At 31.7% G+C, this 143881-nt stretch overlaps 6 protein-coding genes across 9 annotated transcripts in view; 1 reads left to right on the top strand and 5 right to left on the bottom strand.

Moving 5' to 3' along the window:
* Positions 1–6488: 6488 nt before the first annotated feature.
* On the bottom strand, positions 6489–23237 carry LOC139496722 (translation initiation factor eIF2 assembly protein-like). 2 transcript variants are annotated; one of them, XM_071285111.1, is made up of 12 exons: positions 22956–23237; positions 17239–17307; positions 15035–15089; positions 13896–13937; positions 12842–12937; positions 12362–12468; positions 11570–11703; positions 10633–10755; positions 10276–10304; positions 8710–8829; positions 8071–8205; positions 6489–7257 (listed from the first exon to the last, which is right to left on the bottom strand). In XM_071285111.1, the coding sequence occupies exons 1-12, from the start codon at positions 23027–23029 to the stop codon at positions 7189–7191; spliced, it is 1053 nt and encodes a 350-aa protein (XP_071141212.1). In that variant the 5' UTR covers positions 23030–23237; the 3' UTR covers positions 6489–7188. The 2 variants fall into 2 exon arrangements, with proteins under 2 accessions (XP_071141212.1, XP_071141213.1); XM_071285112.1 differs by having other exon boundaries at positions 23137–23209.
* An 11722-nt stretch (positions 23238–34959) lies between these two features.
* Positions 34960–40105, bottom strand: LOC139496706 (actin-related protein 2/3 complex subunit 4). Its single transcript, XM_071285110.1, has 6 exons — positions 40032–40105; positions 38820–38938; positions 38432–38543; positions 37903–37998; positions 36991–37189; positions 34960–36596 (listed from the first exon to the last, which is right to left on the bottom strand). The coding sequence occupies exons 1-5, from the start codon at positions 40032–40034 to the stop codon at positions 37013–37015; spliced, it is 507 nt and encodes a 168-aa protein (XP_071141211.1). The 5' UTR covers positions 40035–40105; the 3' UTR covers positions 34960–36596; positions 36991–37012.
* A 4583-nt stretch (positions 40106–44688) lies between these two features.
* On the bottom strand, positions 44689–54573 carry LOC139496690 (mitochondrial carnitine/acylcarnitine carrier protein-like). The gene is made up of 9 exons (XM_071285109.1): positions 54405–54573; positions 51923–52015; positions 50610–50737; positions 49960–50050; positions 49178–49295; positions 48404–48476; positions 46891–47000; positions 46034–46158; positions 44689–45432 (listed from the first exon to the last, which is right to left on the bottom strand). Exons 1-9 carry the CDS (start codon positions 54498–54500, stop codon positions 45370–45372), a joined length of 897 nt encoding a protein of 298 aa, XP_071141210.1. The 5' UTR covers positions 54501–54573; the 3' UTR covers positions 44689–45369.
* Positions 54574–57400: 2827 nt separating this feature from the next.
* LOC139496674 (ubiquitin carboxyl-terminal hydrolase 15-like) lies at positions 57401–85326 on the bottom strand. The gene is made up of 21 exons (XM_071285108.1): positions 85163–85326; positions 84392–84522; positions 83921–84021; positions 82983–83127; positions 82404–82549; positions 81807–81862; positions 74234–74420; positions 70499–70672; positions 69985–70143; positions 69577–69801; positions 69229–69312; positions 68344–68438; positions 66449–66520; positions 65630–65749; positions 64955–65070; positions 64250–64515; positions 63694–63809; positions 61890–62039; positions 61327–61430; positions 60987–61075; positions 57401–59961 (listed from the first exon to the last, which is right to left on the bottom strand). Exons 1-21 carry the CDS (start codon positions 85288–85290, stop codon positions 59854–59856), a joined length of 2772 nt encoding a protein of 923 aa, XP_071141209.1. The 5' UTR covers positions 85291–85326; the 3' UTR covers positions 57401–59853.
* A 13492-nt stretch (positions 85327–98818) lies between these two features.
* Positions 98819–140236, top strand: LOC139496638 (uncharacterized). Of its 3 annotated transcripts, XM_071285106.1 has the most exons (20): positions 98819–99308; positions 101367–101515; positions 104540–104708; positions 114101–114192; positions 116772–116900; positions 117927–118057; positions 118506–118667; positions 118895–119096; positions 119562–119631; positions 121235–121303; positions 121993–124173; positions 124540–126736; positions 127177–127274; positions 130083–131190; positions 131565–131994; positions 134933–135072; positions 135565–135708; positions 136209–136440; positions 137072–137119; positions 138105–138234. In XM_071285106.1, exons 1-19 carry the CDS (start codon positions 99077–99079, stop codon positions 137108–137110), a joined length of 7974 nt encoding a protein of 2657 aa, XP_071141207.1. In that variant the 5' UTR covers positions 98819–99076; the 3' UTR covers positions 137111–137119; positions 138105–138234. The 3 variants fall into 3 exon arrangements, with proteins under 3 accessions (XP_071141207.1, XP_071141206.1, XP_071141208.1); XM_071285105.1 differs by lacking the exon at positions 137072–137119 and having other exon boundaries at positions 138105–140236; XM_071285107.1 differs by lacking the exon at positions 137072–137119 and having other exon boundaries at positions 98988–99119; positions 138105–140236.
* A 2126-nt stretch (positions 140237–142362) lies between these two features.
* The window catches only part of LOC139496814 (coadhesin-like), a gene marked incomplete in the record, with an annotated part of 65361 nt that continues 63842 nt past the window's right edge, over positions 142363–143881 (bottom strand). The window contains 3 exon segments of the mRNA XM_071285117.1: positions 142363–142638; positions 143151–143230; positions 143837–143881. The exon segment at positions 143837–143881 is cut by the window's right edge and continues 24 nt beyond it. Of these exon segments, the coding sequence (XP_071141218.1) occupies positions 142621–142638; positions 143151–143230; positions 143837–143881 (143 nt within the window).

Below are 143881 nucleotides of genomic sequence, written 5' to 3'. Positions count from 1 at the left end.
TATTGTTGTTGTTTTTTTACTTTGTATTTTTTTTTTATTGATAGGAAGTTCGATGTTTGGCTTATATTGAATCAGTTCATATATAAATCCTCTGTATTGCCAGAGAGTGGTCATCTTTGAATATAAAAGCGATAAGAAAGGTAACTTGACCTTGAAATAATACATCTATATATTGGCCCCAGTTATGACCGTAGTTATCCGTTTTGTGGACTAATAGCTCATTATTTTAATATTCTCTCTTATTTCCATGTTAAATAACCATATCCAAATAAAATAAACTTCACAGAATGTTATAACACGGAATTGTGGTACTGTTCTTTTATTTCTAAGGTTTAAGGTCATGTTTGAAACGTTACCTAACAAATTTAAATGTACATACGTAACTGACTGACCTCAATACTTTTATAAAATTTAAATCTTTGAAGTATTTATTAAATATTAATTTTGCTTATCAAAACATATCCATGCAAATAATCTGATGTTTTATATTCCCTCTATCGACGGCTTGATTTTCTCTCCTGTTATATCACAAATGTGGCATTAGTTGATACAGCAACAAACTTTACAACGTAAAAACAAAAAAAATCGAAAATCATACTTATATTTTCATAAACTCGAACGACCACCGTTTTTTTTTAAATAACAAAATAAAAAATAACCACTCGGGGAAAGTCTATGAAGTAGTTTTCAGTGGTGTAGCTTAACTCTTATTTCCTTATTCCTAGTGAGGAGAGGTCAGAAAATGAACACATGCAGCAGAGGACATTTGGTTTTATATTTCAGATACAGGTACATTTAAATTGATCCAGAATCGATAGCCATTTATTTGTTATTGAATAGTTTTGTTCTCCCCGAAAAATTTGGAAGATGAGGATGCTAAATTTTATTCCATGTTTATCTGTCTAAATCCGAAAAGGACGTGCAGTTGCTATTGAGTTCTGACGTTAACGTGATGAGAAGGAAGCATTTTCAAATACCAATATCTAAAAGTCATTTGAACAATTTTTCCATTCCCAACAATTGTAAAAAGTTCTATTGATTGAATTGAATGCTTGCTGATTACGAGGACGGTCCAGTGACAAATATTTGAAGCAAGGTAAATTGACGGAGATATGCCTTTTTGAATGCAGAAAATTACCAAACATCCTGTGACATATATAGGCCTATATATATATAAAAAAATTATATATTTTTAAATATTATTAATTTCGACAAGATAAAAACAGGTCAGTCGTGATTTAGTAAGGTTCACATTCTATCCGGACGTAGCTGTGTATTTGAGCATCCAGCAAAGTCAAACGGACGAACCGTTTATTAAAGCAGGTGATGGTCCAAGGCTAGGATTATTTCTACATCCGATTTAACCATTGGGAGTTTTTAAGAAAGTAAACATACAAAATAAAACCGAGTTAGCAGTGTTCTGCAAAATTAGTCGGCCGGGATAAAGGGATGAACATTTGAAGTCCTTCTTGAAAAAGAGGCTACTTGTGTGTTGGATAGGCACAGAAGTATTGCCCTGCAACAAACTCACCTACGAACCCTTCATAGAGATGTTGCTAAGGTTTTTGACGTAGAGAGAGCGTGTTACTCTCCCTACTTGAGGATTTGTCATCCCCAAGCAATGGGGTCCCATTTGACCTGACCTGTTCGGGTAAAGAAAACGTACATCTAAAAATGCCTTGGAATAAATGCCTCCTCGACTCCTCTTTCGGCATCGGGTTTATTTCAGTACGGGAAGGAGTCCAACAACCTCGGGACCATGCTAATGCAGGATGTTGGATATAAAAAAACGAACTATGTATTAATTTATTATTTCATTAATTATTGACAAACAGGGCTGTTCATCTCTTTCTTTCTTTTAAGTGGGGTCTTGATTTGCCAAACACTGGCACAACGTTTATTGGCAATTGAGAAATTCAGATTAGAGGACTTTGTAATAACGATAAAAGAGTATTTTCCAATGCACATTTAAATAAAGACATGTCCAGATCACAACAAAAAAATCACTGACAAAAACCTGATGACACCTTAAATGTTCGAAAATATATATAAAAAAAGATGCTCCTCAGGGCGCAGCTTTATACGACCGCAGAGGTCGAACCCTGAACGGTTGGGAATAGTATGGACACAACATTCAAATTGGATACATCTCTGAATTTGGATTGTGATTAAATAGTTGACACATCATAGGTTTCTGACACAGAATAAATGGGGTCTAATGAACTTAAAATGTTTGGGTTTTTTTTTGCTTTTGAGCAATTCACTATGCTGTTGAATATTAATCTTTTGATATTTGAAGAAATTTTCTTTTTCATTTCTGAAATCTGAAATAAGAAAAATTGAACCCCAAAATTTTTTTTTCACCTCCCCGCCCCTTTCCCATATTCCAAAAATGATTTCAATTCAAATTTCTAATGGAGTTTTCAACAATAACTACTCGTTTAAATATATCATAAAATATAAAATGTCATAGTCATGATTTAAGTTGATTTGACTACTATTCTGGACAAAGAAAGATAACTACATTGCAACATTTTATATTGGCAAATTTCCAATGAAGTTCATTAAACTAAAGTTTTTGGAAAATTTCCAATGGAATTTATTTATAACAAAGTTTTTGGCAAATTTCCAATATACATAATTTAAGAGCAGTTTAGGTGAGCTATTAAAATGAGTTTCAATTACCAACCTTACACTGCTTTTAAATTATGTTTAGTACTTAAGTAATTGTTCATTAACCTGGAAACCCTTTTTCCCCTGTTTTTGCACCTTATTCCTTAACGGTGTGAGCCATAACTCCCAAAGACAATTCTTACCATCCCTTTGTGGTATTCCAATATCCAAAATCTAAATACATGGTTAGATTCATCATATCAAAGAACCCCAAGAATTCAATTTTGGACCCTTTAGACCTCAATGTGGACCAATTTGATAACCGATCCTAAATATTAAAAATCTAAATACATGGTTAGATTCAGCATATTGAAGAATCCCATATATTGAATTTTTGTTGAAATCAAACGAATTTTAATTTTGAACCCCGATTTGGACCAACTTGAAAACTGGGCCCATAATCAAACAAGAGTGCACACGCTGAAATGTCTTGCCTTCTTTACTAATCATTGATATTATGTTTATGGACCTAAATATAAAGCTTTATTACAACTGTCACATAAACTCAACATTAACTAAGAAAATGAAACATTGATCAATGAACTATGAAAATGAGGTTAAGGTCAGATGAACCATGCCAGGCAGACATGTACAGCTAATAATTCTTCAATACAACAAATATATTTGACTTATTGCTTATTAATTAAGAACAAAACAGCCCAAAACACAAACACTTAACACTTAGCAATGGACTGTGAAAATGAGGTCAAGGTCAAATTAAACCTGGGTAACAGACGTATAGATCATAAAATATTTCCATACACCAAATATAGTTGACCTAATGCATAAAGTCATTAAAAAAATAGACCAAAACTCAAAAACTTATCTTTGACCACTGAACCATGAAAATGAGGTCAAGGTCAGATGACACCTGCCAGTTGGACATGTACACCTTACAGTCCTTCCATACATCAAATATACTAGACCTATTGCTTATAGTATCTGAGATATGGACTTGACCACCAAAACTTAACCTTGTTCACTGATCCATGAAATGAGGTCGAGGTCAAGTGAAAACTATCTGACGGGCATGAGGACCTTGCAAGGTACGCACATACCAAATATAGTTATCCAATTGCTTATAATAAGAGAGAATTTAACATTACAAAAAATCTTAAGTTTTTTTTCCAAGTAGTCACTGAACCATGAAAATGAGGTCAAGGATATTGGATATGTGACTGACGGAAAGTTCGTAACATGAGGCATCTATATACAAAGTTTTGAAGCATCTAGGTCTTTTACCTTCTAAAATATAAAGCTTTTAAGAAGTTAGCTAACGCCGCCGCCGCCAGATCACTATCCCTATGTCGAGTTTTCTGCAACAAAAGTCGCAGGCTCAACAAAAACTAAGTACATGTTAAGATTCAGCATATCAAAGAACCCCAAGAATTCAATTTTTGTTAAAATCAAACTAAGTTTAATTTTTGACCCTTTGGACCTTAATGTAGACCTATTTGAAAACGGGACCAAAAATTAAGAACCTAAATACACGGTTAGATTCGGTATCAAAGAAGCCCATTAGTTCAATTATTGATGAAATCAAACAAAGTTTAATTTTGGACCCTTTTGGCCCCTAATTCGTTGGGAGCAAAACTCCCAAAATCAATCCCAACCTTCCTTTTGTGGTCATAGACCTTATGTTAAAATTTCATAGATTTCTGTTTACTCTTACTAAACTTAGAGTGCAAAAACTAAATGTCTTCAGACGACGAGGACTAGGACGACGCCGCCAACGTGATACCAATATACGACCAAAAAATTTTCAATTGTTGCGGTCGTATAATAAATAATCCTTTAGTTTAGTCTGAGCAGAGACATATGTCTCTGGTCTGAGTTTAGCTATTATTACTGATCATACATAAATTTAAACCTCAAATTCTGTCAGACTAATTGCAGGATCACAGGCACTTGTTTCTATTCCTGGGAAGACCCACTATCAACATATATTTAAGAGTAGATAGTGGGTCTTCCCATGGATAGAAACAAGTGCCTTTGGGCAGGGTCAACCAAAGATTGAATTTACCTTACAAGGCGATATTCAATATGTATTTTTTCTCCTCAACTGACATTTACAATTAGAAACAATGCTACACAAAAACTCAAATTTACAGCAAGTTATCCTTTCACACATTCTTGACTGTTGACTTTGTTTCCAATTTTGCGATAGCAAAGGGAAAAATTCCTGGACAGGATGAACTGTAATACTGCCTCAGTAAGTGGAAAGCACATGGTATAAACATATACGGTGGGTTCTAATTATAACATTGACTTCAAGTTACAGTTAATGATTCTCTTTAAAATTGGATTTCAGTATAAAAGTTGATTATGCGATAAATTTCCATAACTATTAATTACAGCTATAGTACCTAAAATAATGCTCTATCCCAAAAGTTTGTGTAGGTCAGATATAGTTTGTCTCACTTTGCAAATCTAAAAATATGGAAACTAAGGGGTTTCTGTCACTCCAGGAAGTACAGTTAGCTAAACTTTGGTTCAAATTTTTGGAAGAGAATAAATTTAAAACAAATATCAGTTTAAAAATATTTCATCAAACCTTTACTTTGTGTCCTATATATCAATAGTGCTCTTCCTTCTCTAAAGGAAAAGCATAAATCTCGCTTTGGTAAAGATTTAATATAAGGATCAAAAGACAAAATCTTGGAGCCTAACTGTTGAATACTTCACCAGTAACCTAGAAGCACATCACCATTTTAGGCACTGACCATTCACTTAAAAAATAAACAGCTGCGCCATGAGCGCATGATACGCCCGACGTCTTGTGTGGAAGTTTTATGCAATAATCATAAATAGTTTCTGAGGAAGTTTTAAGCAATAACCATTTATTGTTTTTGAGACACAGCAGACATGTGAAACCCCCCCCCCCCCCCACCCTGTTTTTTTTTTACAAAATATCACTAAAATAAAATTTTGAATCAAACCAAAAAGTATACAGATCTTTAAATTAGTATAACAAAGAAGTGTGTACAGTTTCAAGCAATAATCATAAATTGTTTTTGAGATACGGTGCGACATGTAAAAAAACCCTCCCCCTTTTTTATAAAATACTCAAAAACTCAAAAATGAAATTTTGAATCATCACAAAAAAGTATACAGATATTAAGATTAATATAACTATGAAGTGTGTAAAGTTTTAAGCAATAGTCAAGAAACGTTTTTGAGATACGGTGCGACATGTGAAAAAAAACACACCCCTGTTTTAGTTACAAAGTGCCGTAACTCAAAAAGTTTAAATCTTATTTTCACCAAAAAGTATACAGATCATTTGACCATCATAAGAAACAACTATTTTAAGTTTCATGAGATTTGGATAAGTCGTTCTCAAGTTACGGTGCGACATGTTTACGCCGGACAGACGGACAGACGGACGGACGGACGGACGGACGGACAGACGGACGGACGGACACCGGACATTTGTATACCATAATACGTCCCGTCAAAATTTTGACGGGCGTATAAAAAGGTAAATAAACTCATCATAGATACCAGGACTAAATTTAGTATATACGCCAGATGCGTGGTTCGTCTACAAAAGACTCATCAGTGACGCTCAAATCCAAAAAAGTTAAAAAGGCCAAATAAAGTACGAAGTTGAAGAGCTAGAGGACCAACTCCTGTTAGATAATTTGGTTTTGAAGTATTTTTGGGAAATACTAGTATCCCAAGTTGGCCATTGGTTTTTGTGTCATTTGGTTGTGTCTCTAGATCTTTGAAAATGATGCATGTTTTAAGAAAGGTCCATGCTTGTTAGATATGGCAATCATTAATATAATTATCATTTAAACACATAAAATGTCTGTTTAAAAAAACTATTTATTTCTCAATATGAGTAACAATTTTTTATTCTCCCATAAGAATGTGTTTTATTATCAGAACACATAAATAATTTCCTTGTGCAAAACCTCTTTCCTGACTACCCTGTATGATCTAATATCTATAATAATTTCCTTGTACAAAACTCTTTCCTGACTGTACCCTTTAAGATCTTTTATCTAAATTTCCTGTTTTCATCAAGCAAGGAAGAGAATGATACACATTAGAAAAATTGTTTATTAAAATAACAATGAATTCCATTCATTATTCATGTTTGTATATATAATAAACAATGTGGTGTTTAAAGAAGGACAGAGCAAAAATAGAGTTTCATATAAACAAATACAAGAAATTCCTCTAGTTTACTAATTTCATAATATTAAATAAGAAGTAGCAAGTCCATCGCTCCATAATTTCAACCTATTTTTTTCCAAATTTTATTCCTTAACGATTTCTAAAATAGATATTATAAATGATAGAATAACAAAATACTGACAGAAATTTATACCAGTCATCACTCAAATTATACATTAAAAGTGCACTGCCATACATAAAGTTTTCTTTAACTTGGATTTTGTACATTTGATATCTAAGCCTATGGATGATTCTGTACAACTTCTTTCATGTGACCAATGATCTCTGTGTTATATGACATGAATGATAGACCTGTCATTCTGTACAATATCAAGTTGTTGGTGTTGTACTGGTGTCTTCTTCTTCATCAGATGATTCTTCATTCTGTGTTTGTACTTTCTGTAGGAAAAGTGACAATACTATATTTAATAATTGATTGCAATAGATAATGAAGGTATGAGATAAGCCCTGAAAGGTTTTAAAAATTTACAATCACAATGTGTTCTCCCAAGATATTTCATATAGCATCCTGATAAACAGAGGAAAGTGAAATAACATCTTGTTTCTAAAATTTATAGCATCACATCCATAACATAATCTATAAGAAAATCACTTCTGATAGCATCACATTCAAGATTATAGCATCACATTACCATGATGCTAAAAGGCCTTGGGGAGAACACTGCAGTGATTCATTGCATTTAATTTTTTTATTATTGCATCAGTAGGTATGGGTCAAAATATTTGAAAGCTCATTACAATCTATTGTAAGTAGCAATAGCAACTGCTATTTGGAAGGGGGGGAATCCAATTATTTGTGTTTCTCTATTTAGAAGGGGGAACAGAACACCTGAGGGAGTAAACTCTTTACAAATTGGCAGAATGTTTTAATCAAAGTATTAGTATTTAAGGAGAAATCAAACTTCTCATTGATCAAAATTAGTGTTTGTCAGTACATCCAATGAAATTGTTCTTATAAATTTTGTGGTTCAGATTTCTTGAAATTATAATATTTTTATCAACAGGTCACAATTATTATTTTATTCAAATTTATGAAAATTAAACCAGCCAAACTTATTTTATTCAAAGTGTGGAGAACCTTATTAAACTAGGATTTACAGCATATAATTATTCCAGGTTTTTTTTCCATTATGCCTTGAAATACCTTAGAACTAAATACAGGAATATATGATCACAAAAGTTTTGACTTACCAGTTTAAGTAAATCCATAAGTTTGTAAGGATCTTGACCAGTAGCTAGATCAATAATATCTCTAGGAACACCACATGTTGCAAATGGACTTGGCTGTACACCTTCTGGTCTTGCTACACATCTAAATGCTGGAAACTGATAATGAAAAATATTTTTTATTATTATAAATCACATTTTGATGAAACTACTCATTTGTCTAAAAATAATCATTAACACGATTTATCTTTTATAACAAGTAAAAAACAAGCAAATATTTTTTAAACCACTTCTTATAATAGGAGGTGCAAATCTTCAATATGTGTGCAAACTTTCTGTGAAGTTTGTAAGGATCTGCATTGAAAACTTGAGGATAAGCTGATTACTCTAAATTGGTACTATCTTTTGTAAACTTTACTGAAGATTACTTTATTACCAAGTTTGGAATAAAAGGAAATTCCATAACAGCAAGTGCATAAATTAAATATTTGTGCAAGCTTTGTATAAAGTTTTAAGTATCTGAATTAAAGATTGATTACACAATAGCGGTACCTTCTTTTCACTCAACATCACAAAATTATAAACCAGTTTTGCACTTTCTGCAACCTGGTGAACTATTCAGTCCTTCTCTATTTACATCTACACCCCTCCCTAGTATCTTACATCAACACTATCTGTACCAGTACTCTCTAATGATTCAGACTCCTCCAGTTCTTTCCAGGTAAACATTAAACTATCTGTTACACTACCAAATGGATTGAAATCAATCAGCAATAATTTCCCCTACAAAACAAGAATTAGCAATTTAACATAATACAGAAGCACAAAAAGAATTAACATGAAGGTCTTAGCAACTTCACATACATATTTACATTTGAATATAAAGTTGATATGACAAACTAATATACAAATAAGTCTGTCTGTTGCCTTTTGAAATGACAAAGTTTAGTTTTTGGTATGGTGAAACCCCTAAAAATCACTCAGATAGAATAAAAATTTGGAGGAATCCTGTCAGAGAGTGATGTGGACAACAAAGACACTATGTGTCCCTACAGCTGTACTGTCAGGAGACACATATTTTATACCAAAACTAAATACTAATGTTTTATTGGCACAAACTCATTTCAATAAATGGTTAAGACCTATTGCATATACTGTGTATTCGTTATAATTTGTGATCTGATATTAATCCACTGATTCCACTCGAGACAGTTAAATTTCGCAGAGCATTTTAATTATCTAAAATTTAACTGTGGAGAGTCGATATATATCATATTGCACAAGATTTGGTGGTGGAATCTGTTTCTCTAATGATTTTAGATGATATGAAGCACAATCTTAATCCTTATTTTCGAACAATTTGCAAAAACTGTGTTCTTTCTACGTGGCGTAATCAGGCATGCTTACCAGAATTGTAACGTTTTAGTATTGTCGCAAAACATCCGGTTTTAATTTTGTCTTCAAAATCGAAAGAAACGTAAGCGATGACTGAGAAAAATATCGTTTTGAGTCATTAAAATCATTTTATTTTTAAACTGCTGCCTTCCCTAGATTGCTCTTAACGATTTTATGAAAATTCATGAAGTAAATGGGATACAACAGTTAAACAAGTTTGTTGATGCTACAAGTATGAGCATACTCAATTATGTGATTTTGACAATCTTTTTTTGAAAATGGGCACCAACTTTTAAGCCATCTCTAAATTACCGAAATTAGGTGAAACAATTTCTGGATCGTTGTACCACACATTGATTTAATAAAAATAATCAACATGACAAGAAAGCGATAAATTGAGTAAGAATTAGAGAAATATTAATATATCATTTTGAAGATCAACTGAACTATTGAACTAGCTATATTCTTACACTGGAAAAACAACTGTTTGTTCAAATTGATATGAATTACGAAGTGCAATTCTGTAGATGTGATTTTTGTGGATACCAATTTTTGTGGGTGAGGAAATATTAAATTTTGGTGAAAATTTGATTTTGCGGTTTTGTCGAATCTGCATGTTAACCTCTAGTAAATATATACTTCATTGAACAGTTTAATATGTGGTTTACCTTTATCCATTATATCCATTAGTGTCCTAGTGATTTGTTTCCAAGATCTAAAACAGTTATCTCACTAGAAAACAACTTAAACTTGTCTGTTCTATGGGAGGGTTGTTGTCTCTTTGACACATTCCCCATTTCCATTGTCAATTTTATTAATTCTCTAAATTCTTACCTTGTCTCTTCTATAAACATCAAAACTATCTGCAATATAGAATTGAATTATTTATTTTTATCTACACCTTTGTAATACTTGTGTTTAATTGAACGTCAAAAAGATTATAATCCACAGAAAAAATATTTCAAATTTCTTTCATAAAAGTTTTTACAATTTCCCTTATTTGATATTTATATACATTGTACCTATCTCTTTTTTCAGACGGGTAAACTATAGGATTAACTTCATATGTGCAATCATAAGTTTTTAGTTGACTGGGAATTCATCAAATTTCATTGCAAACAATGTTATTATAACTAGTCATAAATAATAAATCTATATCACACAACAACAGTACATACTATTCATACTTACAATTTGCACATGTAAATTTTGAGGATACCATATGATAGAAAAATGACTTTATGTCTGCTACAATATCTTCTCTCTGATCCATAATATGTTCATAGTATATTGAGTGATGACGTTGTGAAATAGCTGTAAAACAATAAATAATATCAAAATATAGCACTGATCAAACTGATTTGAAAGAAATTTTTACGCAGAATTATTGAAAATCTGCCATATAAATACTTCTAGATTTAAGTTGAAAATATGTACATTTAACAATTTCCATCATCGCTTTATTGTTCAAAACTATATTCTAATTATTACAAGGAGAAAAGCTAAAATCATGAAAATCAAACTTGACCTATAAATTGTCATAATAAAACATGAAGAAAAAGTCTGGAAAACTGATTTGCAGGACTGAAGAATGGACAGGTGGACAGACAGACCGACTGACAGATGGAAAGTGTGCAAACCTAAATCCCCTTTGACTTTGTTGGATTGGGACTAATAAATAAGTAGACATGATTTTATGGTCCATGAAAAAGGATAGACTTATCAAAGCAGCAATGAAATTCGATAGGTAAACTGCACAAAACACACCCTGTTTGCAATAAGGAGAAGTTGAACAGCAGTATCCAAACATTACACAGAAAAGTAAGATTGAGAAACATGAACATTGCACACCTTTTCCTGAAGAATGTATTTTGTTGTAGAGTTGCTGTCTCATTGATGATGCCCACATCTCCATTTAAAAATTATGAAATATTTGCTTGTATTTCATACTGCTGTTGTTGGACTATGGGCAAATATGAGAGTTAATATTTTGGTTTTCAGGAAGTGGTGCATACAACAAATGCTTTCGAAATTTAAAATGAGTTTTTATTATGCAATACCTATTGTGTTGCAATTTTGGTAATAATAAAAACATGGCAAAATTTTGAATTTATAGCATAGGACTCACCTAATAACTGGTTATTTCTGACATAACATCTAAATTCTGCTGCAGGATTTAAATCTTGCCATTGTCTTAGGATTAAATGATATTTTACTGTAATATCACTACTGTCTTCATCGTAATCTTCACATTTACAAAATCTAAAAAAATTAAACAGAAACGTATAAAACTTTCCTCAGACAGAAAAAAAAAATCTTTGAAAATGAAATGATATCAGTATTCTGTTTTATTGTTCAGTATAACAGCTTAAAGACAGACTTATTTTTTTTTCTGTTACCTATTCAATCATTACTAAATTATCAAATTACCTTTCTCTTAAATTTGCTGTTGTGAACTTTCTTTGAATATTGTCATACAAGACTACACTGACAAGAAAAATTTGTCTGTTTTTAGTTTCATTTTTAGAGATTTTCCTAAATTTGACAAAGTGCACGGAAAATGGTTAACCTTTATGTGTGCAAAGATGTATATATGGTCAAAACAAAACAAGTGCCTAATTATCTTAATTTGAAGTTTAACTATTATCAATTACATTCAGATTAGCCTGTGCAAAACAATAGATTTAAACAATATTTGAATATTGTTCTTTTATTTTTCCCAAGTTTTGACCTAGTTCCTTATATATGGAATGCAGTGAGACTTAGTACATTTAAATACAAGTGAAAACAAAAATAAGATTTTAAGAAAAAACTGAAATGCTTGCAACACACATTCTTTATATAATAAGTGTGGTACTAAATGCATCTATTTTATCCTTGCTGAATTAACTCTTATGATATCAATCTTAAAAATACTTACGGTTGTGTTAAATCATGGGTGATGAACTCTGAACTTTTAAGCAAGAGATATATGTCACTAGGACATGTACACTTCAATGTTTTATCAAATGATATCCAGGTAGCATCCTGAAAACATAACCACATATCAAAGATATGCCTTTATCTTTTTGACTGAATATTAGTTGGTATTTGTTCTTTCCGATACAGAAATCAGGTCACTGAATTTGATTTACCTAAAGTTTCAGTGACAGATGTAAATAAATAACAATGTATCTTAGTTATCATGTTAAAAACTAGCGCATTCTTATTTTGATGTCTTTGTTTTCTTTGCATTCTTTTGTTTTGTCCCCCATTTGTTTTTATGCTATAATCAGCACCAAAAAGTACTGGAATTATACTTTTACGGTTTTACATACACAAAAATTTAAGAATGCTTATTGGATCTATAGTGTTTTGATTTTCCAAAATATTTTGAAACTATAAACATTAGTATATATACCTGTGGAGAACTCCAATTTAACTTTGGAAAGACTCTCCCGCCACATGATTTAATCTTGTTTTTAATAGTTGTTTCAAATTCTGGAAAACTGGGCTCCTGCAATGAAAGATATAAAATAATAATCAATTTAAAGTAAAAACTGTCTTTAAGAAAAAAAAATTATACTAAAAACATTGGCATGATTGTAAGAGAAGAATTGATGATCTTTAAGATATACTTTGATACTACATGTACAATGTATTGATGATCTTTAAGATATACCTTGATACTACATGTACAATGTATTGATGATCTTTAAGATATACCTTGATACTACATGTACAATGTATTGATGATCTTTAAGATATACCTTGATACTACATGTACAATGTATTGATGATCTTTAAGATATACCTTGATACTACATGTACAATGTATTGATGATCTTTAAGATATACCTTGATACTACATGTACAATGTATTGATGATCTTTAAGATATACCTTGATACTACATGTACAATGTATTGATGATCTTTAAGATATACCTTGATACTACATGTACAATGTATTGATGATCTTTAAGATATACCTTGATACTACATGTACAATGTATTGATGATCTTTAAGATATACCTTGATACTACATGTACAATGTATTGATGATCTTTAAGATATACCTTGATACTACATGTACAATGTATTGATGATCTTTAAGATATACCTTGATACTACATGTACAATGTACTGATGATCTTTAAGATATACCTTGATACTACATGTACAATGTATTGATGATCTTTAAGATATACCTTGATACTACATGTACAATGTACTGATGATCTTTAAGATATACCTTGATACTACATGTACAATGTATTGATGATCTTTAAGATATACCTTGATACTACATGTACAATGTACTGATGATCTTTAAGATATACCTTGATACTAGATGTACAATGTACTGATGATTGGTTTATAAGATTCTGTTTGTATTAACAACAAGTTATTATGGCTATGGTCTATTATTTTTAGTAAATAAAAGGTGATCTCTTACAATCAGTAGATACATACCTCTGCTATTGGTCCACCATCATCATCCCAGTCTACATCAAGCTATTAAAACAAAGCATCTGATTTTATCATTTTGGTCATGTTAACACAATTGCAGTCCTTACTTTGCTGTAAAGTATTGGTGTATTGCTGCAAAATTTTCTTAGCCCAACCACCGGTTGTATAATTTGTTTGAAAATTTCAGGGCAGATAGATCTTGACCTTATAAACAATTCGTCCTGTCAGATTTGCTTTAAATGCTATGGTTTCAGAGATATACTCCAAAATCTACATTTGCCCCTAAGTTCTATTTTTAGCTATGATCGACATCTAGATTGATGAGAACAGCTCACTTGGCAAATAGGGCCAGGTGAGCAAAAAATTCAGATTTTTCAGGGTAAAGATCTCCATTTGACGCAATTGTAATTCATTGAATCTAACCAAATAGCATCTATAATATTATCACATGTAAATGTAGAGAATGTTAATAAATGAGTGCAAATTGTACAATGAGTCTTAATCTCAATAACAAAGGATGAATTTAAGAAATTAAGTGACACTTTTAAAGTTCTTAATCAACCAATTGAAGTTCTTACGTATGTTTTATGCAAATGTTGGGATGTCAACATATATCTGTGGTTTCTGTTTCAAGCAATTTGTAATCATTAGACACAACCATTTTAACACCACCAAAGTGTAGAGAGTTCAAGAGCTGTCATTGGTTATAAATGATGTAGCTAGGAGACCAGATCATAACTCTTGGCTGCGAAGATGTTCGAATGTATTCTCTAATTTTTGTGCTATTTTCACATTTCCTGACCGGTGTGAGAAAAATATTTCTCCTCACTAGTGAAAATTCTGATCTCGGCAAATGATTGGTTGAAATTGAATTGTGACGTCACATCAAAAGTACACAATTTTCCTCAAGTATTGAAAAGGAAGGATAAAAATCATTAGAGAAACAGATTCCACCACTGTAACTCGTGTATTACGATATTTCTCCACTCCAAACAGTTAAATTTTAGTTACTAAAAAAGCTTGGCAAGCCTTGTGCTTTAAATATTAAAATTTAACTGTCTCGAGTGGAGAAATTTTGTAAAACACTTGTTGCATTTTCAATCTATATTTCAACATTCTGAAGAAATTAATCTGCATGTTACCTCTTCTCCTCCCACATTGTCTTCATTACTTTCCAGTGCACTGGCTGTTATTGACCTTAATACAAAATATTCAATAATTAATTTTATGGGCATTCTGTTACTTACAATCTATATTCATCAGGGGAATATATCACCATCATTGATGGCGATCCGATGGATACATCTGTTGTAGGGTCACTGACTCAGACGTACTTATAAATATAATTATTTTCTGTGACTGTATCTTACATTCATTTGTAGGATCCTTTACTATAGATAATTTAGCTGATCTGTAACAATAAACATCTTCATGCCTTATATATCATGTACTGCAGTACGCCGCTAGATTAAAACTGACGTGGAAAGGTAACACACGGCCAGCGAAAGCTCTTTTTTTGAGAGCCCAGGTGGTCGTGTGGTCTAGCGGGACGGCTGCAGTGCAGGCGATTTGGTGTCACGATATCACAGTAGCATGGGTTCGAATCCCGGCGAGGGAAGAACCAAAAATTTGCGAAAGCAAATTTACAGATCTAACATTGTTGGGTTGATGTTTAGACGAGTTGTATATATATATATATATAAAACTGAAAATATGTGTGTATTTCTTAAAATTTATAATCTTAATAAAGCAATGTTATTTATACACGAAAAAGAAGATTTGAATGTGTAATGATTGATATTTGGTATAGGCACCTGCAATTTTTATAAGTTGGCTTTGCACAAGCTTTCAGCAATTGTGAACACAATAAGGTCATCCTGCCAAATTCTGTATGTGCAAGACTTATATATCTCAACTTGTACGATTCGCTTGTGTATGTAGCAATGTTTTAGATTTTAACGAGAGAAATTATGTATTACTGAAAAATTATTACTGTACCAGGGTTTTCGATATCACAAACTAGTCAAAATATTTACTAAATTTTATCATCGGTATAAGGACATCATTCGTAAATATAGCTCAACATGCAGACTTCTTATACGTTCAGGTATTTCACATCCAATTTTTTATGGAAATATTCTTTATAAAGCACAAAGGTGTCAGTATTCACCTCAAAAACTAACAAAACCTTTGAATAGACTTATTAAGAAGGGATATAGTTACGATACTGTTGTCAGGTCATTAAAGATTGCATATTTTGGCTTTAATATTGATTCACTTATAGGGTCTTTGCATCGGAACTAAACACATTTATTCAAAAACCAGTTGTTGGCATGACACGGGTTATGTTCTTCTCATATATGTTATGATGGTATGATACTAAACCCCTAACGGGAAGGATTGTGCTTGATGTTCATATGATGAAATCATAATCTTTCAGTCAGTTTAATTGAAGTCTGGAGCTGGCATGTCAGTTAACTGCTAGTAGTGTGTTGTTATTTATGTATTATTGTCATTTTGTTTATTTTCTTTGGTTACATCTTCTGACATCAGACTCGGACTTCTCTTGAACTGAATTTTAATGTGCGTATTGTTTTGCGTTTACTTTTCTACATTGGCTAGAAGTATAGGGGGAAGGTTGAGATCTCACAAACATGTTTAATCCCGCCGCATTTATGCGCCTGTCCCAAGTCAAGAGACTCTGGCCTTTGTTAATCTTGTATTATTTTAATTTTAGTTTCTTGTGTACAATTTGGAAATTAGTATGGCGTTCATTATCACTGAACTAGTATATATTTGTTTAGGGGCCAGCTGAAGACCGCCTCCGGGTGCGGGAATTTTTCGCTACATTGAAGACCTGTTGGTGACCTTCTGCTGTTTTTTTTTTCTATGGTCGGGTGTTGTCTCTTTGGCACATTTCCCATTTCCATTCTCAATTTTATTAGCTTGTAATTCACTGGTTGTCATCTGTTATATTTTGATTTTTGCTTGTTGTTTTGTACCGGTATATAAATTAAGCTGTTGGTTTTCTTGTAAGAATTGTTTAACATTGTTTTGTCTTGGGGCCTTTTACTAGCTATGCAGTATGGGTTTTACTCATTGTTGAAGGTGACTTATATAGTTCTTTACAGATATTCCAACCTCTCTCCTTTGTTTTTTTTATCAGTGGTGTATGTTTTTATATTAGTTGAACTTTTTAATGAGTGACATTTTTCTTATTTCCAAAACTGCTGTATAATTTGTTGTGTAAAGTTCTAAACTTACATGACTAATATACATATAGCTTTTGTACTATAATATATTTACAATTAATTTGAATTGAATCAAACTGATAAGATATACTTACTCTGCTGGGAGAACAATTCCATCAGCATGAAGGTAATCAATGAATTCTTGAGGAAGTGGAATCATATAGCTAAAATATAAATATACTGTAAAGACATGCTCTTACCTTTTCATATTTTGTGCCTGTTACTTGAAAATGCAGTATGAAACTTTGTAGACATAAAGTAATAATCAATGCAAAATATATTTGTGCATTATTACAATTACTGTGAAAACATAATCCCATAAAAATCATAATAAAAAGCAGACATAAATATAGTACCCAGTGGCGGATCCAGAGGGGGGGTTCCGGGGGTCCGCACCCCCCCTTTATTTTGGCCGATCAATGCATTTGAATCGGGACATATGTTTGCACCCCCCCTGCACCCCCCCCCCCCCCCCCTTTGCCCTGGGCTAGCACCCCCCCTTTCGAAAATTCCTGCATCCGCCACTGGTACCCCATATTGTAAAACAATTATTATTGCTATAATGAAGCTGCCAACATTACATGCGTAACATTGTTTGAAGCATTTCATAGCAAGATTTCTAAAGATCTCTCATTTGACAAGACAACTTTAACAATATATTGAACATCCTGTAGTTTGTTTGTATTTGTTGAAAGGGTTAAAAAAAAAACTCTGGTTAATTTTGTAATATCATTTGTTTGATATGTTTGAGTTTTTGATTTTGCTATTTGATAAGGGAAAGCTGGATTTTTAAAATTTTTTTAGCATATTGAGTTCAGTATTTTTGTAATTTTACTTTTTGTTTATAATTTGTTTACGGTGTCATTTATGACATTTTTTTTTTTTATCAAAAACAGCTTTGAGTCATCTGCCTTTGTCAGTGTAAATCATTTATAAAATTCAAATCATGATTTGTCTATTGAGCTACAATGTATATACAAGTACTTAGGTGTGCAGGGTTCACTGATTTCAAAAAAACTCAATATAAACCTGTGAACTAATAGATATTGCCCTAAATTCTGTTTTATATCAAGTTTTTAGCATATGCTTTTGTTGATAAGAAAGACTGTAACTTAAAGATATTTGTCATCTATTATGGAAATTAAAAATTATACAATGCTGTCAGTATTCTGCAAGATGATTATCCTTAAATTTAAGAGTTCTTCAAACAAGAGGCTCTCAAGAGCCTGAATCACTCACCTTAATTCTTTTGGTTAAATCTCTCATCAATGATTATTTTGGCTTTTCAATTTATTTAAAAGTTTTTTGGATCGTCCTATTTTCTTCAAAAGCCAAAAAAAATAATCATTTTCTCCTATGTTCTATTTTAGCCATAGGAGCTATGTTTCTTGACATACAAGGAAATAAAATATAAAATTTATACTAGATACTCTGAAACTCATTTAGCCTAAGTTTGGCTGAAATTGATACAGCAGTTTCAAAGGAGAAGATTTTTTAAAGTAAGTCAACATGATGAACAAATTGTGAAAAAAGTCTAAAGGGCAATAACTCCTTAAGGGGTCAATTGACAATTTTGGTCAAATTGACTTAATTGAAGATCTTACTTTGCTGAACATTATTGCTGTTTACAGTTTATTTCTATCTATAATTATATTCAAGATAATAAACAAAAACAGCAAAATTTCCTTAAAATTATCAATTCAGGGGCAGCAACCCAACAACAGGTTGTCTGATTCATCTGAAAATTTCAGGGCAGATAGATCTTGACCTGATAAACAATATTACCCCACGTCAGATTTGCTCTAAATGCTTTGGTTTTTGAGTTATAAGCCAAAAACTGCATTTGACCCTTATGTTCTATTTTTAGCAATGGCGACCATGTTTGTTGATAGATCATAACTTCAGATACAATTTACAAACTAGATACCCTAAGGAACATTCAGTTAAAGTTTGGAAGTATTTGGCCCAGTAGTTTCAGAGGAGAAGATTTTTGTAAAAGATTACTAAGATTTACGAAAAATGGTTAAAAATTGACTATAAAGGGCTATAACTCCTAAAGGGGTCAACTGACCATTTTCGTCATGTTGACTTATTTGTAAATCTTACTTTGCTGAACATTATTGCTGTTTACAGTTTATCTCTATCTATAATAATATTCAAGATAATAACCAAAAACAGCAAAATTTCTTTAAAATTACCAATTCAGGGGCAGTAACCCAACAACGGGTTGTCTGATTCATCTGAAAATTACAGGGCAGATAGATCTTGACCTGATAAACAATATTATCCATGTCAGATTTGCTCTAAATGCTTTGGTTTTTGAGTTATAAGCCAAAAACTGCATTTGACCCCTATGTTCTATTTTTAGCAATGGCGACCATGTTTGTTGATAGATCACAACTTCTGATACAATTTACAAACTAGATACCCTAAGGAACATTCAGTTAAAGTTTGGAAGTATTTGGCCCAGTAGTTTCAGAGGTGAAGATTTTTGTAAAAGATTACTAAGATTTACGAAAAATGGTTAAAAATTGACTATAAAGGGCAATAACTCCTAAAGGGGTCAACTGACCATTTCCGTCATGTTGACTTATTTGTAAATCTTACTTTGCTGAACATTATTGCTATTTACAGTTTATCTCTATCTATAATAATATTCAAGATAATAACCAAAAACAGCAAAATTTCCTTAAAATTACCAATTCAGGGGCAGCAACCCAACAACGGGTTGTCTGATTATCTGAAAATTTCAGGGCAGATAGATCTTGACCTGATAAACAATATTACCCCATGTCAGATTTGCTCTAAATGCTTTGGTTTTTGAGTTATAAGCCAAAAACTGCATTTGACCCCTATGTTCTATTTTTAGCAATGGCGACCATGTTTGTTGATAGATCAAAACTTCGGATACAATTTATAAATAAGATACCCTAAGGAACATTCAGTTAAAGTTTGGAAGTATTTGGCCCAGTAGTTTCAGAGAGGAGAAGATTCTTGAAATAGTTTACGACGACAGACGACGGACGACCACGGACGCCAAGTGATGGCATAAGCTCACTTGTCCCTTCGGGACAGGTGAGCTAAAAAGTATATCACAATAGCACTGTACAGAGAGGTTACACAAGGAACTATGCACATTTAAACTCATCATATGATTGATTTTATGAGATTTTCAATTTCTTTTTTTCCCCAAATACATGTGGCCAATATTCCCTAGGTAATTCTAATGTTTATCAATTCTCAGGTTCTTTTTGAATTTGTGAGTTTAATACACCATATCGCTATATGGACATCACAAAGGTTCCCCTGAAAATGTGAACTACAGGATTTCAAAAAAAGACAGTCAATTTGTAAATTAAGAATAAGCGCTCACTCTTTAAAAATTGAGATAAACAGATATTAAAAAAATAAATAAAAAGAACTGAGCGTCTTTGTCTAATTGCTCATTTGGTAAAGTTGAAGATATGCTTCATTTTTTATTAGCATGCCCTCTTTATGATATTCAAAAGGAAGATTTTTTTCAAGGCATTTCTAACAATAATGAATTGTTATAATTTTATAAATTTAAATAAATCTTCTAAATTTTTATGGCTCTTGAAGCAAGAAAATGAAACTCTTATGGAAAAACTGGGCTGTTATATTTGTGACTGTTTTGAATTAAGGAGATCAGGTATGAACACTTGGTATCAGGTCCTTTCGCGCCCAATACACTTTTGCACCCTACACTTTCGCGCCTCACATGTTCGCCCCTGAAGTCTGTTCGCTCCCTACAGGTTTTGAGGAATTATAATGTAGATTTTGTTTATTAATTTGATGATTAATTATTAAATGTTAATTATGTATGATTACTGCTAATTGGTAAATTATACACAGCTACATTTGGTGTTATTGTTGAGTGTTTAAAAATCATGATTGTTGTTTTAACTTGCAAATTGCTTTGATGTAAATACTGCATGTATTTAGCTTGGTATGAGTAAAACTTTGAAGATTTTAAATCAAAAACTTGAAAGATAATTGTTTTTAACAGCTTGGCTGCTTTGAACTCATGTAAAAAATTATTTATAGCAATTCACTTACCAAAACCTGATATAGATTTTATCAACACATAAAAAAACGTCAGAATCTCACTTGATTTAGAAACTATGAAAAAAATATATTTATATATAGAGCAGTACACTTGCCTAAACATGATTAAGATCTCACTTTATTTAGAAACAATGAAAAAAATATATTTATATAGAGCAGTACACTTGCCTAAACATCATTAAGATTTATTCAACACATTAAAAAACGTTGTCATTTTATGCTTTACTCTGGCATAAGTAATTAAACTAAAGTTCAAGTTAATAATGTTCTATTCTTCAAAAACATATCCACATGGTATGGTAACAATAAATCAAGAGAACAAGATAAACTAACATATAATACAAATACGGAATGCAATCCGCATATCAATACACCAATGACTGGTTAAGGAGAGATAACTCTCATAAAAGTATGTTAACTTTACCAAACGACTTGACCATACCAAACTGACATATAACAGTCAGAATCTAACTACATGTATATATATGTAGAGAAAATGGAGAAAAAAAAATTTATATATATATATAGCAATACACTTACCAAAACTCGATTCCAAATTATATAAATAATACCAATGAAAATTGTGCGCGAACGTGTGGGGTGTGAATGGAGTTTGGGTGCGAACGTGTAGGGTGCGAAAGTGAAAGGGCGCGAACGTTAATGGTAGCGAATGTGATTAGGCGCGAACAGACCCGGATTCTGAACACTGACACTTAGTCAAGTAAATAATTTGAAATAAATGCATGTAATGTAATTTTATTCTTTTATTCACAATATATATATGTTGTTTTTGGCTCTGATTCTGACCAATGCTTATACTCTAAATATATATGTATATGCCGCTATTATTGTTGTTTTTACCAATTATGTAAATCAGTTGTATCTGATTTTATGCCCTTTATTGGCCCTGTAATTTGGGAAATAAAAATATTCTATTCTATGTTGTCACAAAAGAAAACAACTGACACCACAACTGAAAAGTGATTGTTGTATGACGTAAATAGTTCAGCCGATGTAGATTCTTAGGTCAACCTGCACAGATTTCCAAATATAGATCAGACTGATGATTAGTCCAAGATTACTCTGACGTCCAATGGCTGTTTTGCTAGAATGTAGGACAGAAAGTCACAGGACAAAAAGTCACGATCAAAAAGTCACAGGACAAAAAGTCACAATTCAGTTTTGAGATTATTTTTGTTTGAACAAGAAAACATTTATTTTGAAAATATTTTTTTTGTATTTTTCTTGAAGTTTTATGTTTCAAGCAACTTTGTAATAAAAATCTTCTCAATAAATATAAAAAACGATCAAGTAATTGTTATGAAAACAAAATGTCAAAGTGACTTGGTACCTAAATCGCTTCATTTTGCCAATAAAAATATCCTTTGCATGATTAAAATTTAATAAATTTTCATTTATCAAGGTTTATGAGCTATTTTCTTATTATTTAAAAATGATTATATGTAATTAAAAGAAAATATTTCAAAATATATTTGAACAATTGTCAAAAAAATATTTGTGACTTTTTGTCCTATCAAATTTGTGACTTTATGTCCTGTGACTTTCTGCCAGACAAGCTCGGACTAACTGATGATCAGATCAGATGATCAGTTGTGCATGTATATCTGGGTACCTAAAATACATAATCTGTATCTTGAAATATCAATCTTGTACTTTTATTAAGTGTTCAAAAGCATGTGTTCATATTCCCACAATTTATATTTACCTCTTTATTGTTATATCCTTAAATTTATTATACCAAGAGGGAAAACTACACTGTAAAACTTCATCAACTTTCATGACTGTTTTGGATTAAATACAAAATAATTTCAGTATACTATTAAGAAAAGAAATTTATAAAGTGTTCTGTACTGCAGAAATTCTCAACAAATAAATAACTTATACACCATAAAATGATGCAAGATAGTTGAATTCTTTAAACACATTTTAGTTTGTTGTTATTGCATCATGTTCCTAATGTAAATAACAGAGGTGTTCCGATTGGTGGTGCTTCTAAATTTAGTCAAATGACGGAATAAGCACGGAAACCCGGAAAATAAGTTTTTGCTCATTAAATAAGTGTGGATACAGATTAGTGTGGATAGTATGTACGGCTGTTTGACAGATCTTTTTCTGACAAAAAAGAGAGTTCTCTGGTTTTCCCCCATAGGGTTCTATGTATGTTAAACTGTTTTGCACAGTGACAGCCAACCTTCACCAAACACTGAAAATAGCAGTATATTATTTAATATTGAGTTTTTAATGTTCAAGACTGTCATGGTGGAGACACTACTTTAAGGCAGTGCCGACCGTTCATAGATTTTATTTAGCTAGACATTGCAAGTAACAAATCTATATATTGACCAATGTACTGACGCAACGTTAGATATTGCTTCTACCACGAAAAATAGCGCTAAGTAAATATTTGATAAGAAAATTTTCTTAGAAATGCTGAAATGAATATTTGAAATTATATATGAAAATAAAGATTGCTTCTTAAATTTTCACATTATGATAGAGAAAGAATAAAAATATAATATTCATAGGCTTCGGAAGACACAGATTATCAGAAAAAAACGTTCACTTGGCGTTGTCCCATGTAACAAACTTGAAACATTAATCTCGAACAATTCGCGAAATGTTCACGCAACTCTTTGAAATTTTGCATGAATGTTCTATGACGTGATATATTTCAGTACTGGTTTACATGGCCGTCTCAATATAGAATTAGCATAAATATTCTGAAAACTTTTACTGCAAAAAAAAAACAGAGATTTTATTTCATGAAGATTATTTTTCGGCTTTGATTACTATACCTATAAAAAGTACTTTAAAAGTTGAAATTGTTACACCAAATTGTATTAAGATTACAGGGTTACCTATAAAAATTAAGGATTAATGAAAATATCTTGCAAGGTTGTCCGTTAACATTATTTGACGTCGCCACAAGCGTAATATGGGACGGCATGTATTGCATTCGCAGGTTCCTCCCTCCACTTAATGTAAATGTCCTACTTTCAACAAAACGAAATGATGCACATATTACAAAAATACACATCTATAAGACGATCAAAAAGTTTTAAAAACTTCAGTGTCATAACTATAAGCCATTTAATTGTCTCTTGTTCCACTGCTTAAATAAAATCATATTCGGGTTGTTTATATAATGCAGCGATATTCCCCGAAAAACACATTATTACTAGAAGTACAATGTAATATCCTATGTAAATTATAAAGTAATATTGGAATGGAATATCTCGGTATTTCTACTTGTATGCTATACTTTGCATTTACCCAACAAGGAAAGCAGGAAACACTTGCAGAGGCGGATTTAGGGGGGGCCAGGGCCCGGCCCCCCTTTTTGTGAAAAACAAATTGATTGCTTATATAGTGAATCATTGAAGCGTGACTGGAGCGGGCCCCCTCTTAGGTCAGTCAGCGGGCCCCAACTTATGAAAATTTCTGGATCCGCCACTGACTTGATAGTGCGCGTTTCTAATCAACGTTATTTTTCTATTACACTTTAAAAATTTAAAAATGGTAGCAATATCTGACGTTGCGTCACTATGAGTGCTTCGTGTATAAAATATTAACATTCTATAAATACATTTTATGCATATGCAACGTCACATTATTAAAACGATTTTCTTTCAACATCTTAACTTTGAAATAACTTCTATGTGAATACAATATCATTTTAAATAGATGGGGAATGTGTTCATGGGACACAGATGATGCCCAGGGCCCTGCTTGTATATAATTAACGCAGTTTCAAAGGGACATAACTCAAGAACTGTAATAGTGACACTACCCAAATTTGACTTGATCTGAGTTTTGTGGTAAAGAGCAGGAACGGTTTAAAGGTTTCATAACATTAACATAAATCAGGTAAGAGAACGGTAACTTAAATTTCAGCTTTTTTTTTTTTCATTTGCAAAGGGGCACAACTCTGGAACACTAAAAGGGACGCACTCCAAATTCAAAATTGATCTATGTAAGAAACTTATGTAAAATGCTATTTACCACAAAACAATGTTTTGTGGTAAATAGCATTTTACATAAGTTTCATAACATTTGTTGAACATTGAGTAAGACACATTATGCCGTTTCACATGTATTATGCAATGATAATGTATTAAATGTCTCTGATGACATATATAGTTCCAGCGTATAAATTTAACAAATACATTGTATGCCATTTCTGCTGATTTTCTAGATTTTTCTTCCTGGAAATCCATCAATATTTGACTGGAAAAATTAAAAATTACATCTGTAACATGAAATAAGCCACCATTCAATGAAATATTTTAAAACAAAAAAATCTCCATGAAACTTGTCAAAACATTATTTCACAACAAAATGCTATCAATGAAAATATTTCCTAATCGAACTACGGATTACCTGAGGGGTCACATGCAATGAAATTTTTTTGTGAGAGTGTGTGTGTTCATGGAATTTTGGAATTATTATTTTGATTTTTTTTTTGCATCAAATGACCGACAGTACACAAGCATGTTGCATTTTAAGTATCTTGTATACCTAATCATCGATTAAACACAACAGCAGCTAATAAACCATCATGTACCAAAAACAAAATATCATTCAGTATACATCCGAAAGATTTAGTGTCAAAATTTCCTGAACAGCAATGAATTAATTCACAATTTACGTACTTTATTGTTTTTTACTTTAGCCATGTACTAGTTTATGAGAAAAAAAATCATCATTCTTGCATTTAGTTCGAACCCTGCACATGGTGGGTGCCCTCGACTCCATGTTTTTCAATTGCCTATGGTTGCTAGTTCAGGTGGTTCCCTCCGATTTCTTCCACCAATACAACGTGGCCGCCATGATATAGCCAGAAGTGCTGAGATAGTGTTAAACATATGAAATCAATCAATCTCGGATGTCTTAATAGTCTGAAAACACGACCTTGTGTGGTGCCAAAATATGAAGACCGACAGTATGTATCAATAACGGTATAGCAATACATGGACGTTACGCTCGATGTTGGTGTCACTTTTGGTAACGTCGTAACGTCAAAATCATGTTATATGATTGACGTTTTGTAATATTGACGTCCATTATATTTAACAACTTAACCACAAGTTTAACGCTTGGTTTTCTGTTAATAAAAGGAGATACGGGTGTATGCCAGGGGACCTCTAGACAAATGGAAATATATATAAGGAATACGTATGGTGTTTTGTGAAAACAGAAATTGTGGGATTTACGCTACATTCAAGTCCACGCGTATGCATTCATGCACAATTTGTTTTAAAATAATATTTACCGGTCGAAAAAACAAGATTTTTTTTATTATGAAAATCGCACTGAAGAGGAGAAACCCTTCCAATTTTTAGATTTTTTTTATACTTGTTCTTTTTGTTTTAAACTTTAAATATGGCTGTAGGGAGTATAATCTTTTTATATCAACCTTTAACAAATTAACTTTTGCGTATTTTCAATGATTGTAAGATTTTAAAGTCTGTCAAAATTCTACGATAACAATATTTGATTGTCAAGTTTGATTTTTTGGGGAATTGGATGGTTATAAAAGGCGCGCCTCCGGGTGCAGGATATTCTCGCTGAATTGGTGGCCTTCGGCTGCTGTCTGCTCTTTAATTTGTAATTCTTTAAATTTTGCATTTCTCTAAATATCACAAACAAAATACTCATTGTTTAATGCAAGAGCTATCAAACGCGAGAGAAAAGATAAGTAACGCGTCATACATTTCTAAATCACTTCTTTTAATATCAATTGGAGAAATAAAAAAATAATAAAAAAATTCTTCAATGTAATAGATATTATTGCTTCGGACAATATTGATACAATATTGAGAAAGTTCTATAGTGCTCTCATCCTGTGTCGTGACACATTATTAAGCCGTGACACAATAAAAATTTCAAATGAAAATCAATGCATGTGTATATTTACTGGTAACATTCCCAAGTTATGTCTCTGTGAGATGGAACACAGAGAGCATAACTGGGAACCAGTATGTAAACAAAATTAATTTTCTATGAATATTCAAGATCTCCCCAAAAGAGGCGTGGTTTGAGAAACAGCTATATTTACAAAGTGCAACCAAAAATGAGCTTATTTCTTTTCAAAACATTGTCTTGACATACATACAACACGGAAGCGCTTGAGACAATTGTCTTTTGATTTTAAAAAAGACTGTACTGTAAAACGTGATGTGTTTTTCTTTATGAAATAATGTCCATTAATTACAGATGTTCCATCAGAAAATGTCGACCCCCACTCATTAGTTTCTTCTCCTGTTAACATAATTATGACTCCCCGATGTAGCTTTAAGGAGGAAGAGACAATTTTCCTCATCATCACATAAATTGCAAAAAATTGACCGGTATTTATCATATTAACGAATGTCTCATATCTGTCATCTTCTAATGTCTCCTCCCCTGAATTGGAATCCTAGCTCTCGCTCTACTTTGACTTCCAACGAAATGCCAACTAGATCAGTAAACAAACAATGGTCATGCTCAAGGCACCCGCCACAATAGCATGACACGGTTCGAACTAGTACCGTTTGTAGATTTTTTGTTTCTACTCGATGTATGGTCCGTATCCCCTTTATTGGTTTAAACGATTTTCTATTTCTAGGAATTTCTTCTACATATTTAAAAATTCTTCGATTGCACGCATATGACAGTGGTGTTGTTAATCGTTAACAATTCTACAGCCGGACGTATCCGAAATTGCCCGCGTATAACGGCAATATCTGCTTGATTTTTCAAAAGTCCACCAGTGGCATACTGTGGACCTTTCTATTACAACTTTTAAAATAGTTCCTAATTATTTGTTTATATCAAAATTCGGCTACAGATTCTACTTGGGTACAAATGCAATGACCTATAATTGCATTTGTATTCGTCATTAGAACTTAAGTCTTACTAGTGGATAAATGTCTCATTGGCAACCACACCACATCTCCTTATTTATATATTTTGACAATATACAGATTATTTCTAGTAGTATGTTTTTGTTCTACTCTTAAGTATATGGCGTTAAAGAGCTTGGGTTGCGGTTTTTGTTGTATTTAAGTCACATTGTTTGGTATGGTGACACAATTATCTACTATATCGACTTCAATATCTAACACGTCGACCTAACATCTGACAAGTCAGTATAATTATCTAACAAGTCAACTTGAAAATATCAGACATGTTGAGTTGAATATTTGACATGCCAACCTGAATATCCAACATGTTGATTTAATGTCAAAACTTTCTTCATCAATATCTATGTAAGGCAACATACAGTATCGATGATTTTTATTTGATACATATATACTTTTAAAATATTACTCATAAAACGGAAAAATTTCAACCTATGTTTGGAAATATTAACATCCAATTAGCTGTACGTATAACATATCTCCGTATTTGATTGTTTACATATCGATATGTGTCAGTGTGTCCGTATTCGTATACATATATGTATTTCAATACTTTAAGTAATACGAATATCCATTATGTATGATATGCTAGTTGTACTTGAGGCGATAATTATGTTCTCCACTGAAGCTATTAATTTTGTATATACATGTAGAATTTTGTTGTTGTTGGGTTTCTGATTCATTAGCTTCACAAAAAATGACACGAAAGAAAAAACATTTGAAAGAAAAAGTATATTCTGAATTAAGTTTTAGATGTTTTTATAACAAAATAAATACGCTTCAAAAACCGCCATAACGCAAAAAAAAACAACACGGTGAACGTCAAAAACGTCAAATAAGCGACGCTGTGACATTTTGGTAGACCACCATGTGACCAATGTATTTTGATAATTTGTACATATTTAATCTTTATCCTATTTATATTGAAATGTTCCTTCGGTTTGAGAATTTCCGATTATCGCTTAAATTTTCTTATTAATTATACAGTTTTCACTTATTTCTAAAGATTTGTAACAACTTGTTTTTTTGTATTTTAGAAAAAAATGAAGATGCCATTTTTGTGACATTTTGGTAGACACCCTTTCAACGCATCAGTAATCGAAATAAATTGACAAAAATTTAAACGAATGCATGCTACCGTTTCTTTTTTATTAGGAATTTATCATATTGGCTTCATTTCTCCGTTCTGAAATGCACAATCCCTTTTTTTTCTTCGTTTTCTTTAAAAAACATCGAAATTACTAACGTTAAACGTTAGTTAAAAGTTTTGTGACGGGAGCCCTGTGGGGACTCATATACATAATTAGATTTTATGTAATGCTAAAAAAAGAGATTGCTATATGAATAGATGCAGTTCAGATGTTCCAGTTTAACGGACATATAGTATTTTCGGACTAGATACCATGCTTTACATATTTTTACTCTGTATTGATAATTTCAAGTAGAGCATGTTTTTTTTAAACGTTGTTGTGACAGTGTTTTTCGGGGCTTTGATTTTGATTATGATGTCGAAGTTCTAATTGAATTCGTTCTTTTAAATTGGGAATCAATGTTTTTAAAGCATTTTCCAAGTTCGTTTTACATAATGATAATTGATATAAAGACTTTAATGACAAACAATCTCGCTATCGATGGATTCTCATCTGTTATGCCGCAAAGGGCTTATATTTTTCCTTTAGTGTCTACAAGCTGAAATGGATTCTTCCAAGGTCTACTCGATTCGAAAATGGTGTCGATTACGTCATACAAATATGACATCACAAAGCCATAACGTTCCTCTTCCAAATGGTATACAATTTTTATATTTTATTTACTTATGGGTATCCGAAATTTGGAGGAACCCTCAAAAACAATATAAGAATGTTACCCGTCTACACGCAAAAACATATGATTTGTCTTGTTTGTTTTTGAAAAGCTTATTGACAAAAGTGAATAAAAACTAATAAGCCACCGTAAAAATAATGTTTTGAGTGCTCCGAAGATTTAACCACAAAAAAACATTTGATCTTCTCGGTATTTTTCTTATTTTAAGTCGATAATTGGTCAGAGGTACATGAAATTAGAAAACGTCACCAACACCGAACGTAACGTCATGATAGTTAGTTAGTTGTAATTCATCGATAACAAAATCGATGTAAAAGCCGCTATCTTATATAACAAGTTGGGATATATAAACATATATAACACCATAAGATTGGGCCACGAAATAACACTGTTATAAACGGAGAATAAAAAAAATGGGTGCGTAAAATTAATACAGGAACAAGGCTGCTATCAAACTGCATTGTTTTCTGGTCTTTTTTTTTAAAGTACAATTTTATTTATACCAAATCTCCTTTATTTTCATCTTAAAACTATAATTATATATTTTAAGGTTTCTTGTACTGCCAAAGAAGATATTTTTGTTAGACGGAAAATTGTACCATAGAAGTTGTTGGATAAGTATTGCCGTGAATAAAAACTTCAACATTATAAGCAGGTAGTAATTTAAACATTAGATCCATTCCAGAAGCGAGCAGGACTGGCGATACTTCCGTAGCAGATTAGTTTCACTGCCGTTTTATTCGCGGGGTTCGCTAAAAAGTAGCGTGTTTGTGGGGGCCTTTTTTTTTAATTGTTTGTCTTTTCGTCGTTTTCCCCTACGTCATTGTGTTGTCTGATTTAAAGGACATTTAAGCGCAAGAGTAAATGACATTTGGGCGAAAATAAAAATGAGCATAGGACATTTGAACGAGAGAAAAAGTTAAAGTTGCAGGATGTCGAGTAAAATTCATAAACTGTGGAGTTTATCACGCACAAAATTTAAAACATCTATTTGGGGTAAAAAACAAACACTGTAAAAAAAATAGACAACGGCATTATTTACTGGTCAGTTCCGGCTTGAAAATATCCAAGGTTTCTGGTAGACTGGACCAGTCTAAGGTTTCTGGTAAACAAATTCCTCGTTATTTCCTGCCTGCAGTTTCTGTTCGGCTCTGAGTACATTAATGATTGACTATGATAAAATTGGGCAATAAAATGGGCATGAAATCTAGGATCGGATTGCTTTTACGTTTTGAGGTAGATTGAACTGCGACCCTGAGATAAAGGCGAAACCGTAACTGTTGGTCTTTGATGTAAATTTCAGCCCACTAAAAGCGGCAAAGGTTTATACAAAGCTTACTGTTAGTTAAAGCGCTGAAATCCCGGTCGACAAAAAAGTCTGTTAGTCCCTCTGGAGCTAACTCGGAAAGCTATCAATAACACTCCTACCGCAATTTACTGACATCTGGAATCTACCTCTTTTTATTGTTGATTTAATCCAACTTTCTGAATTTTTCGTCACCAGGCTTGGCCTAAGTGAAACATATGTAGCACTTGATTTCAATTGACGAGAAAAAATTCCTTCACAACTTCCATAACACTTTATTAAAGTCAACATGTAAAATAGAGAAATAATGATTCGCTTTTATAAGCTATTTTAGTTCAATTTTGTCAAAATAAAGCAAGAAACATTGCTGATGCATTATACACCTACCAGTGAATAATTTTCCTCATTCAATCCGTATTGATGTGGACTTCAATTTAACCCCTTAGCGAGAGATGGGTTACATATGAACTAGGCGTTTTCAGATACTACGAGGAAAATCATGTCAACATTGAAAAAGAAACAAGGTTAAACTATTTGGTTAACAGATTCGATCCACAAAAACTTATTCTCATATAGGTAAAAACAGTGATTAACAGTTTTAACCTATAATATGAAATCAAACAGACCTAGAAAAATTCGAGTGACGAGTTCGCTACCTATTTATAACAATTTTTATGTTTATATAGGGATATATAACCCTCGGTAGTCTCCAAAGGTCACCTCGGTGATTAATTAAACGAATTCTAGACAAAAATAAATCGGTTAACGTGAATGTCACAGCTAATGCCATTTTCATTAAAGTATAGAAATTGGTTATTACAGTTGTATATAGTTTTCATCGGAAGTCTTGGATACGTGACCAAAGAAGGCAGGGACTTACATATTTATACAGTCCTTGCTGAAAATAAGGGATGCGCATGAGGAACTTAAGAACTATTGAAATCTACTTCTGCTTAATGGAAATTGCTTTAACCAATTAGATCGGCGTCTATCTTTAATATTAACAATCCTCAAAAATCCTTCGACATTGCCAACATGTGCATGGCGCTCTATCTGCCAATGATATTATTATTTACTTAAATGCAATGTTTGCATGATATGGTCACCGATTTTGAGTTTTTGTTCTTTGTGGTAACAAAATTAACGAAAACAACTTACTATGTATAACATTCATATACGTATTGATAAATTGTTGTTGTTTGTTTTACGTCCAGTGGAGACTATTTCAAAATGGTTCAGGACGAGGGCAAATAACCAGTAGTAGTCTCAGACAAAGAAGTAGGTCTAGAAGCAGGGCTCGATCGGGGCATTGAACTGCCACTAAAATCATTAGGGTATTTGTTAGGAACAGAAAATCTGCCTTGCAACAGACCACCCATGGACCTCTCCTAGAGTTGCTGCAAGGGTTCTAAGAAAAGAAAACAACCAAACATTCACCCCTTCTCGACAAAAGTTATAATGCAGGTCGGACAAAGAATAAATTAATTATATTTCTCATCCCAATTCATCTATGAGATTTCAAGTATTCATTAAAGTAATTTTGATTAGCAAAAATAGTAAAAAACTTCAAATGATTTTCTTCTCAATGCAGTTTGAACTTTCCGAGAAAGTTGCAAGGTGACTGTGAAGCATATTAAAATATTTGCGATGACTCACGTTCAGATTAAATCCCTGTATTGTCGATTTAACATTTGAAAATTAGAATAAATTGGGAATGTGTCCACGGATGATGCCCCCGCTTGCATTTAAAATTATAAAGGGATGTTACTAAAGAACTTTAATGTGACGCTACCTAGATTTGTACTTGATCTGAATTTTGTGGTAATAAGCATTGTTCATAAGTTTCATAACAATTAGTTGGTGAAAAACTTAAGTAAGAGAACAAAAACGATAAATTCAGCTATTTTCCATTTTTAAAGACACATAACTCGTGACAGCACCAAAATTCAAACTTGATCTGTGTTTTGTGGTAATTAGCACTGTGCATATATTTCATTACATTTGGTTGAGGCCAGCTAAAGTTATAGAATGGAAACGAAAACATTCAGCAATTATTCCATTTCAAATGTAAAGGGGCATAACTATAGAACGGTAAAAGTGACGCCACTAAAATTCAAACTTGAGCTGTGTAGTGATCAGCATTGTTTATAAGTTTTATACATTATTTAGTTGAGGCAAACCAAAGTCAAAAAACGGAAACGAAAAAACTCTGCAATTTTTCCATTTGTAAAGGGGCATTACTCTAGCACAGTAAAAGTGACACCATAAAAATTCAAAACCAACATGTAAAGAACCGTTTTGCCTGCTGTTTCGACTGACTATGTATATGAAAAACTCTTCAAAACAAGAATGTGTCAACAGTACACAGATGCCTAACTAGCACTATCATTTTCTATGTTGAGAGGACTGTTATATTGGGTTCAACACTCTAATTTGGCATTAAAATAAGAAAGATCATATGGGGTACAGGTGTACGAAGTTTCAAGTTGATTGGACTTCAACTTCATCAAAAACTACCTTGACCAAAAACTTTAACCATAAGCAGGACAGACAGACAAACAGAAACATTATGCCCCTAGGAGGGGTATAAAAATAATGCTTTTAATTTACCCTGACTCAAACTTCTGTTTGAAAAGAGGCTAAATCAATCAGTTATCAGAACAACCGTTGACCATTCTGTGATTGCTGAAAGATATGACTTAGTAATGCAAAGTGATATTATTTCATAGTAAGAGATTCCACCTTTGGTGATGTGAATACTTTATACAGAAATTCACAAATTCGATATAATATAGCCTGTATATTTCAACTTTCTTCACATGGTACTTTTCTAACATGAATATTCATTGTATTAAAAAATGACTCAAATATTCCCAACATTTCAGTGCAATATATAGTGCAATACATGTCCTTGTACTTTTATTACTAGTTGTCTAATATTTTATATGATTATCATTAAGTTCCCATTATCTGTTATCATCAAGATGTCTTGCTTCTTAGGCAACATACAAGTTATGTTTTGATGTGTTTAGGCAACATTATTTGAACCTTCTTGACTCCTCTTTTCACCATATAGCTGAGCTGAAGATTATTTACCTATCTCAAGAAAAATGAAAAGAAGCAGTCAATAATATAGATGATCTCCTCAAAACTTTAATTTGTTGATCTATCACATTAATGTTCAAACAACTGATGCAACAGGTAGTGAATAATCTGAGGACTCGCCCTCAATACTCTTATGAAAGAGCAAATAGACACATACTAAAACCTAACATCAAAATTAAGAGTAAGACAAGATATAAGCTGTACAACTAAAAGGTGATTTCAATTTTTCATTTTGTGACTTACAATTATATAGCGTCATTCCAGCAGCAGCTGTATTGGGGAGGTGTTTTTCACCCTATGCATATGATATTCAGGATCTTGCATTTCCCAATCTTATTTAAATTAAATCCTTGAATTGCTCCCATTCTGATGTGGTTGGTTTAAGGCCTTGATGTGCAACTAATCAAAACGAGAGCAATGCAAGGCCTTGATATGCGACATATCAGAAAAGAACAATTCAAGGCCTTGATGTGGGACATATCAGAATGGGAGCAGTTCATAGATTTAATTTTGTTTAGATTGGGTAATACTGGTATGATCTAATATCCTTAGAAATACATATAAAAACTGAATAAACTTTTTATAGCTTTTATTTATTGCTAGGCATATGATTTATAATATACCCTTTATAAGTATAAATATATGTACAAAATGATTACATGTTTATAGCTTTCTTTTATAAAATTAAACAGCTTTGATATTCATGATAGTATTTTATATTTGAAATTTCCCTAGAGCATGACTGATCTATAATTCATATAAAACGTGTCCTTCATTTACCAAAACTGAAACATATTGGTACATAAAGGAAACTTTAGTAGGTAGAAAGAAGCATTAATGAACATCATTATCAAATATGTCAATACTATTTTGAAGGGAAAACAACTGAAACAAGTTGGGAGTGTTAATCTGTAGCACCTGGTTTTGGCAAACACACTTCTTCCAAGTCACTTTCTTCTGACTGTCACACATTTTATCCATAGATATAAAAAGAAATATATACAAAATAATACTGAGACAGATTAAAGATGTTCCATAAAAAGTTATTAGTTGATTATTTTTTCGACTTATAAAGCCCCTTTCCCTCCAAAACTATAATTCTACCAGCTACTTTCCTCAAAACCTGCTGTAATATGCAATGACAGTAGCTTTTAAAATAAGCACAATCATCTATTAGAGTACACAATTTAGAAAGCCGTGAAAATGCATGTAAAATATTGAATTATTTTGTCAGACTCCTAATTACAGTTTAACTTATATTTTTATAAAAACTTTCACATATCAAGACCAAGGGTCTGAGGTTTGGGAGTCCCTGTTCCATATTTCCTTTTTTCAAATCATGCAAAAATGAAGGGAAAATAGGTTTGAAACCCCATCCCTTTTGATTTTTTCCCACACATGGAGTGCATAAAAATATTTCTTGAGCAAGTACCATAATATTTTCCACAATCTGAAGTCAAGTGCTTTTGTGTAGTCATGTGGTTGTGCTTAAGGCAGTGAAAAATAGTATCTTCATGTTTTACAATAACATTACAGTAATAATAAGTATCAAAATTAAGGTGCAATACTGAAAATTTGGTCAACAAATCTTGCAAAAATAGGTTTTACAACTATCATCCATAAAGTAAACATTAATGCTTAAAATTAGAATCCCTATGTTATTCTGTCCCTGAAGATATTTAGATATAGAATTGCAGCACATTATTCCTAGTAACAAAGATCTACCCAAAAATTATATATTGGTATTCCAAACTACTTACAATCTTTGATGTTTTACAGTTTAAATCATATACAACTGCAAAAATTTATTATTTGTAGTATATTGTACTACTTGAAATAAATCAATGTTTAATTCATAATAATGTACAAATTTTCTTTTTCTTTTATCAGAAATAGTAATTTTGCATTATAGTATAAATACATATGACTTTACAAATTAAATGACGATGCACACCAGAAATATACCAAATGATCATTTTATAAAAGTCTGATTGTATTCATGGACCTATGGAATTCATACTGAATCAAAATTTGTCTCTTCTAACATTTTAAAACCCAATTTACATGCTTAACAATGAAATTTCTGTGTTGTACAATTTCCTTATAAGCTATCACAGAATATACATCTAGGAGACATGCTTTAATCTTTCTTCTGAACAAGTATCCATAAAGGAATGGTTTAAAATGTATTTGCTGCACCATTTTCTATCTGAAAATAAAAAATAAAAAAAATTATACAATCAATATAAAGCTATGTCATGAGTGTAGTGTAAATTGGCTTCAGTATATTCAAAACAAACAATGAAAGTTGTATTTATTTAAAACAAGTTTTAGGAAAGACCAAGATTTAAGCTGATATTTGAAATACTGCATACTGTGTGCTTGTATACCTGGCATAAGAATATTTGTTGCACTTTCCAATAGTCAGCTATTTTTTGAATGGATTATTGTTCATTTGCATTCCACTCAATAAAAGCATTCTGCCAGTAGACTTCAGGTTATTATTTTGTTTAGCTCTTATAAAGTTTCATAACAAAGAAACACTGTTGCATAGATAAGGAGAAACATTTTATATCTTTTATGTATTTACTTCATGTACCTACCATTTATAAAATAAAGACTGCATCAGAATCGTTTAAGAAACTCCTCAGCACTTAATCTAGCTCTAGAATTAAGGGCTATCTTCATTTCACTAATTTCCTTGTCTATTTCTTCCATAAAATGAATTATAAAGTCTACAAGTTTATGTTTAAACATTTCTTCCGTATGTACATTCGTTACTAGAAAACTAATATCATAACCCTGAAACAAAATTAAAACATTCCAATGTTAAAAGTTAGAATTATAGAAACAAATAACTGAACTAAAAATAATAAAATTGTGTTATTAAATTTTCATTAAAATCCTCCACAATACACCTTTATGAATATACATGTACTGAGATTGGTCTTTTCTTTATGTTATTTTGATCTAATAATACAATTGTTTAAAACTAAAATGGCAATATTTAAACAATACAAAACATTAAACCTTATATATAATTAATGAACCATGAATGAAGTGCAGGGCTTAATAATATTATAAATGCAACTTGTATATGCCAAAGCTTATAAAACTTTATATATTATACTATTGACTTATTATAAATGGTTCCCTTTAAACTGACCTAATCACAATTTATCAAACTTATATATAGTTAATGCTCAGCAAAGAAAATGCACACCTTAGTCTAGCTTTTGCCAATAAAAGCTGGGCATCATTAACAAAGGTATACATGTATGTTTGTTGTGCATGTACAATATAAAAATAACAAAGAAAATTCTATTCAAGACTGTGAGGTTGTTTTTTTTAATATAGATTTTCCAAGTGAATTATGAATTTATTCCCATCTTTGTAGTTCGCTTCTAATGTTGCAACTCTAATTTTAAACACACTTTAATGCAGAGCCTAATCTTATTTTCAGAAAAAAATCCAGAACCATCTTAATTTTTCATTCTAATATAATCAGCTCTTACCTCTACAGGTTTTCTCCTAAGAATAACAAAATTTTCTGCTCTTTGCATCATAAATCTGGTGAATTTGTGACATAAGATTTTTTCTATATCATCAGCCTGTCAAAATATAAACTTCTATTTACATTTGTACATTGTTTAAAATAGTAACAGTCATCATTTCTTGAGATGTCATTTAACAAGTGTATTAGAATTTACTGTTTTGATTACTGCATCTTACCATTAGCAGTTAAATGTGTATAACCTGGGGGGAGGAGGGGGTAACCTTAAATTAGGTCGTACAGTTGTCTTCAATTGCTTACATCCACTTCATTTGAATTTTGGTCAATATTAGACTCATTGGCAATCATACCACATCTCCTTATTTCTATTTTATCTATTTAAGAAACTTTATTTGCAGACCCTATCAATAGCTTATTCCCATCCTTAATAAATATATTTGTTATTTGCTACTAAATGTTAAACAACAATCTTTCATACCATACTTTTTATTAAAATTATGATGTACATGAAGACAAGTAGCTATAATTACCTGTTTGATACCTATACTTATTCTTAGAGAATTTACTGAGCCCTCTATCAATACTTTTTCTTTTTCATTTCTACTAATCACAACTGGCGTAAGAAGAAGTTCTTTACTTGATCTGAAATTAAAATGATAGGTTCAATTAGTTTTGTTATTATCTGTCTATACATGTACACTGAATGTATAAGAATGAACAGTGTGTCAATATTACATAATTTATTTGAATGTTAATGTTTAATTTCATTCTTTGAGACTGGAAGACAGTGTGTCACTGACTGGAACTTAGAAGATACAATTTTTCTTGTCACTAAATTTTTTTGTTATCAAATCATACCATGTAAGAGGAATTCTGTTATTTACAAACTTGTAGACAAGTACAGGTTACTTTACTTACTTGACTTCTACTTCTGGTTTGTTGTGACGTTCAACAACTTGTGAGTTGAAATTCTGGACACATATGGCTGCTGTAAGAGTGTGCTTGATGGCATTCAAGTAAGGCTTCAAAGTAGCAGACTGAAAAATAATAACCATTTACTGATAAGTTTCAAAATATCAGCCAAGTAAGCAGTCATTCTTACATATTCCTATAAGAAAACAGCTTTATACTACACACCTTACCTAATATTATTTTACAAGTGTATCAGGGTTCTTAATAATGCAAGTCCAAGAGTCTAATCATTTTCAAAACTGGTCAGTTCAAAGATATATTAAAATTGTTAAATGTTGTATGAACTTAGTGCAAATATCTTAATTTTATGACTAAAGATTAAAAGTCCAAGTCTCATACACTCACTTACAAATGTAGTGAGAACACTGAACATGGTTTATAATGTATTATCTTACCTCCTATACATTCCTAGGAATGTGATTGGTTAAAAGGGTCCTCATGGAAACCGTGTATATTTGATATTAGGTTAGTAGGGAGGCGGGGCATATTTCATACATGGTTAGTAGTGGAGTTGCATCCCTTTATATTCCATATAAGGTAGTAGGGAAGCGGGGCTTATTTCATACACGGTTTGTAGTGGTGTTATGTCCCTTTGGATGGAGAGTTGTCTCATTGGCACTCACACCACATCTTATTTCTATTTCAATGTTACCAATTTGGATGTCAGAGCACTGTAGAGGGAAGTTAAACCTGCAGATAGATCTTCAGGTCAACATATGAGACCATAAAGACCAATCAAGGCCCTGAATCTGGTTAAAAGTCCAGTCTAGTTATCAGAATTTAGACAGAAATGTGTGAGGAAAGGCGAAAATCACATATTCAATGGTTATTGATTTACCATTGCAGGCATCTCCCCCTTTTCAACAGATTACGTAAGGAACAGAGAATTCCTTAGAAATGTAAAGAACATGATGAGAGGATACGAAAAATAGTTTAAGACAGACATAAATGTATCATAAAAATCGGCTTCTCTATGCTTCCGGTTAGAACATTTATCAGGAAATGAAATGATTTCCACTGTATGCCTTAGTTAACAGATTCCATTGGAAGTTGCAGACTAAATATGTGACTGTGCATTTCTTACGCGGGCATGTAATCATAAAACAGGTAACTACAAAAGGAACAGTAAGATAAAATTGCTTTAGAATCAACACCCACCATCTCGTACTGTACCAATAACAGGAAGTAATTGCAACACTTGCGCACTTCTCCGCTAAACTGGGTCACGGAGATACCAGTTATTAAATATCAAAGCACTAAAGAACTATAAGTATTGTTGACATTAAAAAAAGTGAAAAAGTACTCAGAAAATAATATTCCGATAATATAATCATGAAAAAGTGTAAATCACCCGTATACAAGCACAACTCCAATATATACTATCATGAGGTAGTGCAAGTAATAAAAGTCTCGCTAGCTCAAAATTACTAGTGAATCAAATAAAGTCTAAACCTTAAAATATTCACCATTTTATAATAATAATAATAATAATAAATTCTTTATTTAAAGAGGGTAACTCAATTAGAAATAGTCTAATTTTCATTGAGGCCCTCAAACAAAATACATGCATACAGTTAACATTCATACATTCATACATTAATTTACAATATATATTACTAGTATATACACAATTCAATCATTGAAATATACAAAGGGTAATAAATGACAATATTTGATATAGTTTTGTTAGAGGAAAACAAATTAGTTGACTTGCATATAATTTTCAAGAAAATGATTATAACTATGTTTCTTGAATAATTCCACATTAGGACATTTCTTTATTTCGAGTGGTAAATTATTCCATACTTTGGTTGCAGAATAATGAAAAGATTTTTTATAAAAATTTGTATTTGGTCTTGGAACAAAAAGATCATTATTAGAGACAGATCGTAAGTTGTGGCGTTGCACATCATCAATATTTAGTATTGCTAAGTAATCAGGTGTTAGCCCATTTACAATTTTATACATTAGAATTGATTGTTGGTATTTTATTCTTTTGGTAAAAGATAGCCATTTTAAAGAAGAAAACATGAAATTAGATGGAATAGAAATATCGCATTCCAGTATAATTCTTGCTACTCTTTTTTGAAGTTTTATGATTCTATCTGAATCTTTTTGTAATAAATTTCCCCAAACTGAACTACAATAGTCTATATATGGTAGAATATATGCATTATAAAATAGTTGCCTTGTGTGTATTGGCAAATATACTTTAATTTTATATAAAAGTGATACTTTAGATGAGATAATTTTACATATACGATCAACATGATCTTCCCAGCTTAAATTTTCATCAATGTCTATTCCAAGTAATTTGAAAGAATGGACATTCTCAATACATGTTTCGTTGACGGTAATACATAATTCTGATAGTTGTTTAAGTTTTTGTTTTGAACCCAATTTCATACACTTAGTTTTTTGTGCATTGATTTTCATACTGTTATTGTTACACCAAGATTGTATAGCATTTAAATCATTTTGCAATATGCTGTTTATTTTTTCAATGTTTTTATCATGAAAATGCAATGTTGAATCATCAGCATATAAATCCATATTGGATTGTTTAACATGAAGTGAAATTGGATTGTTTAAGATGATAGTAAATGATCTTAATTATTCTTTAAGTCGCTTTTTCAGTTTTTATCTTTTTATTATCTTATTTTCTGGTAAATTGGCTAGAATATCTTTATATTGTAATCCATTATATTTTAAAACAGGACAAATATCTTAAAATATGACACAAAATGATTTTTATATTCAATATATAATTTTAATATAATTTTTATCATACTGAGTAAAGTCATAGTTTTTTATAAATATGAAATGAAAGAGATAATTTAGATTTTAAGCATTGACTAAACTCCCTATGTAAATTACACCCATATTAGCATTTATTATCTTTATAATATTATTGTCATTGACATGCATAATAACACACATGTAAATCAAATAAGCTTATAATAATAACCAAATTAAAAGCCATATCTGTATATAATTTTAAAAGTCATAACATACTAAAAACCATCCACAAAGTGTGCTGTACATAGTTAAATATAAAGAAAAAAGAAGTTTCTATACCAAATTACCCTTATATATACTAATATTAGAGGTGTGTCTGTCTATAAAAAAGCTTATACGACGAAAAGCCGGTATTTACCTTTACTCATTCTTGGCGTGAGACATAAGCCAGTTAATTATTGATTATTTTATATTCTATCACCTGTGTATTGTAAAATAAATCAAACCATTATCACTTGTCAATTATCCGACAACTTGGTCAAATATCAACTTGTTCTCGCATACCGGACTCTTTCGATACACTCGGGCTTTTACTTATTCAATAATAAACAGTTGTAAATATCGTACAGAGTAAAACATAGTGCGGGAAAATGTTTATTAATAAAATATTCATGAATGAAACGGTCTCGCCTAGATATCTTTTGATTTTCTCTTCAAGCAATGGCTGATCCGCAAAGTAGTGTTTGTGATACTTATTTTTAAAATGAAGTTAAATTCACCTGAATTGTCGGTGAACATTCATTCCTTTTTTATTCAAGCTTTAATCTTTTCAAAAGATTTAGAGTAGCAACTCAAAATATCCAAGAATCAGATTTCGAACACTAGAACTACATTATCTTGGAGCAGAACATTGCGATAGTCTGTAGTTGAGGCCGAAGCCTATGGAAAGTTGCGATAGCAAGCTATAGCAAACTTTCCAAAAAATAAAAACTAAGCAAAATTTATCTAACTTAAAAAAAAATTAGTAATATTTATACGTTAAAATCTTATAAATTTCTCCCTTTAAATGAAAATTCATGGTTACTTATCTGCATTCCTAATCAAATTTTGCTAACTTAATTGAAAATCTGGACCTTAGTGCACTGTTATTTACAATCCAAAATGGTGAAAGACACCCATACTATAAACTTAAACTTGATTATATATTTCTGCATTTCAGGAGTAATTAAGTCATGACACCATTTAACTTAACCACCAAGATGACTTCTGAAGACTGTGGACGGTCATATAGCCCGATATAAACATGAATAGAAATTGAAGGTAGCATATGCAATTGGGTTTTTCAAGGTCTGTTTGATTCCATATTATAGATTTAAAATATGTTATTCTTCGTTTTTATCTGTGTATAAGAATGAATTTGTGTGGATAACATCAGTTTACCAAATGGCTAACCCTTGTCTAGCTGTTAATGTTGACATCATTTTCTTTTTAATAGCTGAACACGCCTAGTATATGTGGTACTCATATCTAGCTAAGGGTTAATTTCAAGATCACACTTTGTTTAAGAATCACACAAAAACCAATCTCAAATAAAATTTAACTGAATAAGTCAAAATGCTGGACTATTTTTTATCAAGAATATGTTAATTATGCCAGTCGACAGTATTCCAGTGGCATTCCATCGGCATTTAATTGAGGGACTGCAAATATAATCAAATCCTTGTCAAAGGCAAGAGGAAAAATTATCAAACAAAATCTTTAAATTTCCCTTTTAGATATCTTGATGAAGACCAATCACCTTTCAAAGTCTTGTTTTGGTGAATTATAACAGCATATATCTATTCTTATGAATTTACAATAAAGGACAATAGAGACTGTATTAAACCTACCAAGCTATGGGATGTGGATCCTCAAGTACTGAAAAACAACAAAAGCAAACTACCACTAGTGATCACCAAATCGCACTTGATAGAGTAAGTAAAATACTATCATGTAAAAATGAATTGAGATTTAAACTAACATGCAAAAGTATTCGTAAGTAACATTGCACATAATTTGTAAAAACAATGTCGTACTTAAATAGGTTAGAAAAAGAAAAAAAATATATTCTTGTTATATTAGGACCTAATGATTTGATTTGTTCTGTTTTGTCTATACTTTATTTTAATATTACCTCTTTGTTCTATATCTTTTTCTAAACTGACAATAAGCAGCTTAAAACTAAATTCAATTAATTTCTTTTTGTCAACAACCCATTTTCGAGCAGTAACATACCATCTACATGTTATCTGAATATTTGGTTTAAATTCATACTATGAATAAATTGCTTGAAGTGGGCATGGTTACAATCTTATAAATGTTACCTCTTTGTTAAATGTTGTGTGTACAACAAAGACAGGCAAAAAAAAAAGATGGTTGAAATATGGCTGACCAGCAGAGACTATGGACATTTGATGCACTTTGTGTGCAGTCTTTTACTCTAAAACTACTAATAAGTAAATTGTAATGAAGAAGGACTGAAATTCCTACTTTATAAATGCTTTATGCTTGACATCACAAATTGGTTTATCTGAACTCACTAATGGCATTTAACTCATTGATTTCTATTGTAAACTTATTTCAATATGATATTATTTTCTCATGTTCCTGTTTGTAAAACTTTAAGCCTGATGTGATTTTATTGTTATTGTGTGATAAGTGATGCATGTCTAGTAGGAGAGTATGTAAATTGTCAAAGCTCACACAGTTTTGAGTTCATGTGACTATTTTCATTTTCATATATATTTGTCTGTTTTATACAGGAATTTGTATACTATATTTTTGACCTGTTGAACAAACAACTGTATTTAATTTCAAGATCTTAATAGATTGCTTTCTACAGCTTTCCTCTTTTCTATTCCTTTGAGTATCCAACATGAACGCTTCTGTTAGAATTGGAAGAAATTCAAAAGCGAAAGTAGATAAAATATGAGCATTAAAGTAAAGATGGCTAACTTTCTGTAAAATAAAACCTTATCTTTTCACACTATTACATTTAGAAAGTAACTAATGAAATATCTAATTCAAGGAAAAACAATTTTTAAAGTACATGTATATATTTATTTTTGTAAAAAAAATAATATTTGTGATACTTGCTGTGTAAATAGACACATCAACATTTATAAAAAAAATGTGTTTTCTTTCCTATAGTTTATAGACATACTAGAATAAGATGGGTCTTTTGAAGGCAACACAGACCTCTCCTTTCAAAAATATAGTGGTAAATAAATAATAATGTAGCATGCATGGTAATCACCATTTTTTCATAAATATTTTTTAAGGATCACCAACTAAAAGGCATTCTTTCAATATTGTCAGAGTTTATAATTTGCATAGATTTTTTTATGAAATTTAAAATTTATTTTTTGTAGAAACATCTTGCTGATGGGATATAACAATTGCAATTTTAATGGTAGAAAATAGGAATTCATAATTCATCCTCCCACTGATATCCTAAATGGTGCTACATTTTTATTATAACTTCATTTCAACATTTATATTCATTTAATATAAATAAGTACAATTGTATACAGATAATTGGATTGGAATCATGTTTATACAAACTCAAAATATACTCTTTATAAAAGTATAAATGAGCTTTGATTTTCATCTCACAACAAAATTAGTGTTTCTGAGAAATAAAATACTAATAGCACATCTTATAATATTGTTATCAAACTCCTGTTGATAACTAGTACATCCTATAACAATATTATCATCAAACTCCAGGTTGCAACCAGTACAAGAACTTCATTGTCAACTCATATCCAAAGAAACAAGCCTGCAAAAGAAAAAAAAAACAAGTTATAAAATATGTAGCTTAATGTCCTAAGTTTTCAATGTGATACATGTACAATATTTGTAGATTAGAAATCTTACTAGATTATTGTGAATGGGTAAAGGGGTAACTTTTTGCATGAAAATCCTCAGTTCACTGGCAGTTCACTTAGGATTCTTCTTTCTCCAAATTATCTCGCTTTTATGCCACCTATTTTTTTAATTGTGATAATGGAAGCCATTTTAAGGATGACAGGCTGTCAATTTAGCTCTTTAAAACCGACAAGTTTATCTACATAGTATCATTACCAAAGTTACATGGCAGTTTACCTTAAAAGACAAATGTATCTTCTAGCTATTAAGCATTATTTAATGTACTTTTAAGACTTTTGTCAGCTTAAAACAATTATATGATTGGTTATCAGGGGGGATTTTTGAAAGTTAAAAAAAATGCTCAAAAAATTCTAATTAAATATTTTGTGGAAGGGGAGACTAAAAACTTTTAGAGGTTAAAGACTCTTGTTTTTTTTAATTTAAGATTTAACTCTCTTTCAAAAGAATTAAAGAGAAAACTGTCATGCGTTCTTCATCTATCAACAACTTACAGCATTTGCTGGAAAAGCCCTAAGAAATACTGGTGCTGCACCACGATAAAGAGATAAAAATCCTTCTTCTTTCATCAGCTGTTTAAATACATCCCTAATCCCATTTGGATATTTACCATGAGGAGCTGAAAAAAATATATAATGTAAAATGCATGCAATATGCATATACTATACATGATAACTTTTAAGTAAACTTTCAATTGTAAATCAGATGTATCTATCACATGTATCAGATCTGGGCAAAAATATCCATAAACAAACTAAAATGCATTTCAAAAACTGAACCTATTTCATTTTCTGTATTTCAATATCTAAGCTATGAATTTATTATCATATTTTTTTCTAAACAACTTTAAAAATATGATCTATAGAATAGTATTTGGAAGTCAAATATTATTATTGACATAATTTCTAAACTTTCCATTGAAGGACTAGGACTTCTCAAAGTTAATTGACAGTTTTGATAAAAATGGATAACAGGCAGTTCTTGACATTCTGAAATGTTTGCCACTACCAAATTTTCAGGATATTGGAAAAACTTTGCTGTGTACATCTTTGTTCTATTTTCATGGTGGCCTTTTCCACGAGACACAATTCTAAACTAAATATTCTAAGGGTGATTGTGTCCAAGTTTTGTTGCAATTTGCTAGATAGATTCAGAGGAATGGTTCTTGTAAAAGTTAAAATAAAATGAATAACTTCAGTATTGTGAAAAGCTAGCATCGGCCATTTTTACCAAGTATGCTTAAAACCATGTCTTTGTGGCTCAATACCTTTGTTTCACATACAAATTCCAGATTTTTCTTAATTACCCCATATTTGTGTGTATTCTAATTTTACAGAATTATATTTCATACCTGTTTGGTATCTTGATTTTAAGACATCCTGAGGAAGTGCTACAGCCCAGTTAAATATTCCAGCCATACCACCAGCAAATAATGTTCTACCAACACTCAAATCTGTACGACTGGAATTTAAAATAAATTCTTTTGAACATATTTCTGTCATAAGAAAAATAACAAACATTAGATATTTTATATATGCATGTACATCAATCTCATTGACAAGAGTCACTACACTTATTATTTGATTTCATCTTACTAATAAATTGCTTAGCCGAGCACTGCTGGGTAGGACTGCAGACTTCCAACCCTGAAAAGTTTTGGCCACAATGGACACAATGTTCACGCTTGAAACAGGTCTCAATTTAGATTGTAATTAAATTGTTGACACATAATAGGTTTCTGACACAGAATAACTGTAGTCAAAGAACTTCAAATTGGATATATGATTTGAATTTATATTCAATTTTTTGCTTTTGTGCAATACACTATGCTGTTGAATATTAACTCCCAAAAAAAATAATTCAAGAAATTTTCTTTTAATTTCTGAAATCTGAAATAAAAAAAATCCCCCCCCCCCCCCCCCTTCTCCCTTTTTCCCCGAAACAATTCTTTCCCTCAAGATATGGTTAGTATTTTAATTTAAATTTTTAATGGAGTGTTCAACCATAATTACCCATTTAAATACATCATAAAAGTTTAAAAATATAAAATAACATACATAGTCATGGCTAAAATTGATATTAACCCTTACCATGCGGTACCCGTCAGATGACAGGCATCCTCAGACCACCGTTATTTGGCTCCAATGGTGTTCCATACTTTTAGAAGTCAGCTTTATGATACTTATTTCAAAAGTTATGCATGTTCCACAAACCTGAGGCAATCTATAGTCATGTTTCTCATGTATAAGTTGCATTTTGAGCACAAATACGGACTTGGAAAATTAAAATCAGATGAAACTCAATAGTCCTTTAACCAGAAAAACCCTTTTTTTCCCCCTTTTTTGCCCTTAATTCATAAATGGTTTGAGCCATACCCCCACAGTCAATCCTAACCATCCCTTTGTAGTATCGAAACTTGCGGTATAAATTCAGAGAGATTCATACATTTTAACACAAGTTAATTGTCTGGAAACTACAAAAATGCTTATTTGGGTCCCTTTTTTGGCCCCTTATTCCTATTCCCAAAATCAATCCCAACCTTCCTTTAGTGGTTATAAAGCTATTGTTACAATTTTATTGATTTCTATTTACTTATAATAAAGTTATTGTCCGGAAACCATCTGTCTTCGGTTGATGCTAACGATGACAAAAATGTGATAGCAATATACAACCAAATTTTTTTTAATTTTTGCGGTCATATAAAAATAAAGCAGGAAAAGTTAAATGTTTTTTCTTATCTCCATCCATCAAGAAAACCATAAATATTAGAAAAAAGGCATTGGAGTGAAGTTACCATTGTGTTGACCTTTGCATATATTACAACCTAGAAAGATAATAGTTTACCATTTGTTTGGTGTACTTACTCATGTCCTGCAGGAGTTAATGTATGTTGTAACCATTCATAAGTCATGAAGTACATTCCACTGGCAGGTACATCTGTAATATAATACTTACTTCTATAGTCAATGCTTGAGGATTATAAAGGTATCAATGCACAGTTAATTCTATATTCAAAGCTTGGGGATTATATTGGTATGATGACTGTCAATTTTTTTTCGTCAATGTTTCTTAATGGGCCCTTGAATGTTTTTCTCCTTTATATAAATCATTCAAGCAAGAACACCTATATACAATCCACACAACCTATTATTGGCTATGGTACAGCCTATACAATAAGATCTGTGTTCAAATATAGCACATTTTTTACTGTATTTTCAATAGCCACTGCAACAGAATGAATTTGGAATCAAGTACAGCAGATTTTGTAATGATAGCCAGTGATAGAGTGTGACGAATAAAATCAAATTATTTAATTTTATGCACAACCTGAAGCTTGAAACAAGTATGGTATCTTTTTATCATTATCTTTTTGTTTACAAGCTTTATAACAAAATGTGTTTTTCCTATAGTTTATAGACATACTAGAATAAGATGGGTCTTTTGAAGGCAACATAGACCTCTCCTTTCAAAATTAAAGTGTTAAATAAATAATGTAGCATGAATGGTGATCACTAATTTTCATAAATATTTTTCAAGAATCACCAACTACAATGCCATCTTTCAATACATTAATTGGTCTTTTAAATGACCAGATGTGTTCTATCTGTTAAGCAATGGATGTAATTATGTAATTGTACCTCTAAGTAATGTGGCACCAGTGCCTCTGTAAACACTTCTGATACCACCTTCCTTATAAAGCTTCTTAGCACAGTCCAATGGACCATCATACATCTTTTTATGGGAATCTGCTTGAATCTACAAATTTGGACAATAGATTTTTGAATTGGTTGTATGGTTTGCAAATTTTTCATATTATTACAAAAATAAGTACATTGCCAAGTTGTTAGAATACTTATTTTATAAGATCCACCCTTGAATTTGTTCCTGTGGTAATCACTTTATAATATGGATTGAGAATGCCTCTCTCTTTGTAAAAGAAAATAGTCCTGTGTGAAATTGAAATAATGAACCTATAAAAGAACTAGTAATTACTGTTTTCTGTATTAGATTTATTTATGGTAATTTCCTTTTGGTACATTTTGTAAATCTTCATTGTATTATTGTATTATTAGAGAATACTAGATAACTGTAAATGTTATTGAATTTGTCTATCAAATGAACTTTATATGGATCTTGACTGTATTTGGCCATAAACTATGATTCATAACAATATAAGAACATGAAACCAAGTCTGCTATAAAAGGAGTCCAGATTTTAAGATTTGATGCATAACCAATACTTTTGTAAAGTAATCAGGATAGGAAGTTGATACTTGAATCCTAGCTTACATTATGAATTTGAAATGAATTAGATGGTGATGGAGATGCAGAATCCTAGAGTTATTGTATTTAACATAAAATTGTAAACAATTGATGACTACCTCGAAGTTCCATCATGAGTTCTATGTATAAAACCATACCTGTAACAAACATTTGATTCTTTCACCAGGTGCCATTATAGCTGTGGTAAATACCCCAGATAACATACCAGCTTTAAATAACTGTGGATATCTACAATTTTATTAACATTTTTAACAACACATGTAATTACTTTTGCAACAAACAAATCATAATCTTAATTTTGATGGGAAATTATGAAGATATGCCATATAATTAGTCAATGACATGTGTAAATTGATCTTGTTTAACCAATATTACTTAAAATTTGTTGACAATATTGTTTTGAAAAAAAATATAACATGTATAGCCAGTATGGGCAGATCTGAAATTGTAAATTGATAAGCAGATTCTTTATCTTCTATTAAATATTTATCAACTCTATTAACATTTTTTTCAAAACCTTTAGTTTATATTTTATTCTTCTTTCTTAAATTTAAAAGTAAATCTTGCAAATCTTAGATTGTTAGAAAAGTCAGAGACATCTCATAATTAAGCTTTGCAACACATTTGTACTGTCCTCAGCAAACAGCAAAGTTTGATTAAACTAACATGTTATCCTATAATATCTAAATCTAAACTCTTTTAAAATATGCTTTTAATATAATTACAAAGTTTTGAACTTCAAATAAATTGGCTTTAAAACTTTTGATGTTAATGATTTATGTCTTACGTAAGGTCATCTGTTGGGTGCTTTTGTTGAAGTTTTTTACCAATACCAAAACCTAAGAAACAAACAGCAAACATAGGTGACACTCCAGCTAATGGAGCTGCCATGCCTTTGTATAAACCTTTGATACCCTGAAAGCAATAATAATAATATATATATACATGTATATAAATGCCTAAAAAAGTGTACACAACAACACCAAATAAAAAAAAGGTAACTATAAATGTAATTATTTATAAATATTTCGGATAATAGATATCCTTCCTCAGTAAGATTCTGATGTTAAATGAATCGTCTTTAAGTCTTCTTAGATTAAACTATTACAATCTTGAAAAATACAATAAAAAAGTAAAACCAAAATCCAGCGCCCTCGTGGGGAAAATCGTTGACTACTATTCAGACGTTATATATATATATATATATATATATATATACAACTCGTCTAAACATCAACCCAACAATGTTAGATCTGTAAATTTTCTTTCGCAAATTATATATATTTAAAAAGAGATGGTGTTGTTAGTTACATTCTTCATGTTCATATTCAATTTTTCAACTACCGTTTAACTTTGTTATGATTTGCTTTTTTATATCTTACTATATGAATATTATAAAATTCCTAGGTCCTACTTTGTTTTTCAAACTATAAGCTGTGTAAAATTCCATATATCGTAATTATTAATTTGCACCAGTCAATTATTTAAACCTTGAGGTGACTGGGATTCGAACTAAACTGTTATGAACTTAAAAGGACTATACAATATAAATAACATGATATCTGGCCATTTATATGTGTGTATTTTTTTATCAGATGTCTTTATACTTGTAAAAAAAGGTATAATTCATTGTTGATTTATTTAATAACAATGGTCATTAAAGTTGGTTAACAGGGACCACAATTATCATCAGACAAAAAGTCCTACTACAGCATTCAGAAAACTTATTCCACCATTTTTGTTTCTAAAGTGAACAGACCTCAATATTTCAAAAAAGAAAAACTGTTTCTTCTCTTACTGTTTTCATAGTAATTCATTTCATTTTAAGAGTCAATCATAATATTCAAAATTCTATTTTACTGTTTGAAGTATAATTCCTTTGAATGATTATGGTCATACTGGTCTAGAATTGGACCCAATGTTTTCAGATATTATTCTTTTAGAGTTTTACGAATATATAATTATTTTTTTTAGCTTTTCCTAAATGTTTTTGTTTGTTGAGTTTGCTATAGTAATATTCAAAAGATGTTTTTTGTTTGTTGAGCTTGCTATAGCGATATTCAAAAGATTTTTTTTATATGTGTTAATTTTGTCACTTACCTCTTTCTTTATTGTTATTGTAGCACAGTCTATAGTGCCTTTATATAGAGGTGCTTCTCCAGGTTTTGGTCTTGGCATGGTTTGAAGTCGCACCTGAAAAATAGGTTCATTTATGTATAAAAAGGTATACAAATCTTTTTTTTAATTTATTTTGCGTTACATCATCACATGTACATTTTTGTATTTTTATATTTTTTGCTATATAATTTCTAAAATAATAAAAAAGAGAATCCCTTGTGTGCCTCAAATTTTTCATTTGGTCTATATTGAAACCATTCAGAAGTGTATGAAAAGCAATAAATTGCTTTGCTGAGCGGAGATGGATACGACCGCAGAGGTCCAACCATGAACAGTTAGGGCAAAAATGGACACAATATAAGCACTAGATACAGGTCTGAATTTGGATTGTAATTAAATATTTGACACATAGGTTTTGACACAGAATAAATGTAGTCAAAGAACTTAGAATTGGTTAAATGATTTGAATTTGTATTCAATTTTTTGCTTTTGTGCAATATACTATGCTATTGCAAATAAGCCCTCCTCCGCCCTGTCCTTTTTTTTCTTCTTTTTAATTTCAGAAATCTGAAATGAGAAAAAATTGTCCACTCACACAATTTCTTATTTACCCCTTCCCCCAATTTTTTTTCACCTCCCCCCTCTTTTTCCCTTTTTCCAAAAAAAAATTATTCCCTCAAGATGTGGTCATAATTTCAACTCGCATTTCTAATGAAGTTTGCAACCATAATTACCCATTTAAATACATTGTACTTCAAATGTGTTTGGATTACCTCCCTTAGACTGCTTTAAAACTGTCTAAATTGTCCTTTAACCAGGAAACCCTTGTTTTTCCCCCTTTTTTGCCCCCAATTCCTAAATGGTTAGAGCCATAACCCCAAAGTCAATCCTAACCATCCCTTTGTGGTATGGATATTGTGGTATAATTTCAGAGAAATTTGTACACCTAAACACAAGTTAGTTTAAACATATTTATTTATAGTGGATTGGGAAACAAGTTTTGCAACTTGAACTTATATTAATCCCTTTCCACTTTGCGTGTGCGAGTGCTGCCTTGTAGCGGCATTAGCCTGCTCTTTTTCGAAATCTACAAGGGTGTCTTTAACGTGCAAGAGATATGGATCTCTCTTAACACGGGTCAGCCATTTATCGTCACTTCCAACGGACTATCATCGTTTCCTCGAGACCATACTCGCAACTACAAGTTATTGTTTGGAAACTACTTAAATGCTTATTTTGGCACCTATTTTGGCCCTAATTCCTAAACTGTAAGAACCATAACCCCCAAAATAATTCCCAACCTCCCTTTTGTGGTTATAAACCTTGTGTATAAATTTCATGGTTTTCTATGCACTCATACTAAAGTAATTGTCTGGAAATCAACTGTCTTTGGACGATGACAACATGATACCAATATACAGAACAATATACATGTACGACTGCAAACATTTTTGGCAGTCGTATAAAAATATGTCTAGTGTATTTATTAATGATTGACATCCGGAGTATACACATGATGTCTCAATGGTTAGAAACCAAAGATGATGCAACAGTTTTGTAGGCTAAACTGTCCGTTATTCTTCCAGGAAAAAGAAAAAATGGAAAGACAGTTGGAGATTCAAAACATCAAAAATAGATCTTCAAACCCTGATAGCACCAGCAAGTAAGGAGACATATGAAAAAACAGCAGGTATAATTGGAGAATATGTAAAAAGTTCAGGGCAATTTAAAGATTCATTTATCCCTCAAAGTCCATGATCCTGCACCTTAAAAATTGACCAATAAGTACCGTGTGAAAATATTAACGGAGAAATAAAGTACCAGGATTAAATAATCCAGCACAAAGAGAACAGGTCAGTTGTGTCATAATATTGACCTTAGGATCAGGATATGGTAGTTAAATTTAAGTCAGAATATTTATCAAATGTAATTTTCTTTAATGTGTGGCATTAGAATGGTGAAACCTGCATTATAATTTAAGCTTGGACTTCATAAAACTTAATTTTAATTTTCAGTGTTGCAAATATCTGTTTACCTAGCTCAGCTACACATCACTATGCATAAACTGATAAACTGAACATGCTGAATTTGTGACACTAAATTTTTTTTTATGAAGGCCAAGCTTAAAGTACTCCTAAACTGAATAGGCTTTAAATTTAGATGGATGTTTAAAACGTGTATGGCACATTAAGTTTTGGTTCCAAAGTTCACTTTGTAGAACGATATCGATAAGAAGTTTTTACAGAACACTCTTAGTTTTCATGATTTGTGTTCCATTCTTGTCAATAGTTATAACAGAGTAAATATGTTTTTCATTGTTATTGAAGCCTGTCATCTATAAATACACATAGTCATAGGACAAATGTTCATGGATATATGTAAAAGCATGAGATTAATGCAGACGATTTTTTTTGTTATTTCCTTGCCAGGTGTATTTGTTTTATTATTTAATGCTCATATCTACCTTTATGGTATCCAGTGGTTGTCCAGTAAAAACGAGACATACTCCACCAACTCCACCAGCTATAAAATCTTTGACAGGGCTTACTTTCTTGCCCATTCTGAAAATTAGTTTTGATGCGGTGTAAAATAAACCGGAAATTCAAAAGAGAGAGTAAAATATGTAACGAGAAATCGTAATTGGAAACGTACGCGATTATAACTCGGATTATTTTAAGAGGGTCCAAATGGGTGATCTTCATTCCGTTATTCTTAAATCTATTAGACGTTTCTTTTCTTCTATTCTTTACTTAATTTTACCCTTATTGTCTATTCTGTATATTTAGCACCCTATTACTCTCTATTCTTTATTTGTTTGCCATTTTTTCTCTATTCTTTAATTTTTTTAATTTTTTTTTTCTGTTCTTTGTAATTTTTTTTAACATTATTCTAAACTTTTGCCAATCATTCACTTTTGTGTAAAACCCATCCAAATTTTATTTTGGACATTTAATTACTCATGCAGGAATTTAACAAATAGTTGGCACTTAAAAACTTGTTATTAACCTGTTTTTCGTGTCTGACGTGATTTGTTTTTCGTTCATTGTTGTAGTAATTCAGGTACAAGTAATTGTTTTTTAGTTTCATATTTTGTCTTTTGAGAGCTTTTTATACAACCTCTAAGTTTCCCTCCTTGTTGAATGTTGTACACATCAGATATGAGAACAAATATGTAGAAAACATATGTAACAAATCTCTAGTTTAACCAACAGTTGAGCAGGCATGTCTGGTATCCTTCCAAGCAAAATGTAGAAGAGCAAAATCAAAAGATAGACAAAATGACATACAAAACAAAAGAGTAAGGAAATGAAGAACATACCCTCCAACATGTGACAATCTAAGTAACCATACAGAGTGTTTTAACTTGATTGTATATAGAATGTATAGCAACGATCCCCTTTTTTAAGTAACCATACAGAGTTTTTTTAACTTGATTGTATATAGAATGTATAGCAACGATCCCCTTTTTTTACTTTTGAATTATTTACATGTGACCTTAAGAAAAATTTTTGTAAACATGTTTTGCTTTCTATACAAAATCTTTCCCTTGTTGAAAAAATTCAATCACTAAATATTTCAGAAAATTATAGATGTTAAAATTCAGTATTTTTTTTAAATTTTAAGTTTAAAGTTAAACTAGCCAAAAGTTGTTTGAAAATTTGACAAAAATCTGCGACACACTCCATTTACTATTCCTTGACCTCAAAGACTTTATTTCATGTGAATCTACTGTTTCTTTTTTACTTTTAATTCCATCAATATTTCATTATAATTACTTTTTATATACCAGTACATGATGAATCATATGGATGTATGTATGTTTAAAAGGTTACTACTCATCAAGCACCTTCAAAACTTGCCTTTCAGAAAGCTATTTTTCAAGCATAAAACATTGGAAGTAGTAATTCTAGCCTTTCTTCATAACTTATTAGAAGTTTTGGAGTAAAAGACTGCACACAAGGTGCAATGAAATGTCCATAGTCTCTGCTGGTCAGTTGTCTTCTCTACCTGCTTTTGTTGTACACACAACATTGGACAAAGAGGTAACATTTATAATATTTTATCCATGTTTTGGATGTTCCGATCAGTAATGTGAAGTCACTGCCTTACTTGTCCATGTTATCATCAGTAATAACATATCTAAATTGGAAAAGCATTGGCTGAATACTTTATTAGTTATTGCCTAGACACAACATAAAGTGCCATTTTCCAATCTTAAAAAGGAAATTAGCTCCAGAACAAAAAAGGTGTAACTTGACCTCTGTTTTCACCTGCTGGAACATTTCAAAAAAGATTTGTAGAATTTTTCATAAGTTATTGAACAGAAATGACATAATGGACCATTTTCCAATCTATCAAGGACCATAACTCTTGGAAAAAGCCAATATTGAATTTGACCTATATTTTGTCATCAGTAAGATACGAGATTAAAATGCATTAATTTATCGGTTCACAAGTTATTTCTCAGAAATACCATATGGTGCCATTTTCTAATTGATACAGGATATCATATCTCCTTATCAGGGGAAGTGAAAATCGTTAAAATCAAACTTGTCCTCAATCTAGTCATCAGAAATAACATACTTATAAACTGTTAACACAGAGATACGACTCCCCTTTTTAATACATGTATTGAAATTTAATCATTCAAAGTAAATGAGCCTGGCATGACTGAAGGTAAATTGCCAAACAATCTACATGGAAATGAGATGTACCAATGCTAATACAAATGCATACCATATACCATTGACCTACCATGAGTGGTTCCCCATAAACTGATCTAATCACAAATTAATACAAATATAAATGTAAAATTTCAATGTCAATAGACCATGACAGAGACACTAGCGCCCCTGGAAATTGCATACCTATGTGATGCTTTTTGACTCATCAAGGCGAGACAAAAATTGATGACTATTCTGAGAATAAGAGTATTGCATTCTCAAAGACCCCTACCAGTTAAGAATTCATTCTACTGGAACAAAATGCTAACTTTTTCTATAATTTATCATGGTGTGAACAATATAACAAATATCAAGTCAATATCTTCCGGAATGATGGTAAAAAGTGTTAAAATTGAATATTCCGAGTCCAAGGACCATAACTCTGCACAAAATCATCAGACCAGAACAAAATTCTAATTTCTCTGCAACTTGTCATGATAAAAATTTATACCAAATACCTAATCAATATCTCTAAGCATGAAGACAAAAGGTGTGAAAAACTTATTTGCCAAAAAGACAAATAGCCAGAGACAGATGGGATGCAAACCTAAAGTCCCCTGCAACTGATTTGATAGGAGACTAAAAAGCATTGGCTAAACATGGTTATTGCATGGTTTCAAAAGTCGTACAATTACCAGTAAGACCTAAAACAAATAAGCCTCAGAACATGCTTACCCAACAGCTGTTATTATCTAATTTCAAAGGCAATTTTGGTTTTTAAAATAAAATATATAAATCAAACTGTGTACAAGTTTATTTAGACATTACTTGGTCAATAGAAGAGTGAAAGCACTGTAACATACAAAAGGTTTTACTAACAAAAAACAAAACTGTGTATTGTCAGACTTGACCAGACTGATACTTTATTCCTTTAATCCTTTTACTGTGGTAAATTTATTATGAACTACATATGGTTTTCCCCAGGTATTTGTCAAAAGTTATTGTGTTACAAAGGTATTCATATGTGTATGTGTATAAGAAAAATGTACAGATATAATAATGGTATTAGTGTGTTAACAGATTTCTGATCAGAACATAAGATTATCATCCTTTACTAGCGTCAATAGACTAAATCATTATCTCTTTATTGATGTTTTCATGTTTTTACAATACTAATTTCGTTCTTTTTGGTGCAAGACACCTTCAAATCAAATTAAACAAAGGATGGTTTTATAGGATGTGATGCTTAAATGCATTTTACGAAGAGAACTATTATTACAACTGTCCTGGGCCTAAGTACCGTCCTATGTCTAACTCTGAATAAATTACAGGTTTTGTTATCATAAACTTTTGTTTCAGAAAAAACAGAGCACAATCACTACTGGACAAGTCTGACAAATATTGCAAACTTTTACTTGCAAGGAAAAAACCATTAAAATTGTAATACAAACACATTCATACATCATAAATTATCATTCATATCTTCTTCACCATTTATACATAATACAAAACCCATATTGATAATAATATCAGAGCTTTTACCCCAGTCATTCAATTATAAAGAATAGATATATAATTATGTTTTGTTACATTCAAAAATATGATTTATTCAGAAATATTTGTAAGGATCAACAATTAATAAAATAGTTTGTGCCATGAAAATTACATTGTTCCATTCCAAAGCAAGCAATGTCTATACATATTTTTTTCAATACTTATGTTAACTAAGTACACAAATAGGTGTAAACTAGGTGTAAACTAGGATTTTGTTTTATATTTTAAAGCCCTATATTGTGTGCCCTGCTTTAAACAGTAAACAGAATGAGAAATTCTTGTTTTCCAACAAGTTCCTTAATAGAAAAAAAGAACTATGGCAGGTGCTTTTATAGATTCCCATACTGGATAATGGCTTTGGCAATGTCTGTGTTTGAATCATTAAGGTTTATCTAAAAAATTCACAGACCAAAAACTTTATCTTTTGAGGATTTTCTAAATTTCTTCTGTTATTCGAAGGTATATGTCTAATCTTTGCAAAAAAACATGAAACTGAATTATACTTTAACCCTACTGTTTGAAATAATCATTATTTTTTCAAAGTAATAGTCACAAAAATATGGACACATCATTGTACATAAATGTTTAAACACATGAACATTCCTTTTTCTATTTACACTACACTGCTGCATCTGATACCAAACAGAAAATAAACATATATACTATTACAGTGTAATTAAAACATATGATGATGGCAAACAAACAAATGATTTCTAAAAACAATACACATGACAGACTTTCAAATAGAGAATAGCTGAATAAGAAATATGTTCATATTTTTCTCAATTTCAATGAATCAATTTGACATCTAAATAAATATTGCTGATGTCATAAAAATTCTAGGTAACTATATAAGGATCCTTAGAAAATGGTTATTTTAAAGTGTTACATTACATTATCATGTTCAAATATATATCCCTTAATATATTGGATTTGAAAAACAACATTTAACTGTGGCATAGCATACAAAGATGCATCATGCGAGTTATTATCTCCCCTCAACATGCTGGATACACTTTTAAATTTACAAAATGAAAGTACTACAGTTAGTGGTTTTAATGATTTATATTTTATATAAATTTTAGCACTTTAATGTACATGGCATAAAATAGTATTTACAATTTCAAAATCTATGCTGTTTTAATATGTGTTTATTTTTCAGTATATGTTTATGAGCTATAAATCTGAATACAAAATTTGTCACTATCAACACTGAAGATAGCTATACTTTGTTCATTCCATATTATTCATAGCAGGTTGTCTATACATAACTAGGAATTTCATGTCATTTATGTTGTGTTTATACCATAATATTTTTAAAAGACAGTAATTTAATATACCTTTTCCATTTATGTAAACAACAGATTATATAATATAGTCCTTTTGATTTCCATGACATATTTTGAATGGCTGAACATTAGCTAAATTAAATGTTGTGTGAACATTTCAAATATCCTAGCAATAATGTGAATATAACAATTTGTCAAAAAATCTGTCAACTCTTTTTGGTTTAGTACACTGTTTTCCTTTTTGTTTTCCTCTTTAGAAAACTAAGAAGCCAAGTAAATCAGAAAGATGTTAGATGACCGTCTTGTAACAACAAATACAAAAGTTCTTTATCACATCAGCTTGTAGATTCTACTTCCTGTATGTCATATAACTGACAATTGTGGAAAACTAGGTTTTAAGATAACATTATGTTTCCATCTGTTCACACTGACCATTCATTATGGTAGTACTTGACTTAGAATTAGGCTGACACTGTGTCTGTTTCTGATACACTACTACATAAGCTGCCTTTGACTGAAATGAACAAATTTTAAATAATAGAATAAGCAAATATTTGGCAAGGTTCCAAAAGTTCTTTTACATTAATTTGCTATTAGAATGAAAAAAAAGTTCTAAAAATAAAGAATTGGCAACCAACAAATATAATCATTCTGAAGTATTTTTAATCTATAAATAGGTACAATGAGCTTGCAATTGGTAACTGCCAGTATTTTTTGGTATGGAATAATATTGTATATTTGTTTTGTTTTTGTACATGTGTCTTTGATGTCAATTTTAAGTGTACTGCTATTTTACTGTTTAATATTTACTTTCTTGTACTGATTTTAAGGGTTTGGTTTTTTTCCGACGTAGTCGGTATAGTTTCGGTTCGTGCCCTTTGAACTTAAGGACGCTTAACTATGGCAACCGACTACACATGCTCAAAAATCCTCCTTGTGATTGGACAAAATGCTGTAATGGTGGGTGATTTGGTTGTGTTTGAAAAAACGTCTCGTTAATTATATCATGATGGAAAGCAAGTGAAAAACTATAAATATTTGAACTAGATCTTACAAAGTTTTATATCTTTATTAAAATAATTGTTTCTCCAATAGCTCTTTGCATCCGAGACAGCTGTTTATTCGGGACAATTATATAATTTTTAATGTAAACTTTGTTGTACGAACGTACATAACTTTTAGAACGCACCTACGCATGTTAGATTTCCGCGGGGTTTTGGTGAATGTAAACAGAAAGATACGAGGACCAAGAATACTGAACACAAACAGAGAAAACGTTATTTAAATGGTATCTTTGTGCTTCTGAAGGTTATCAAAATGATTGTTTTAAACATATACTCAAATTTAAATACGTCGGATATCTTTTTTAAAGATAGTTCTTGTTTTCTACTATTTGATAGTTCACTGATGTTAAATATTGAAACAAGAGATAACTGCATCAAATATCCTTAAAAAATCATAGATTTACCTGATACTTTATTTTGGCAATATAATTTGGCTTAAAGCATCTTGATGAATTAACATAAAGGTGGTACTTACAACAGCATCATCTTCTGATGATGAGGACACACTAGAATCATCAAAGTAATACCACTCACTATTCTCTTTGTTTTTACCATAGGCTGTGTCTGTAATATAAAAAGATAAACTGTAACAACTACACAGTTTATTAAAGAACCACAGAATTGTCGCAAAGATATATTTTTTATAGCTATTACTACGATTTATTGTATCTATAAATATATATGGAAAATACCAAAATCATAAATGCTCCACTAGCTTTTATTGATATTTTCCTGTATTTTTCACATCATGAGATGTTTACACAAAGAAACAAAAAATACTACAATAAATAATATTTTCTAGGTTTTGAACTTACAATGTCCGCCTCCCAGGCCTCCATAATGGTTAGATACAGCTATCAAGTCATATTTAGCAGCTCCATGGTTGTTGTTTATCATGTATTTGTTCATGTTTAATCCTCTGAAATATAAACAGTTCATTTACTTTTATTTTCATAAAATCTGCAATTGTTTAGTAAAAACCAGTGTCCTATTTGTTATTCAAGTATTCAAGACTTTTAATTGCATCATATTTGTCAAAGTATAAATGTGCTGAAAAGGCATTTTCTATGAAATAAATAGTAATACAGGTTCTAGTGAGCATGTGTCTTGTCAGAATAACCGCACATTCTAGCAAAACATGATTGAGGGACACATATACAGATGACCAGACTGACAGTGCATAGACCATAAAACACAATTCCCCCCTACAATCATAGGCAGGGAATAAAACTCTGACTTTCTTACATATTTTACACAGTTTGTTGACAAATTTATAATCCAATTTGATATTCTTTGCAAGTTCAATAGGCATTGATCTTTCATGAAATTGTACAGTCGCCAAGATAGAACATTTAGAGACATTTGAGCTGTAAGTTACCTTGGAGGACATTCCACCATTACATCTATCTTGTCTCTGAAGTATCGGTTGTAGGAGAATCTCTTGAGGTGAATGATTAGAACATCTGGTAAAGACCATAAGTCAAACTTCTTGGTTGCTTGTTGATGTTTCTTACACCTGGGACAATACCTAAAACATATCAAAAACATTGTTATGAAAGGAATCTGATCTATAATTTCAAATGCTAAATAATAACGTCTCTAACCAACCTTGTAATATTTTTGAACTGAACTCATTTATAATGGACAAGAAAAGTAGCAACTTAAACAGTAATCTTCAAATCAGGGAATGCTACTTCTTCATCTCCAGTATGCTAAATCTGACATTAATTGAAACAACCTTTAAAAAAATAGTGTTGATATGGTATCTATTATTACTTCCATTAGCATGGATATCTTGCTTCATTGACTTATGAGCTACTCACTACTTCGTGATAAATTTCCAAAATTACAAAAACAATGTAACAATTAAAATATTAAGACTTTTTGAAGCAATGTAGGAATCTTCCACCCAATTTATTCTGTTTCAAACAAACAAGATAAAAAATTTCAAGAACCAGGGATCTCCATGGCCTGTTTAATGATGCCGCCCCGCCATCGTTCAAATATCTTGCACCATCGTCAAATGACCTACGCCATCGTTAAATTATCTTCCGCAATCGTTCAAAACTGCTATCGTTTATTTATAGCCCGACGCCATTTTTTTTAGCAATTATAATCAAATGCATGTAATTGCATAACCCTTAGGCTTTTTCTTATATTATAATCCAATACAGTTCTAACGCCTGAGGGATATCCGGATTAAGATCGCTAATCACTTGTACCTGAGCTTGTACAGGTAGATCAACAAACCAGATAGAATACTATCTGAAGATAGACGATTTATTTATCGAATTATTCAGCAAATGCTTATGATAATTTAGATTAAATAAATAAATTAATAATCCAGTTACAAAGAAAACAGTTTAACAAGTCGAACACGTGCTTTTATTTTGACTTACGCAATCAGCATCCCCCTTTTTTAAGAAGTACAAAATAAGATGTAAAACATTATATTATTTTATCGCAAATAACTCCAATACTGCTGTAACGATAATATAGAATTACTTTAAAAGTTGAAAAGTAAAAACTTAAATATTTTATACTGTGAAGAAATATCGTATCGTAATTCCATCTGAGTTCATTTCATAGTTTACAATCAAATTGATACATCCGCGTTTCCGGTTTATATTCTGACTCGAAACATGCATGTTGCATAGCATCAATTTGCTAGATAAAGTCATTAAAAACTTTTTCATTTGTCAACGTTTGCATTACAAATCTCTTTAACCTTTTACACAACCCGTACAAATCGTTTTGTTGTTGCTGCAAATCAGTCATACCGGTGATGGGTTATGACTTCTGAATTTGACTGTCCGTGAAAAAGTATTAAAGCTCTACATGATTTTTAACCCCCATAAGTAGCAAGAAAACTTCATAGGGACCTTTATGACAGTTTTTGGTCATTCTCAACTAAGGGGGGAGCATGAAAGCTTGGCTTTTGAATGGTTACAAACGGCAATTAATGAAAATATTGATACTTCTAAAATGAAAATTCAAAAACTATAATTTAAATAAGCAATGTATTAGCATGTTCACCATTCCTTACATGGAGGGATGAAATACTTTCGAATACGCTCCACTGTACGGTGTAAAATCGGTTTGTGATGGTGAAAGTTCCTCCATTGTTCAATTTTCATCAATGGAGATCCCTGAAGAACCATGTTTCAGTATAAATTACATACCATAAATCATTTTCCCCTAGTTGCTCTTCTTTGGTAAACAAATCCAGACAATCTCCTAGTTGAATCACTTGTTTCTTTTGAGGTTTGTGATTAATGCTGTCATCTTGTTCAAAGTCCTAAATATAAAATACCTTTTTTAAATTGACTCACTCGCACAACAATAGACATTCATAAATCTTTTTAAACATTTATTGCAAGTGTCTTATCATGCCAAGAAAAATACACGACACAACCTAAATGTTCATTTTGGAAATTTCAGAAATATAGGAAACTCTAAGACTTACTTTTTAAAGGTAATAAAGAAGTTTGTTTGGTGTCAGAATATAACATCTGTGGAAAAAATGTCAAACTTCACGGGGGCATAAATTAGAATTAGATATATAATGGGAGGTAACTTGAAAAATTTAATTTCAGTTCAGTTCAAGAGATTGTACTTTATCTCCTAGACTTGAGTTTACTACATTTTAAAAATATAATCTTACATAGAAAGAAAACAGAGCAGCGAGACAATTCTTTACAGTATTAAAAAAAGAGTGAATATTTCAATAAGATTTACCTCAGCAGCTTTGTCATCATAAAACTTTTCCTGGGCTAATGGATTCCAATCTACAGCTACATAAGTCCTATGACTAAGTTTGAGAGGCTGTCCATCTTGTGCCATTTTACATCCTAATTCTGTACTGCCATAAGAATTTACCAAAGTAAATTTACACATTAAAGGTGATGTTTTTTCAGTCTTATCATGTCCATTCACTTCCCCATTTATATCTCCATTGGTGAGATTTTCTTTGGTATCACTTGATGTATCCATCTGTGTATCATCTGTAAATGAAATATAATATTCAAATCATTTCATTTATCTTCTAAGAGTGATGCACATCCAGTGACCAATATAATATTTTAAGAAATTTACAATGGTTAGGTAATCAGTGTCAAATAAAGGTGTCAACATTATCTTTTGGTTAATTTTTTTTTAGTTTATATCTTGATGCATATAAAAATAAGCTAAATGCTGATTGTACATGTAATGATTAAAACTGAACTTTGCCAAGATCACGGAAACATAAATAGGTTACACCACCCCCTGTCAATACCTAAAGTACCAGAAAACATGCATATAATATAGGTTATGTATACTTTGAACTTTCAGCTTGAAGAACTAATATTGGAAAATAAGCTTTTAATCTTTTAATTTCCCCAATCCATTATATTTAACCAAAGGAAAACAGTTTTAAAGAGATATTAAAACAATAAATAATACCATCTTTCTTGTCTTCATCAGAATCTTTCTCATCTTCACTGGTACCATTCGTCATCTTTCCATCTTTCTCTACTAACCACCATTTGTCATCTTCAGCAGGCATCTTTACATAACGTCTGCATTATATATAACATAAATGAAGAATTTGTCCATGGGATTTCTAATATACAGAAAATTCTGATTTTTTTTAATTAACATAGGGACACACAAAAACTGCAAAAGTGACGCCACCCAAATTCGAATTTGATCTGTGTTTGGTAGTAATAAGTATTGTGTATAAGCTTTATAACATTTTGTTGAAAACTGAATTTGAGTGAAAACAGCAAATTAAGCAATATTCCATTTATAAAGGGACAACAAGTACAGTGAAATTGAAGCCAATTATAAAATGCATTGTGGTAAAGTTTCATAACATTTGGTTGAGGCAAACTAAAGTAGGTGAACAAAAACTAATTTTAAGATATTGACTGACAAAGGTAAAACATAGTTTCCCACTCCACCACAATGTGGTCATAAAAAGTTGAAAAAAGATCCTTCTTTAATTCTTACTATAGAATATGTTTAATACGGCTTGATAGAAAAAAACAAAATAAACTAACTTTTATGTTACTTTTATATTGTATTAATAATTATGGTGTTTTTAATCATAACTTTTTTATTTGTATCATTACTTACGATATTCTGTGAAGTAAGGTGTTATAGAAAGATTCATATGTACAATTCTTCTTAGATACTGGCAGCAGTAATGGTTGACCAAAGAGCTGAAATGAACCACTGTGGTAACTGTTTCTACTTCTAAAATAATAAAATCAACAATCAAGTTATTGTTCTGGAAATTATCTCAATCAGATACATGTAGTTACTTATTATGACAAATTAACTAGTTTTTTTAAACTACAAAACCAATTCGCCTTTTCTGAAGGTCTATTGGTAATCTCATTGTTCGTACACCAATAAGAAAATAACACAAGGTCATTGGTCGAATTTCAATTGTTAAGCAACGTGTTGGTGTATGCTATTGAAAATATTACCCAGAATGCATTAGATTCTGAACCAGCGAATTGTCTTGGAAGTAAGGATTTTTGTATATATATATCTGTTCCTTGAAAATATTACTAATTAAATTTTAAATTCTAAGCAACAACAAAATTGCAAATTTCAAGTCTTTAACATTAATAATAATGTACAAATATATATCAAGGACACCTCGGTTTCCACTAAAAGCATATTTGATGCTGATCATGCCAATTAGTTTTAACTTGAGCATCTTAATTTAGACTGCAGAGAGAACTATTTTGTAAATGGATACAAACAAAAGTTTATTGAAAATTCTGTCACTTCCACTTTTAATATAATATACAGCATGAATGAAACACTCTTTTTTCTTACTCAAATTGTTTCAGGTTTTAAACCAGAAGTCAGTAAAACGGTACTGTATAATAGGTTGAATGAGTATCCTGAGGAATATAGATACAAGGTTTAGACAATACTTACTTCTTCTCCCTCATATATATAGGAACAATGACTGTGTCAGGATCATCATTTGTTGAAACAGGTACTTCATATCTGTAATTATAATTTTAAACTTAACTTGTATAAGCCTTTGAACGAAAAAGTATTAAGACATTATTTGCATATAGTGCTGTAAGTTTAGGACTACAAATCAATGCCAAGATACCATGGAGGAGTTTGAGCACAACAATTGGTGGACTGTAAAAATTAATCTATTAGAAAGTATATGACTATGCTAAGTAAAAGTCAAAAAAAACTAGAGGCTCTCAAGAGCCTGTATCGCTCACCTGATTCTACTTGGGTTTTTGAAATCATATAAAAAAATATAAAATTTGGCTAAAAGTGACAACACAACCTCATTTATAAGGAAAGGAACATGTTTAATTTCATTCAAAAGTCCCCCACTGGCGGCCATCTTGGATGACGGATCGGCTACAAAGTAACAACACTTGGTCAGCACCTCATAAGGAACATTCATGCCATGTTTGGTTTTATTCCATTCAGTGGTTCTCTAAAAGAAGTCATTTGTATGCATTTCCCATAGGGTCCTATGTTAAACTAAGTCCCCTGCTGGCGGCCATCTTGGATGATGGATCGGCTACAAAGTAACAACACTTGGTCAGCACCTCATAAGGAACATTCATGCAATGTTTGGTTTTATTCCATTCAGTGGTTCTCTAAAAGAAGTCATTTGTATGCATTTCCCATAGGGTCCTATGTTAAACTAAGTCCCCCGCTGGCGGCAATCTTGGATAATGGATCGGCTACAAAGTAACAACACTTGGTCAGCACCACATTAGGAACATTCATGCCATGTTTGATTTCATTCCATTCAGTGGTTCTCTAAAAGAAGTCATTTGTATGCATTTCCCATAGGGTCCTATGTTAAACTAAGTCCCCGGCTGGCGGCCATCTTGGATGATGGATCGGCTACAAAGTAACAACACTTGGTCAGCACCCCATAAGGAACATTCATGCTATGTTTGGTTTTATTCCATTCAGTGGTTCTCTAAAAGAAGTCATTTGTATGCATTTCCCATTTGGTCCTATGTTAAACTAAGTCCCGGCTGGTGGCCATCTTGGATGATGGATCAGCAACAAAGTAACAACACTTGGTCAGCACCTCATAAGGAACATTCATGCCATGTTTGGTTTCATTCCATTCAGTGGTTCTCTAAAAGAAGTCATTTGTATGCATTTCCCATAGGGTCCTATGTTAAACTAAGTCCCCCGCTGACGGCCATCTTGGATGATGGATCGGCTACAAAGTAACAACACTTGGTCAGCATCCCATAAGGAACATTCATGCTATGTTTGGTTTTATTCCATTCAGTGGTTCTCTAAAAGAAGTCATTTGTATGCATTTCCCATAGGGTCCTATGTTAAACTAAGTCCCCGGCTGGCGGCCATCTTGGATGATGGATCGGCAACAAAGTAACAACACTTGGTCAGCACCTCATAAGGAACATTCATGCCATGTTTGGTTTCATTCCATTCAGTGGTTCTCTAAAAGAAGTCATTTGTATGCATTTCCCATAGCGTCCTATGTTAAACTAAGTCCCCCGCTGGTGGCCATCTTGGATGATGGATCGGCTACAAAGTAACAACACTTGGTCAGCACCTCATAAGGAACATTCATGCCATGTTTGGTTCCATTCCATTCAGTGGTTCTCTAGAAGAAGTTCAAAATGTAAATTGTTAACGACGACGACGACGACGGACGACGGACGCCAAGTGGTGAGAAAAGCTCACTTGGCCCTTCGGGCCAGGTGAGCTAAAAAGAAGAAATGTTATTGCATTTTAATACAAATTTTACTGAATATGGTATAAATTGGATTGCAACACAGTCATGGGTAATCAGCCTACATTCTACTTACATAAATATATCATCCCTGTCTAGAATATAGCTAAGGCTTTCTTCAGGATTGAACACTTTGTGGAATCTATGGTTATAAACATCTGTTACTGCCATCTGTAATTAATATAGTAGATCACATTTACATTGTGGCTTTATATTTGTTTTCTTAGCTGCCGCAAATTTAAAGTTGATATAGCAGTACGAAGATACAATTGATCAATGAAAATCTCCCAATTTCCTGATGGTGTACAGTATAAATAGAACTATATGCAATGCAATTCACATTTTCACATTCAAATTAAATTACCTTGATGCCTCATTAAAGTTTACCCTTATTTTTTTTTTTACTATTAAGGATTTACTTAGGTGAGGTTTTGAAATGTGTGTCAAATGTTCGGACTCCTTGGTGTTTTTCCATACAATACAATGTAAAATATTTAGCCCCATAACACCCATTTATTTTTTCATTTTTAAGACTTAATAGCTCATGCAAGGTCATTTACCAAAATTTTAGAAAATTCTTGATTTTCTTTCTTTTGTTTTGAGACCCAATAGTACCAACGCAAATATAAGGTAAAAGTCTTGAGTCAGCCTTTTCCCGCCATATTTTAAATCTCAAATATCTCGGAAAGGAGGTCCATGACCAATCAATATTTTTAGCTTATTCTTATCCTTAATTGATGCTCTACCAGCTTAAAGTATCAATTTTAACTTCTTAATTTATCAATTTTTACCTGGCCTCAGCTAAGTACATCCTTAAATACTCTGTACACAATATTAATGAAATACCTCTGCAAGGATAATTAAAAAGAAAACATAGTGCATAGTCTCAACACATAATATAAAGAAATTGAAGCCAATATTCAGTTTAAAGATTAAAATGTTTAAATGCTATAATACATACCTTTGAATGTTCTACTCCTACTTTTTCCGACAATATTTTACACATGTCTAAAACACTTCCCATTTTTGGCACTATTAATTTAAACTACAAAATAGAACATTTAAATGATTATAAATCCATATGTGAAAAGTTTTATCTGAATTTAGCAGAAAATTATTTGACATAAGCTAAATTGACTAACTTGTGTCTGCTAATTGCCTAGTTGTAAGCTTTTATTTTGCAGAGTTCTATTTTCTTTTTTCTGTCTCTTCAGAATTCTATTTCATTGCATGGTTGAATAGGTTGAATATTGTTTTCATACATATCTTTTTTCTCATGAAAATATACTTTAATACATTTGAACATTACCTGAACAGGTTTCTTTTCAGGACTAAGTGGAACCCAGAATATTTCCAATTGTCTCTCCTTTTTGACTGGGAGTGGTAGAGAAAGATAACAAAAAGGATCAAAAGTCACAGATATTTTATCACATTCAGGACAGTGAACAGTGGATTTCAACAATCCATGGAAAGTGTCAACAATCACAGAATCGTTCCTCTTCCTGTAGTTTTCCCAGGATTCCATGGCTACGAGCTATAATTAAAAATAATAAATTAATCAAAGAAGTTAATATTCTTAATTTATTGCTTGTCAGTGATAACTTAATATTTTGGTTTGTGAACTTGATTATAGATAGTTATAGAAATTTGTCTACAAAATTTGTAATTACCACAAACTAGAAGATTGACCATTAAATGAATTTCCAATAGTGATTACCTCATCAGGCCGATCATCTGTATCTTTCTGTTCTATATATGGTTTTTTATGGATTCGGTTCAGATCTTCATGTAGACCATCCAGTAGGAAAGCCAGCAATTCTTGTGAGTCTTGTTGCTGGTATCCAGAAAACTGTGGAGCAAATCTTCCTACAGCAACCTGCAGAAAATTACAAAAATATAATGATAAACTATATTTTGTTTATTACTTTTTAAAAACATCAGATAAATGAAACTTGTTTTCACTATTATAAATTCTTACATTGGTACCAGTGGATTATCCGATTTATCCAATCAAGATAGTTAAAATTTAATAATTTAACGATACAATAAATGTTACAGATCAAATTTTAATCAAATATGAAAAAGTATAGTTTTAGGTAGACATACATTTATTTCAGACAATAATTACTGTAAAACACACACTGAATTAAAAAAATCTATATCAAACAACTATTTGAAGTAAAAATATAAGTTTTATTCTTTACTTGGAACCTATAACTAATACAACTTACTTTGAAGTTACGAGGAACAGTATGACTATACTTTCCAGACCACATGACCTTGATAAGTTCTGCATATGACTTTGCTATTTCTCCTCCCATTCCAAGAGGATTACTCTCATTCACCTCACTAATCCATCTGTCACTCAACAGGTATTCTGTCAACTTTGGAACATTGCTCATACACTACAAAAAAGGTAATATATATTTATTCTCCTGCTGAAATTTCTATGAATATTAGTGACAACTGCCAAGCTTTTCTGCCTAAACTCATATTGATTGATTGTCCCACTTAATACATAATATTTCTGAAGAAAATGTTATAGTAATATAAATGTGAAAAACTTCATCAAAGTTGTTTAATACTTGTTTTGAAGGCTCATGCTCAATATAAGCTTCCTTAAAAAGAAAGATATCTGAAAGGTGACATTATCAAGAAACCAAGATTTAAAAGAAATTTATAACATGTATAGCTATTTTTCAAATGTGATCTCAACCTTTGACCAATTGACCTCGATATCCACAGGCTTTGTCCCATCCCTACTATCCACAACTTATATAAGTTTTATTAAAATACTACTAGTGAACCTTATGCAATCACTCAAGGGAAACACAATTGCATATACATGTGTAATATACACAAGAACACTAAAATTGAAAATAACATAAATCCCTTGGTTTATTACTCACAAAAAATAAAAAGTCAGTGTAGTTCAAAACATAGGTCAGAATTAGGGGCTACTGAACTCTCATATGCAGCTTAAATCTTCTGTAAATTGTAAGCTTTTTGTGTTTTTTCCTCACTTTTCTTATTGTCCCTTTGTTGTTATCTTTCTTTATTGTACACATATTTACACTCCACATACATGTAATATATTATGAAGTTTAAGATTCATAATCTCTCCCCTCATCCTTATATATAATACCAGGAAACATATTTTTACTTTGAACAGGAAGTATAAATAAATCAACTTATATAGATTAAATCTGCATTCTTTTGTAATATTTCAGTGTTTTTAATCAATAAATGAATAAAAGCAATTACAGCCATGATGCAGAATATGACAAAACGAAAATATCTACTTTAGCAATAGAAAGGGACCAGTTATAATTTACTCTTTCTTCTATAAAAAGAAATATAACATTAAAGTCAAGGATAATGACATAATGCATCTGTACATGATATGAAGTATACCAGTCTCCTACCTTTTGTATGTTTTGTAATGTTAACCCTAATGCAAATAGTGCCCATGCCACTGCCACAAGCATTTTACTATTAATTTTCTTTTTTGCACACAGAAACTTTTATAAAACCAGATGCTCCGCAGGGCGCAGCTTTATACGACCAAAGAGATCGAACACTAAACAGTTGGGGCAAGTATGGACACAACATTCAAGCTTGATACAGCTCTGAATTTGGATTGTGATCAAATTTTTAACATAATATAGGTTTCTGACACAAAACATGTCTAGTTTTTGCAAATCTATTGTGAAATAATGTGCAATTAGAGATATCTTCTTAAAACTTTTAAAAATTTGAAATTTGACAAATTTTGAAGAAAAAAAAATGGAACCCCTTAAAAAAATTGGACCCTCCCTTGGAGCAATTACCCCCACACTCACTCTCAGCCTTTCCTGTGTAGTATGGAACCTTGTAGTACTATTTCAGAGAGATCCATACTCTTAAACACAAGTTATCAGTGGCGGATCCAGGGGGGGGTTCCGGGGGTGCGCACCCCCCCTTTATTTTTGCCGATCAATGCATTTGTATCGGGACATGTTTTGCACCCCCCCTTTGCCCTGGGTTAGCACCCCTCCTTTCGAAAATTCCTGCATCCGCCCCTGAGTTATTGTCTGGAAACTAAAAAAATGCTTGTTTTTGGCCCCTAATTTTTGCATGAATGTGAAAACTACTCCCAAGCTCAATGTCAGCCTTCCTTTCGTCAAATGAAACCTTGTGGTACAATGTCAGAGAGATCCATACACTTACGCACAAGTAATTGTCCAAAAACTACAAAAAACTTGATTTTGGTCGGTTTTTGGCCTTTAATTTTTAAACTGTAAGCACCATAACCCCTAAAATGACTCCAAACCTTCTACTTGTGGTATTTAACATTGTGGTACAATGTCAGAGCAATAGAAATACTTATACATTAGTTATTATTCAGAAAGTAGAAAAATGCTTGTTTTGGGCCCCTTTTGGGCCCCTAATTCCTAAACTGTTGAGACCATCATCCCCAAATTGAATCCCAACCTTCCTTTCCTGGTATTGAACCTTCTTATTAAATTTCATAGAGATCCATTCACTTAAACTAAAGTTATTGTCTGGAAACCAAATGTGTCTTCGGACGACGACGCAGCAGACGACATCATACCATTACACGATCCCAAAAATTTTTTTGAGATCGTATAAAAATAGAAGTCGTTTTATTTTAAACTAGGTGCTCTGCAGGCCGCTGCTTTATACGACCCAAGTGGTCGAACCCTGAACAGTTGGGGCAAATTTGGTCACAATATTCAAGCTTGATACTGTCTGAATTTTGATTGTGATCAAATTTTTGACATAATATAGGTTTTTGCCACAAGATTAATGTGGTTCAAGATCTAACACATCTATTGCACAATACTGTGCAATTGAATGTTTCTTATTGAAACTTTTCAAAATTTGAAATTTGAAAAATGTTGAAAAAAAAAAATCCCTTAAAAAAATGGTAAACTGAGATCCCCCCCCCCCCCCCCCAATTTATTGAAACCCCCCTTGGAGCAATAACCCTTAAACTCAATCCCATGCTTTCCTTTGTAATATTGAACCTTGTAGTACGATTTCAGAGAGATCCATACACTTAAACACAAGTTATTGTCATGATTGTTTGGAAACTAGAAACATGCTTCTTTTTTGCCCTTAATTCCTACATATTTTGGGCAATTAACCCAAAACTTAATCCAAGCCTCCCCTTTGTTATATGGTACATTGTGGTACAATTGCAGAGAGATCCATGCAATTACACACAAGGTATTGTCTGGAAACTAGAAAAATGCTTGTTTTGGCCCCCTTTTGGCCCTTAATTCTTAACTTTGGCCCCATAACCCCTTAAATGAATCCAAACCTTCTACTTGTGATTTTAAACATTGCAGTATACTTTCAGAGCAATTGAAATACTGGTAAACAAGTTATTATCCTGAAACTAGAAAAATGCTGGTTTTGGCCCCTTTTGGGCCCCTAATTCCTAAACGGTTCTGACCATCATCCCCAAAATAAATCCCAACCTTCCTTTTGTGGTATTGAACCCTTCTGAAAAAAATTCATTAAGATCTATTCACTTAAACTAAAGTTGTTATCCGGAAACCAAAGTGTCTTCGGACGACGACGACATCATACTATTATACGAACCCAAAATTTTTTTGGGGTCGTATAATAATAAGAATGTCTTATAAATATTACACATCATAATTTCTGTTTTCATTCTTTTTACTTTAATAACCATTATAATTCCTATAACTTTCCTACAAGTAATTTTGAAACAACACCATTTTGGTCTCTTGTGGAGAGTTGTCTCATTGGCAATCACACCACATCTTCTTTTTTATATAATGTTAAAACTTGTCACATTTTCTACTTAAAGACATGGAACATTAAGAAGTGTCATGGGGCATCCCCTGGAAGATGAAGAGAACATACAGTTCTGATACAGTTTTTTTCACTAATTATACTGTTTTGTTATAAATTTATATGACTGTAAATTTTACCTGAATAGCTGAATTCATAAAGCAGGTATTCCCTAAGTTAGACAGACCACAAAGTCCAGGTGCAACACTGCCACCCCTGCCTTGGTCATAACCATAGTAACCATAGGATGAACCACCATAACCAGAATCATAGCCACTGGAACTGGACCTTGTAGAAGTATATGAACCACTGTTGTAACTGTTTGTACTGATAAACAAAATAAATTCTCATTAAAGGGGCAGACATTAGCTAAAATTAGACAACATAATCAAAATGATTTTTGTTTGTTTCAAACATACACAAAATTGGGATATTGAAATAATATTTGCTTAGAACTGGATAGAAGTTACAAATGTGATAAGCATGTTCAGTTATTTAACAAAAAATGTTAACAATGAAAAGTGAAGCAAGGGAGAAACCAAAAAAAAACAGATCCTCCGCAGGGCACAGCTTTATATGACCGCAGCGGTTGAACCCTGATCGGTTGGGGCAAGTATGGACACAACATTCAAGCTGAATTCAGCTCTAAATTTGGATTGTGATTAAATAGTTGACACAGCATAGGTTTCTGACACAGAATGAATGTGGTCTAATAAACTTAAAATTTGTTTTTTGCATTTGAGCACTTCACTATGCCTCTCGAAAAAATGTTTGAAGAAATTTTCTTTTTATTTATGAAATCTGAAATTTTAACCCCCCCCCCCCCCCCCCCCCCCCCCATTTTTTTTCACATCCCCCTTTACCCTTATTCCAAAACTGATCTCAATTCAAATTTCTAATGGAGTTTGCAACAATAGCTACTCATTTAAATACATCATAAAATATTAAAATGTGAAAAAAGTGCTTGTTATCACTGAATGGTAAAGATTGTTTTAATTTATCAGTTGGTAGTAAAAATGAATATACATTGAATATTGTATAAAACAAATATTTAAGTTGATTCAACTACTATTCTGGACAAAGAAAGATAACTATAATTGAAAATACTTGCTATTGCGCAATATTGTGCAATTAGATATTTCTTGCTATTGCGCAATACTGTGCAATTGAAAATACTTGCTATTGCACAATACTGTGCAATTGAAGATTTCTTGCTATTGTGCAATACTGTGCAATTGAAAATTTCTTGCTATTGCACAATACTGTGCAATCAAAGATTTCTTGCTATTGCTGAATACAAAAATCTAAGTACATGTTTAGATTCAGCATATCAAAGAAGTCCAAGAATTCAATTTTATTAAAATCAAACTTAGTTTGATTTTGGAACCTTTGGACCTTAATGTAGACCAATAATTAAGAATCTACATACACAGTTAGATTCGGCATATCAAAGAACCCCACCCCAATTATTCAATTTTTGATGAAATCAAACAAAGTTTAATTTTTGACCCTTTGGGCCCCTTTTTCCTAAACTGTTGGGACCTAAACTCCCAAAATCAATCCCAACCTTCCTTTTATAGTCATAGACCTTGTGTTTAATGTAGACCAATTTGAAAACGGGACCAAAAATTAAGAATCTACATACACAGTTAGATTTGGCATATATATCAAAGAACCCCAATTATTCAATTTTAAATGAAATCAAACAAAGTTTAATTTTGGACCCCAATTTGGACCAACTTGAAAACTGGGTCAATAATCAACCAGATGCTCCGCAGGGTGCAGCTTTATACGACCGCAGAGGTTGAACCCTGAACAGTTGGGGCAAGTATGGACACAACATTCAAGCTGGATTCAGCTCTAAATTTGGATTGTGATTAAATAGTTGACACAGCATAGGTTTCTGACACAGAATGAATGTGGTCTAATGAACTTAAAAAAAAATTTTTGCCTTTGAGCAATTCACTATGCTGTTGAATATTAATCCTCTCAAAAAAATGTTTGAAGAAATCTTCTTTTTATTTATGAAATCTGAAATGAAAAAAATTGACCCCGGAATTTAAAATTAAAATGTAAAATCAAAGCGCTGTAAGCGCTGAAGACAGTTAACCAAAAACCAGGCAACCGTAATTATGAAAACTGTGGCAATGTTGCCTCAACAATAAACATTCATATATAGTACATTCATCTTTATCTAATGATTGATTTATTAAGGCAAATAATTTATATGTTATAAAGGTTTCAAAAGCAGTGCATATAACAATGTATATTTTTTAATGGTGAGTCTGCAGTGGCACAAGTTCCCAATGATTGCAGTTGTTCTACTTGGTAGTTAACCTTGGTTTTATTTTACTGCTAGAAGTTCAAGTTGACTTAGAATGAACATGTAGTTGTATGAATGGACTGGTTTCCCTGGAAAGAAAACTGAGTTTGTGTTCTATAGTACAAAAGTTATGAGACACGAATCAGACAAATGTTCACTACAACAGGGATCAAAGGTGAGGTCTGACTGACCTGCCCATAGGAAATGTAAATGATTTGTTATTTTGTCCCATACATATGAATATATATAATTTAGGGGTGGGATCTCAACGGTTTTCAAGTTCTCAAACAGGTAGGGGTAGGCAGAGGATTTAGGGGGCAGGGGGGCCCGGCCCCCCTTTTAGGGAAAAACATTGGTTGCTTATATAGGGAACCACTGAAGCTTGACTGGAGCGGGCCCCCTCTTAGGTCAGTCAGCGGGCCCCCACTTCTGAAAATTTCTGGATCCGCCACTGGGGGTAGGGTGACCCTAGGGACTTCCCCTACATTTATTTGTTATATTGTCCCATACATGAATATATATGGTTTAGGGGTGGGGATCTCATTGGTTTCCAAGTTCTCAAACAGGAGGGGTAGGGTGACCCCAGGGACTCCACCTATATTTCATTTAATTAGTTATAATTTGGCCCATACATGAATATATATTGTTTTGGCGTGGGGATCTCAACCGTTTCCAAGTTCTCAAACAGGAGGGTTGGGGTGACCACAGGGACTCCACCTATATTTGATTTGATTTGTTATATTGTCCCATACATGAGTATATATGGTTTAGGGGTAAGGATCTTGGCCATTTCCAAGTTCTCAAACAGGATGGTGTACGTGACCTCAGGTACTCCCCCGATCTTACATTTGAATTGTTATATTGTCCCGTACATGAATATATGGTTAAGGGGTGGCGATCTCAACGTGTTTCAAATTCTCAAACAGGAGGGGTTGGGGTGACCCAAGGGACTCCCCCTATATTTCATCTGATTTGTTATATTGTCCCATACATGAATATATATGGTTTAGGGGTGGGGATCTGGACCATTTTTAAATTCTAAAACAGGAAGGGTGGGGTGACCCCCGGCGACTCTTCCTATATTTCATTTGATTTTTCATATTGTCACAAACATGAATGTATATGGTTGCAACCGCCTTAAATTTGCAAAGCATGGGTTGTTCTCAGCTTAATAAAGAATAGTCCGATAATGTTACCTCAAATTATTTTTAGCCTCGCTCTGGTCGGCGAAAATTTAACCTAAAATCCTGGATCTGCTCCTCATATGGTTTAGGGGTGGGGAGCTCGACCGTTTCCAAGTTATCAAACAGGAGGGGGTAGAGTGGCCCAAAGAATGCCACCTATATATCATATGATTTACTTACATTTAGGTATATATAATATAGTTGCATTATTTGTGAAAGAAAACTTTCAGCTACTTTAATTGACCCTTCAAAATTGAGAAAAACAATTAACCCTTCGAAATTGCAGTAATTTGTTTACACTTTAAAAGCATCTCACATGCATTATCATCATTTATCACTGATAAAGAAAATTTAGATTGTGACCATGAACATGTATATTGTTAGATATACTGTTCCCAGCTGTCACGTTGTATTGGAGGATTTTTAAATTAAAATTTGTCAAAAAGTAATTTTGAGTTTCAGTCTGTATAAAATCTTTTTCTGCTTTTTCTTTCTTCATATATCTTTTGGATTACAATTCTAGTGTTTATATTCATTTACCATGCATAGATTTATTTTATTTTTTATTTAGTAATTGATCGCCAAACCCGGAATTATCCTTACCCGCTTCCGGAATCGGATCCGATATTGTAAAATTTTGTCTTCACGGCCGCCATTGTTATATGTTTACAATGTTGTTTTTGTCAATCAGATACGATATTACTCGAATTTATACAATATTTTTCGGCGATTTTCTGTATAAAGCTAGCGGTTGAACAAAATGAACATCGCTGTCATAAATAATAATGATAAAAATAAGTTTTTAGCTCGTTTAATTGGAGACTTTGGTGAACATGGTGAAAAGGTTTGCAAAGTAATTTCTTATTTTCTTTCAAGTGGAAAGTGACTACGTCGGGCGCAGCTAGAAACCAACTATCCTAGTCGAAATTCCGCTTGCAAAAGTGGAAGGTATCGGAACTCGGACCACTGCTAATTTGCACACCTGCCTCCAAATTGAAAAGCTACGAAAATTTCTTTTTCTAATTTGAAATTGCCGCCAACAGCATGAACAATTGAACTTATTATATAATAGACTACTGACGTATTGATGACAAACAATATCCCTACGACTTTTGCCATTTGGGAAATCTAAACTACTTGTCTTAAGAGATTTTCGGCGATTAAATATTTCATACAATTGTTCTTTGACATCTTAGCTAAAAGCACAAGTCATAATGAACTACACAAGGATTCTTAATAAGCACTACTTCCTATGTGTAACTTCAAAACTTTTGGATAAATCGACGATCATTTAAGGTTTTTCTGGTCATATTTTTTGTAATCCAGAATAAAAAGTCGTAAAAAAGTGTTCAATTAGTTATATATAACATATTATTCGGCTAGATAACAACAATGGCAAGTATTTCAGCATTTATTGGGTAGAACACAAATCTAGGGTGCTCGCATAATGCAGCTTAACTGCATAAAAAGTGCTTGTTATCACTGAATGGTAAAGATTGTTTTAATCTATCAGTTGGTAGTAAAAGTGAATATACATTGTATATTGTATAAAACAAGGATTTAAGTTGATTCAACTACTATTATGGACAAAGAAAGATAACTCCAATTGAAATCCAATTGGAATTTCTTGCTATTGCACAATATTGTGCAATTAGATATTTCTTGCTATTGTGCAATACTGTGCAATTGAAAATATTTGCTATTGCACAATACTGTGCAATTGAAGATTTCTTGCTATTGCACAATACTGTGCAATTGAAGATTTCTTGCTATTGCTGAATACTGTGCAATTGAAAATTTCTTGCTATTGCACAATACTTAATATAATAATTTTGGATCCTGATTTGGACCAATTTGAAAACTGGGCCCATAATCAAAAATCTAAGTACATGTTTAGATTCAGCATATGAAAGAGGCCCAAGAATTCAATTTTTGTTAAAATCAAACTTAGTTTAATTTGGACCCTTGGACTTTAATGTAGACCAATTTTAAAACAAGACCAAAAATTAAGAATCTACATATACACAGTTAGATTTGGCATATCAAAGAACCCCAATTATTCAATTTTTGATGAAATCAAACAAAGTTTAATTTTGGGCCCTTTATTCCTAAACTGTTGGGACCAAAACTCCCAAAATCAATACCAACCTTCCTTTTATGGTCATAAACCTTGTGTTTAAATTTCATAGATTTCTATTGACTTACAAAATGTATACTAAAGTTATGGTGCGAAAACCAAGAAAAATGCTTATTTGGGTCCCTTTTTGGCCCCCAATTCCTAAACTGTTGGGACCTAAACTCCCAAAATCAATACCAACCTTCCTTTTGTGGTCATAAACATTGTGTTTAAATTTCATTGATTTCTATTTACTTAAACTAAAGTTATTGTGCGAAAACCAAGAATAATGCTAATTTGGGCCCTTTTTTGGCCCCTTATTCCTAAACTGTTGGAACCAAAACCCCCAAAATCAATCCCAACATTTCTTTTGTGGTCATAAACCTTGTGGCAAAATTTCATAGATTTCTATTAACTTAAACTAAAGTTATAGTGCGAAAACCAAGAAAATGCTTATTTGGGCCCTTTTTGGCCCCTAATTCCTAAAATGTTGGGACCAAAACTCCCAAAATCAATCCCAACCTTCCTTTTGTGGTCATAAACCTTGTGTTAAAATTTCATAGATTTCTATTCACTTTTACTAAAGTTAGAGTGCGAAAACTAAAAGTATTCGGACGACGACGACGACGACACCAACGTGATAGCAATATACGACGAAAATTTTTTCAAATTTTGCGGTCGTATAAAAATCTAATTACATGTTTAGATTCAGCATATCAAAGAACCCCAAGGATTCAATTTTTGTTAAAATCAAATAAGTTTAATTTTGGACCCTTTGGACCTTAATGTAGACCAATAATTAAGAATCTACATACACAGTTAGATTCGGCATATCAAAGAACCCCACCCCAATTATTCAATTTTTGATGAAATCAAACAAAGTTTAATTTTGGACCCTTTGGGCCCCTTTTTCCTAAACTGTTGGGACCTAAACTCCCAAAATCAATCCCAACCTTCCTTTTATAGTCATAAACCTTGTGTTTAAAATTCATAGATTTCTATTTACTTATACTAAAATTATGGTGCGAAAACCAAGAAAAATGCTTATTTGGGTCCCTTTTTGGCCCCTAATTCCTAAATTGTTGGGATCTCAACTCCCAACCTTCCTTTGGTGTTCATAAACCTTGTGTTTATTTTCATTGATTTCTATTTACTTATACTAAAGTTATTGTGGGAAAACCAAGAATAATGCTTATTTTGGCCCTTTTTTGGCCCCTAATTCCTAAACTATTAAGACCAAAACTTCCAAAATCAATCCCAACCTTTCTTTTGTGGTCATAAACCTTGTGTTTAAATTTCATAGATTTCTATTTACTTAAACTAAAGTTATAGTGCGAAAACCAAAAGTCTTCGGACTACGACGACGCCAACGTGATACCAATATACGACCAAGAAAATTTTTGCGGTCGTATAAAAACATAATTTGTTGACTCATTTCAGCCCACAAAAAATTTCTTTCTTTAACAAGTACTTTTTTATATATATAATTAGATAGACCTAAAAACTCATCAACATAAAAATTTAAGTTGAACCTGTGATCATGTTATATTCAGGTGTTTTCAGGTAATTTAAAGTCACTTGAGAGCAATGAGAAATTGACAAAATAAATAGAATAGCGTTTGCCATGGCTGGTTCAAAACAACTAATCAGAAATATTAAACTAAACAATGAAATAAAAGTGTTCTGCTGTGTACATGTATGAATCTTGAGGATGAACTCAACTTGCTTCATGCAAGTGTGATAACAAAAGCTAAAATTGAGAATGAAATTGGGGAATGTGTCAAAGAGACACAACTGATATCGGAAAAGAACAGAAAAACAGCCTAAGGGTAGAATACAATGGTATATCAAATAGTAATGGTTTATCACAATCGCTCATTCTGATCCTGTTAAGAAAACTGTCTCTTCATACGTGTTCACTGAGAACTTTTATCAAAAAGGCAAAAGCTGTCTCACCTTCTACATCATTTGACACAGATGAGACAAAAAATGTTTTAAATTAACAAAATACACTTCTGTGGTAACTTCTAGTTTCCTTATTTCTTGAGCTAATGACTTTTCTTTTGTTCATGTGCTTTTAATCTACATACCTTTTAGCTTGTCTGGGCCATGTTCCATCTTCATTCTTTTGTTCTATGACTATAACCTGTCAAATAAAACAGTATTTTACTATTCTGACAAATGTAAAATTTCTACTTATATGTAGATTCTTATTTGCAAGAACATGGATCAATCTTTTAGAGGCTTTCTAATGTTCCTGTGTCTTTTTTTCATTAAAATATATGATTAAAAACCATAATTACTTTGGATAATATCTTTTCTTTCTTTGATCCCCTGAAGTTTCATACCATTTCAACATCTAGCAGTATAGACAAATTTTAGAAATTGGCAATCAAAAGCTCTGATTACTCCGACAGCAATGTTTTTAATCCTTTTAAAATCAGGACTTTTAAAAAGGACCTTCAATGTATTATTCCTTCCAAATTTTCTACAATTTACCTGATGTTTACAGAAAATACTGAAAAAAAATTTCCTTACAACTGATGAAAGGAAGCAATAGCCTTCATGGTCATAAAATCAAATCTTCCTTGCAAAAATCATCAAAAATATGCAAAGAATAGTTCTATTCAAATCTTATTTATTCACATATATATATGAGATATTACTACTCCTATAATGTTGCCTACCTGTCCAGAATACAAGGCAGCATCTTGTAATGTACTTTCTTTTTTACTAAGGTGTTCGTAAGTATTACTCATGTACTTGTACCACAGCCGTACTTCTTTGTCTTCTGCAATTTCAAAGGTTTTTCTCATTTCTTTTTCTAAATCCTCTGAAAAATTAAATGGTTTCCATTAATAACAAGAGTTTCTAAAATTCCTTGGAATTTTTTTCATTTTCCTATCTATATAGTTAAATCTTGAAATTTAATGGTTAAAGTATTTCATAAATGTTTAATTTTCAGTTGTCTTTTTTAAAATCTACAAAGTTGACTTTTTTGTGGTGATACCTTTTTGTTGGGATGATGTCTAATTGTTGCCTATCCCTTTGTTCATTTGTGGTAATTTTTGGACATCTAAAACAAAAAAAAAGGTAACCAAAAAAATTTAAGATTAAAATGTTTCATGGTGGAATTTTAAAAAAAAATATTTGAAGAGAATGTTTTGTGTATACAGTGTATACGTAGAACACCTTGACATAAATGCAATTTAATTTATGTCTTGATGTTTCTTCACTTGTTTTGTTCAATATATACATGTCCTTACCAATTGTATCAGCTCTGCTCATAGATTTGTTGATTATTTTTTCCAAATTAGAATTTTCACACATTTTGACATCTAGCATATAGACTTCTACTTTACAGTGTTTAACAAACATTCCTTGTTCTATTACTTTCCTTTCTACAGGTGTCTGAAAGAGGAAATAAATATAAATTGTATATGATCAATTCAATGTCAATGCTATAAAATTGAACAGTCATTATTATTGAAAACAATTTTGACAACCTTTTTCAAGCAAATATATTTCTTCAACTTCTCTTATGGTGATTGATTGAAGTGATGCTTTTGACCACTTACCTTAACAATCTTATTTCTTGTATTTGTCAATAGCTAAATGCTTTTGACATCAGAAATTACTTTTTCATTAAAAATTAGTTATAAAGCGGATATATATCACGTTCAATTCATCATGCTTTGCATGGGAAAAAAAAGCATGGGCAAAAAGCCAATTTTGTCCAGTATAGAACCAGTCTACAATTGACAAAGGGAACTAATTTTTGTTTAAAGTGTGTTATAACAGTAAACAGAATCAAATAGATAATTGGCAAATGGACTTTTAGTTTGATATTTATGAATTGCTGTGAAATTGATCAACAACATAAAAAACCTATTATCCAGTGGCTAATCCAAGACTGCAGTTATATCAGCAGTGTAGTGTGTATGCTATTTTTCCCCTATCAAGACAACAGCCTAGCACAGGTAAAGCAAGTCCTTACTTTCATCTCTTAGTATAGAACTTTGGGTAAATTAAACAAAGCCAACCAAAGTGATTTGTTTTTGACCCAGACATGTAATTTACTAAAAGCTATTAATGCGTTATACAAATTAATGGTAAAAAAGACTTCTTTTAGACAAGGCATCAAATAGGTGGTTCATTCACCAAATAAGCCAGCAAGAAGTCTGATCATAAAAGTATTACCAACCTGCCCTTCAATCATGCTATACCAAGACATGATTTTACCCCAGGCTTCTTCAGGGACAAGTTGATAGTCTAGTTCATCTATCAGGTGCTCTTTCAACTTCCCTAAAATAAATATTTACCCAATTTAGTTTCATCATGTTATTCAATTTATCACGTAGAAGCAGTCCTTGTTAGCCAAAATAAGAGGGTGATGAGTCAGGCTCCTTCAGGCTGTGTCCCCTGCCGTCAAACTTCAGGTAGGATTCATTGCATACCAAACAGTAAAACTGAGTGAATAAATATGTTCCTCAATTCAGCTTGCATTACAATAAGACAAAAAAGAAAAAAAGGGAGTATACAGATTTTTTTCTATTGAACGTATAAAAAAAGACAGAAAAAAATCTTTGAAGCTAATAAAATATGTCAACTTATCATTTAACTGTTAAAGAAAATGAGGGAAATAATTTGAATCTTATAAACCCCTCTTTCATACCTTCTTCAACCAATGGAGAATTATCAACTGGTCCTGGATTGGCTTCAGACTGTCCAACATTGAATGCATCCCAGCTTTCATATCCAACATACTTTTTCCACTGTTTAAACCATTTAGTATCCAATAAAAACCTAAAATAAAATAATGGTTTTTAAAATCCCATAAAGATATCATAAACATGTAAAATTGTAAGATAGAAGGAAAGTTTTTACATCAAATTAAAATGTAGGGATAGTTACTCTGTGGAACATTTTAAAGTTCCCATGTTCTACTAAGTGAAAAACATCATCTCAAATAAAAGTGATTGATACATCAAAGTTTAAAAATATTTGATCAACAACCTGCTGGCTGCTACAAATATGCCATAACTGTAAAACATCACTGTTAATGTGTTGATTATGAAATAAAAGTATGGCTAATATGACTATTATTAGGTAAATGAAAAATCAAAGTAAAAACTGATTTCATGGCCGAAAATTTTATGGTCTGTAGTGTTTCCAATGAATTGTGCAATGTATCAAATAAATTTGAACAAGCAGGAACAAGAGTTACATGGCCTCTCTTGCTTGCAAATTGGCGTTTACAATTATGGTTTGTCTTTTCTTGTCTCAAGTGAATCGGTATGCAAATAGAACTGTCATAAAATCACTTTCGATTTGGCTGCATTTACTTTCGTTTGCGTTACGACGGTCCATACCCGGTATTGAAACCGAAACCAAAATCATAAATTACATAAAATACAAATAAACTTAACATAAATGTTTAACACACCATTTATCATCTCGTTTCAGCGGCTTCTTCAAAAGTTCCTTTAACTCAGACTTTTGATTCTCTAGCAGTGCGTTGGCATTTGAAATTGCAGATTGGGCAGAAGAATCCGTAACACCACCTTCAGCCATTTTAGAAATGACAGAATTGCGAAGAATTTGCCAAATGTTACAATGATTTTGATTGGCGGAGTGGTGAAAATCGTCATTAACGGTTAATTCCGTAATCGCCCGATGTGTAACAAGGGTCCAATTGGGGAAGTCTGCTTGAACTTTTCGGCTTAAAAACTAGTCATGGTCATCAATATTAGAATTGAAGTTCCGCGAGTTCAAGATTAAGAACACTCACTATTATTCCATTTATAAGAAATAAACTTAATAAAAATTTGTTTACTTTTAAACACGTATATATTTCTGACTGTAGTAGTGAAAAGGGTCTATTCGAATCATACGGTATGTTTTATATTAAATTTGGTCAGAAATCAAAAAGAAAGAAAGAGGAAGTTGAAATTCTCTTAATTCTAATAAAAATTCAAAACTGAAAGAGATTAAAATTTTCAATGATGATGCACCAGATTCAGCCGCAGGAACAGGCGTATGTAACATTGTAACATTTTTACATGTCGGTGAGGTCATTTTCAGCCTATAGCAATACACTCTTTCACGACATACATTGTTCATGTATAAAACAAATCTAGACAAGATGCATATACTATAACGAATGAACATATTAAGTAATGAAATGCCATGGCCTAAAGAAAACATGTATTTTTATTGTCGGTTTAATATTATAATATATGACGAGTAAAAGGGTAGATCTTACAAGTGGAAAATTAACGGTGTAAAATCAATTGTTTATTATCCTTACAAGCGGAAAATGTGTTTTGTCAGTATAATTTATTGTACTGTCTGGGGAATTGAAAAAGGTTCTACATCTTAAATTAATTTTGGATAACACTTCTAAGTTCCTGCAATTCTCCGGCGATAATGTCCCAAAATGTCTATACCCGAAGTTATATTTTTGTTATCGTTTTTGTGGTTTTAATAAGGAACAGTGATTCATAAAACACAAAATAAATGAGAAACTTTTGGTTTTTTTGTTTGCGTGATGCAATATCTTACATAAAATTGAGAATGGAAATGGGGTTTGCATGTCAAATACATCTTCTGCATTGTGGGCAATTCAACAGAATTGAGATTGATTCTGCAATCTGGCATTCACTGACACAAAAAAAGATAAAATAGTTGGGAGTGTCCTTCATAGCTTTCTATTAGGATACATTGATATTTAGTAATATAAGCATGTTTGTTTTTATTAGTTGTTAGTGGCTTTGAACTAGCTGTCAGTAACTGCGAGTACTCTCATATCTGTACTCATGTGTACTCATAATGTTGTTGGGATATACAAGTACCCGGTCACGTCCACGCTGTAGTATTTTCTGTTTGTATCCATCTGATGAGTTGAGTTGAACTGATTTTTATAGTTCGTTCTTATGTTGTACTGTTACATCAATTTGTCAGGTTAGGGTGGTGGTTGGGATTCCGCTAACATGTTTAACCCGCCACATTATGTATGTACCTGTCCCAATTTAAGTCAGGAGCCTGTTATTCAGTGCTTGTCGTTTGTTGACATGTTACATATTTATCTTTCGTTCATTTTTGTACATAAATTAGGCCGTTAGTTTTCTCGTTTGAATTGTTTTACATTTGTCATTTCGTGGCCTTTTCAAAGTAAAGCTGACTATGCGGTATGGGATTTGCTCATTGTTGAATGCCGTACGGTGACCTGCAGTTGTTACTTTTATGTCATATAGTCTCTTGTTGGAGAGTTGTCTCGTTGACAATCATACCACATCTTCTTTTTTATACTAATTACCGATAAAGCTCAAGTGTAGCCACTTTTTATGTCCAATCACTGTATTTGGTAAAAAAAAAAATTATAATTATATAATTTATTTGTTTATTAACTTAATCTGCTAATTTATACTTTGAAGCAAAACTATGCTTCATTTGTTTATCTGCATTCACATTCTTTGCCATTTGTTATCGGTATTGTACAAGATAGTGTTTTTTCAGGTCTGGTAATGGCTTTGTGTCAAGAAATCTTGTATCAAGTACAGACTTGAGATCCACAGTACAATGTAAGACTTCTTATCAGCAGGTTAAGCTGGCTTACATTAATTGTAAATAAATAAATTAAATGATAAATAAATAATCTGTATTACAAAATTATAAGCGCCACAAGCCTACACTTTTCTTCATCAACCCATCATAAAACCGAAATGTGCACTAGATATTTAATCTAAGATAAAAGTATATAATTTAGACAACAATACTCATTCATATTCATTATTTATTATATGAAAAATGCTTAAACATGGCATTGCGAGACTAATCATATAACACAACTATAATGGTTATCCGTAAACTGTTTTAACTATTTCAAATCTTATACTCTTGATGGAAAAAAATAAAATTAATTCGTCATTTGCGCTCCAGAGTAGATTATTGTTATCTTCATAAAGCTGACCTTTGTCTTTGACATGTATCATTTCAGTTATAATTGTTAATAGAACGTACGTTTTTAAACTAATTGTCTGGAAAATTCACAAATTAGTATTGTTCTTCTAAATACGATGAAACATTAGCAATCAACGCCTTAAACAACAAATTATACAACTGTTGTATTCGAGGGATCTGTTATTAGTGTCTTTTTTGGTAGTTGAGATGTATCAATACCCTGTTACGTCCGCGGTCTGTGTTTTGTTCTTTGTCTTTCTGCGTTGTATCGATCTGATGACGATAAAGCCTTTTTTCAACTGATTTTTATAGTTTGTTCTTATGTTGTACTGCTACACGGCTACTGTCCCATGTCAGGGGGGGATTGGCGCCTTCAAGCAAGTTTAACCCTACCACATTCTGTATGTGCTTGTCCAAAGCAGCTAACAACAATAATTGTTTTAGTGGTGTATCAGCAAGTAATGTTGTAATATATTAGTACAATGCCAAAATATAATAGATATAAGAAGATGTGGTATGAGTGCCAATGAGACAACTCTCCATCCAAGTCATAATTTATAAAAGTTAACCTTTATAGGTGAAAGTACGATCTTCAGACGGAGCCTTGGCTCACACCGAACAGAAAGCTATAACTTACCCCAAAAAATTACTTGTGTAAAAACGCTGAAAACGGAATAACCTAGGGTCTAATCTATATAGAAAACGAGAAAGTCTATAAAACATGACAAGAAATGTGGCCTTTAAAATAGGCTTCTTCGTGCACTATTGTAATTGTAAATAAAATTGAGAATGGAAATGGGGAATGTGCCAAAGAGACAACAACCCGACCATAGAAAAAAAACAACAGCAGAAGGTCACCAACAGGTCTTCAATGTAGCGAAAAATTCCCGCACCCGGAGGCGTCCTTCAGCTGACCCCTAAACAAATATATACTAGTTCAGTGATAATGAACGCCATACTAATTTCCAAATTGTACACAAGAAACTAAAATTAAAATAATACAAGACTAACAAAGTCCAGAGGCTCCTGACTTGGGACAGGCGCAAAAATGCGGCGGGGTTAAACATGTTTGTGAGATCTCCCCCCTCCCCCTATACCTCTAGCCAATGTAGAAAAGTAAACGCATAACAATACGCACATTAAAATACAGTTCAAGAGAAGTCCGAGTCTGATGTCAGAAGATGTAACCAAAGAAAATAAACAAATTGACAATAATACATAAATAACAACAGAATACTAGCAGTTAACTGACATGCCAGCTCCAGACTTCAATTAAACTGACAGAAAGATTATGATTTCATCATATGAACATCAGGCACAATCCTTCCCGTTAGTGGTTTAGTATCATACCATCATAACACATATGAGAAGAACATAACCCGTGTCATGCCAACAACTGGTTTTTGAATAAATGTGTTTAGTTCCGATGCAAAGACCCTATAAGTGAATCAATATTAACGCCAAAATATGCAATCTTTAATGACCTGACAACAGTATCGTAACTATATCCCTTCTTAATAAGTCTATTCAAAGGTTTTGTTAGTTTTTGAGGTGAATACTGACACCTTTGTGCTTTATAAAGAATATTTCCATAAACAATTGGATGTGAAATACCTGAACGTATAAGAAGTCTACATGTTGAGCTATATTTACGAATGATGTCCTTATACCGATGATAAAATTTAGTAAATGTTTTGACTAGTTTGTGATATCGAAAACCCTGGTGTAATAATTTTTCAGTAATACATAAATTTCTCTCGTTAAAATCTAAAGTGAGGTCAGCTGCATCTTTTTAAACCAGGTTTAAATCACTATTTTCTTTGGACAATTCCTATAAAAAGTCAAAAATATAACAGTTATTTTCAGTTCGTTCCTTTGATTAATATGGTTGACTGTATGATTTTTTTCAGGTTTGATTAATATGGTTGACTGTATGATTTTTTTCAGGTTTGTTAATATGGTTGACTGTATGATTTTTTTCAGGTTTTATCGACCAATTTTTCGTTAAAATCAACGTACTTTGGTGTTCTGTATGTTTGTAAATCTTTTTTTCTTAACAGCGTTAAGATATGAAGTGTACAATAACAGCTTTTCAGTCCAGCTGGAAGTCTGGTGTAGTGGTGAGATACTTTTAGTCCAGCTTTCAGCTAACTATGAAAGTGGCGTCTGTATGAAAGGGTTATGTTATTGACAGGAATGTGGTCCTATTACAATGGTGACCGATTGCAAGGTGAGATGTGACCCAAAAAATACTGCTTCTTCTGAAACCAGGTTTAATCCACCATTTTTCTAAAAAAAAAGAGGGGTATTGATTTTGACGAAATCTTTTCCAAAATAGATATGTTGTTTCCTGTGACTGAATAAGGTCAAGTAAATTTTCACTATTTTAGCTGTTCTCATTATTGAGTTGTATGCCTTTTAGTAGCAAACGTCATTCTTATTACATGGTTTTGAGTTATTTCCCTTTGAACAGAAATGGTGTTTCTATGTCATTTGGTCTTTTTTTTTATTTTGAGTTATTTCCCTTTGAACAGAAATGGTGTTTCTATGTCATTTGGTCTTTTTTTTTATTTTGAGTTATTTCCCTTTGAACAGAAATGGTGTAATTAATAAGCATAATGAAAGATAGTATATCAATGATTGTATCTGTTCAACTGATATTAGTCAAGGGCTGTCAAACAAATCATTTATAACCATTTTTTTCTTAAGTTGTGTGTTTTGAAGGTAGGTGTCACAGTTGTTATGTGGTAGTTTCTTTTTGGTGTGCGTTAATGCTTAATTTTTACCTGATCCTGTTTGGGGGTCCAGATTTTCAAAAATATCATTTCATTAGATAGTTTTCCTATAAAACTACACACAATTTGTATAATAGATTTTTACAATTATCTAATGTATTTGGATTATGACAATGTGTTTACTATTAATCTATTCATGCAATAATTTTCACCTTTTATCAAGATATCAAATATGCGGTAGGTATCAACTGAAGTAAATATAATTGTAGAGACAGCTTTATGTTTGATTTTGGGACCAGTTTTCAAGTTGGTCCAAAATCGGTGTACAAAATTGAAATGTGTTTCATTTGAACATAAATTGAATGTATATAGGGTTCTTTTAAATGCTTAAGGGGGTTCGCGGGTCTAAATCATTTATATAGGATTTGTCTATATTTTTCTATAAATAAACTTTATCTTATAGTTAATAGAAAAATAAAATAAAAAAGTGGGGTCACCGTTCATTTGCGCTCACAATCTGCCTTCGAAAGAAGCATACATTTTTGTAAAGGTGGGTTTTTTCTGTTGAAGTAATAGGAGAAATAAAGATAATATCGAAATAAAAAAAGAAATTTATAACAGAAATCGCTCAAATTTTACAATAATTTAGTTTAAGTACAGCTTATATGGAAATTATATTAAAAAATATAGGTCACCGATGAGTTAAAAAAAAATATTTCAATTTTAAAGCCAAAAAATGTCATTTTTCCACCAAAGGGAGATAATTTGGAACTTTTTCAATGATCTATACCTTTTAAAATTCATCTAGGGCCAACACGAAGTGGTTGTTTTGAATGATTTTTGTACCATATGATAAAGTAACAACTACAAAAGGTAACAAATTAAATTTGTAGTGAAAATCAAATGTTTAATTTTTTTCTGAAATTTTTATACCCTCAAGCCTCCTTAATCTAGATCAGTATTTATTTTTTTATTTTTGGGCCAAGTTTTCGAGTTGGTCCAAATCAGGGTCCAAAATTAAACTTTTTTCAACAAAAACTGAACTTATTGGGTTTTTTTTTAAAAGCTGAATTAAACCATATGTATTGAGAGATTTTGGATTTTGGGCTCCTTTGTCAAATTGGTCCATATTGAGGTCCCAAGATCAGGGTCAAAATTAAACTTTGTTTGATATCAACAAAAACTGAATTCATTGTTGTTTTTTTTTTAAAAGCTGAATCAAACCATATGTATTGAGAGAATTTGGATTCTGGGCTCCTTTATCAATTTGGTCCATATTGATGTCCCAAGAGTCCTAAATTAAACTTTTCATCAAAAAATTAATTCTTTTGGGTTTGTTTGATTTGCTGAATCTAGCAATGTACTTGGATATTGGACCATAAAAGGTGAATGTCCAGTTTCAATTTTTGTATTTCTTTGACCACGTTTTTATTTGTTTCACAAACCTACGCTGTGTCAAATATTCAATCACAATCCAAATTCAGGGCTGTTTTAAGTATCCATACTTGCTCAACTGTTCAGGGTTCGCCTTCTGCAGGAAAATCCGTTTTGCTGTCACTCTGACAGTCTCTTGTTTAATTTATATTTGAATTGGGTATTTTTTTTAATCCACCAGTAACTGTTACATTAATGGTCGCATCAGTTGTCGTTGTTGGTGATGTGATAAGATATTTTAGTCATACTGGTATCAGTAGGTGGTGTTACAGTAAGATATGAGGTCTATTATAGCAGCTTCTACAGCAACTGTATAGCGTTGGGTGTATTAAAAAGTTAGTTAATGATAAGAGATGATATCTATAACATAAGCTTTATAGTAACTATCATAGTAGTGACTGTATCAAGAATGATTTTATATTAAGAGATAGTGTTTCTTACAGCAACCAACGACAGCAGTTGTCAAGTGGTAACTGTGTCAGAAGTTAAATTATAAAAAGAGATATAAAAGTCACCAACATGCAAAAGTAACTTGTTAAGCTGTGGTTGTATCAGCAAGTGATGTTATGATAAAAGATGCGGTCTATAACATTGTCCTCTTCAGCAACTACTACAGTGGTGACTGTATTAAAATGTTATGCTAAAGAAAGAGATGTAGTCAATACAGAAGCTGTATCTTAGTATTCTATTATTGTCGTGGCTGTTCCAGGAGCTGTTGTCTATAACATTAGCTAACAACAGTACAATTATAGTGGTAACTATATCAGTAGGTGATATAAGAGTTATGGTCAAAATAAGCCGTTTACAAAAGAAATTATGAAAGTGGTAAACAGCAGATTAGAACAGTAGCCACTGTAGTGATGGCTATAATGCTGTGATAAGAGATCATGTCGTCTGCAATAGCCGCTCACAAAAGTAATTATTTAAGTTGTTGTTGTATCAGCAAGTGATATTATGATAAATATATGATACAAGCTTCGCCAGTAACTTTTATGGTGGTGACTGTTCTAGGAGTGGATGTTGTGTCAATAGGCGAAGTTCAAACATTGGCTTTTCAGCATATCTACAGGAGGTGGAGATTTCATAAAAGATATAGACCATAACATTACAGCAGCATTTTCAGTAACTACAGTAGTGACTGTATCAATAGGTAAAGATTTCAATGTCTATTAGAGCAGCTTTTTCAGTAACGAATAAAAGTGGTGGATGTAATGTGCTAATAAGAGTCAGTAACCGTGAAATGTATAAAAAAAAAGAAGAAGAAAAGAAGATGTGGTATCATAGTAAATGAAACGACTCTCCACAACAGATCAAATGACAAATAAATTAACAACTATAGATCACCGTACGGCCTTCAACAACTAGCAAAGTGCATACCGCATAGTTAGCTATAAAAGGCCCCAAAATGACAATGTAAAACAATTCAAAGGAGGAAACTAACGGCCATTGTCTATGAGACCATTGTTTATGTAAAAAAAATTGAACGAAAAGCAAATGTGTAACACATAAACAAATCACAACCACTGAATTACAGGCTCCTGACTTGGGACAGGCACATAAATACATGCAGAACATATTAGCGGGATCCCAGAAAGGCTTCTTTAGTAACGTTTATTGTGTTGTCTATATAAGGAGATTTTCTACAAAAGAGATTGTGTTCTATGGTCAGATTCATTTTGTGCCACAAACCTTTTCTTTTGTCTAAATACGGATATTGTCTTTATAAGGAGATTGTGTTCTATGGACACATCCATTTTGTGTCACAGCATAGGTTTGTGACACAATATGAGAAACCTTTTACATAAGCGTACAATTGTAAATAGTATAGTGGTGGCTGTATCAACGAGTGATGTTTTAATTAAATACATGGTCTATAACAAAAGTCGATAGAACCTATTACGAAATGGTTAATTTCATATTTCCAATTCTCAACTTCCCATTCCTGAGCAATAACATGTCCTCTCCCTGTATGTCGCAGTTAGAATGGTCATTTAACTGGTATGTACATTTAATTTAGTACGGTGACCAGACTCGACAATTTATCGCAAAATATACTATTTGGGTATATTAGATATCATTGGATACGTCAGAATAAGTACTTTCGAAACATTAAGGTGGTACCTTACACTACAGGGAGATAACTCTGTTAAATCAGCTTAACGTTTTGATTACGTTGTGTTGTTAAGGGAATATATTAAGCTTCTCAATGATCAAAATAAGTGGTTGTCAAACTGCTATATAACCAGTGTAAATTTTCTGATAAAACGGTTGGTACAAATTTTTTGAAATTTTTATATTTTTGTCAAAGGGTCAAAGTAAATACTTTGTCAAAATTTTAAGAAAATTAAACGAGCCAAATTAATTTGAGTTCAAGTGTTGGGTACCACCTTAATGTCGTCAATAAGAAATGTGGTAACAGTTTTGCATAAAACGTAAGATCCTTCAAGAATACTGTTGATGTGTATGCCTTTCAAAATTCATGGAGTGAAAGGTATTATCATATCATCTAATGATAATGAAATTAGGGGTTAAGCAACGTGTATCCATCTGATGCTGTCCAAATCGTAGTTTGAAAAAAGTAATTAAAACCTGCAGTTTCATCGCCTCTTCACATAGTAGCAACAGGACTAGACTTACATCTTTACTGGTGACAAGTTTGAATCGCATTTTATTCATTTCATGAAGAATGAAGAAATTATTATTTTTTTTCTGATCATTTTGCTTTGAAAATAACTTTCTTACACATACTAGAGCTTCGTTTTTGTCGGGACTCTCGAAGATCGGCAAACCACTGAAATGATTGTGTGTGTCCTTCTAAGTCCTGTGAACTAATTTCCTATATCTGCTCCAAACAGTGACTCAGTTTTGTCGCATTCGGTATTAGCTTGCATAACAGACAGCTGTTTCATAAAGTTGGGAAAAGGTAGCCACATAGTCGGTGAATAGGCAAAACAACATAGTCATTTACGACAGTCATTTTAACAGTAGTGTCTGAAACGACTTTGACAATTTCAGCGAGTCCAGATCTAGATTAATGTATAAAGAGAGATAACTCTGTAGTTATTGGCAAATTTACAAAGAAAGGATATTCGCAACCTTAAATGTTTTTCTTGTACAGTTGTAGCTAAATTAAGTTTTAAATATTGACATATCAGTGATAAAAATGTTTTGTGTTCGTTTATCCTTACCCCTAAAAAGAGGTTGGTTGGCCTTAGATATTTTATATCTGGTTATTACATTGTGATAATAAATTTGTAGTTCTTCTCCTTACAGTGCACTTTAAGAAAATGAACATATGGTATACTTGGTAAGCAAAGTCGTTCACAGCTTGTTAATGGTTCTGGTTATTTTGACTTCTAAAGACATATTTTCTTTCATGTTTTCCAAATTCTATCATTTTTCGCCATGGTCATGGCATTGTCAGTTCGTTTCCGACTTTAATATGAGTTTACATATCTATCATGGATATATTTGTTTGATAACTTTAGAAAGCCAGAACACACGTGATATTTTCAACTTCATTTAAATCACGACAACAATTAGATATTGTCCAGGAAGCTTAAAAACGAATCGGTCTCGACAGCGTCCCGATTCTACCGAATGTGATCCGACAGAGATCAGACAGTAACCAGACAGTGAACAGACGCTGACGGAAGATATCCGTGAGAAAACTGTGGCCATATACGGGATAATCATGTCCTGTCGGAACGCAGTCTGCTGTACCGCATTGCACACGGCTTTGTCTGGACCCAGTCGTATTGTGCTCTGTAATTGTTGGGACTCTGAAGTGGGTATCATTGTCGAATTTAGTATTAAAAGATGATTATGTAAGAACTGTGTCGGCAAAGACGGTTCTCATTCGACAAGATCTGACGATGAGATCTGGAATAAATCGGCATAAAATCAGAAATGACAAATTTCCCCAGATCATACATAAACGTTCCAGAGGATAACCAACAACGTCCAGAAAACACAGAACTAGTGCACATTTTTGGTTGGTAGCCAGCTGGGGTCCGCCTCCTGGTGCAGGATTTTCTTGCTGCGTTGATGACCCATTGATGGCCCTCGGCTGTTGTCTGCTCTTTGGTCGGGTTGTTGTCTCCTTGACATATTCCCCATATCCATTCTCAATTTTATTAATAATAGTTTAAACATATTTTATTTGCAAAAGTAGCAAAAGGGATTGGACACAAGTTATAACAACATTAGAGACGTCCTCTCCCAATATAAATATAAACACAAAGTACATTAGATAATGGCGAAAAAGAAAAAATACAACATAGTAGTAATGCATGTAATACATACTTCAAACAAAAATTAGAAATAAAAAGAAAAAAGAAAAAGAATACAATATAATAAGGAATAATAATGAAACAACTAGACTGGAGTGAAAGGTTGTAAAGTAGAAATTTAGAATGTTAATTGATTGTTTTAAATCTTTGTGTTATTCTGATATAAGATTGTACGGACTCAAAAATGTCTTTGTTTTGCTGAAAAGAAAGGTCACCGTCACCAGCCAATAGAAGCTCAATGGATATAGCATAACTTTCTAATTTTGAAAACAGTATTTCTCTTGCTTCGTTATGAAGAGCGCACTCTAAAAAATAGTGTATACTATCCTCAACAGGGTGGCCACAGCTGCATGCGGGACTTGGTTTAATATTAACACGATGTAAATCTGAATTTAAAGAACTGCACATATTTCTCAAACGTGTATGAATGATATTAAGTTTTCTATCCCCACAACTAAAATAGGAAGGTGGCTGTATCAATTTGGACTTCATCTTTCGTTTAAAAATATTTATGTTTTTAGACGTACGTATGTCGGGGGGAAGGCTATTCCATTCAATAGTAGTGGATGGGAAAAAGGATTTTCTAGTTATGTCTAGTCTATAACCGGGTACTACATAATTATTACTGTTTCGCAAATCGTAGTTAGATACTTGACCAACAAGCGGGGGCATTAAATCACATAGATAATCAGGGGCAGTCCCATTATGTAAAGAATAGAACATATTGAGCTTTCTGGATTTTCTTCTGTCCACAAGCAATTGCCAGCCAGTTTCAAAATATATAGCTTCCCGACTAGCAAACACGGGCAACCCAGTTACTAACCTCCCTGCTTCTAACTGAACATGTTCTAAATTGTCGGCTTCTTGTTGAGTACAACCATCCCATAACTCACATGCATATTCCATAACGGGTCTTATAAAAGTTAAATATATACGAGCAAGATAATTTCTATTCAATACATATTTCAATTTTTTAAGAACATTTAATCTTGTGCTTGCACACTTTAAAATATTTTCTATATGTGTATGGAATTTACCATTGGAATCAAAAGTAATCCCTAAGTGTTTATGACAGGAGACAAATTCTACTAATTGGTTTTGGAATATTAATAATACTAGTATAGAGATCCGAGGTAAGTTAATTCCCCGAGGGGATCACTAGCCCAGTTTTCAGCACTTCTGTGTTGACACGAATAATCATTAATATGGTCAAAATCATAAATTAACTGTTTATAAAAACTTTTAATTTTTGAAATACTAAGGCTTTTCTACCATGCACGGGAATAGATTACATTGGCTACATTGTTACTTAATGCTCTTCAACTTCGTACTTTATTTAGCCTTTTTAATACTTTTTTTTTATTCGCGTCACTGATGAGTCTTTTATAGACGAAACGCGCGTCTGACGCAAATATAAAATTTCATTTCTGGTATCTATATCATATAATGAGCTTATTTTATATAAACCCTGTCTCTCCCCGGTACAGGATTATAAGCGTTAATTGTTGATGATACAAAAAAAAAAAGAAAAGAAACGCCAGTATAATTATGGTTTTATGTGCCTTATGATACCACAAAAGAAACTTAACTAACTGTAAACAGTTGCAACAACCATTACCGATCGAATCAGCAGTCGGCATAGATGTACAGATCGGTCGTTTGTACAGGAATAGTTAATCAAAATCCATTTTCTACACCGGAAAGTTTTTAATTTAGGGGCCAAACCAATCTTGTTTCATTTATTCAAATTACAGATCACACTTCTGTCCCACCTGAACTTGATATAGATTATACAAAAACATATTAAAACTATTTGTTTCTACATCCATTTGTAAAAAAAATCGTCTGCATTAACATGTAACACCTGTTTTATCACGGTTTCATGTATTTTTGCGACTTTTTTTTGTTTTGATGTACGGACGGCGGGCTAACTTGAGGATATATTTCAGATCACAATCCTTTCACCTATAATTTTTTCAGTGGAAAAGAAGATGCTTTTTTTAAACGTATAAAAAAATCATATCAGTATATCAATAAAACGGAAACTTTTGTTTATTGTACATATTTTTATCACATTTGTAGGACAAGTTTCCGATGTTTTAAGTCAAAACTGTTGTAACTTTTGCGGTATTTACAGATTACCGTGAAGTTTCTAGCAAAATTGCAAATATGCCAGAAAATCAGCCTATAGCTGTGTGAAGTCCTGTGTCGAATCAGCACGGTCGGCAAAGCCCTTGTCTTAGTTGATGTGCTTGTACATCTATGAACTGTGTGAAGTAGTAAACCAAAACCATTTTTTTATGTCGAAAGTTAAATTCAGTACATGTAAGCTATATATATATACAAGCTCTCGAAGGTGCCGGATAGCCTCGGTGGTCATGACGGTGGTTAATATAAATTTCTGAAACTTCAAATTTATAATAGCAGAGACATATACAATTTTATTATATTGTCTTTGTATTAACTTCTGCATATTGTTATATTTATATATTTTTTTAATCTATTTTAATTTGAATGATTGTATTTGATGGTTAAATAAATAACTGATCTCACTTCTGCCGCCTACTGTGTTAAATCTGCCCGTCATAACCTCTATCTAAAATGGAAATGATATATTTAAAAAAAAAATTGTCCGCATTAACTTGTAACACCTGTTTTATATCATCTTGATTTTTGCAGTGACATCTTTCCCGGAAATAAAACAAAGACCAACAAAGTATCAATATAAATCAATAGTTTCATACTTGAGCGACACGATTTCCCCGCCAATTTTGTTCAGTGATAAGTACCGAGATGTTCTGATACAACACCAACCAAAACAGCCAATCAAATTGCATGTGAAAGTGAAAATTTTATTCCGAATAGATCATGCTGTATTGATATCAATGGCATTGAAGCAGATAAGAAGTTATAAAGTAGTGATATGCAAGTTGAAAGATGGATAACATTTGGGAAAAATTAGATTACATTAAAACAACAGGTAACACTGAACAATATATGCACAATGGTAATTCATTAGTTGATGCGGTAAACACAAGTAGTGACATTCTGACTTTAGTTGCAGACCAAAATCTTAATCTGTCCATTGCTTGCGGCAATACAAATGAAAATAAACATCGCAAGGATTTTGTAGACCAGTTTGTGATTCCCAAAAAGATAAATGATTATGGTAAGATACCTTTACTTTTTTTCATGATGATAGATCCAAATTATGATTTATAAAGGACTATAAAAGAAGAAAAGAACAAAGTTCTGTAAACCTTTCGTTTTGTTGGTACTCAAACATGTCAACATTGCTACTGTTTCATATTAAGAGGGACAAACCTTTTAAATGCAAAAAACTATTATTGCAGAGGTCAGAGGTGTAATTGGATTTTTCACATTATTATTTTGGTTCTGCCAATTTTGGAGGGAATTACCTTAAAACTACCCATACAAGAGCACACTATTGCCTAAACTCTTACAAAAAAAAAATAGTAGGAGGAAATTTATTTTTATATTTTTGAGTTTATTTGTATGGTCAGAAATAAGAAATCTCCAGCTGGCCAATGACAAGTAAACCCAATTTACATTGTTAAAAAATAAACAGCCATACAAAAAACAGTTATGTTCAGGGGAAAATATCAGGTTGCTTATGTGCAATATTAATTGTCATGGTGTCTAGATATGGAATATCAGAAAAGTGTGTACATTTTGTATTTTTCCCGAAAATAGTCTATAGTTAAAATGAGTACCTGACCCCAAAATATCATTTAATTTATTAGTATACATGGTACATGAAGAGTATTTTTTACCAATTTTTATAAAAAATAATATATACAAAAAACTTTTTTTTTTTAATTATATGAATATACAGCAATTTAAAAATAAAAATGCAGTAAAATAATGAAAATTTAAAAGGTATGAAACTTTCAAAGAATAATATCACACAAAATTTAAAGCATTCATTTGCACATGTACTAAATTATATATAATGAAGATGTTCCAAATGATTTTAAATAAAAAAAAATGTGTGTGTGTTTCTTTTGAATCAAAGCATTATTGCCCAAAGGATAGTTACTTATAGTTACTTATAGTTGATTTCCAGTACAGGATCCCTCAAGGTTCCTCTTCACCAGACTCGTAATTTAATGTGTTTCTTATACTATTTTGACCGTGACTTCCGGATATTTCTGCTCTATAGTCATTATAGTATAATTCTTCGTCTGACCAATATTTGTCTAGTCGATTTTTGAATGAATTTATCGATGGTGACTTTGTTATTTTATCTGGTAGTTTGTTCCAGGTTTTAGCAATTCTAACAGAGAAAGAGTGTTTACGGATATTAGATTGGAATCTTTGATGAACTACTTTATTACTGTTGGTCCTACTACTACATCTTTGTTGAGAATCTTCTGCCTTTCTTAAAAATGAGCTAACTTCTTTGTCGTAGTGTCTGTTCATTGTTTTGAAGGTTTCGATCATGTCTCCTCTTATTCTCCTATAGGATAATGTAGGTAAGCCTAGTTTTTTTAGTGAAGAAAAAGAAATTATTTTTTATAAAGATCTTAAATTTCATTTCATTTATCTAAAGATGTAACATACAAAAGGTATGTATTTTGCATGAATTATGTCCATTGTTTTAAAATAAAAGTGTTTCCACTTGATCAATAGATTAAGAGGAAAGTAAAATAGAACTATTTTGTTAAGCTTTTAAAGTTTTGACTTTTGTACTTAAAATATAAATTTCAAAAATAGAGATTGTAGTTAATGTTTTCAAAATTATCTGGATTTTAACCATGTCTAGTAGGAAACATAGATTGCAGGGTTTCAGAAATTTAATATTCAAGTCAATTATTTAATTTGTTGTAACAAGCATTATGCATAACTTCTAAAGATTGTGTTTGTCATTTTATATTGTACATGATATGCACTATATGTGCTATATACTTTTCTAGTCCTAAAATTGGTGGACTGTGGCCTCCTAACAAAGAATTGTTATCAATGTTACGAATCTGTGTATGGGGCTAGATTTGACCTCATTACATTTATTTATGTACCTTGTTGGCCAACAAGTATAAAGATCTGCTCCATGACTGAAAATGATGAAGGACACAATACAATGGTACTTAAGAACCATATAGTTTCTCTTATATTGTTAAAAAAAAGGGAATGAATGGTATTAAGAACCATATAATTCCTCTTATAATGGTAAATAAAAAGGGAATATAATTATATATTTTTACAGGGCTTTTGTCTTCATTGAAAGAAGATTCAAGAGAGTATCAACATGAGGTTTTACCCAGTATTGTGAGGAGCTACAGATATGAACAATCAAAGTCTCAGTACAGATACAGTAAGCCTTATCTTGTTCAGAACAAGAGACTTGAAGAACAGGTTAGAATTTAAGTTTATTTTATTCATTAGTTTTATAAAAAAAAAACGGTGTAAAAATCAGATGGAAAGGGCTTTTACTAAAAATTTTAGCATGTTTAGAAATTTCACTGATATAATGATATTCAATTCACACCCAAGCCTTCAGTATTTAAAAATAATCAAGTGAATTCTGATCCTCCATTTTTGTTCTGCTTCTGTTATGCAAGATTCAAAAAGCTCCTTTCTGGTAGCTGTTTCTTGTTATGTCATGTACGTTGTATTAAATTTTCCTAGGATAATATACATTTATAATAATTTGTTCATAAAACAATGTCACCTAATCATCGCCATCTGAATCAAGAGTAACTCCTCCTCTCCAACCTATAAATATTTTTATAACCTAGGTGTCATAGCTTCCACCCTTTGAAGAATAACAGTAATTGTTGATCAATAAACAGTGGGTTTTCTCTTCCCTGTAATTGATCACTACACTTGTTAATTTGTGACAGTGTGATAGTGTAGTAAAAGTATGAGATTAGGAAATATTGTGGAGTCTCATGCAGTGTTCTCACCAGGATCTATTTTTATAGCACTGTTAAATACAAGCATGAGATATTTGAATACTTAACCTTTTTATAATTTGTGAAGCAATGATGTCATGCTTGTAATGTGATGTTGTTTACTTAAAATGTTTTGAAAAATATAATAAACTAACATTCCAGTTTCCATTCTCAATTTTAATGAATTATTAACAGAAATAGAAATCAGTAATGCATTTTCATTCAATTTAAAATTTTGTATTGGTAAAATAAATCTTATGATGCATTGCATGTTAGGAATATTTGAATTTTAATGAACTTTCTTTTAAGATTCATGTTTTATGCATGTACAGCTGTAAATATCTTTTACAAATAAAAATTCAAAAAATAAAATCTTGATGTATGTGGTATGTGTAAATTTAAATAAATGTGTCTAAAACTGAAACTAGAAAAGATCACAAATCATTAGAATATGTGCATTATATAGTTACTGGTAGCTGAAAGTACTTGTATTAATGATGCAAAAATAGTTTTAGCACCCCAAACATGAAATCAATGATTTGCACTGATAATCACTGATGCTTACATGGTTAAAAAGAAGCACTTGAATAAACTTTACAACCTTCATATACAACTTAAAAGCTGGAGATGTCTTTTATTATTGTGCTGTTGGGCTGCTGTCTCAATAAGATCCCTCTCCTACATTCCATTCATTCATAATATGTTTGTAAATTATTCATGATAAATAGTACTTTAAAACATGGGACCATTTAAGGATGACATCAAAAGTTTAATGTAGGAAACAAACTTAATTCATAGTTTTTTGACTGACTCCACTACCTCCCTCCTCATAACTTGATTTGGGAAAAAATAATTGACCAATAAGGATATATATAAAATCAATGTCAATTAAACAAAACTTGCAGCAATTTTGACCCCATCCCCTAACTATTTGAATTAAGTGTTTTTATCCTTCATTGATTTGTTTATGTTGTCCCTTATAGATAGTAATTTCATTTTATAGTCTGATGGTACAACATTCGATAGATAAATATGATACTGATCTATAGAATTCTAATGTTTAGCATATAAAAGGGAGTGAATTTAAAAAAAAAATATTCCCTTATCATTAATTCAAATTACCTTTATAACAATAGCAATAATACTCATTGTTCATGTTGTTGCATCAGTGCACTGTTGACAAAGTTTATGTTTGAATATTATGCAACTTAAGTTATTTGAAGTCTACAATAAACTAATCAACACAGGCCATCAACAGTTACATTTGAAGTTACATGATTCAATGTATTAGCTGCTTGGGGAGTATTTGACAGGTTTTAAGACCTGTTAACTATCTGAATAACATATTTCCACTGAACTTTTAGACTGTCAAATAAATAAACATTCTCTAACACCCCTTTAAACTAGTAAAGGGAAAGGCAAAATTTAAATGGTACACAATCAGAGCCTAGAATAAATAACTCAAAACTGTCCTGTATTGTATGTGAAATTAACGCTGAAAATTTATCTATAAGGGGTACCTTTTGAAGAAGAGGAGATGTTCTTTGTCAAAATGTTGCATGCTCATAACAAAAATGTATTAGTATTAAATTCTATTGAATATAATTTTATTTAAAACATGCTACATCTTCCTATATCTAATAATCCTACTCCAAGTTACTGTATAAATAAAATATTCTTTATTATTTAGGGTGGGTTTAATAGGTATAAATGTTGTTCTCCAATTGAAATGTATACTAATTGAAATGTATACTAAAAATTGTGAAGATTAATTGTGATGAAATGTGAACTATAAAATTCATTTTTAACATTTTTGCAGTACAGTATGGTTGTTATATTTGTGACATTAATGCTATAAAAAATACAAGCAAATCTTTGTTTATTAATACACAACCTTAAATTAATATACCTTTTCACTGGGCCTTTGGGTGGCACTTTTATTGAAACAGCTAGGTTCTGATTTATGAACTTCCTATTCTAACAAAATAACTGTTGAAGGGCAAGTTGGTGGCCAAACATCATAAATTACCAGTATATGATGGCACCTCTTGACAGCAGGAATGAATCTTTGTAGCATTTCAGATTAAACAGTTTGACTATGATCATTGAGGAATGGTAGAAATTTGAAAAGAAACTTGGGAATGACTTCTTGGTAATTTCCATAGAATTGTTTCATCCCTTTCATACATTTTCTAATTTAATTTCTTTATATAATGGGAGAAACAAAATATAAAATTGCACTACAAAAAAGATCATAATTTTTGAGGGAATGAAGTGATTTAGTCCTTTGAAAGGGAAAAAGAAGTCTGAATCTTTCAATGTGATTATTTAATTTGATAGTGCAAGAATTAAGGGCATTTTTGTCTTTTTATAGAATTGTTGGTATACATATTAAACATACTGTTCAACAAAATTATCATTAAGTCATAATAATTATGCAGTTGACATATTTGCCATGTCCATTCTTTTTTTTTCATTGTTACAGTTCCATGAGAGGAAAAGGGAATTTCGACAGGCAGGTTATTCAGATAAAGAAATCAAAGAAAGCTATGGGTTTTTATATGTAAGTGAAGAACAAAATATAGAGCAAATATGTGGAGATGGTTTGAAGGTTGGAAATCTGAAAAGTTCCTGTCTTGGCCATGCTGATATGGGTAAGAATACCAATAATATACATGATAATAATAACATGTACATAGAATTACCTGTTGCACTGATTTTCAATAGTTGTTGTTTGTTGGTGTGGTTCTTAAGTGTTTTTCGTTTCATGTTTTATATAGATTACACCGTTGTTTTTCCCATTTGAATAGTTTAACACTAGTAATTTTTTGGGTCATTTATAGCTTGATGTTCGGTGTGAGCCAAGGCTCTGTGTTGAAGACTGTACTTTTACCTATAATGGTTCACTTTTACAAATTGTGACTTGGATGAAGAGTTGTCTCACTGTACATATAAATTATGACTATGAGTTCATGAACTTTTAGTCTACTTTTTGTTGCTATATATCTTCAGTTTATAGCCTGATCTTTATCTTTACATTTGATAGATGGTTACTCTAAACTTCTTCTTTTTTTTTTTTTTTTATGCCCCACTAACCTACGATAGTAGAGGGGCATTATGTTTTCTGGTCTGTCCGTCCGTCCGTCCGTCTGTTCGTCCGTCTGTCCCGCTCCAGGTTAAAGTTTTTGGTCAAGGTAGTTTTTGATGAAGTTGAAGTCCAATCGACTTCAAACTTAAGACACATGTTCCCTATGGCTATGATATGATCTTTCTAATTTTAATGCCAAATTAGAGTTTTTACCCCAATTTCACGGTCCACTGAACATGGAAAATGATAGTGCGAGTGGGGCATTCGTGTACTGAGGACACATTCTTGTTTTATATCTTTTTAAGAGTTGTATTTTTGTGACAATATTTGTAGATTTTGTTACTTTCATAGCTCAGCAATCTTGTTTGACTCATGAGTTTGACTGTCCCTCTTGTATTTTTCCCCTCTTTAATAAATTGACACTATATTGTATTAAATTTATAGTTTAAAGGAACTAGACTGGTAATTGCTGTAGAAAAACTTTAAAACATCTATTGAAATCTTGCACATATGAATTCATTAATTATATTGTTTTGTGTTTGAAGGTGTACAATTATGTAAGCATGCTGATGTTATATGACCAGGCAGTGTTTCCAGTAAATACAATGGTTATCTGGTTATATTGTTTTGTGTTTGAAGTTGTACAATTATGTAAGCATGCTGATGTTATACGACCAGATCTGATTATATTTTTTATGATTGAAGGTGTACAATTATGTAAGCATGCTGATGTTATACGACCAGATCTGATTATATTTTTTATGTTTGAAGGTGTACAATTATGTAAGCATGCTGATGTTATACGACCAGATCTGATTATATTTTTTATGTTTGAAGGTGTACAATTATGTAAGCATGCTGATGTTATACGACCAGATCTGATTATATTTTTTGTGTTTGAAGGTGTACAGTTATGTAAGCATGCTGATGTTATACGACCAGGCAGTGTTTCCAGTAAATACAATGGTTATCTGATTATATTGTTTTGTGTTTGAAGGTGTACAATTATGTAAGCATGCTGATGTTATTAGACCAGGCAGTGTTTCCAGTAAATACAATGGTTATCTGGTTATATTTTTTGTGTTTGAAGGTGTACAATTATGTAAGCATGCTGATGTTATACGACCAGGCAGTGTTTCCAGTAAACACAATGGTTATCTGATTATATTGTTTTGTGTTTGAAGGTGTACAATTATGTAAGCATGCTGATGTTATACGACCAGATCTGATTATATTTTTTATGTTTGAAGGTGTACAATTATGTAAGCATGCTGATGTTATACGACCAGATCTGATTATTTTTTTCATGTTTGAAGGTGTACAATTATGTAAGCATGCTGATGTTATACGACCAGGCAGTGTTTCCAGTAAATACAATGGTTATCTGATTATATTGTTTTGTGTTTGAAGGTGTACAATTATGTAAGCATGCTGATGTTATACGACCAGATCTGATTATATTTTTTATGTTTGAAGGTGTACAATTATGTAAGCATGCTGATGTTATACGGCCAGATCTGATTATATTTTTTATGTTTGAAGGTGTACAATTATGTAAGCATGCTGATGTTATACGACCAGGCAGTGTTTCCAGTAAACACAATGGTTATCTGGTTATATTTTTTATGTTTGAAGGTGTACAATTATGTAAGCATGCTGATGTTATACGACCAGGCAGTGTTTCCAGTAAATACAATGGTTATCTGATTATATTTTTTGTGTTTGAAGGTGTACAATTATGTAAGCATGCTGATGTTATACGACCAGATCTGATTATATTTTTTTATGTTTGAAGGTGTACAATTATGTAAGCATGCTGATGTTATACGACCAGGTCTGATTATATTTTTTATGTTTGAAGGTGTACAATTATGTAAGCATGCTGATGTTATACGACCAGATCTGATTATATTTTTTATGTTTGAAGGTGTACAATTATGTAAGCATGCTGATGTTATACGACCAGATCTGATTATATTTTTTGTGTTTGAAGGTGTACAGTTATGTAAGCATGCTGATGTTATATGACCAGGCAGTGTTTCCAGTAAATACAATGGTTATCTGATTATATTGTTTTGTGTTTGAAGGTGTACAATTATGTAAGCATGCTGATGTTATTAGACCAGGCAGTGTTTCCAGTAAATACAATGGTTATCTGGTTATATTTTTTGTGTTTGAAGGTGTACAATTATGTAAGCATGCTGATGTTATACGACCAGGCAGTGTTTCCAGTAAATACAATGGTTATCTGATTATATTTTTTGTGTTTGAAGGTGTACAATTATGTAAGCATGCTGATGTTATACGACCAGATCTGATTATATTTTTTTATGTTTGAAGGTGTACAATTATGTAAGCATGCTGATGTTATACGACCAGGTCTGATTATATTTTTTATGTTTGAAGGTGTACAATTATGTAAGCATGCTGATGTTATACGACCAGATCTGATTATATTTTTTATACGACCGCAAATTTTGAAAAAATTTTCGTCGTATATTGCTATCACGTTGGCGTCGGCGTCGTCGTCGTCGTCGTCCGGCGTCCGAATACTTTTAGTTTTCGCACTCTAACTTTAGTAAAAGTGAATGGAAATCTATGAAATTTTAACACAAGGTTTATGACCACAAAAGGAAGGTTGGTATTGATTTTGGGAGTTTTGGTCCCAACATTTTAGGAATTAGGGGCCAAAAAGGGCCCAAATAAGCATTTTCGTGGTTTTCGCACTATAACTTTAGTTTAAGTTAATAGAAATCTATGAAATTTTGACACAAGGTTTATGACCACAAAAGAACGGTTGATATTGATTTTGGGAGTTTTGGTCTCAACAGTTTAGGAATTAGGGGCAAAAAAAGGGCCCAAATAAGCATTATTCTTGGTTTTCGCACAATAACATTAGTTTAAGTAAATAGAAATCAATGAAATTTAAACACAATGTTAATGACTACAAAAGGAAGGTTGGTATTGATTTTGGGAGTTTAGGTCCCAACAGTTTAGGAATTAGGGGCCAAAAAGGGACCCAAATAAGCATTTTTCTTGGTTTTCGCACCATAACTTTAGTATAAGTAAATAGAAATCTATGAAATTTAAACACAAGGTTTATGACCATAAAAGAAAGGTTGGGTTTGATTTTGGGAGTTTTGGTCCCAACATAATAAGGGGCCCAAAGGGTCCAAAATTAAACTTTTGTTTGATTTCATCAAAATTGAATAATTGGGGTTCTTTGATATGCTGAATCTAACTGTCATGACTGTGTATGTAGATTCTTAACTTTTGGTCCCGTTTTCAAATTGGTCTACATTAAGGTCCAAAGGGTCCAAAATTAAACTTAGTTTGATTTTGACAAAAAATGAATCAGTTAGGTTCTTTGATATGCTGAATCTAAAAATGTACTTAGATTCTTGATTATTGGCCCAGTTTTCAAGTTGGTCCAAATCGGGGTCCAAAATTAAACTTTGTTTGATTTCATCAAAAATTGAATAAATGGGGTTCTTTGATATACCAAATCTAACTGTGTATGTAGATTCTTCATTTTTGGTCCTGTTTTCAAATTGGTCTACACTAAAGTCCAAAGGGTCCAAAATTAAACTTAGTCTGATTTTAACAAAAATTGAAATCTTGAAGTTCTTTGATATGCTGAATCCAAAAATGTACTTAGATTTTTGATTATGGGCCCAGTTTTCAAGTTGGTCCAAATCAGGATCTAAAATTATTATATTAAGTATTGTGCAATAGCAAGTCTTTTCAATTGCACAGTATTGCGCAATGGCAAGAAATATCTAATTGCACAATATTGTGAAATATCAAAATTTTTTTAATTAGAGTTATCTTTCTTTGTCCAGAATAGTAAGCAAGAAATATCTAATTGCAAAATATTGTGCAAAAGCAAGATTTTTTTTTAATTGGAGTTATCTTTCTTTGTCCAGAATCAACTTAAATCTTTGTTATATACAATATACAATGTATATTCACTTTTTACTACCAACTGATAAATTAAAATAATCTTTACCATTCAGTGATAACAAGCAGTTTTTTTACATCTTAATATTTTATGATGTATTTAAATGAGTAGTTATTGTTGCAAACTCCATTAGAAATTTTAATTGAGATTAGTTTTGGAATAAGGGAAAGGGGGATGTGATTAAAAAAATTGGGTTCAATTTTTCTCATTTGAAATTTCATAAATAAAAAAGAAAATTTCTTCAAACATTTTTTTGAGAGGATTAATATTCAACAGCATAGTGAATTGCTCTAAGAGAAACAAAAATTTTAAGTTCATTAGAACACATTCATTCTGTGTCAGAAACCTATGCTGTGTCAACTATTTAATCACAATCCAAATTTAGAGCTGAATCCAGCTTGAATGTTGTGTCCATACTTGCCCTAACCGTTCAGGGTTCAACCTCTGCGGTCGTATATAAAGCTACGCCCTGCGGAGCATCTGGTTATGTTTGAAGGTGTACAATTATGTAAGCATGCTGATGTTATACGACCAGATCTGATTATATTTTTTGTGTTTGAAGGTGTACAGTTATGTAAGCATGCTGATGTTATACGACCAGGCAGTGTTTCCAGTAAATACAATGGTTATCTGATTATATTGTTTTGTGTTTGAAGGTGTACAATTATGTAAGCATGCTGATGTTATTAGACCAGGCAGTGTTTCCAGTAAATACAATGGTTATCTGGTTATATTTTTTGTGTTTGAAGGTGTACAATTATGTAAGCATGCTGATGTTATACGACCAGATCTGATTATATTTTTTATGTTTGAAGGTGTACAATTATGTAAGCATGCTGATGTTATACGACCAGATCTGATTATATTTTTTATGTTTGAAGGTGTACAATTATGTAAGCATGCTGATGTTATACGACCAGATCTGATTATATTTTTTATGTTGGAAGGTGTACAATTATGTAAGCATGCTGATGTTATACGACCAGGCAGTGTTTCCAGTAAATACAATGGTTATCTGATTATATTGTTTTGTGTTTGAAGGTGTACAATTATGTAAGCATGCTGATGTTATACGACCAGATCTGATTATATTTTTTATTTTTGAAGGTGTACAATTATGTAAGCATGCTGATGTTATACGACCAGATCTGATTATATTTTTTATGTTTGAAGGTGTACAATTATGTAAGCATGCTGATGTTATACGACCAGATCTGATTATATTTTTTATGTTTGAAGGTGTACAATTATGTAAGCATGCTGATGTTATACGACCAGGCAGTGTTTCCAGTAAACACAATGGTTATCTGGTTATATTTTTTATGTTTGAAGGTGTACAATTATGTAAGCATGCTGATGTTATTAGACCAGGCAGTGTTTCCAGTAAACACAATGGTTATCTGGTTATATTTTTTATGTTTGAAGGTGTACAATTATGTAAGCATGCTGATGTTATACGACCAGATCTGATTATATTTTTTGTGTTTGAAGGTGTACAGTTATGTAAGCATGCTGATGTTATATGACCAGGCAGTGTTTCCAGTAAATACAATGGTTATCTGATTATATTGTTTTGTGTTTGAAGGTGTACAATTATGTAAGCATGCTGATGTTATTAGACCAGGCAGTGTTTCCAGTAAATACAATGGTTATCTGGTTATATTTTTTGTGTTTGAAGGTGTACAATTATGTAAGCATGCTGATGTTATTAGACCAGGCAGTGTTTCCAGTAAACACAATGGTTATCTGGTTATATTTTTTATGTTTGAAGGTGTACAATTATGTAAGCATGCTGATGTTATACGACCAGGCAGTGTTTCCAGTAAATACAATGGTTATCTGATTATATTTTTTGTGTTTGAAGGTGTACAATTATGTAAGCATGCTGATGTTATACGACCAGATCTGATTATATTTTTTTATGTTTGAAGGTGTACAATTATGTAAGCATGCTGATGTTATACGACCAGGTCTGATTATATTTTTTATGTTTGAAGGTGTACAATTATGTAAGCATGCTGATGTTATACGACCAGATCTGATTATATTTTTTATGTTTGAAGGTGTACAATTATGTAAGCATGCTGATGTTATACGACCAGATCTGATTATATTTTTTGTGTTTGAAGGTGTACAGTTATGTAAGCATGCTGATGTTATACGACCAGGCAGTGTTTCCAGTAAATACAATGGTTATCTGATTATATTGTTTTGTGTTTGAAGGTGTACAATTATGTAAGCATGCTGATGTTATTAGACCAGGCAGTGTTTCCAGTAAATACAATGGTTATCTGGTTATATTTTTTGTGTTTGAAGGTGTACAATTATGTAAGCATGCTGATGTTATACGACCAGATCTGATTATATTTTTTATGTTTGAAGGTGTACAATTATGTAAGCATGCTGATGTTATACGACCAGATCTGATTATATTTTTTATGTTTGAAGGTGTACAATTATGTAAGCATGCTGATGTTATACGACCAGATCTGATTATATTTTTTATGTTTGAAGGTGTACAATTATGTAAGCATGCTGATGTTATACGACCAGATCTGATTATATTTTTTATGTTGGAAGGTGTACAATTATGTAAGCATGCTGATGTTATACGACCAGGCAGTGTTTCCAGTAAATACAATGGTTATCTGATTATATTGTTTTGTGTTTGAAGGTGTACAATTATGTAAGCATGCTGATGTTATACGACCAGATCTGATTATATTTTTTATGTTTGAAGGTGTACAATTATGTAAGCATGCTGATGTTATACGACCAGATCTGATTATATTTTTTATGTTTGAAGGTGTACAATTATGTAAGCATGCTGATGTTATACGACCAGATCTGATTATATTTTTTATGTTTGAAGGTGTACAATTATGTAAGCATGCTGATGTTATACGACCAGGCAGTGTTTCCAGTAAACACAATGGTTATCTGGTTATATTTTTTATGTTTGAAGGTGTACAATTATGTAAGCATGCTGATGTTATTAGACCAGGCAGTGTTTCCAGTAAACACAATGGTTATCTGGTTATATTTTTTATGTTTGAAGGTGTACAATTATGTAAGCATGCTGATGTTATACGACCAGGCAGTGTTTCCAGTAAACACAATGGTTATCTGATTATATTGTTTTGTGTTTGAAGGTGTACAATTATGTAAGCATGCTGATGTTATACGACCAGATCTGATTATATTTTTTATGTTTGAAGGTGTACAATTATGTAAGCATGCTGATGTTATACGACCAGATCTGATTATATTTTTTATGTTTGAAGGTGTACAATTATGTAAGCATGCTGTTGTTATACGACCAGATCTGATTATATTTTTTATGTTTGAAGGTGTACAATTATGTAAGCATGCTGATGTTATACGACCAGGCAGTGTTTCCAGTAAACACAATGGTTATCTGATTATATTGTTTTGTGTTTGAAGGTGTACAATTATGTAAGCATGCTGATGTTATACGACCAGATCTGATTATATTTTTTATGTTTGAAGGTGTACAATTATGTAAGCATGCTGATGTTATACGACCAGATCTGATTATATTTTTTATGTTTGAAGGTGTACAATTATGTAAGCATGCTGATGTTATACGACCAGATCTGATTATATTTTTTATGTTTGAAGGTGTACAATTATGTAAGCATGCTGATGTTATACGACCAGGCAGTGTTTCCAGTAAACACAATGGTTATCTGGTTATATTTTTTATGTTTGAAGGTGTACAATTATGTAAGCATGCTGATGTTATTAGACCAGGCAGTGTTTCCAGTAAACACAATGGTTATCTGATTATATTTTTTGTGTTTGAAGGTGTACAGTTATGTAAGCATGCTGATGTTATACGACCAGGCAGTGTTTCCAGTAAATACAATGGTTATCTGATTATATTTTTTGTGTTTGAAGGTGTACAGTTATGTAAGCATGCTGATGTTATACGACCAGGCAGTGTTTCCAGTAAATACAATGGTTATCTGGTTATATTTTTTGTGTTTGAAGGTGTACAATTATGTAAGCATGCTGATGTTATACGACCAGGCAGTGTTTCCAGTAAACACAATGGTTATCTGATTATATTTTTTGTGTTTGAAGGTGTACAGTTATGTAAGCATGCTGATGTTATACGACCAGGCAGTGTTTCCAGTAAATACAATGGTTATCTGATTATATTTTTTGTGTTTGAAGGTGTACAATTATGTAAGCATGCTGATGTTATACGACCAGATCTGATTATATTTTTTATGTTTGAAGGTGTACAGTTATGTAAGCATGCTGATGTTATACGACCAGGCAGTGTTTCCAGTAAATACAATGGTTATCTGATTATATTGTTTTGTGTTTGAAGGTGTACAATTATGTAAGCATGCTGATGTTATACGACCAGATCTGATTATATTTTTTGTGTTTGAAGGTGTACAATTATGTAAGCATGCTGATGTTATACGACCAGGCAGTGTTTCCAGTAAACACAATGGTTATCTGGTTATATTTTTTATGTTTGAAGGTGTACAATTATGTAAGCATGCTGATGTTATACGACCAGGCAGTGTTTCCAGTAAATACAATGGTTATCTGATTATATTTTTTGTGTTTGAAGGTGTACAATTATGTAAGCATGCTGATGTTATACGACCAGGCAGTGTTTCCAGTAAACACAATGGTTATCTGGTTATATTTTTTATGTTTGAAGGTGTACAATTATGTAAGCATGCTGATGTTATACGACCAGGCAGTGTTTCCAGTAAATACAATGGTTATCTGATTATATTGTTTTGTGTTTGAAGGTGTACAATTATGTAAGCATGCTGATGTTATACGACCAGATCTGATTATATTTTTTATGTTTGAAGGTGTACAATTATGTAAGCATGCTGATGTTATACGACCAGATCTGATTATATTTTTTATGTTTGAAGGTGTACAATTATGTAAGCATGCTGATGTTATACGACCAGATCTGATTATATTTTTTATGTTTGAAGGTGTACAATTATGTAAGCATGCTGATGTTATACGACCAGGCAGTGTTTCCAGTAAATACAATGGTTATCTGATTATATTTAAAGTGATGAAGGTAGGCAATTTATAACAGTTTATGTCACATACATTTGTTACTGGCCTTAGAATAGACAAGAAATAAGAAAGTTTAAGTTTAAGTAAGGATGCTTACCCAACATATTTTAAATAATCATCCTTGGGAATAATTTCTTATTTTTTGGACCAACCAACAACCAACATTACTGAAAAATTGGCTATTAAAGTGAACATCAATGTTTTATCTATTTTTTTAATTAAAATGATATTAAGCACATACCAAAACTTCAGCATTTTGAAAATTTTGTCTAAATCAGTTGTTTATTCCAGCTGCCCTGTTTATTACCTTTATAAATTCTCTCATTTCATAAATTAACTAAAACAATAAATCTGTCACCATAATCTGATAATAGTAGATGCTGCTACATATCTTTTGTTTTGTAAAAGATGTTTCAAATAAATCTTTCAAATACTCAGCAATGGGTCTTCTGGGGGTACAGTTTATCTTAGTATGGGTCACATTTAAAAATCAAAAAGATTTTCATTTTGATCAACTTATGGGAGCTTTGTAGCTGGAGAATGTTAAAAGTTAAATGTAAATCATCTAAACATGCTAAATGGAACCAACTAAACAGGTAAATCTTTCAAAGATATTATTTATTGGATTATCAATTTTGGGGAGTTGATACAGTTTCACATTGTTGTGTCATTTTTGTAATTTTGATATAACATATTGTAGATCACAATGATTATTTTTAAGAATAAAAAAACCCCCAGAAAATAAAACATGGATGCCATACTTGTTTAAGAGAAATATGAGGATGGAAAATGGGGGGATTTTGGTAAATGCGCAGCCAGTAAAAATAAAAGACCATGTTAGCAGCATTGTTATCATAACTTATGGTTGATTAATTTTTTTATTACAAGTCAAAATAAGATATATTTGTCAGCCTTTATTAAGCAATTTTGCATTTTTTTTATCATCATTATAGATATAACATGACACATTAACAATTTATATAAACATGTGACTAGTTAGAAATAAAGAACATTCATTGCAATTATTAAAATGTAATAGGAGTTAATTAGATGATAGGCTGTTTGGTTACTGGAATGATTATGATATATTTCTCCCAGCTGATTTCAAAATGTTTTTAGTTTAAATATTTAGTTTAAATCCATTAAAATATTATTGCTATGTGAAACAGGATGTTTTATTCCATTACTAGCTTAAATTAAATATGTATTTCCAATTTATTCAGTTTGAAATTGCACATCAATTACAGAGAAAAGAGTAATCAATAACAATGAATAAGGTTATAAAATAATATTTTATCAAATATATTACTCTATAGATTTGAATAGCAGTAACTTTTTTATGGTATTTTGCTTTCAGAGTTGCAAAGGAAATGCATCTGCCAAACAGTGTACCAACTACTACTTTAAACAATAAAAATTTCTGGGTTATGTGATATCATATACATGATGTATATGGCTGTCTGGCAGACTTTATCTGACATTTATAAACTAAATTTCAAGGTTCATTAGTCAATGTTACATTTCTATGGTAAGGTCTCAGATACTGTAAACAAACTATATTTGATGTATGGAATGTGTGTAAGGTGTACATGTCTTCATGGCATGTTTTATCTCACTTTGATCTCATTCTCATGGTTCAATGGTCATTGTGGTTATGTATAATTCTCAGATACAACAAGCAAATGTTGAACTATATTTATGTGAACATGCTTGTTGGGTTAGGTTCATCTGACCTTGACATTATTTGTTTTCCGTTGGTCAATATTCAAATTTTCATGGTTTGGTCAATGTTAGGTTTTCATGTTTTTGTGAGTTAAGCAAAAGGTCAATTACATTGGATATTTGCTGGTACAGGTAGTGTTCCTCTGACTTTTACAACAAATTTATGGTTGATTTTGTGGTTAGATGTGTTTCTCAGATGGGTCAATATCCAAAAATTTTCAAAGAACTTTTTGTGTGAAAAAAAAAGCTGCATCACAAAGGGTTTTTCATTGACTGCTTAATATTGCTAAAATGAATCCCACTTGGTACCCAAAAATTTAACCAGCTTACAACAAGCCATCATTCAAGTTTGCAATATGGATAGAGGAGTTGAGGAAAATGCTACCATTACTGTTTACCAGAAACGAATCTCACATATTGAGCCAGATACTATAATCAATTTTACTTTGTGTATGGAATAATGTAAGGTGTACAGAATACAGATATGTCCAGTAGGATTCATCTGAACTTTACCTCATTTTCATGGTTATTGGTCAACTTCAAGTTTCCATGGTTATGTCTGTTTTTCAGATATTATAAGCAAGTGGTGAATTAGATAAACGAAGAAGTTATTGTAAGGTATGCAAGTCTATCTAGCAAGCTGCATATCACCTTGATATCCCTTTTCATGGTCCCTCATGGTCAGTTTGTTCCTCAGATGCTATAAGCAATAGGTTAGCTATATATGGTGTAGGTGATTATCTTGGTCTTGCAGGGTTCATTTGACCTTGACCAATTTCAAGACATTGAGAGTTAGCTACATGATAAAACATAAATTATACTACAAACTTAGTGAAATATTTGTTGTTTGTTTTACAGGGAAAAGTGAAACAAGTAGTTGAGAACCACACAAACATTCCATTAGAACCTACCCCAAATTATGATTGTCATCTGGTAGCCAGTGCAGACAGTTCATTAAATCATGCTGCATTATTTAACAGTTCACAGGTAAACTTGTTTGATGCAGTTCATTACATAGAACTATGGGAAATGCATATAATCCTGGTTGCTAACACATTTACACAATGTTTACTTGTGTGTTTTCTGCTGTATGCAAATTAGATGAATAGAATTTATGCCAATGTATTTGCATAAATTGGCTCCCATGATTCAAAGTTTTGTTTGGAAACAAAGCAGCATTTCAACATCTTAGCAAAAAGGAAAACAATGTGTATGTAGTCCAAAATGGATTGTTAAGTAGAATAAAGCTACCATTGTGTTATATGGGTAAATAATTGTGGAGAATAAATTATGAAATAAAAGGATCAATAATTGTGGAGAAAACATGAATAAGGAAGCAATGATGTAAGGTTTACTAGCTATTACATGAAACTTGCTGCCAAAGTCTAGTTTGACAATTTCAATGTTTTCTATATAGACTCAGACATACCATGGCACTAAACAGTCCTTCAAACTGACTGTTTGACAGAAAAAGAATCTGACTCCATTCAGTTTTCAAATCATCCACCATTCATCAAATTCCAGGAATAAGTGCAGATGAAATTAAATATGGTACATTTTGAAGATTGTCAGAGGAATAATGCATTGATGAATTTAATAAATTGTTAGATATCGCACTGACTGAAGACTGAATGATACTTATTACACTTAAAGGGTAAAATGATGTAAGCTGAAGGCTTTCAGAGAAATAATACTTAAGTAAAGTGTAAAATGTTGCACTAACTGAAGACTAACAGAGAAAGAAACATTAAAGTACAGAAAAAAGGTCAAATTTGGCCAAAAATAAAAAAAATGTTTTTTAGTAGATCAATAGATAGCCATTCTTTTTACCAAATTTAATTTTGCATGTTCATTTATTTAACATAAATTAGATCATTATTTTTCCTGCTTGAATTGTTTTACATTGTCATTTCGGGGCCTATGTGGTATGGGCTTTGCATTGCTGAAGGCCGTACGGAGAACTATAGTTGTTAATTTCTGTGTCATTTGGTCTCTTGTAATACCTTCTTTTAGATTTATGCCTATGAGTATGGTGAAGAAAGTATATGTGAAATTCCTCGTCAAGTGATGCCATTTGCTGTGGTGACATTTTTGTTTACACCAAAATCAATGTTGAGGACGAACACAAATACAGTTGCTCAAAGGTAAAATCTTTCATCCACAATTAAAGATTCAAAAACAATTTACTTATCATTTGCGAAATAAGGTAATAAAGGTATAAAAAAAAATTAAAAATGAATCTGACTTTATTACAAAAAAGAAACAGTGAATATACCTCTTTAAAGTGATATAGTATCTATATTTTAAAAAAAAAGAGCTGTCAATTTTTTTCAATCATTGTTGGTTTGTTCAACACAACACAACCCCTCCCCCCTTTTTATCTTTCTTTTGAAAGTGAATGACATAGCCTGTTGATTCCTAATAATTCATTTACAAGTTTTATGAGAAAACAGATACATTAGATTGATATCATGAGAAATGGCAGCACTGATGCTGAATACAAGTTTACCATATAACCTTAATGTATGTAAGACACTGATATTTTACCTTTACATAATAGAAAAGTAAACATTAGAAATGTTTTTTCCCCAGTACTTCATCTAGGACATCAGCATCCTCAAGACCTCTGGCATCATCTGGAAGAGAAGCAGCTGAAACTTATATTGTGTGGAATGGGGCTCTTACAGTCAAAGGAATGCATGCCTGTAACATCAACATGGTATCATCTGCTTCATGGTTTAAACCAGCTAAACTGTAAGTTACAATTGTTCTCCTTACCAGGAAAACTGTCAATTAGAAAATTAGAAAATTCTTCTTTGTTACATATCTTACCTCTTGATTTTGAGTCTGGTGCTTTTATAAGTAGATTTCATACAATAAACTGATTCTGAAATGTTTTCATGTGAGGAGACTCATTGGACCTGAATACAATGACAACATTGTTCACTTTGAATGAATGATATTTATAATTATATTTTTAGTGGGACAGATATTGATATAACACACAAGCTAGAGGCTAGCAAGGTTAAACAAAAGTATTTAAAACACACAGGAAAGCTGACTAAAAACTGTGAAAACCACTCTGGAAGTTATTACATCAATGTGTGTGAGCTACATCCAAGTAAACCTGGAATCAAAAGTCACTTCCAAAAGATAATGAATTATCTTGGCAAACATGATTGTGTAAGTACAAAAATATGTTTTATATCTGAAATTTTTAGAGAATACTTGGTCTATTACAGATATGTTGTCACCCTAGGTGGACCATGAGTTCTTTGTTCATGTTTATTAACTATTGTGAATCAACAAATTTGTTTTGAAATTAGGTTTTCATGCCCAAACTATGAAAGTAAAGCCATTTTGTTTTCTTGTCTTTGAGTCTAATTTGTTGTTACCACAAAAAAAAAAGATTTTAATTGTTTTTAACGGTTCATAGCACACAAAAAAAGTTTTTGATTGTTTTTAACGGTTCATAGGTAGGGATGTCAAAGCAATAAATATGTATAGAAAACAAGAAATTGCAAGTCCTAGATATTTGACAAAATTCTAAAGAAAACCTCCTGTCAGTGTATCTATTGAGGTTTATGCAGCAACATATTTACATGTTAAAGAATGTAATGTTCTGTAGTAATATTGTAACATTTGTAGATTGCAGTACAGAAACTAGAGGATGTTATATTACTGCTATTGACACAAGGGCAACTTTCATACCAATTAGGTAAGAATGTTATGTCTTTGATCTCTTTCTTAAATGGTCGATAACAGAGCTCATAAATTTTCCTCATTTTAAGTAGGTTGATGGAGGTAAGACGTGAATAATATTTTTTCCTTCTGGATTTTACTAAACAATAACACGTACCTCTCTTTTATCTAAGTCAACCTAAACTATGTGAAGCAGCTTATGAGGATACTTTATCAACTAGTCCTTCTGTCATGACATTTACCTAATCTATGTGAAGCAGCTTATGAGAAGACTTCATCAACTAGTCCTTCTGTCATGACATTTACCTAATCTATGTGAAGCAGCTTATGAGAAGACTTTATCAACTAGTCCTTCTGTCATGACATTTACCTAATTTTTGTGGTTGAATGACCTGGTTAATATTATTTTGGTTGTTTTTCAGTAATGACACATGGTCAGTATGTGATTACTTGTATCATATGGCCTTGACCCTAATTTCCTTGCCTGTATCTGTTGTCATGTATGTGCATGTCAGAAACACACATTGTTGTTATGATAGAACATCCAAATATGTATAGACATTTGCTTGTTAAATCAGAGGTAACGTTTTTAATAGAGGACTTACTTCTGTTTAGATATAGATCCTTAGATATAGTATATAATGAGAAGTCAATGCACCAGCGTTTTAGCTAGGAGTCTTGTAATATTTAATAAAAACATTACTCATAGCAATCTATAGTTGATTGTTCACAATGATAAGATATTGTGTAATTAGATATAAGAAGATGTGGTATGAGTGCCAATAAGACAACTCTCCATCCAAGTAACAGTTTATAAAAGTAAACCATTATAGGTCAAGGTACAGCCTTCAACACGGAGCTTTGGCTCACACTGAACAGCAAGCAATAAAAGGCCCCAAAAAATACTAGTGTAAAACCATTCAAACTGGAAAATCAATGATCTAATCTATATAAAAACGAAAAAAAAAGAAACACTAGTCTTATGAACCACATAGATGACAACCACTGAACATCAGATTCCTGACTAAAAAATAGGACAGGTGCAAATTCGTATATTTTCTATGATTATTACATACCCAACTATAACTTTACAGCTTCACTGATGAGACTTTTGTAGACGAGACGTGCGTCTGGCACTATTACTTAATTTCAATCCTGGTATCTATGTTGAATTTTTTTAATAAAGATAAGCTGCCTTTCAATTTTAATGATATTAAGATTAGTTTCTTTGGAATTATGTGACTTCAATATTTAGAACTATACAATTTATCATGTGTTTTAGATAACTCCAGTATGCTTTTATGAATCCTTAACCATTTTACAGATATTTTTGTTGATTCAATGAACAAGAACTACATTAACTTGCATTATAAAAATAAGGAGATGTGGTATGATTGCCAAATATAAAATATATATCCACCAGCGTTTAAATGACCAATGGGCAGTGTTTTCATGCATTCCTGGCACAGCCATTTATTATCATCTTTAAGAAATTGGAGAATAAAACCATATTCATATAAATGATGACTGACTTTGTCTATGAATAATAGGACAAGTGGGTGTATTTTAAAGAATATGCTTAAAGAGTTGACAAGTAAAGAAATTCATTCTATTTTCAGGTTTGTCGCAGCCTCATAAGTATCCAGTTGTGCTGTATTGCCTTTTTCTTTCCAGAAACTCAAGAAAAAGTAAGAAGCCTATTTCAGTTTGGAACTTAAGGAATAAATATTTACTGTTTTGAGTAAATTAATTGGTTATCTTACAGGATATGGGGCAGTTGTTATAATTTTCCAGATATTGGTTAGGGCCTCCCAGTATTTATTTATTAATTTGAAATCTCCCTCTTCAAACCAATCTCTTTTTAGAGAGGTCATGTCATCCTTATTTTTATGTAAAACATAACTGAAAGTATGGGCTATGTTGCAATCACATTGTCTGTCCTCTGTTTATCAATTGTTCATTCAATAAATATTTTAGTCAGACTTCTCAAGAACAACTGATCATAATAAGTTCATATTTAGTTAGTAGATTAACATTGATGGGTAGAAACATGTCTGTGTCATTTTGGTCTCTTGTGGACAGTTGTCTCATTGGCAATCATACCACATCTTTTTTTATAGCTCTTCTATATCTGTCAGTCTTCAACTTCTTGTTACCAGATACTTTGAATATTCAATATGTTCCATGAAACAAATATTTTTATCAGGAAACTGCTGAACAGATAGACTTCATAATCGGTCAGCAGCTTGACAGTGATGAGTTGTAACATATTTTTAATAACACATTTTTAAATTTTTGCCAATGATACAAAGTCAGGTGACTGTATTGTTAAATTTCATAATTTTAATTGCACATTCTTTGAGTTTGTTTTTTTTAGAAAACTCTGGTAGTGAAGAAGAAGATGACAAAGACAAAGAAGGAGAAAGTGACAGTTTAACAGATAAAGTAGAAGAAAAACAAGTAGCTTGTGTAAAAACAGTGAAGGATGGAAAGGGAGATAACTCTACTGTTTGTGATATGGAACTATGTGATTCAGGAGAGAGTAATATAGCTGTCTCTTTACCTATTGAACAGCTGTCATCTCCAAGTCACCAAATTGTCTCAAAGTCCAAATCACCAAGCATTTCTATAGGAAATACTCTCTTTGAATCACCTACCTCATTTGGAACAAAAGATTCAGAAAATGACTCTCCCAAACTAGACAAAATCTGTCCAACAAAGGTAACACCAGAAATTCTCAAGTTACCACCAGACTACCCATATAAAAAAACCAAAGATAGTGTTTCCATTTTAAAACATTTGAACACTTCTTTTGGAAGGACTCATGAGAACTATGTAGTGGCAACAGTGTGGGACAATGGGAAACCAACAAGTGGTCAGTCAACACCTGTAAGGGAAGGGGAAACAACTCCGATAAGATTTGTTTCTCCACCAACTCCAGGTACACCAACTCTGGATGAAAGACAGTTAATGCATTACTATACCTCACCATTAGAAAAGTCACAAGAGGATCCTAATAACAACAGGGACATTTCCTCAATAGAATTTAACCCCAGTCCACATCTAGACAGGGCATTTGCTAGGTCATTACAAGTCACATCAGAGCAGTGCTCTAGAGTTACTCCCAAACCACCAACTCTTCATCTTGAAGAGAGCATTGCCAGAGATTCAACAGATGAACCAACATGTCCACATTTAGAAAAAGAGGAAGATAATTACGAAAGTTCAACTTCAGAGGAGAAGTCACCACCTGTGTCAAAAGATCAAAGTCAAATAATACATCCATGCCTAACAACAAATTCACTACAATTAGATAAAAGTAACAACAGTTCATCGGTTTTACCTCAACCAGGGAATGAATCAGAAAGTTGTCAAAATATACAATCAGAAGAGAATCTATACTCAAAATCGCCTGAAATTCCAAATCAGTCATTGGACAAATCATTATGCATAACATCTTCTCACAGTCCAGTATCATTGAAATGCATTCCACTGCCATCTTGTGAAACAGCTATTAGTTCAGATGTACTTCCTTTAGTATCAACAAATTCAGATACAAACAGTGTACATTCTCCAGAAACCTGTGAACCCATTTCAACTGTAGGGCAGAGTAATTCACCATTGAAGTTTAGAACAACACCTCCACAGTTTATACAGTCACCTACTTCACAAGTATTATCACCACCACCACCATATCACACCAGTCCAAGATTGCCAACAATTTACCAGCTAGCTTTCCAGTCTACAATATCTCGTGCACCCATCATGTACTCACCCCCTTCCTGCAACACTTATCCTCAAAGGCACTGGTCTCCATTGGGATATCAACAGCATTGTTATAATTACAACAGAATGTCAACACCAATGAGACCTAGTGGTTACTATGAACCTAGAATGGCATGGCCACCTTGGGAACTATCTCCCCCAAGACCATTGATGCACTCCCCACCTTATCAACATAGAAAACCATCACTACTTGGTGTGGCACCACAAGGAGTTCAGCCATGGAGCAGTAGACCACTACTACCCTTACCATTAATTGGCAATGTTGACTCTGTGAGGTATAGATTACAGGTTAATCCAGCACCAAGTTGTCCTTTTAACACAAATTCTCAACAGGAAACTGATTCTTCAATGATGAAAACTCAACATCAGAATACATCAAATGAAATGACAGCTCAGAGTCAAATGCCAGGACAAAATGCAAATGAAATTGGTCATCAGAGACAACCACAGACTTTAAGTAATGGACCTAATCTAAATAGTCCTAATAAATTTACAGTACCAGCGAATTTCATTTCCCCAATAAAACCAGTTACTTTGGAGGTTGGAGTTTTAAAACCACTTGTGCCATATACAGATACAGAAAACAATTGTATTTGTGAACCTCTGGTGCCATACACTGATATATCAGAAGAAGTAGTGATTTGTAAACCTCTTGTACCATATACAGATGTTGGCAATGATGTTGTTCAATCAATTGCAACTGTTAATCAAACACAGGAACTACTTCAAAACTGTATTGCACCAAACAGTAAAGAAACAGAACCTAACAAAGGTATAACTACTACATTATAAGGTTATCGATTTATTAATTTCGAACAGCGGTATACTACTGTTGCCTTTATTTATTTAAAAAAAAATTGTTACATGATATTATATCCAAGGCTAGAATAGAGGACTTCATAATTTTCCAATCATAAAGATTTTTTCGTTTAGATATAAGAACTTCTTTAATTTCTTCAATTTGACGTTGACCTTAAAGTTATTATGTGGTTAGTTTAAAGTTTCTGGTAAGAGTATCTGATTTTTCAGTTAAATACAATTAAAAACATTAACAAAGTTATAGTTTGTTGCCTAACTTACTAAATACAAGGTAATTGGTATCCACTGAATGGATAACTTAACTCTTCTTTCTTTTCAGAACTGGTAGCAGGACATGTAGGAAGCAAATTTATTAGAATTCATGATGGAGAACAACTGACTGAAACATCAATAGCTAGCAATAAAAGTTTAGATAAATATGAAACTGGATTCATGACTAAACCTCCTAAATCTAGTCTTCTTCAGCAAGTTAAGATTAAAGATGATTTCAGGGTTCAAGAGAAGGCTCATGAACTTCATAGCATATTAAAAAGAAGTCCTAGACTAATTGTATCAGCTGGAGTGGGAAAGGGCTATAACTATGCACCAAAAATAGATTTCACAGAGGAATTAAGTATGAAACAAGAACCAGTAGACGACACAATTGACAATATCATTCAATTCCTAGATTTTGATTCAAAATCTCCAGGGACAAGTCAAGTCAATAAATCAGGAATTGAAATGAATAGCGGCAATAAGAAAGTGAATTCATCAGCAAAGAAAGGCAATGGACAGAAACAGCCTCACACAGTAACCAATAAAGATGTTGAAAATATGAGAAAGTTGCTAAATGATACATTAGAGAGAACCTCTCCTAAGAAAAAATCTAGTGGAGACTGCAAAAATACAAAAAGGCAGAGTGGTGAGAATTGTTTGGATAAAGTTGCGGAATCTGAGAAGAAATCACAGAACAGTGCATCTAAGCAGGTGAAAGGAAGTTTAAAACACCCTCTTACTGAGAATTCTCCTGAAGAGTTTGTGGCATGTAAGAAAATCAAACTGGAAACTGATAAGGATAAATTACCAGTACTAGGTTCAGTTCAGGCCATGGAGATCACAACCTGTTCTGACAGCTCGGATTTAGAACTCATTGAATCTCAACCTCCCCCTTTCATTGATTTAACAAGCCCAGTTGTTGACTTGACTGAATCACCATCACCTATTCGAATAGTTAGAACTGTCACAGGTTATGTAGTAGAGAAATCTTGTAAAACCAAGCTGTTAGTAGACACTGATTCTAATTCAGAAATGAAATTAAAGAAGTCGAATATATCAAGTAGACTATATGACGATAATTTGAAGGCTTCTAATTCAAAGTCAAAAGCTCAAACATCTAGTCATGAAGAAACAAAAGTGAAATGTACAGAGAAATTGAAATATGATTCAAAGAATGAGGACAAATCTGGTACAAGAAATATGAAACAGTCTGTTAACATGGAAAAGTACACAGAAGAATTAGAAAAATCAAAAGAAAGTTCTGCCTTAAATTTAAAGAAGACCGATAAATCAGTAGAAAAATGTAAAACTGGATTAGAGAAGAAGGAAAAATTGAGGGAAATAAGTGCACTAGAGTCTACAAAGACAGATAAGGGTTGTGAAAAATCAAAACTCAGTGAAGGAGGCAAAACAAATTCTAAAAACGATAAAGGATCAGATCTTAAAAAGAAAAATACATCAATAGAAACTTCAAAATCCCAGTCAGAAAACAAAGAACTGTCTGAAGTCAAAACTACATCAGATTTAAAAAAGAAAGAGAAATCTAATATAGCATTCAGTTTGGGAAGTATTGTATCAGAAATGAGAAAGAATGAGAGATCAGAAGAAAAAGACAAACTTCCCCTTGATAACAAAGAAAATGCAAACACAATTGTTAAACCAGTAGTGAAAAACAAAAATAAATTTCCCAAAAATTTGCAAAAGGAATTGGAATTGAATTCAGACTCTGGTGAAAAAATAGATGAGAAAAACAGAGCTGATAATAGTAATTTTGGAATGAAAGTTGTAACAAACTCTGCAGAAATTTTGGAAGAGAATCACCAGACAGTGAAAGGAAAACAAAACATTGACATTAAACAGAAAATACATGACAAGTCAAAAGTAGTCAAAGAGCCTTCAGATAAGACCACATGTAACAAGGTTGATAAGCAGCAAGGGCAAGTTAATATTAGCACACATAATGAAAACAAAGAAAAGTCATCAAATAAATCTTTGTTGACATCAGAAAGACATAAACATAAAGACAGTTCTCTTACAGCAGATAACTCAAATGAAAGAGATTACAGAAAGTCTTCTTCAAAGTCAAAAAGTGAAGAGCTGTCCAAGAAGACACGGTGGGATATAGTCATGAAAGATTTGGACTATGATACAAAGAATCGAGTCAGTAGGAAGAGAAAAGATTCAGAATCAGATTCTGATGCCAGATCATCTAGGAAAGGGTCCCCTCCAGTAATGTATGTGTCTGGAAAAAAGTCAAAAAGGTAAGAACAGAACTATGGTTTACTTATTTTAAATAGCTTAGCAATCATTTGTAATATCTGTACTTCACTAGGGTAAGAACAGAACTATGTTGTACTTATTAATAGCTTTGCAATCATTTCTAATATCTGTACTGCACTAGGTTATGCTTATATTCAGTTTTAGTTCATAGATTGTCTTGGTTTGGTTTACAGCACATCAGCTTTTTTTTGCTTCTATATTTTTTTAATTTTTATAGTAGAACATCATTTAGGTTGACTATTTTTTTGTTTGAAATTTGTATATTTATTTGATATCAACATTCAAAATCATAAATTTTACTATCATTAATGTCACATATGTTTATAATCATTTGAAGTATGATGTCTATCTTATTTATGTTGCATATGTGTGATCTATTATATAATTATTTTGAAAATCATTTCATTTACTAACACAACAGCAAGCGATCATCATCAGGTAAAAGATTCTCTACACCATCTAAAAAGACTGCAGCAAAATCCAGGACCGCTAGTCCAAGTCCTAGCAAGCAGAAATCAGGTGACTGCATGTTGCAGTTCAAAGTTCAACTAATTCATGTTCAAAATGCATTCATTAATCATTATACCATGTAGCAGAAACCATGATCTGTTAGCAAGTTTTCTAGCAACCTGTTAGTTGTTTTAAATTTTAATCAATTTTTTTTTAGAGATATGTGTTGAAATCAATAATGCTCATGTAACAGTTTGTTTCAGATGTCATTAAGATAATGCAAAGTTTTGTTTCAACATCTGTTATTTGAATAAATTTTTCACCATTAAAGGAAAAATATAATCTTGTAGGAAAATAGGTTGACACTTCAATGGTTTATGCTATACTGAGCGCCTATAGGAACACAACCCATGACATATTTTCCCTTAAATAAAATTAAATCAAACAGATCTTCTTTTGAAGTTGACAAATAGCTCTTAGATTTTGAAGACGGTTAGACTTCTTAGGGTATGCCTACAGATCATTTTCAGCAATTTTCTGAGCTTTTTGATTTTAAATTTTATCATTCACAAATGTCACATTTCAAACAAACAAAAATTGAAATTTACACATTAGATGGCAGATTTCAACCATAGGGAAGTAGATAGTTAAGGTTATCAAATAGTCATGCAGATTGAGAATTTTTGGTCTATTGAATAAGTTTGCATAAAATTTGTGAGTTCCAAATTTACCTACATTCGCATTGGAGTAAGTTTCTGATTTGAAACAAGCAGATGCAAGACCTAATTGTTTTAAAAGTAACTTGCAGCAAAATGTTTAAAGAACATCATTCAACTGTGACTCAAATAGGGACCAAAGGGAAATATGATATGTTTTGATTTTATAGGCACTCAGTATATTAATAATTCCTTACCTGTTATATATACTAACATAAATAAAGATGGTTGACTTTCATTAGTTGCTGCAATTTTTGTCTCGCTAGCAAAGAATATTCTGGAAATCAGGACAAAGTGATTTAATGTTTGAGAGATGGAGGTAACGACAGAATAAACTGTCGATATAAAGTTTTATGGATGTTTAATAAAATTACTTTTTAAAATAACTCCTTTATTAAGCATGTTAATTTTACTAATCTGTACCATTAAGCCAGTCTTTGGCTTGGATGCAGTATTATTTGAGTATCCTTTTACACAAATAATTGGTAATAATACAGTTTATAAACTGGTTTTAAGGTTTCTGATTTCAAAATCTTTGGAATACCTAACTGACAATATAAGTTGATGTGATAATAACCATTTCAAAATAATACAAAAAATGTTTTGGACAATCCTAGGCTTAATTCAACTTTATAAAATCCAAAGAGAGCAATATCTATTCTATTTATTCAATAGGACAGTTTGACTTACAAAAATTTTAATAGTCTGACAAAGACCAACTGATTCAGCTTAAAGGTTTTATTTCTTTGGCAATAAAAGTCTGGATCAGCTTGTCAGTCTAGTACAAATCAGGGTACATATCCATTTCATAATTAAACTGTTCTTGATCTGAATATCAATTTATTTGCCACCTGACTATAAACTGTCATCCATCATCATGGTCTTGAAGGGCAAGGTCGGAGATGCTATAGAGTTTGTATAGAAAGGTTTTCAGGAGGATGAATAATGAACAACAGTTAGAAATAGTACATGGCTTTGATATACTGTTATATTAAATGAGAGAAAGATTTGAGTTTAACATTTACATGTTCCTTATGATATGATTTTTCTAATTTTAATGGCTAATAAGGGTTTTGACCCAAATTTCTCAATCCACTAAACATAGTAATTGAAAGTGGGAGTGAGGCATCTGTGTACTATGAACACGTTCTTGTTTACTAAAAATTTGCCATTGATGAAGATGCAGAATAGCGACACTCATTATGAAATATATATCTTGACCTTATTGTAGCAATTTTTTTCAGATGACAACTGTTCTTTGATTTTGAAATAGTACCCCACCCCATGTAACAACAACCTCTACCAAAAAAAATAGTCTATAATGAGCATCATAGCAACCAAAAAGATTATACATACATAAACCCATTCCATGACATCATGACATTCAAAGAATGAATTTCTATACACAAAAATAGTCTTGTTAGTAACCCTATGTTACTGACTTGATATCTAAATCTCCCAAGGGTGATTACTACCTTTTTGATAAACAAAATAAAATGCATCGATCATAACATTCTATACATTCCATACATTATCATTTCCAGAAATTTATCAATGTAATATATCCTCAGAAATTCAAGTCACAGAACTATGTCAAAAAAATTACATAATTTTTACAATGTGCAGGAATCTATTATCTGTTCTAAAGATATAAATGATGTCATTGTTAAAGTCATCTTTAAAAATTGGAGTTATCTCCCATTGTCCCATTAGCTGAATCAACTACAAATTAACCAATGCTTTATGGACGATGCAATATTTAATTTTACTTCCAAATGATAAATTAACGCAATCTTTACCATTCAGTGCTTACAGGCACTTTGATTTTTAATCTGGGCAAAATTGTAATTGCATTTCATTTAGTTAAGAAGGCTATTTTACAGATGTGTAGACTCGGCCCTTCATCCATTGTATAGTTTATATGTTTTCCTTGTTCCACTTTCAATTTTATATTCAATCTTATAAGACATATTATACATATTCAGTGACCTTAGGTGTTTTAAGTTTTGTTTTGTTATACACGTGTTTGTCAGGTTTGTACAACAAAATCATAAGTACTTTTACAAAATAGTTCCACCTGACATATACACATCTCTGTGAATTTACAGATGTAGAACTGATTATATCCTCTTACTTATAAGTTTTGAATAATATATTTCAGTATTTGACTATGGATTGTTACCTAGGAAGGAATGGGAGTTTAAAATTCCAAAAAAATCCACAAATGCCAAAGATGACAAACAACCCTCAGGTAAAATGTCTTCCAAGAACAGAGAGGAATCCACATCGTCAAAATCCTCATCAATTTACAATGGGAAAGAAAATGATCATCAATCTAGTATAGAGACAGGAAGAGATTCTAACAAAAAATTAGAGAAGGAAAAACATTCATCTAGAAAATCTAATTCCATTGGTGAAAAAGAACCATTTAGATTATTTGGAAAAGAAGAAAACAAAGACAGTAAAGGATTCAAAGTAAAGCCATGTAAACCCACTGTAGTACAAACAACTGTTCCACACTCTAAAGATGTTGGTTCTATAATGCAAATGATACGGAGCAATGTGTTAAACAAGGACAATAAAAAAAATATGGATGACTTCTCTGTGTATTCTCCCTCAGATTGTCTGACCGATAACCAATCTGAGGTAACTAGTGGGTCTACGGAAGAAACAGCACAAGATTTAATGGACATCATGGATGGTAAAGTTCCACTGGAGATTATTGACGAGGTTGGAACTGATACAGACTCAATATTAGACAATTCTTCATTCAATATCTCCAATGAGTATGCCAAAGATTTGAACAGTGCAATACCAGGAGTATATGGCTCTAAAACAAAACATTTGTCAGGGGATGTACTCAAATCTAAATCTGTAACAAATGTTGATGTTTCTAACATCACTGACACTACAAAGGATATGAAAAAAGACAGTCCAGTCATTTATCAATTAGAAAACACTCATATGAGGGATTTAAATGATAATTTAGTGACAAGTGCAGGACAAAATTTAAATGCCTGTACATTACCAGAAAAATCCACCATCAGCAATTTAAATAGTTTTCCTGTAAGTACATCATCAACTAAAAGACCTGTTGGTGTTATAGACCCTCTGGATGATCTGGATTTCTATATACCAAGTGTAGACAGGAAGGTCGAAGAGGTTAATAATGGAAAACAGATGAGAATCACTGTAAAGAACGACTGTCCACTGAATAAAACTGTTCTGGGATATTCACTGGTAGAACTTATAAAGACATGTCTCCATGGGTGGGTATAAACTTAATTTTCAAATAAGTGAGATCATTCTCAGTACTATAGATCAGAAAAAAATATAAATGTTGAAATTGTGCCAAATAACATTTTTATAGCCTAAATTGAACTTAGCTCTGCCTCAATATTGTATTGTATGCAAATTTTGTGACTTATTTTTTGGTTGAAATATATCGCACACATCAAGCATTGCAGTTTTTCTTTTTAAAGTACAAAATCCTTATTTTCTGAACTATGTTGTTAGTTTAACTGTCAAATGTATGTTAACTAACAAAACCTGTACTAACTTGAGAAAATTTAAGAAATATAACTTTTGTTTGTGAAGTTATTCAATATGTTAAACACAGAATCTTTTACATTTACACGTTCAGAAAACAAGAAGATATGAGGATTGTTAACCTGCAGGAATCCATAATCCAAAAATCTGTAAATCTGACATTACACAAGCTGAACATAGCAGCAACTCTGGAGAGAACAGTTGATAAGAATGATGCTGCTCCAATGATTGAAGAGGAACCCTCTAAAGCTGTTACTAAGAAAGAAGAAGACCTTATTCCTGGTTTGGGAGACTTGCATGTTCTAGAGGAGGCCATTCATAACTCTTTTACTGAGGAAGACAGTGAGAATAATGAAGATAAAGCAAAAACAACTGAAGTGTTGAAATGTGATCAAGTTGTTGTAACTGAGGCAACGAAGTCATTACAAAGTCTAAAGAAAGGTGATACAGTCAAGAATATAGAAATCTCTCCAATCAGAGGACCAGAGTCCAAAAAAACAGTCCCTGAACCCAAAAGGGCACATGTAAGTTCTTTGGAATTACAAACCTTGGCATTTATTTGTTATGATACCGTTGACTGAATTAAAATTAAAACCAATTCATTACTGAAATAAAAATTAAAACCAATTCATTACTGAAATAAAAATTAAAACCAATGCATTACTGAAATAAAACTTAAAACCAATTCATTACTGAAATAACAATAAAAACCAATTCATTACTGAAATAAAAATTAAAACCAATTCATTACTGAAATAAAAATTAAAACCAATTCATTACTGAAATAAAAATTAAAACCAATCTATTACTGAAATAAAAATTAAAACCAATTCATTACTGAAATAGAAATTAACCAATTCATAACTGCAGATCAATAGTAATGAAGTATATTTTCTTTTCAAACAGGAGTTTATTAAAGTTAAAAAAGATTTTTGCAACACCTAATACACTGATTTTTTCCCCAGCACCTAGATGGTTTCTAATACGGTAACCAACAATTAATAAATTTTTCAACTGTCATCACAATTATTTTGTCAGTTAATAAATTGAAAATACATCATTTAATTGAATGTGATTATATACTGTTTTATAGTTCAATCAAAAAGGAAATTTTGAAACCATAAAACAGTTTAAAATACTGTAAAGTGTTCTAAAACAGTATCAATCAGATTACACAATGGCAAAAGTACACATTATTAAACCAAAATCCAGGGGCAACTTTCTGAGAGAGTGTATTTTGTATGAGTTTGCAGACTATTTTGGTAGTTCTAAAGAGTTTCATTATCAGTTCTTGGCAATATAACAAAGGTACATGGCATTGTTTAATTAGGTAACAGCCAATACTTTAAACCGAAAATAAAAGCTTCTGACTAATTTATTGAAAGTATTTTATGGCTCTTTCAACACTATTTCTTTTTATATGGTTCAAATGCATATAATCTTTTGAATAAGGATTGTGATGGTGTTTATTTTTTTCATTTTTTAACTCTTTAAATGTAACCATTTTAACAATACTGTTTTCTACATTTGAAAATGTCCCTCTGAAGACCTATTTCTTGACATGTGTGTCAAATCTCCAATTTTGGAGAAAAATATCTCTGAAATATAGATAATGGTTTTTACCTCCCAACTCCTTTAACAAACAAAAAAGCCTATTCAATCAGGATATCTCTTATTTGAAAGGTTATAAAGTAGATACCATAGTACATTAAATATGAAAAATTTAAACTTAAGTAAAAGGATTTAAAGTAAAATATACGTGGTTAAATTGCAAAGATGATTTAACCTTACAAGTAATGTTTACTTGAAATTCTAAAATAGTGGGTTTTTTTTTCATCTTTTGTGCCTCTTTTGATTTCCTTAATTTATTTGATTCTTTTTAGACTTTATATGGGTCATTTTAAAAAAATGTCGAAATTTTGAAATTGAAAAAAATATTAAAAGTTACTTATTCAAACAACCCTCTACATAAGCAAATCAAAACAAACAGTACTTTAAGATCAACATATTAAAAGATGCAATCTTAATGATGTCATACAAGAATATGTTGAAACATTTTTTGATCGGTGGTACATTAATTTGTCTATCCTGTTACCATTTTCAAAAGAAATTTTGGGTTATTTAGAAAAGGTTTAGATAAAATGTTAAGCTTGTTTTACGTAGCCAATTAGATGGTTTTTTGAGAAAATAATCTTCTATATATATTCATTCTGTAATATAATAGATCATTTGCCAATTTTCTTGGTTGTACTGAAAAATGCCTTTAAAAATTGGTTTTCAAAGGTTGTAAAAATTACCACCAGTAATGCAAGTCTAAGAAAGCAATTTATATTGTTCGGCATTTTTTCATCCTTTCAAATAAACCCAACATCAAGTAAATCCCTCATAAGTTAGTTTACTTTTCTCTTCATTTCATTGGTAACAAGAACGTACATTTCTGATATATCACTATATAAAAGTCTATCCTGTTACCTTTTTGTCTATCCTGTTACCGATATCAGTATTGCACTTGCGAATGCTTAATTGGGAAGATTAAGACGTTGTAACCTTAAGAGGAGTTAAAACAACGAAATATTTCATTCGTTTTGCACCTATATGTTAAGATAAAAAAATAACGACGTTTTTGTCTACAATTGTCTATCCAGTTACTGTAACCATAGCAACCATAGTAACTGGATAGACATAACAGGATAGACAAATTTCTTCGTTTTTGATTGCTGTTGTGAAATAACTACTCCCTTTGGTGAAGTGACTATGTTTTTCTATTGTGAATTTGGTTTCCAGCACGTTATTGCACTTTTTACAAGTATACTGTTGGTGTAATTAATCAAAATTGGTGGTAACAGCATAGACATGAAAAAAAGTACGCTCTTTTTTTTTCCCTTAATGTCTTGAAATTTCTTTTCTCTACAATGTCGTTCAAGAAAGAGGCGTTTTAAATGTAAAGATTACTTTGCACTTTTGAGATCAACACTGACTGATTCAATATTCATAGGGAGAATAATTTAACGGCTGATTTAAGTAGCGGTAACAGGAAAGACATGAACCTCCTGTACGCTGATTCAATTTAGTTTGTAGATAATATGTTACATACAATGATAAAGAAGCTACGATTTTTCGTTAGAGTAATATTTAACGTTCTTTAAAAGTCCCTTTTGCAGATATCAAGGCGATCAGAAAATCGCAAAAAAATCATTTGAAATGTGTTTTTCTGACACTGTACGCAGACAAATACCCCCAAAATCGGTTTAAATGCAGTTTAATCTTATCAAAATAGATGTAAGGTGTGTTTATTATTAATGTTCTGAATCACAAATCCGACAAGCTTTAATTTAAACCATTACAACTGAAATTTCCATTAGAAATAAAAAATTCGCATGGGTGTACTGAAAATTCGACATTTTTTGAAAATGACCCATATCTGCACACACAAAATTGATAAAAATGTACTTTGCATTGTAGAAGGAGCAGTCAAAGGAGAATAGCAACAGAGGACCAATCAGATCTGCAGTATCTAGAGCTCATCGTCAAGATAGGCAGCATCATCCATATTCCAGGAAAGAGAAACATTACAAGACTGGATGGTCCTTTGACATTAGCTAGTAAGTTATCATATGAATATAGAATAAAAATACAGACATGTGACTGCATTGCATTGTCACAACTGATGATTTGAAGATTTTCTACTGGAGTTATGATATCTTAATTTGATTTTCTAATTGACATTTTATCAATGTTTTTAATGTAAACTTAAGTATTAAAACAGAATATTTCATATTTTCGTTGCTATTTATGTATTCTAACATAGTAACGAGGTAAACGAATAATTTTTGCATTTGTCATATTTTAAAACTAAGATTTCAAAGTTCCTTTAAAATGATATGGTAGTATAAGATATTTAGTTATACATGTATTTTTTCATCAACTACAAGTCAAAGCTTCTTTATATATTGCACCATGCTTCATCTGATAGTCCCCAATATTGTGACATGTTTTAATTCCTCTGATGTTCTTTATCCTGTTTTCTGAAAACTTATAGTTTACTGTAAAATATACTCACCAAAATTATTAGTCATTGTTTTGTTTTATTGCAGCACCCTTCAAGATATTATGGAGAACCTGACCACCAGTTCATACAAAGATCGCAAGAATATGTCAACACCAAACAGCCGCAGACCAAGATTTTCTAATTATAGATTTCGTCGTTCTGAAGTTCCAGAATTTCTACCAGATGAGAGGTATTCATAGACTATAATTGTCTTTCTACTTCGAAGCTACAAAATACATTTTAATTTTTGTTTACTGCATATTAGACAAATAATTGACTTTCACAGAGAATTATAAAGAATTGAATTTTGATGAGACAACATCTTCAATCTGCAAAGGTACCATAAATAATGCATCAATGTAAATTTACATAAACTTTGTTTTCTTTCTCAAATCCACAAATCTTTTTGAAAGTCCAAGATTAATATTAGCTAACTATTTTAAATGACATGTTGCTTGGTTATACTATAAAACATTCGTCCCTTCAATATCTGGCCATCTGTTAACTAGTTGCTGAAACAGATCTTATATATGAATTCATCAACACAATGTTTGATTCTATATTTACATGCTTCCTTTTGATTTTCAGTTTTTGCATTCCAAACTTTTTTTACTTTTGGCTGATAGAATATTAGGTAGATTGACAATATTAATGATGTTATAATGAAAGATTTAATCAATATTTTTTCAGGGAAGACAATTACTTAACAGAAGAAGCCATACCTGATTTTGTTGAGCGTAAGAAGAAAGCAGAGATGTTAGACAATATGAGTACTGCTGGTGGGGAAGATGAACCTTTCTCTGTAGAACAGACCATGTATGATAGAGAGACTGAACCTCCTCGGGAATCTCATAGAGAACATTCCAGGGAGACTGAATCTCCTCGGGAATCTCATAGAGATCATTCCAGGGAAGATTCTAGGGTATGTTTATTTTGTTAAAAATTTCAAGAATTTCAAAATAACAAACCCCATTGAAAGTTACTGTTTTGTAATATGGTACATGATTTAATTAAAATAACAGATAAACTATCCAAAAAATGTTATAATATTATGCTTTTATTCTCTTTGGTTTTTAAAATTGAAAAAAATATCTGATAGTTTGAAAATCAGTTCATGGTTACTATACTTATTTTTGTTATAACCTAAAAAAATATGCATGTTTTGATTATCTATAGATTGAGCCTGGTAAGTATATGCTATTGGGATTGTATTAGCATGCATTAGTCTTAGATATATCTGTATATGAGCATAGTCTTAGTAGAAGTAACACAGCTCTGTCTTTTATTCTCTTTGGTTTTTAAAATTGAAAAAAAATATCTGATAGTTTGAAAATCAGTTCATGATTACTATACTTAATTTTGTTATAAACTAAAAAAATATGCATGTTTTGATTATCTATAGATTGAGCCTGGTAAGTATATGCTATTGGGATTGTATTAGCATGTATTAGTCTTAGATATATCTGTATATGAGCATAGTCTTAGTAGAAGTAACACAACTCTGTCTTTCTGGTGTGTATGCATTGTGTAAGCATTGTACATTTATTTTTAAGTCTAGGAAACTCCCAAAAGCAAGATACTTAAAACGTTAAAATTAAAAAGTAAGTTAAAATCATGTTCTTATTGCTTTCAGCACCTTCATCATCATCTTGTAATAATCATCATTTTGAATAATTTATATCGTCAGATCATCATTTCAGCACCTGTATTTACCTGCTTGTTTCCCTATATTATTCCTTGGATGAACTTTGATGTACTCTAGAAATTGTTAAAAATCATTTAAAAAGTCGAAATGTTTCAAAGAAAACTAAATGAAGGTGACAAAATAGTGAATTAATTATTTATTGTAGAGTATGTCTTCATTGGTTCACTTACAACTATTTAGAGCCTACTAACTTCTTTTCCTCTAGTGTGATTTAATTACAATTCAAATTAACTATAATTTATTTTGTAAAAGTTCATGTAATTTGTTTTTAGCTCAGTATCAGTTATTGTCAAGTATTTTTTTGTATCTTTCTAATGCCTTGTTAAACATTTTCTCATATCATTTTTAAACTAAAAGGCGCAATGAGACTGAAGTTGTCCTTGATAATATGTAATTTTTTCAAAACTTAAACTATTCAATACACAATGAATATGAGAATTTCATCTGTTGCCTAGCAGTTTTTATTGACATGTTTGTCAATGAATTTTTCAATAAATCTCAAAGTCTAGAGTTAAAACAAATTAAAAAAGAATCAAAGCAGATATTTTATATGCATTAACCAAACAACAACCAAGCAACAAACAGGGTAATAAGTTTTGTATGACTGCAAAACTTTTGCAACCATATAAAGGTTTGACATCGTCTTCTTGATGGTCAAAGACATTTGGTTTCTAGACAATAACTTATAGTATAAGTATGTGGATTTCTATGAAATTTAATTGTACCACAATGTTCTTAACGTCAAAAGGAAGGTTGCGAGCCTCTAGTTATCTTTAAAGATAACTTTCAATTGGATGTGAAATGTATCTTATTGATGAAGAGTAATATTAACGATTAATTTTCACAAATTAATAACAATATTCTTTTTACTTATTTTTAAGTCAATGAGGAATGTATCAAGACAGCTGAACAAAGAGAAATCAAAGGACAAGAAATCTGATAACCATGGCGACGATGACATACAGTATCTTGGTACAGAGAGTTCACAACAAAACTGGCAGAATCAAGTTGAAGATTTCTTGGGACAGTGTGCTTCAAAGTCACCAAAAAAGAAAAGGAGCAGGCGATTTAAGAAAAGAAAACGCTGATAAATGTGTTGTACAGTTATATGATTCTATAAGCCATTCTTTGCACATATTACTCTTGTGTTACCATGTATGCACTGTATTAAAGGATACTAGAATATTGTGTGAATAACATCCACTTGTTAATTTGACTAAGAGAATGTATGAAAAAAGAACCAGACATGTGTTACTCTGAGAAGAAATCTTTTTTTAGAATGTAATATCAGTGACTCTTGACTTAAGTGATTTTGGAAACTCAGGAATAGAAGAGGCATGTTAGAGTTCAAAGCGTTGTATATTTATTTAAATGTAGTGCTGTAATTCTGTAATTAGTGCTTGTAAATAGTGTAGTTTTAACTGTATATGTACAGTTTTATTTGTGTAGGGTAGTTTTGTATGTTTTATACTTGAATGCCATTGTCTTTGTGCTATGTGTAGTATTATTCTTTAGTGCTTCATTGTATCAATTCCTTTAGAATTGAAGAATGGTGCTGTTTTTTCTTAGTAAAAAAATATGATTAATTTATTCAATCATATTCTTAAGGTAAATTTTAGATTCACAAGGACAAGAACTTCAATCATAGTTGTAATTTTGCTGTGGTAAATAAGTTTCACACCAATGTTTTGAATTCAGGAGTAGTTATAAGTATTGTCTAACAACTAGTTTTTATAAATTAAGAAATTATGGATAACAAATAGTCATAATTTTTTATTGTTTTAGGACCATGAAGAGAAAGATTTTTATAATCTCCCAAAATTGTCATTTCTGTTCTATTCATGACATTATGTTTTATTCTCCCCTGTATATATGATTAAGTCTTAATTTGGATTGTATATACATTTTACATTCTATTTTAAGCAAAATTAACAAAATTATCTTGTATATCAAGTCTACCCTAAAATGCACATATAAACTTCTCCAGAGTACACATGTATTTTCATAAATAAATTGAAGTTTTGTTTTCGAAAATATTATTAAAACAAAGCGATCATTTACATTTATGTAAAGAGATTTAATATTTTTGTCAATTTTTTTTTGGTAAATGCAAAACATGCAATTTCCCTTTTGTTATATTAGAAAAAACATATTGTAAGTCATCCTTAATATTAGATAGTTCATATATATATAGACTTAGATTTTTATTTTGATTCATGGTTGAGTGTTGCCAGAATAAATGTTGAAAATACATTATTTGACCACTATTTCTTTTTACGTTATTACAAATTTTAAAGTTTGAAAATTCCATTTAGGTCACATTCCAGAAAACTGAGTTGTTACTTTTAATGAGCTTCTAATCATTCAGTTAGAGTACAACATTCCCAAACAGTTTTCAGTTCTTCTCACTGATGTTCTGTGAATGTTTTTGTTCTTTTCAAGGATAATGCACACCAATATTAAATTGTTTTTGCTATTAAATGTTTTAAATAGTTCTGTTTGAACTGTACTTCAGAGAGGAAAAAAACTTAAAGAAATCATTGACCATTTAGTTTTTAGTTTGTATTTTATGTAACATTTTATGTTGCAAGGAAATGAAATCATTTTTTTTTATCATTGTTTCGACTTTAATAACATGGTCCAGTTTATGTGTGAAAAACAATTGTATATGCTATGTAGATAAAATTTTATTTTTTATGTTCTTGTGCTTTTTCTTCTTCTACCTTTAGATATAGAATAGAAAGCACAACACTTTAGTCGTTTTGTTACTAAGTTCTTAAACAATATGTTTAATGAGTTTGATATATACAGAACAAAGATTGTTTTTAAGATGGTACATGTGTTTGATAAATCAGGTGAATTTCTTTTTAATCTTTTTCTGGTTTAATTTTATATTTTATGTTTGTTATTAGTGGTGGTTATTTTTGTAATCATGTTTTTCAGAGAATATCAACGGACAATTTACATATTGTGAGAAAATACATATTAAAGAACTGTTTTATTATTAGTTTTAGTTATCTTATATTTTGGATTTTCCACACTTGCTGCTTTATTTTGCCAATAAGATGAAGGAAAGCTGTTGCCATATAGGCTTGCATGATCATTTTTGTTATTTTAATCACCTGTGATAAAAGTCCTTGATTAGATTGAACCAAACAGGACAGACCCTTTGTAAAATTCCTTTGCCTTCCAATATTAAAAGAAAAGCATGTCCAACTTCTGATGACAGTTTTTTTTATTGTGATCAGGTGGCATACAAGATTGCAAAACTTGTTAAGAATAATAGATATTGACAGCCTTTTATAAGAAGCTAACATTTACACCTTCTAAAAGGAGGTACTATTACAGATTACTGTCTGTCCATCCATCAAAAAACATGTTCTTTCTAAGAAAGTAAGAATCAAAGCTTTCTGACATTAGTATCTGGCATCATTTAAGCATTTCCTGTTTACAAAAAATCAAGTCTTTCAAAAATTTGGAATCAACTTTCATGTAAACATTCTATACTATGTCAGTGAGATGTCATTTTACATCCATCACTCACCAACTTCATGTTAACTGAATTCCTTTAGAGGAAGTTCTATTAGTCAGCAATAGGCCACAGTTCAACTTGTTAGTTTTTTTTATCAAATATGTCAATTTATAGTAATCTAATAAATCAATTTCTTATAAGAAAACGTAACAAATAAAAACCTGCTAAAGTTTACATTAATTTAAATTCAAATTGTTTAATAGTGCACAAACAAAACATTTGTTTCCTTTTGCTGTTCTGAAATTATTAAGATAAAATTAGCTTGAAATGAACATTTTAGGGGAACTAACTCTGTAATTTGCATCGTTCTATAAACTTATAGCCATCAAGAGATTTCTTGAATTACAGCTTTTACATTAATGCTAGCAAGACAAATCTTTGTTTGGCTTGCTTGCTTTGTTTGTATCAGTGTTTGCTCAAGCATGGTAATTAAGATAGGCGGAGCTTCAGCTTGTATACATCATACTTAGATTGTATTGGACGTTATGTCTGAGGTTAAGGACACTTAATTTTAAAACATCACATGATACATATTCTCACATGTTTTCTCACCTGTAAAAATACAATAATTTGTCAATGAAAGAAAAATATAAACTTTTTTCTTGTATGAGGCTGAGAAACTGGCCTTCGACATTAATTGACCTAATTTTTTTTTTATAACATGTCAATCTATTAGTTCAGTCAGTTATTTCCATGTCTGTCCTTCGATTATGCAACTCAAGAAAATATTCCAAAAAATGGGAAACAATTGTATCGAAAAGAGAAAATCGAGTGCACCTTTTTTATGTTAGGGTGTGTTTGAGATGAATATTTTGTCTTGAAAATGTGCAAAACTAGAGTATTTGATACATCATCTCGCTTCAGACTCTATCATTTTATATAGCAAAGCTATACAGGTTGACTTTATAACATAAAAAATCACAGTACTAAAAGATGAAATATAGGGGTCAAGTGAAATACCTATCCAGTGGATGACAAAATCAGAGTAGGTGTGTTCGAATAGCGAATTTACTAAAAGTGCTGGTCGACAGTCTTTAAGTTGGATCTCTGAAAAAAAATTGTCTTCCGTTTCTACGATTGTGAAAATGAACTGGCGTAATAGGAAGATAATTTCGACGAAGTAGAATCCTGTCTGTATTATTATTTACAGGTAAGGAAACATGTGAGAATATGTATCGTGTGATGTTTTAAAATTTAGTGTCCTTAACCTCCAACATAACGTCCAATAAAATTTAAGTATGATGTATACAAGCTGAAGTCCCGCCTATCTTAATTACCATGCTTGAGCAAACATTGATACAAACAAAGCAATCAAGCCAAACAAAGATTTGTCTTGCTAGCATTAATGTAAAAGCTGTAAAAGACACTCGAAAATGAAAGACATACTATATTTAACTCTGGATTAAAATTACTTCAAAAAAGGATGGATTTATTCTGCCATATTTTGAAATTTTTTTCAAAATGCCTGATACTTGTAAAAGACTGGTACTAAATTTTAAAATAAAATGCTCTTAGAATGTTTTCAAGCTATTCAGCAGAAAGAAAAAAAAATAATCACAATTAAAATGGCATTCAACAACTTGATATTCATATTAAAAACAAAGATATTTTTATTTTTTTATTTACACAGTTTTATAAAAACAAATAAATATGAAACTATACAACAACAATATTTATATAAACAGCATCAATATTTACAGGATATAAAAAACATTTTTTTTTTTAACTTGACATGTATATTAACATACATGTTTATAAAAAAAATCTGTCACAACACATAATGAATAAGTACTCCTTCAAGTTAACATTATTGGATTGTTAAAATTGCAGTGAACACATATGTAGACCATGCATCTCATCTTCATCTAGGGAGATTCTTGATCCTAAAAAAAAACCCAGAAAATGTAAGTACATGAAGCATGAATTATACTTTAGGATTATAACCCTTGAAGGATTAAAATTGGGATTTTCAGCTCATATGATGGCCACAATAATTGTTTAATTATACCTAAGCTGAATTTAGGAAGTCAGCCGTAAATAAAGAAAACACTATTTATTTGTTACTTGATGCAAAGATATTTTTTTTTTAAACTATCTAACTGGCAACTGGATTTTATGATGTCATCTGTCATAATATGACCTTATTCTGCTATTTGTTTGAATTTTAAGAATTCTAGAATGTGTATGCTATAATTAGTAATCAAGTAGTAAAAGTTTGCATTTATTCTTTAGTCTGTTCAAATGACTTTCTACACAAACTAGAAGAAATATTCAGTTAAGCAACAGATACTAGAATACTGAAAGTATAAACAAACATTGATTCTTGTTTTAAGAAAAAACTGCCTTTTAAAGATGCAGATTTTTATTATCATGTATTCAAATTTTCTGAACCTACCAGCACTACTTCTGGAAAAGCTGATGTTGTTGAAATAGTGCTGTTTAAACTTTCTTCATTTTCACTGCCAACATTTCTGTCTGAAAGTAACAAAATCAGATAAATTCAGTATAATGTATTGTCAAGAAATGTGATACAATTTGATCACTATAACCAATTGAAGTGTTTATTTTGAATAAAACATGAGGATATTAATAGGAAAATAGGGTCCAACCATACATATTTGACAACTATGTAAAACAGGCAAATATTGTTTATGAGTTTTCCAAAATCAGTGCTCCTTACCAACCGGGGCATCACTGATTTATTTCTATATAAGAAAATTAGTAACAAAAGCTATCACTCAGCACTGGCATTAACCAAAATTCAGGAAACTGGATATATTTAATGGCAGAAAAAAGTTATGCAGCTTTTTTCAGTCTTTGAAAGTTTGAGGACCCTTGTAACAAAAATTAGGAGGGAGGGAGGCATAGATTTCCAGTTATTAAAAATATCCTCATTTTCCAGTGCCAGCACAAAATTCAGACCCTTAAATCTGGTCATAACACTACAGATTCTTCTTATTGTGTTGAAATTTGTTTTCATCCTTAATATGCATGAAATATTCACCACTGGACATTAAATTAGCAATCAATATGGTAAATATACAACTTGTTTGAGTTTCAAAACAAGTGGAAATATAATACCTTGATTTGATACAACTGCTGGCATACATGATGGTACATTAATAC

The sequence above is a fragment of the Mytilus edulis genome, chromosome 1, assembly GCF_963676685.1.
Source record: "Mytilus edulis chromosome 1, xbMytEdul2.2, whole genome shotgun sequence".
NCBI classification, from domain to species: domain Eukaryota; kingdom Metazoa; phylum Mollusca; class Bivalvia; order Mytilida; family Mytilidae; genus Mytilus; species Mytilus edulis.
This window is presented reverse-complemented; position numbering and strand designations above follow the sequence as displayed.

Bases quoted from the DNA above. Each gene is read 5' to 3' on its own strand.
- LOC139496722 (XM_071285111.1), bottom strand. From the start codon at position 23,029: ATGAAAGTTGATGAAGTTTTACAGTGTAGTTTTCCCTCTTGGTATAAT. The intron at 17,308-22,955 runs GTAAATATAAAT...TTTATATTTTAG, and splicing joins AAGGATATAACAATAAAGAG to CTATATGATTCCACTTCCTC. The intron at 8,206-8,709 runs GTAAGATACTAG...TTTCATTATCAG, and splicing joins CTGGTACAGATAGTGTTGAT to TTTCCAGCATTTAGATGTGT.
- LOC139496706 (XM_071285110.1), bottom strand. The intron at 38,544-38,819 runs GTAAGTAAAGTA...TTTTAATTTCAG, and splicing joins AAACCAGAAGTAGAAGTCAA to ATCAAGTAAAGAACTTCTTC. The intron at 37,999-38,431 runs GTAATTATAGCT...ATATTTTGACAG, and splicing joins TAAGTATAGGTATCAAACAG to GCTGATGATATAGAAAAAAT.
- LOC139496690 (XM_071285109.1), bottom strand. From the start codon at position 54,500: ATGGGCAAGAAAGTAAGCCCTGTCAAAGATTTTATAGCTGGTGGAGTT. The intron at 49,296-49,959 runs GTATGGTTTTAT...CCAAATTTGTAG, and splicing joins GAATCAAATGTTTGTTACAG to ATTCAAGCAGATTCCCATAA. The intron at 47,001-48,403 runs GTAAGTACACCA...TTTAAATTCCAG, and splicing joins TTAACTCCTGCAGGACATGA to TCGTACAGATTTGAGTGTTG.
- LOC139496674 (XM_071285108.1), bottom strand. From the start codon at position 85,290: ATGGCTGAAGGTGGTGTTACGGATTCTTCTGCCCAATCTGCAATTTCA. The intron at 63,810-64,249 runs GTAAATCTTATT...TTTTATATTTAG, and splicing joins ATGATGACAAAGCTGCTGAG to GACTTTGAACAAGATGACAG. The intron at 61,076-61,326 runs GTAAGTTCAAAA...TTTATATTACAG, and splicing joins AGGCCTGGGAGGCGGACATT to ACACAGCCTATGGTAAAAAC.
- LOC139496638 (XM_071285105.1), top strand. From the start codon at position 99,077: ATGGATAACATTTGGGAAAAATTAGATTACATTAAAACAACAGGTAAC. The intron at 127,275-130,082 runs GTGACTGCATGT...AATATATTTCAG, and splicing joins TCCTAGCAAGCAGAAATCAG to TATTTGACTATGGATTGTTA. The intron at 131,191-131,564 runs GTGGGTATAAAC...TTACACGTTCAG, and splicing joins ATAAAGACATGTCTCCATGG to AAAACAAGAAGATATGAGGA.